Genomic DNA, 144,179 nt, shown 5'->3' on the forward strand with positions numbered 1-144,179 from the left:
GATAAACTATTCAACTGTGAAATACAGAAGAAAGAAGATGTTGGGCCTGGAACTGCAAGGCCACAGCAGTAGTTCAGAGGCTTCTCACTGGATTCTCACTAGAAGAGATGAAGACAAAAAGGCAGAAAGTGCTGGAAAGGCAACACCCTGTGGGCTTTGGTCACCACTGACAGTGAATTGTGACTCTGTCTTTGAGGACAACAATTAAGCAGTCTTATATACTAGACAAACGAAAACAAAAAGGAGAGAGGACTATCTGGGATAAGAAATAGAATCATTTGAGTAGAGCAAAAGGGCAAAGGGCAAAGATGGACTAGGAGAAAATATAAAGACATTGATGTATACAGTGCTGTCAGAAAACCCTTTACTTACATGCTAATATAATAAACTAATCTTAAAAAGGTAAAAAATGGACTGCAAATCCATCTAAGTTGGGTAAAGCCACTTGCTGCCAAGCCTGGCAACGTGAATTCCATGTACATGGCCCATGTGGCAGAAGAAAACTCATTTTCAGAAGTTTCCTCTGAGAGCCAAACATGCTCTGCGTGTGCCTCCCAAAGACAGACATACACACAATCAGTAAATGTAACCAGAATTTAAAAGGAAAATGTGCACTAAAACAAAGAATTCATCCTATGTCAGGAAGCTCAGGAAATTTTGAGAACTACAAAAGGTGGGAGGTGGTGAGAAGGGAGCCTAAAGGAACAAAGATACACAGAGATGCATTGATTTTTAAAAGAAAGGGGATGGGAATTTAGCTCAATGGTAGAGTTCATCATGTTTGAGGTTATGGGTTTGATACCCAGCATCTCTCTCTCTCTCTCTCTCTCTCTCCTCTCTCTCTCTCTCTCTCTGTATCTCTTTTGTCTCTCTGTCTCTCTCTCTCTCTCTCTCACACACATACATACACACAAATGGAAAAGGAAAACGATTAAGATGAATATTTGGGGAACAATGGAATACAATCTAATAAGAATAAAGTGTTAGATGCCACTTCTTAGAAACCTTAGGCTGACCAAAGCAAAAGTGTCAGCTTTTTCCGTGAGGTAACTGAGGAGACAGGCAGGCCTGTGTGATACAGCGTTGAGCACCGCATTGGTGCCTGTCACTTTCATCGCTGGGACAAAATGCTTAAGCCAAACAACTTAAGGACTTATTTTAGCTCACAGTTTGAAATTTCAATCCACCATAACAGGTAGGAAATGGCAGAACATGGCATTTCACTTCTTGGTGGCCAGGAAGCAGAGAGAAGGTATGCCTATGCTAGCAGCCTTCCTGTTTCTCATTGCATTCAGTCTAGAGCCCCATCCAAATAGATACTGTCCTTCTCATTCAGAGAGGGTCACTCCTCTTCAGTTAATTTGCTTTGGAAATGCTTTAACAGATATACCCAGAGATATGTTTTACTAACCCAATATCAATGAAATCAAGTTTGACGGTCCAATAAAGATTAGCCATCATGGGGCTGGAGAGATGGCTCAGGGGTTAAGAGCGCTGGTTGCTCTTCCAGAGGTCCTGAGTTCAATTCCCAGCAACCACATGGTGGCAACCACCTAGAATGAGACCCGGTGCCCTCTTCTGGTGTGCAGGTGTACATGCAGACAGAGCATTGTATACATGATAATAATAAAAATAAAAAAGATTAACCATCATAGCATGAATGCATTGAAGCATCACATAGTATAAAAATATATGTAATTTGATGTAGCTTAAATAAAAACTTCAAACACCATGTTTCAAAATAATATTTCAAAGTATTGTACAGATCCAAAATTCACTCTAACTACTATTTTTTTGAAAAAATTCTAAAATAAAACACCATATGTTAGAGAGATGGCTCACTGGTTAAGAGCCAGTACTGCTCTCCCAGCTACTCACACCCATACATACATACAATACACACAATTAAAAATAAAATAAAATCTTTGAAAAATGAAAGTAGTAACTATTTTATGAGGATGGTGCTATCACTTCCATTATGTAGACAAGTAAAAAGGATCACAGCGGTGGTGAAGGTCACATAGCTGCCAGCAGCATGACACAAGATTCAAACCGTTGCCCAGAACATCAGTGCTGCCTGCATAGTTACATGATTCACAATCAAACGAATGCAAAATCAAACCATGAATGAGGGACACGAAGTCTCATGGCAGAGGAATGACACCAGTTAGGCTAGAAAAATAGTAGAACAGACTTGTTCAGTCCTTGTCTAAGACTGTGTAATGTTTTAATAACTGACTTCTCTGATAAGTAGTTTATTCAATCTTCCTTAGCACAGCAATTATTTTTGAGAGGTTTTTTTCCCCAGATACTTTAGTTAAGGAAATGAAAAGGCAATCTATAAAGTAACATTCACCATTGCTGTTCATATGTAGTCACTTGAATTCGTATGTAGAAATTCAATGATATTTTCATTCATAATCAGAAACCATAATGACAAAAACAGTGATGTAGGCACAAAGCCATTCCCTTAGCACTGTCAAAAAGAAAAAAAGAAAAGAATAAAAACTCAACTCGTAAGTTTGCCATTTATATTTTAAGAAGTGAGATTTCATACCATAGTCCAGCTCCTTTGATCTAAATTGAGATAATGTTTTAAAATAATTGTGGCCACCCACATTTGCAGCATTCATGGAGTTCTGGCAAAAAGTTCAGTGTGTTGTTTTCTTTGAGTTATTAACATGGTTCTGTAACTAGGTACTCTTCATACATATGTATATAGTTTTTCCATTAATCTACTTCCCATGGCCTACTAAAAAATAAATTCCCGAAGGAATGGTGCAATAAACAATGCCACATTCAAGTTTTGCAGGCCAACTGTCACTATAATGTCACATTTCATTTTAACCCAATCTCAAGCTTATCGTCCTCCAAGTCTCAAAGGCAATTTAAGGTAGAGCCAGCCTTGAAACATTTCAACTGGAGTTAATGCCCTCTTGATGCCTGAACTTACATGCTTGAAACACCGGGAACGAGTTAATGCAACAAAACAAGAAGGGGTGCTGCTTTGAACATCAGGGACATACATTCTTGCGTGACTCTGGAAAAAATGAGTATTGACTACAGACACACCACGTGTGTTGCTTTAATGGGCATCAAGAAATTACCAACCTAATGCTTGTAAAAAGAAAATAGTTAAGCCATCTTTATAACAAATACCAAGACAGAGTGTGCCTATTACAAGTACAAATTTTCAAAATACTCACATTATGTACCATTTAAACACCGCTTCTATGACTGAGTGTTGGAAGCAGAGGAGTTTTATGCATTGTTTCTAATACTATTTCAAATGGAATAATTTTAAACCTTGATTAAAAATGTATACTATTGTGTCAGGTCAGGTATTAAGGAACAGGAATATGCTTTTTAGGGCCCATTATGCACTTTTTGTTATTTAAGGAACACAAAATAAGAAACAAAATAGCACATAAGTTTTAAAATCATATACAGCTTTCGACAACACCCATCCTTAAATTTCTCCCACCAAAAGGTTATACAAAGAAATAACATTTCGAAATGGAGGCATTCATTAGCATTATGGAAATCAATTTAAGAAGTGTAAGCGCAGTTGTCTTTCCTCCCTTTTTAATTATGTGTTTGTTTGCCATGGTGGCCTAATTTAGTCCAGAAGATGAGACAACACTAAAAGCTGGTAGGAGAGGTAAGTAACCCCCAGGTGGGCTGCCTGTGCTTGACAGTTGCAAGGCTACATAGGCAGAGGCTGGAGCCAAGGTGCATTTGAGAAGGGGGTCCACATGACAAACAGTGAAAGGTGAGCAAATCAAATTTTTCACAATTAGTTGAACAACAACTGTGACAGGTTTAGCGCTTAGCATTTTCATTTGTGTGCTCAAATTTGGTTATCTGTCCTCTTTTATGCAAATGCGATGTGACAGGAGAAGCTGGGAGCAGTGGAGCAGGCCAATCACTCACAACAGGGGCTAGGGCTGCTGGGCTGAGAGTCCGGGATTAAATGGACTGGATGCTGATGGATAAATGGCAGGAGCCCTGCTCAAAGCCTCATGAACTGATTTAAAACTTCTAAGGGAGGACACTAAGAATATAATTATGCTTTATGCCCCAGCCTAAACTGTCAAAAATAAAAAGATAAAAGAAAAATGTAAATTGTGCCAAATGGATATTATCAGAATTCATAATTTAGTTAAATCCAACATGTTTATCCTGCACTGGAAAGTACCTAAGATTGCAAAGCTGAGCCCCGAGGACTACCAGCCTTAGGAATGGAAGAAAGCTCAAAATTTTGCAAGTGAAGTAAATATGAAGGAATTCAGAGGCATCTTAAATCTCTAGCAGGACAGGGTCCCTCCTGAAACAGGCACAGCCAGTTATCTTTATGTGCACCCTTGCTCCATTGCACAAAGAGACCATAAGGAGGGTGGAGACGAGAAATGTCCTTTGTTCTTCAGGCCTCAGCACATGAGGACTAGCCTACAAAATTTGAGGAATTACTTCTCTGTCTTCTCTCTTCAATATCACCTCACTCTAACGTTCATTGTCAAGTAAAATGATTGCAGCACATCACAGGCTGTTCTTGTGCTTCCCCTACAACATGGGATTGCATTGTGCCTGTAAGTTCTTAGTAGAATGGTTTGAAATGTTCAGTTTCTTAAAGGGTCAGCTCCAATCTGAAACAACAGTTGCCTGAACCATTGTTCTCAGTTCTTTGTAACACAACTTTACAATTACAATATCTCTATCTATCTATCTGTCTATCTCTATCTCTCCTGCTTTCTCTCGCTTGCTCTGTGTGTGTGTGTGTATGTATGTGTGTGTGTGTGGTGTAGTGTCTGTGTCTCTGTCTCTCTATCCCTCTCTCGCTCTCTCACTCTCTTTCTCTCTCACTCTCTTTCTCTCTCTGTGCATGTGTAGTGTGCTGTCTGTGTCTCTGTCTCTCTATCCCTCTCCCTCGCCCTCTGTGCATACTTAAAAGGCAAAAAGGTAAATGAGGCTCTTCAGTGCTCTGTTCTATCACTCCTGCCTTATTCCCTTCAGACAGAGTCTTCTAAGTCTGGAGCTACTTGGCAGCTAGCAAGCCCCCCAGCAAGCCTCCTGTCTCTGGCCTACTCAGCCTTTTGTCTTGGTCCCGGTATCTGAACTCAAGCCTTCATGCTTGTGCAACAAGTGTTCTAGCCCACCTCACCAGACTAACTTTATTCCTTTATCAACACACACACAAAATTTTCTGGGACTACCTCAATAGTATTAGTCAAAAACAAAAACAATACCTACCTTTATGTATTGTGCGGCTATATTCATAAACAGAGAGCATGACCTAAAATTCTTTCAGACAAAAGGATAACGGACCATTTAATACAGTAAGAGGACAGGCAGAGACGGGACAAGGGCAAACTGCGTTTGAGTGAGCTGTACAGCACCTGCGTCCAATAAATAAAGACACGAATGTGGCTTTTCGGATGCTTGACTTTTACCAGCTAATAGCAAAGCTTCTCTTCTTATACAAAACCTGGACATATTTATTAACATAGCCCATTTCTTAAATTGTATCAGTGTTGCTGAGAATGATAGCACACACCTGCAGTTCAGCACTCCAGACATTGAGGCCAGAGAATATTGAGTCAGAGGCTGGGCAGGACTACACGATGAGATGGAGGGCAGCCTGGACTACATAGTCAGATTCCATCACAAAATAAGCACACACACACACACACACACACAAAGCAGAGGGTGTAAATGCCAATGCCTTGTGCAAAAGTTCTTAATATGGTTTGCTTATGATGAGATTAAACTCATTTTTACAGGGCTAGAATACATCTGCCACTAAACACTTGTAAAAACGATTTCTAGAAAGAAAACTACAGGGCTGGGGATGTAGCTCAGGAGTAGAATGGCCACCTAGCAAGTCTGAGGTCTCAGACAAAATATCCATGACCATAAAGAGATAAGTGAAAAGTATGACTATTTCCAGGGCACAATCATCACAGTTCAGATGTGAGGCGTATAAAGCAAACACAGCTGCACACCCGCCATCCCTATCAAGAAAGGACATGTGAGCAGGAAAGCCATGAGCAGGGCTGCCCACCTGACCCTCAGAACAGCATTCTTCAGCCTTCTGTGTGCACACCTCCACTGAGCCTGAATCATACGAAGTCTGCACACTGTGGGCTTGTGGTCTGATGTCTTCATTTTCTGGTAAAAGATGACTTGTTTTGCTCCATATTTTATTTGATGAATTTATTCATATTGTATAAATGGCAACTTATTCTTTTTATCATGAAATAATCTATTTTATATCTAGAACATTCTACCATTAATGAGCATAGGAATTATTTTCTAGTTTGAGCTACTGTTCTTCTTGTATGCCTGCTCTGGTATGTACTCTGCTTTTCCTTTACTTGGGTAAGTATATTTTATTTTTGTGAAATATTATATACCTAGGAGTTGGACTGCTAGGTCTTTGGATTTACACACATTTTCTAATGTGACTTTATAGCTTCAGTAGTTTCTCTCTAATGTTTTTCTGCAATGAAATTAAGCATTTTCTTTTAGATTATAAAACAAAAAGACTTTATATAGTAAAGGAAACCTACTATGCTCTGTATAATTACTTTTTAGATTATGAAACAAAAAAGCAACACAATTGGCCAAAATTATACATACATCTCAACACAAAAATGCTCAACTTAAATGAATGTTTCTAAATTAAAAGCTTAATTTGACTTTCCCTAGCCCTTCCTGATTGTACAAGATTCACTGAGAATAAAGGCACTATCTTGGCTATCAACTCCAATGCAACCTACAGAAGGAACTCATGAATTGCATCAGAAAATAACCACTTACTGAGCAGCTTCCAAAGTGTGCCCAACTTGAAAGCAGACTGTGTACCCACAAGCCCTATGAGGCAGACATAGCTCCCATGCTATGCCATCTGGAATATGAGCTATTGTGTCACATTATCAAATCTTTCAGAAAGCAGAAAAACTTGCTGCCCTTTCAGTGCTCTCCTAAGTGGGTTAATGGACTGTCTGCTCAGACAAGAGAGGAACAAGGCTACCGAACAAAGCCATCGTGGCCCTGTGCAGGCTCTTCTGTTGCCAAATGGATGTAGACCACATACAAAGCAAATCCAGCTGCTAAGTGTCATCTACAGGCATTGCCAACACATGCTCAGAACTCAGAGCCTTGGTGAGGAACAATGTACACATTAATTATATTACGTTCTTGATGAACTGTAACTTCTCAATAAGAAAAATAAGAATCATGCCATACAAACAACTTCATATTGGCAACTGTCTACCTAACATAGTTAGCCATTCATATTGGATATCACTTTTCACTCATAAAAGTGCAATACGATAGTCTAAAACAGACAAAACAAGTATATGGTGATGATCAGAACAGTGGATTCTTCTGGTCCCTGTAGTTTCCACTAGCTCACAAGGTGGAAACACATAATGAATCTCTTCCCTCTTAGAAGATCCCTGGTCCAAGAATTTTCCACGTCTCTGGAGATCACAATACAATCTACATAGCACACAACATTTTATTCCTTTCTCTCTATGTCATCTTTTTCACAGTATTAACTTTTATGTTTTCAGTTGCTGGTCAGTGCATGGTTTCCACAACACCGCCCCTCTGAAGACAGACTCCTGCTAATATCCCTCTTATTTAGCTTTACTGTCATGCTCCAGAGTATGGCGCCGCCTCTCTCTTCATATCCCTGGAGGAGCTCGGTGTTCTGAGAGGCCCTTTGTTTTGGTCAACGTTTCAGTCTCAGCCAGTCCATGTTCCTCCCTTCACTCTGAACCTCAGTTTTGGTTCCTGCCTGTGTCACCTCTCTTCTGAATGCTCTCCCAAAGTCATCACCCAGGGATAGGTGTTTATCTGAAATCTCTCATCCTTCACCCTTCAGGTAAAGGCTAGGATCCGATGAATCACACCTCCAGGCCCACATCATCTGGTCATAGATTCTTCAACAATTACCAAAGTAATTACTAACAATGATGCTTCCATTTTCTAGACTCCATCTTTACTAAAAATAACCCTCCCAAAATACAAATATTTGTAGGGAGAAATTCTATTTTCCTTAGTGTCAAAACACATAAGCTATCTTCTGAAGGGGCACATTGTTATTCATTTTGAGCTCAGATGTCACTGCCTCTGAGAAATGTGCCACAAATTCCTTGAGACAAGTTAGTCACTTCATTGTCTGAGCTTCACAGGACTATTACAGCATCTAATATGTTGTATTATAATTACCTTCCAGGATGGCCGCCTTCCCCACTGGGCCATGAACTCCACCAGAGCAAGGACTGCATCTTATTCACCTTTCAATCCCCATTTCAATTCAATTCGGCAAATATTCAATACCCAGCACTGTGTCAATTTCAAAGTTAGCACTTGATAAATATTTCATGAGAGAATGAAAGGGTGAAGGAAGATAAATTTACATTATCTTAAAATACTTCCCAAAAAGTTTTGGCAGAAACTACTTTTTAAATTCTCACTTCTAAGAAAAAGTGTGTTTTCCCAAAATCTATACTCACATCAAGAAACTTTAAAATTTGTTCTTCCAGTTTGTTTTATGTTTCTAAACTTAAATTTAGAAGATAAATAAGTTGAATTATATAGCGGAGCACAAGCAGCCTTGAAGGCCATGTAGTCTAACAACAATGTATGGCACACACTGGCCTGTTCTTCACCTCCTGAGCCCCAAGCACTAGTGATCACTGTGCTTTCCTACAAAGACTTGACTCCGCCTTAGAATTCTCCGGCTAGCACTGTACAGGCCACTTTCAGGAGCTGGTTCTCAAGATGAACCCTGCACTACACAGCACCAATGACCTAGTTCCTTTTCCCTTGCTGCAGATAAACTAAGTGGGTGTCTGGGAAAATCAATTACTCTTTTAGTCATAGAGATGGCTAGTGTTGAGATCCTGAACTAGAACCCAGGTGACCCAAGTCTCTTTTCACACTATACCTATTAGAATATACTTTAATTCTATAGCTCGTTAATAACGTGGATCTTGTACAAATATAAATGTGCATATACTACCCAAAACTAACATTTGCAATGACAATTTGCTCTTTTTAACCAGATAACAGATACAGGTGTGTAAATGCTACTATATTATATAGTATATCCATGTATTCTTTTATATATTCTACTTTTTAATCAAAAGTAAAGTACTTCTGAAAGCACTCCATTAAAAACAATAAAATATGGGCTAGAAAGATGGTTCAGTACTAAAAATACTTGCTGCTCTTAGAAAAGACCCAGGTTCAGAGGGGGCTCAGAAAGACTCTACCTAGCAGCGTATCAAAGCAGATGCTGAGACTCATAACCAAACCTTTGGCAAAGTGCAGGAAATCATATGAAAGAAGATGGAGTTAGTATGACCTGGAGAGGACAGGAACTCCACAAGGACCAAATATATCTGGGCACAGGTGTCTTTTATGAGACTGTTTCTCCAACCAAGGACCATGTATGGATATAACCTAGAACCCCTGCTCGGATGTAGCCCATGGTAGCTCAGTATCCAAGTGGGTACCCTAGTAAGAGGAACAGGGACTATTTCTGACATGAACTCAATGGCTGGCTCTTTGATCTCCCCCCACCCCCGAGGGAGGATCAGCCTTGCTAGGCCACAAAGGAGGACATTGTAGCCAGTGCTAAAGATACCTGATAAGCTAGAGTCAGATGGAAGGGGAGGAGAACCTCCCCTATCAGTGAACTTGGAAAGGGACAAGGAGGAGTTGAGGGAGGGAGGGTGGAATTGGGAGGGAATGAAGGAGGGGGCTACAGCTGGGATACAAAGTAAATAACCTGTGATTAATATATAAAAAAATAAAAATTATTTTTTAAATAAAAATTATAAACAAAGGAAAAATAAAATGACTCAGGTTCAGTTCCTAGCACCCATACAGAGGTTCACAACAGCCTATAACTCTGGAGGATTTAAAGCCCATTTGACCTCCATAAGTACCAGACATGGATATGGGACACATAAATAAATGGAAGCAAAACACTCATACACATAAAACAAAAAATATTTTAAATTTATTTATTCACTTTATATCCCAATATAGGCCCTTCCTCCTTTCCTTCTCTTCCTATCCTCCCTCCCTCTACCCACTATCCCCACTCCCTTACTCCTCAAATAAGGGTAGTCAACCCAGACTGGCACATCAAGTCACATCAGGACTTGACGCATCTTCTTCCCCTCTAGTCTGGTGAGGCAGCCCTGCCAAGGAGAAGTGATCGAAAAACAGGCAACAAAGTCCATGTCAGAAACAGGGGCCTCTCCCCTTTCTAGTGAATCTACATGTTGGCCAAGGTACCCACCGTCTACATATGTGTAAGGGTCTTAAAAAAAAAAAGTAAAAGACAAAAAAAATCAAATAAAAAAACTTTGATTAGTATAACCATTTGCATCTTCCTTATTTATCTTCTTAGCATAACTAAGATACAGATGACAAAAATAGGTATAAAAATTAAAATAAGAAAGTTGTTAAGTTTGTTTTTGTCCTCTGCTTTTGAGGTAGTAATTTATTGTTTGATTTTTCTCTGAGAAAGCACTGATTCCCTAGCAAGAAGAAGAACTGGGGGCTGAGAACAGCGTTAGTGGTATTTCAGTCCATTCATATCCTATAGAAACCTGTCTTTGCCACACATAAATGGGCACATGTAAAAGAATGTATACCAAAGAAAACGAGATTACCAAAAAGCAATCATATTCTACTGTTTTGTGTTTCAGCACAAGCTTAAAATTCTCCAGAGGAAAAGACTTGTTTCTTCCAAGTCAGTCAACAGGGAATGAGAAAAAAGCACAGGAGTTGAAATAAAATAACATATTCCTTAGCCTTCTTTTCTTTGAGAAGCAGAAAAAAATACTCTCCAAGAATGAGGTATCACCCAGGATACCTCATTACCAGAAATAAAAAGGCAAATGAGACAAAAGGTTTAACAAAAAAAAAAAAAAAAAAAACAGCATTACCCCTGTTTGCAAATAGACAAAAGAGGACAAGGCAAAGATCTTGGACATAGAAGTTAGTCACCTGAGGAAAAATAATAAAACAAACTCTTAGAAAATAGTAATAATAACTTTGAAAAGAAAATGTCTGATTTTTTGTGACTCAGTAGCTGTCGCTGATGTCTGGTTGAAACTTGGTGTGGTGGTAGAATAGGCATGGCCCCCAGAGACTCATTGTTTGAATACTTGGCCATAGGGAGTGGCACTATTAGGAGGTGTGGCCTTGTTGGAGGAAGTGTGTCACTGTGGAGGTGGGCTTTGAGGTCTCCTATGCTCAAGCTATATGTATATCTAGTGTGGCACACAGTCTCCAGCTGCTTTGGGATCAAGATGTAGAGCTCTCAGTACTATGTCTGTCTGCACACCACCATGGTTCCCACCATGATGATGAAGGACTAAACCTCTGAAACTGTAAGCCAGCCTCAATTAAATATTTTCCTTTATAAGAGTTTCCGGGGTCATGGTGTCTCTTCACAGTAATAAAACCCAAACTAAGACACTTGGGCTCCACGTGTCCATCTGTATCACTGTGATTTACATGTGCCATTGTGTTATGACAGTGGCCCTGAGATGCACCTTTTCAAACACGGGGTTAAGGTTGGAATTCCAAAGTAAGACACTAGTGGTCCTAATTTGCCAAGAATCACGGGGAGAAATGCTGATAGTGATTGTGGCGGATATTTACCTCCTGTCTCTCAGACTCTGGCCAATCTTGTCAGCTTTGCTTCTGCAGTTAACAGCACTAGCTGTCTGAAAACTCCTTCTCAGACTGGCTTGGCAGCTGAAAAGACTATGGTAGACTGTGAAGTGGAGGCCATGAAGGAAAGGAGAAAAGTTCTCCTACTTACAACTCTTTGGTGCCTCTAGTTTTACCACTTTCAGAAACAGCCATATGTGGTCCCTGGAAAGTCCAAGTATCTACTATGTCAGTTGTTCTTTTTCTAGGATCAACATCTATTCTCAGCGCCCCACCCCTCCCCCCCCCCCCCCAGACAGCAGCAATTCCCATGCTATATTTCTAAGATGTCACAGCACTTAAATTATCTACTTTGGTTAAATATTTCAGGAGTTGATCTTTGGAAGACAAGAGACCAACACAACTACATGTTATGGGGTGTGTGTGTGTGTGTGTGTGTGTGTGTGTGTGTGTGTGTGTTATATAAATTGAATAAAAGAGGGCTAGTGATCAATAATTGACAGACTTTAAAATAAGAACTAACAAGATTGGGGAGGGCCTGGAACTGTAGTAACTGATAGTTAAATGCATCAGCATATCCTAATGCAAGGACTGCCCACTTGTTCGTGTTAACTGAATGCTTGACTTGGAAATTTTCATTACCCAAGCAGCAAGAAACCATCCAATCATGTCTGAACATGTCCTAAAAGATGTGTCTTTGGCCACCAATTTTTTTTCCATAGCTGTTTTTACACCCCTTATCTGACATCACTTTTCATAGTACAGCACGAGCCATTTATCAACTATAAACAAAACCATTCACAGTCAACACCCTTCCTCCCATCTCTTTCCCTTCAATCTATAAAATAAGCTCACAAATGTCCATCCAACTGTTATCTATGATCCTAAAAACTGCTTTTATCCCTGCCCCATCTTTGAGCCACATGAAATGTTGCTTTCTCTTCATTGTGCACATCATTTCCTACTTTTAGTCTTGCCTTCTCTCAAATACTCTTCATTCTATATCACTCTGTCTTCTATGGAACACACACATTTCCAGATCGATAGGCCTTGGCCATCTTGATCAGATTTGACATCTTACTTGACCAAGCCACCACTTGCAAACTTCCTTCCTGCCTTGTTTTTGTGGAAACCACTGCACTTAGCTTCTGCTAGAAACACTTGCATCTTCTCCATGTGTCTGTCCCTTTTCCCCAGAAGTTGTGGAATCTACCACGTGTGCTACATGTGCACCCTTCACGATCTCACACATAGACAGGGTTACCAGACAGAGACTGTCCTAGACATGTCCACCAGATATTTCCATGCTGAAATCCCACAAGGCCACAAAGATATATGTCAGAAACTAAATCAACTTTTCTTTTTCTGTCCTGAAAGTTGGCTTCTAGCCCCATGATAGATTTCTGGACTCTATTCCTTAACCCAGAGCTGTAGATTTTCTTAAACAGCCTAGGCACACCCTGCTTCTGCTAGAAACACTTCTGCTGCATCCTTCTCACCACTGCAATGATTTTGTTTTAGATGCAAAGAGAAGCAGTCCTCACTCCCCTACCTTCACATAGGTTTTCCTTCCATTCTATTCCATTCTAAGTTTCCAGAGGCTTCCAGTGGCTTCCTATATCTCAAGATAAAACTCAAAGTTCTTATCACACACTAAAACTTCTTTTGAAGCTCCTGTTTGGTCTGTCTCTCTGTCTTCTTTCTCTTTCTTTTGGTTGCTTGCCTACTTTGCTTACTTTTATACCCTTCACATTTTAATCATTTCGTGTTCCTTGCTATTCCTTTGAGTGCTTATTTGCATGAATATTCATGAGAACTTTTTTTTTCTTAAATAAGAGATTGGGGAGAAAAAAAGTGGGTCAAGCAGAGGAGGACAACAGGAAGGATAAGGGAACAGTTGCCTCTTCTCTACTTTGAGGTCAGATAGGAAATAGGAAATGTTCAAGACTGGCTCTGAAAGTTGCCGTACACTGGGCCACAGAAACACACCAAGAGATTAAGGGATGGATCCCTGACTTTGTCAGATTTAGAGTGCAGAATGAGGGATCCAGATGAGTCTAGTATAGAAAACTCAGAGAAGAGGAATGTAGTTGAGGTTAGACATTCTTTTACTTTTTTAATGAATATTTTTATAGAATATGTTCTGATCATGGTTTCCCTTCCTACAAGTTCTCCTACATCCCAGCCTCTCTTCCAAACTCCACCCCCTTTCTTTCTGTCTCTTCAGAAAACAGGCAAACAAAATAACGTGGAAAAAAAAGGATAACACAGAAACGTGTGTGCACGCACACACATAAAACATAAAAATGCAAAATTTGAAAGCATAATATACACACAAAAGATCAGTGAGACAAAGATAAAAGGAAACAAAAAAGAAAAGAAAAAAAAAAAGAAGAGAAAAAGCCCAAACAAAGCAATAGAGACTGGACATTCTTATGCCCTGGGTTTAAGTAGGAAAGATAGTAAAAGGTGTGCTTGAGAGGTATCAGAAATCACGGAAGCGGGGACTATGAAGCAAACTACATTCCTACTAATAAAAAAGTCAGGAATGTGAGGACTTTTATGGAGGAAGGGCTGTCAACAGGGGTGAAAAGGAGATTATGGAAGAGGGTATAATAACCACAATGCATGTTATACATACATAAAATTGTTAAACATTTTTTATTAAAAAAATACTTTTCAGACTATTTTCTGATACTGCTTTTTTTCCTTCCCAGTTCCTCCAGATCTTCCTCACCCACTCAACTCTATGCCCTTTCCTTCTTCTCACTTCAAAAAACAAGTAAACAACAACAACAACAAAAAAGCCCAACAGAAACAAGAAATGCACACACAAAACCCTGGAAAAACACAAAATCAGAAACCATAATACAAGCAAAAGAACAATTTAAAAAAAAAAAAAGCCCAAACAAAATTATACAAGACAAAAAGCAACACCGAATTCGTTTTGTGCTGGCCATTTACTGCTGGGCACGGGGCCTGCCCTTAATTGTAGTTAATATGGCAGACTCCAGTGGAGAAAACTGAGTTTTCCTTTGCAAGTGGGTGTCTTAGTTATGGTTACTACTGCAATGGTGAAACACCAAGCCCAAAAGAAATTTGGGGAAGAATGGTTTTATTTGGCTCACACTTTCATATCACTGTTCATCATGGAAGAAAGTCAGGACAGGAACTCGAGCAGGGAAGGAACCTGGAAGTTGGAGCTGATGCAAAGGCCATGGAGGGGTGCCGCTTACTGGCTTGCTCAGTCTGATGACCACTAGCCCAGGGATGGCACTACCCATGATGGTCTGTTTCCTCTCCATATGTATTATTAAAAAAATATTGTGCAAACTTGCCTACCCTATAAAGGCATTTTCTTGATTGAGCTTCCCTCCTCTCAGATGACTCCAGCTCGTGTCAAGTTGACATGAAACTATCCAGCACAGTGGCTGTCAATTGCATAGAGCTTCTTGGTCAAGGGTGAATCCCCTCTCTACTCCCTCCCTCATTGCTGGCACCTGCTGATTTGTACCTGTGCGACAGTGCATGCTGCACAGAAGCTGAGTTCACAGGTTCATTGGTCCTACTGTTTCTAGAGTACACTGTTTCTTTGGAGTCATCCATCCCAACTGACTTTTCTTAACTTTTTAAGTTTATTTATTCCAAATTATATTATTATTTGTACTCTGGCTGTAGGCCCTCCTCCTCATCTCCCCCTATGCTCCTCCCCTAGTCCACTGATAGGGAAGGACCTCCTCTCCTGACTCTAGCCTATCAAGTCTCATTAGGGCTGGCTGTATCATCTTCCTCTGTGGCCTGGCAAGGCTGCACCATTTATAAGTGAATATTAGCTATATAATATAGGATGAGCATACTAAAATCTCTAGTCTTAAAGAAGCTAAACAAGAAGGAAAACCCTAGGGAAGAGGCTGAAACCTCATTCAGAGGGCAAACATGATAGACCGGAAGTAGAAGACGGAACAGGACAGGAGCCTTCCGCAGAGGCCTCTGAAAGACTACCCATCAGAATATCAAAAGATGATGAGACTCATAGCCAAACTTTGGGCAGAGTGCAGGAAGTGCATGGAAGAAGGGAGAGTTAGAAAGTCCAGAAGGGGAAAGGAGTTCCAAACAGGAGCCAAAACATCTGGGGCCAGGGGACCCTGCAGAGACCAATACGTCAACAAAAGACCATGCATGGAAAGGACCTAGACCCCCTAACTCAGAGAAAGCCCATAGGCTATTCAGTTTTCAAGTGAGTTCCCTAGTGAGGGGGCAGTGGCTGTCTGACATGAACTCAGTAGCTGGCTCTTTGATCCCCTCTCACTCTTATCTTTCAGTTTCCTCTTCCACACAGGTCCCTGAAACTTAAGAGGGGTTTGATAAAGACGTCCCATTTAGTACAGAGTCTTCCAAGATCTCTCGCTCTCTGCGTATTATTCAGTTGTGGTTCTCTCAGGATGGCGGAGCATGGCGCAGATGTGTGGGAATAGCCAAATGTCATTAGGAGTCACTGCCATCCCTTTAGCACGGTGGTTCTCAACCTGTTGGTCAGGACCAATGTGGAGTCCAACAAGGGCTTCATATCAGACACCCTGCATATCAGATATTTACAATTTGTAACAGTAACCAAATTAGTTATCAAGTAGCAACAAAAAATACTTTTATGGTTGGGGTCAGCACATGAGAATTATATTAAAAGGTTATAGCATTAGGAAGGTTGAGAACCACTGCTTTAAAACCATATGTGATTTTCCCCTGGACCTACAGCCTATCAATCCAGTCTTGGGTTCTTGACCACCTGAGCAGTGTCAGACATGAATTCTATCTCATGGAGTGGGCCTTAATTCCTATCAGAGAGTGGTTGGTTGGTTTGGTTTGGTTTTTCGAAGACAGGGTTTCTCTGTGTAACAGCTCTGGCTGTCCCAGACTCACGTTGTAGACCAGGCTGACCTGGAATTCACAGAGATATGCCTGCCTCTGCCTCCCAAGATTTGGGATTAAAGGCATGCACCACGGTGCCTGGCTTCCTTCAATGTTTGTACTACTACTGATTGAAGTTTCTGCCTTCCCTTTGTTTCTCCTGCTTTGCAAATTACTTTAATATTTCTCCTAAACTTAACCCCCCCCAAAGTAAAATCCATCTGCAATGGTACACATCTGTAGTGTTAGCTGTGTAGGTGAGTACAAGGACTCCTTGAGTCTCAATGTTCAAGGGCAGCCTAGGCCACACAGCAAGACTTCATTTAAAAACCAACAAAAACACCTGAAAATACGGATTTCCTGTTTGCTAACTTTTTTCTCTTCTATTTCTTGACATATATTGTACTACCTAGATGAAATGGAGAGCTCCTTTCACCAGTAGCTTCCAGACTCTGCTCCTCACTGGTTAAATCATGACTCTATCTGAACCTTGGTTTACACTATAGTCACAATGGCTTTCAGTGTTTCAAATGCACTGTATTTGTTCCCCATCTTTTACAAATGAAGAATGTATTTTCTGAGTGAATAGAGCCTCTCCCAGAAACCAATGGTTATTAAAAAAGCCCTCAGTGTCAGGGACAAGCTATCTACATAGGAATTTTTGGTCAGAGAAGCTCTCAAGTCCCCCTAAACTACTGTTGATTACACATTTTTTTAGTTGTTGCTGCAGAACTGAGATCAAGTTGGAACTGAGCTAAAGGCTTGTTCCCTACTAACTAGCTTATTTATTTTGGTGCTAGAAGGTGCTGTGGATACTGTGAGAATTACCATCATCAGCTGTACTCAGCAGTGGATGCTGCAGGCTTCACCACCAACAAGATATGTACTCACCAGTGCAGTATCGGCAGGAGTTATGGAGGTAACCAACCCTTACTGGATTTGAGGACTGCTCCACAGAAAGAGAATCCATGTCTGGTACTATAAATGTGGCGTAAACCCACAGATGGAGTGGTGTGTGGTACAGAAGCAATTGTCATTTGCTAAATGGACATATTGTGTGCATCAAATTGCCTTCCAGATGTCTTGATTTTTATTTTATTAAAATAGTTTATTCACTTTGTATCCCAGCTGGATCCCCCTCCCCCACCCCCTCCCAATCCCACCTTCCCGCCCTCTACTCCTATGGCCCTCCCCCAGTACACTGCTAGGGGAGCCCTCCTCCCCTTCCATCTGACCCTGGTCTATTGGGTCTCATCAAGACTGGCTGCATTGTCTTCCTCTGTGGCCTGGTAAGGCTGCTCCCTGCTCAGAGCCAGCCACTGAATTCATGTCAGAGATAGTTCCTTTTCCCATTACTAGGAGACCCACTTGGACACTGAGCTGCCATGGGCACCTTCTAGATATTTTTATACTAATAGGTTAGTGCTGCTGCCAGCTTCGGTTAGAGAAGCTCCTTATACAATGGGAGTCAATTACTACAGCAATTCCTAACTGGTCAAACTGCTGAGACTGTGACTGTTCAATGTTCAGCCCTAAAAGGAAACCGTATTTCAACCCCACCCCATATACACAAAGTTCACGGAATATATTAGAAGAGATGGAAAGAAATAAGGAGTAGAACATTGTCTTTTAGGTATGGCATGGCCACTGAACATCCAGCAGTAATGATTACCAGCAAAGAATTGGGTCAGGCATTCCATCATGGATTGGGACGGGCTCAGGGGGCTCCACCACTCTAAGTATCTACAGGCTTTTTACTGGTTGCTAGAGGCATATTTTCTTCAGTGGTATAGCTACCCTTACTCCTGTAAGCAACCTAAATAAACTCTCTGGATACTTATACATATGTAGTTGTATACAAGCATATGGCATACATATACAGATCTATATGACATGAAAGTAGAAAGGTAGGATTAGTTAAGAGGAATACGATCAATAGGAGGGAGCAATAAAAACATACCATACACATGTATAAAAACAAATGAAACACATTATGTATTAACATAGAATAATAAAAAGCTTATTAAATGAACATTTTCCCCAACTGAGCTATCGGTGTTTTCATATATTAACTGAACCTCCCATGAGAAGACTTTTACATCACTGCAGTTTAGCCCTCTGTTGCCTTACACCACAACAGGACCTTATATTATTCTTTCCAGCCTTTATGTTACAAGTATATTTTAACTTATCTCTCCCACTTCAACCCTCCAGAGCTAAGAGAAAAACTGTTAAGGCAAAGCAAGCATTCCCTGGTTTAATTATCACCCATTTCCTCAGGTAGGCAAGCTCTGCCATTTCTCTAACAGCTCTAAGTGACAACAGTAAGGAAAAAATAAACAGCATTCAGACGCAGTCATTTCCTTTAAACACTGTACACAGAAGTACGTCCTATCTCCAGGCACAGACTCCATTTGTCCCTATCTATACTTCAAATTTCCTTTTAAAAAATATCTTTTAAAGAATATTTTTTGTAAATTTCACAGTGTATATTGAGTATACACACAAGTCCTCACATAACTATCCTTCTAACCTTCCATCCAACTTTTTTTTCTTTTTTCCTATTAATTCCAGTTAATGTTGCCCAGATAATTTTAGGAGTACGGCCTGCCTTGGCTTGTGGTTGACCTACCAGAAATCCCATCATTAACAAAGCACAAAAAAAAAAAAAAAAAAACACAAACAAACAACAACAAAAACCCCACTCCTTCCCTCCCAGCAGTTAATGTCAGTAGCTCCTCGGTGAGTGGTGGCACTTTGTGCCCACCTCCTCCCATCTCCTCCCATCCCCACCCATCCTATCCACTGTGATTTTGTATGACTGGAGCTTGCACAGGTCTTACACAAGCTGTCACAATCACCAAGTTCATACTTGAAACTATCCTATAGTGTCTGGAAAGCAGCTCCATTGATAGCTACTATTTCTGACTCTTAAACTCTTCCCACTCTTTTTTACCAAGAACACTGAATTGTGCCATGAGTGTATACCTCAAATTTTGGCTTCCAAGAACTCATCCTTTGTGGGTGACACATTTCATTCCAAGGTACTTTTCCAGATTCTACATCTTCAAGACATAGTGAAGATGTTGCTCTGAGTCCTTTTTCTAAATCAAGCCTAGTTGAAATTACATGCAGACATAAATAAGAATCTGGGGCAAGAGAGATGGTTCAGGGATTAAGGCCACTTGAAACTCTTCTAGAGGACCTACATTCAGTTACAAGCATCCATATAACCTCAGAACCTAGTAACTTCAGCTCCAAGGGATCGATGCCCTCTTCTGGCCTCTATGTGCACATAAAGGACATACATACATACACCAAGACACAAACACACACAAGGCAAGGTGGTGTACACCTTTATTTCCAGCAACAAGAGGCAGAGGCAGAGGCAGGTAGATACCTGAATACAAAGCCTGGTCTTGTGCCAAGTTCCACTCCAACAATGGCTAGAGACCCTATCAATAAAAATTATTTTTTAAATTAAATTCACTCCAACTGTATTAGATCATAAACTGTAATGCCAAGACCACAACCAGGATGCTGACAATGGTAAACAAGACAAAGTTCCATCATTAAAGGGTGACTCCTGTGGCCCTCTTTTTTTTTTTTTGGAGATTTCATATAAATTCATTTAAAAAGTACTACTTTTTACAATGTGAAAATGGGTAGCTTAACATAATATAATTTATGATAGTTTTACCTAGATATTTATCAGTTAATCAGATAAGTAAAACATTCTGTGGTACCAAAGTAGTAGTAATGGTCACCCCGCTGCAAAACAATAAGACATTTTCTGAAAATAATCTCAATACTGGGTGCAAGTCAGGATTATTAAATATTTGTAAAGATTTTAGAAAGTTTAATTCCCCAAAATATTTAATTTTTATTTGGATAATGACTTATATTCCTTAGATTTCCATCTATAAAATGAAGTACTTCAACCAAATATTAAAAATTAAGAAAAAGGTTTGTTCTTGCCTATAAATCTAGAGTTGTCAGTCCAAGGTCAAATGACCACCTGTCTTCTTTTAGAATTCCAAAATGTATAGTATAGTACAGAGGGAGCATGTGAGGTAACAAGCAGTCATTGCATCGGTCCTGTGGCCCTCTTAATCACATCTACTAGCATCCCAATTTTACTTTCTTCACTTAGCACTGCCTCTGGAGGTTCACTTATGTTGAGCATGTATCAGTGCTTGGCTTTATACTGCTGAGTATTACCTCATGGAGTAAATATAGTTTCTCATTGAAGACATGCCTTATTCCCAGGCTCTAACTCCTGAATAAAGTTCCAGTGAACATTTGTACTAAATGTCCAGAACATTTCTCATTCATAAGGTAATTACACGTTTGGCTATTTAGGAACCTCCAAGATTTTCCAGTATTGTGTACTCTATCTCCACAAGCAATGTACAGGATCACATCTGTTCTGTGGCAGCCCTGGTGCTGTGACTTTTCCTGTAATAATTCCAGTATGTAGTCATCTTGTTTGAGATGCCATTCCCTGAATGCTAACTGGCGTTGAGCGTTCTAATTCCAAAACTTGTTTTTAGTGATTCTAGTTTAGTGATTCACATAAATATTGTCTTCTGCCTACAAGGATAATCTTATAGAGATTACAATAGAAATTACAGTAATGTACATGAATCTAGGTCAACTAGCAATACTCTGAATGTCTGTTTTGTTGGTTTTTGAGACAGGGTTTCTCTGTGTAACAGCCCTCGCTGTCCCTGGACTCACTTTGTAGACCAGGCTGGTCTCAAACTCAGAGATCCACCTGCTTCTGCCTCCTAAGTGCTGAGATTAAAGGATTGTGCCAGCATGCCTGGCAATATTCAGAATTTTCAATCCGTGAACACAATATTCTTCAGGGATGAGTCCCCAATAGTTTATCCAATCTCAAGTGCACTGTGTGTGTGTGTGTGTTTGTGTGTAGCGATAGTTGTCATGAATATGGGGAGGGGGGAAGAGACTGGAATTGCAGAGCGGAGAGATGAAAATTATGTAAATATGGTACTCATGTATGAAATTCTCAACAGAAAGAATGGTGATAGGTTTTTATAAAGCCAAAGTACAGATAACAAACCTCCCTCCCCCCAAAAATAAAAAAGAAAAACCTCTGAGACATAACATGAGAAAAGAGAGAGGCTGGAGAAGATTCTGTGGCATTTGCTGCTCTTCCAGAGGTCACAAATTCTCTTCCCAGTAGCCTCACCAGTTGGATCACAATGCCAGTAACTCCTAACTCTTGGAGAGATCCAATGACTCTGTGAGCACACATGGCATATTCCTATCTTTTGTCTCTCTCATACACAATAAGCATAAATCAAAATGTTTTGAGCCAACAGTGGTAGTGCACACCTTTAATCCCAGCACTAAGGAAAGCAGAAGCAGTTTCATTTCTGAGCTTGAGGCCAGCCTAGTATACAGAGTAAGTCCAGGACAGCCAGGGCTATTCCACAGAGAAACCCTGTCTCGAAATAAAAAAACATGTTGAGGAAGAAATAAAAGTTGGGAGAGGGACATGATGAGGGAAGGGTCCAGAGTTATGGGAAATAAATATGATCAATAGAAGACAGTAGAACAGAGACTATTAAAAACTCAAGTTCCTTAACGACAGTAAGGCTACATTTTCACTTAAAAAAAAAAATAACGCTGAAAAGACTGACAAAGGGTCTGCAGGAAACAGACCACTGAAATGTAAGGATGCCAATATAGTTCAAATTATTGAAGGATAAAAAACTGTGAACCTCTTCTGTCAGAAGAAACTGACATGCAATGCTGTAAAAACCAGCAGAAAACTTCCTGTTGGAATCTAGTGGGATACTGTGGCAAGGTACCTAGAACTCCACACACAAAAGCCTGAGGTGTGCAAAGTTGAAAAATGAATAGTCCAACTGGACAATAACAATTTGGTTAAGTCGATGTGATGACACATTTGTAATTTCACCACTGACGCTGACACAGGAGGAACACAAGTTCAAGAACAGCCAAGCAACCTACCAACCAACATGTGCTAATACATACAGCACCAACCAAAAATTAAGCCCTGACCCTTGGCAAAAGGTCTGACGGCATTGTGCTCTAATGAAACAACATAATAGTCCAAGTACCCCTGTGCAGAGAAGGTGAAAAGCGTCTGGTGACGAAGTATGCAGCTGTGGTCCCAAGCTATTCTGGAGCCTGAGGCAGAATGATCACTTTAGTCCATGAGTTCAAGTCCAGCCTGAGCAACAGTAAAGCTAGTCCCACACAAACAAAAGCAATGCAAAACCAAATAGTTACACTGGCACCCTCTCAGCTGAGTGTGCACTCTATCCTGAAGAGGATTGAAAAGATCCTACACAAGTGTGCTTCTTGCACCCTCCTTTTCATGAAGTCGAGCTAAGGGGCGTGTGTGTGTGTGTGTGTGTGTGTGTGTTCTGTTTCCAGGCAGCTTTCAATCTACAACAGAGCTTTCACAATGCAGCTGACATAACTGATCTCGCTCTTCTTTTCCTGGGCATCTAACACATCTCTAGTCTTCTATAGCACAAACTGGGGGCTGTGCTATAGTCCTATAACTAAAACACAGTAAGGCAGGTTTCTATAAAATGCCTAACAGATGTAGTTTTTGCTGCATTTATTACAAGTGACATGCAGTCTATCCCAATTACTAAAATCAGCCATCAAATATTTTTTCAAGAAACTTATTAAAATTACTATAGCCCTTCTAATCTATTATAGCAATTTCATGTGTGATTTCTAAATTTTCCTGTTTGAAATGTCTTTAAATGAGATCTTAGGAACAAAAATACTTGAACTTCAAATGATTTAAAAATATTAAGGACTTTCATATTTTTAATTTTAAAAATTGATTTGTGGGAGAAAAGGGAGGGTAGCTGGGTCTGGGAGGAGACAAGAGAGGGTGCTGCGGGGGAGGGGGTAAAAAGTGAATAAATTGTAAAGAATGAATTAATGATTTTTTTAGGGGTGGCTTGTACTTTATCCTCGAAGCAACTTCTTCATTAATCCCATATCCTAAATCCCCAAAACAAGAAAGACTGGGATGCAGACCAATTGGGAGTGCTGTTTTCTTGCAGGCATAGGCACTGAGCTTGATGCGCAGCCCCTTGTTTCCCACTGTTAACATAGCAAGTCTGAGAAAAAAACTGGGATACATGACTGCGGCTCCCACCCCGCCCCAAACTGCTACGAATCATGATTTTCAGAGCACAGAATAGAAGATATATTACATTACATTCCAATAACGCACATTTTAAGCATACTGTGAATTAGTAATGGAGAACATAAAACTACAATGCAAACCCTCAATTACTCAAACCACAGCCACACTACATATTACATTCAAGTTTTCCCATTTCTAGTCAAATAACAACACCCATCAGGTAGACAATTGGGGAAAATATGCACGATTAAACAAAATAAGATTATATAGGTAGGTATTTTAAATTGCTTTTTCTTGGGTTGGAGATATAGCTCAGAAGTGGAGTACTTGCCTGGCATGACCAACACCCTGGATTTCATCTCTAGAAACCACAGAACAAGCTTTTCATCTGATAACAGAACAAAAACTAGACTGTTGGCAAATTTTCTTCTTTCACTGTCTATTTCACGCTTTGGGTGTATCACAATAGACTTGATTAAATATATAACATTTTTCTAGAAAAAATCAGGATGGAAGATTAAAAATGATATTTAAAATTTAGTAACAAAATTTTATTTGGCAGATCTTTGTGTATTCTTAAAGATAACATCATTTAGAAACAGAAATCCCAACCTGGATTTTATCATTTATTTGAATAAAAATGAGCATTTAGTAATGAACTACAAATGATCTCTGAGGAAGAGAAGAGGGAGGAAGGGTGGGGTTGGGAGGAGACAAAGGAGGGGGTCACAGGCAGGATACAAAGTTAATAAATTATAATTAATAATAATAAATTACAGTCGGGAAAAAAAGTCCAAATGTGAGAAGAGCAAAAAAAAAAAAAAAAAAAAAAAAAGGAGCATTTAGCATTATCTGTCAGTAAAATACTGTCATAAGAATTATAGAATGAAGGACACACATCAGAAAAGGGAGAAAACAGGGAATAGGACAGAAGCCTAGCACAGAGTCCTCTGAAAGATTCTACCCAACAGGGAATCAAAGCAGATGCTGAGACTCATAGCCAAACTTTGGACAGAGTGCAGGGAATCTTCTGAAAGGGGGAGATAAAAAGACCTGGAGGGCACTGGAGCTCCAAAAGGAGAGCAACAGAACCAAGAAACCTGGGCACAGGGGTCTTCTCTGAGACTGATACTCCAACCAAGGACCATGCATGGAGATAACCTAGAACCCCTGCAGAGATGGCAGCTCAGTCTCCAAGTGGGTAACCCAGTAAGGGGAACAGGGGCTATCTATGACATGAACTCAGTAACTCGCTTTTTGATCACCTACCCCTGCGTGGGGAGGGGGCAGCCTTACCAGGCCACAGAGGAAGACAATGCAGCCAGTCCTGATGAGACCTCATAGGCTAGGGTCAGGGAAGGGGAGGAGGACCTCCTCTATCAGTGGACCTTGGAGGAGCTTGGGAGGGGAAGAGGGAGGAAGGGAGGGAATGTGAAGGTACGAGGGAAGGGCCTACAGCTGGAATACAAAGTGAATAAATTGTAATAAATTAAAAAAAGAATTATTAAGAACGTCAGCTCCAAGAAAAAGAAAAATCTTGGCAACTAAATGTTGTGAAAAACATCACTGATATTGTTACTCCTGCATCAGAAGTTAGGCACAGAAAGAATGTGGTAACTAATGTAACATGAATACAAGAAATGAATTAGATGAGTTCAAATGAAATGCAAACAAAACTGTACTTTTGACTCCTAAATCTAAATTATTAAAGAACATACGCATCTATACTTTGTAAAAGATCAAATGCAAAGTGTATCTCTAGGTTAAAAACTGGTATACCTGTACTTGAGAATGTGTCATACAGAAAGAATCAAAAAGGTAAAGATATTTAAGGATGTCCTGCCTACCCTATAAACCCCAAGCAAGAATTACTTTATTTTAATTCATAGTTGAGGGATTAAATTGTTATAAACATACCAAAAATTATATAATCCAAATATTAAATTTCTTCTTTCTCTACAATACATAATTACATGTAATTTTGAAAAAAATGAAAAGAAAAAAATTCAGTCTTTTAAAGAAATACTTTGGTAAAGTAGAAACTAAGAACATAATCTAAAATTACCCACAGGGATGGCTATATATTTGTGTGCATGTGTATGAGTTTACATGTATTACAAATGTTAATAATTTTACCAAGAACAATTTTATTAAGAAATTTTACTAGTTAAAAACTAAACCTCTATAAAGATTATCAAGCCTTATGCCTTTTAAGATAAAGATGTATTTTTAATCTCAACTCTGTCACAAGTAGACAGGTCCTCATCAAGCTTTTTATAGGTGATAGATGCACATCTAAGAATGAAACCCAAAAAAGTATGCAATTCTTGTAACTCTGCAAGAAACATGCTGGATGTGGGAACAGGAAGCCAAATCAGATGAGGAGGGAGAAAGGACCTGTATCACCATCAGGTTACAAAGGGGAACTTCTAAAAACATTTTTATGAGTTTGTGGATCACCACTGTAGTTTCGCCTTCAGACTCTACAGCAATCATTCTTAGTCATCACTGTAGTGTTTCTATACTTCAACATAGTAAGAACTTTTTGGCCAGCAAATGAACTAAAGAGAAACAGTATGCAGAAGCAGGAACCAAGAGAACATGGCAATCAAGGTGTGTCTGTGTGGGAGGAAGCACTGCGCGAACAGCACACTGGAGCCAGCTTCACGTGAGAACTGAGGGTAGCAAGTGCAAGAGGAAGCCTGGGGCGACTGCTTCATACACAGTTTCAGAAATCTCAACTGTGTGTGCATGGTGGGTACAAAGCTTATTTATACAAATAACTGCTATAAGATAGAGGATAATTTTAAAACATTAACAACTGTTTTTATTAAGACTATTTTATTTTTAAAATTTCAAAATATAAAAATAATAAACATGGATATTTAATAAACAACATAATTCAACTATAAATAATAGAAGTGTTGACAACCCACACAAACACAGTCACTATAAACATTCTGTGCATACAAGAGTAGTTTTCTAGTTCAAGTTTTACCTTTTTCAGTTCAAGTTTTATCATCACTTTTAAAAATAAACAAGGAAGCTGCTACAGCTTAACCAGTTACTTTCGCTCCACTCAAAGAGCAGGGAATTGTCCCCCATGCCAACACGCATTCATGAAATGGGATAGTTATGGGCACAGGTACTAACCACTGGAACAACCCAGTCTTCAGACGAGAAAAGACTCCTTTGGTGTTTTCATATTCAACAACAGTCCATAGAAACTGAGTTAAAATAAACCAGTAAAGGAACCCTTAAAGGAAATCTGATGACAAACAGTATATTCTGAAGAATTATCACACTCAAAACAGATTTAGAGTTCTGAGAATCAAAAGCAAACATGTCTGAATGCTCTGCTGATACTTAACTGTATCTTGAAAACATTCAGTAAGGTGCTGGAATAAAATCTTGGGGGCAAAACAAGAAGTACACATCAACGGAAAACTTGTACAATGTAATAACTCATTTCTTTATAATTCATCAAATATTCTGTAAATATTTGTAAGAAATATTCTTCCTTCAACTGAGTGAAGGACAGATGGGTATTTAAAGCAGAGTGAAATTACGTAATTATTTTAGGACTAGAAAAGTTTTCCATTTCAAATATGAGAAAAAGACATGCTTGAGTAAGTATATCATTTTAAAATGTTAATCAAATTAATAGCCTTCTTATCAAAATAAACTATGTTCTTTTGGGAGAAGCTGGGCACAATAAGAATACAGTCATTATGCATCAGTTTCTTAAATTATTAGGTGTTCTCTAATGGGGCTGGGCTCTTAACCCGACTCAACACATATCACTTCATAATTCTGCTGCTAGCTAGATTAAAGTGTAAGCAGGAATAAATAAATAAAGACCAGCAAAGACTAGACGACAGATTCAATGACACTGAAAGGTTTTATAGCACCAATGACTGTTTCCTAAGACACTTGAGGGGTCTGTATCACTTTAAAGTATTATCTTGTAAACAAGACCAAAAATATTTAGTTGATCTGTATTTTGAGCATAAATATTTATAAATTCTATTTAAAAAAAACAACAAATATAGCATGACTAGAGCGACCAATAGTGTAAAATCTAAGTATATTGAAAAATATAAAGATATATAAAAGGCTTCCATAATGCAGTCATGCAGAAGTAAACTGCTCCATTCAATTACACAAAAATGATTCTGTACAGTTATGTACACATAGCTCCATGGTAAGGCTATTCAAGAAAAAAAAAATTTAAAAAGGAATCTCTAATAACCAATGTATAAGGACTTAAATGTAACTGACCGACTGAATCTCCCAACACTTTTTTAAAAAATGCAATGATTTTAAGGAGAAATCAATTTGACTTCTGATCCCCAAGGGCATGTTCCACTTTGTTTTGCTTTGTTTTTAACCCAACAGCAAAAGAAAAAGGCAATAGCAAAGTAAGTTAATGTGACAGTGTGCAGCAGTCACCTATTAAGCAATCAAAAGAGCTACTGGCTGACAGGTGTGGTTTCTTCCGACAATGTTCTTTGGCTCTAAAGTAAGCAGCTACAGCACTACTACTGTAAAGCCTTCTTTCAAAGTAAAAATATCAACTATTCTGGTAAAACATTTATGGATTCCTCACGGCTATCTGCATATCTGTAAAAAAGAACAAAAAAAGTTGGTAGGGCTGGAAAGACAACCAAACAGAATGCCTTGTAGGCTATCTAAATTATTATTTAGATAATAATTATCTAAAATACATGCTTTTCCTTTAACCATGCATGTATAATCAATGTGGATCAAGACAGATAATTTATAATATGACTAATGAGTTTGTTACATTTTATTATTCATGAAGACAATCACAATGCATACTCAAGAGGGAAAAAGTGTTTGTAGAATATCAGCTTTGCATGAAAGAAAGTGTGACTGGGTAGAGCTTAAAAAGAAAGAAATCAGATTCAATATAATTTGGTTCTAAGTCAGAGTGGCTATCATGTTAGACTTCTCACAAACCCCTAAGAATCTATGAAGGAATACTCAAAAAAAAAAACAAAACTTAGTGAAAAAAAATTTCTGGTGTGCTATAAAAAATTTTAATTCATATTTAGAATGAGAATTTTAATTGTATACTTTAGTTTAAGCTATACTGCTTATAAATAATTAGTAGATATATTTTTAGAGCAGCTGAAAGCTATTCTTTAAAAACACTTAACACTATTTCCCCTTGCTTGTAGGATTGTCTTTGATCCCTGATTACAAATGATGAAAACTGTATAAATTAGACAAACTTAATAGATGTTGTTCAGTTTTAGAACCCATAGGTTATCATTTATTATTTGAAAAGAAATAAAATATTTTCTTCGTTTTTGGGAGTTAAGAATGACAAAAAATGCACTGGAGTAAAATGGTCCTGGCAATCCCCTCAATTAAGATGCTCACAAGAAATACATAACTAATTACAGTATGTAAAAAGAACTTTACACTCTGTTCAAAATTATTTTCAGTGGCTATCCTAATTCAATAAATACATCCTAAAAATAAAAAAAAATTAAAGCCAAACTTATGTTTAACTTTTTAATTCATTTTCTTCATTCTAAACTGTTCAATTAATGCTCTCATGGCTTTATAGATTTCACAGACACATTTCTCAGTTTGCCTGAGACATAATACATCTCATAAGGAAGCTAAAAGGCCTTTGCTCCTTCTTAAGGTGTTTTACAAGTTAAATTGCTATAAAGGGGAGAAAACATCTATGAGTAAGGTCATAAATATCACACACTTGGTACACTTCTGGACTCAGATGTACTTGTACAGAACTGTAAAGATAAAATGGTCATCACAGTACAAGTAAACAGCTATTCAGATTGATAAAGGGCAAACCAAATGACAGGATGTTAACAGTCATCTCCAGACAGGACAGGACAGGACGGGCTTGCTCGTAGAGTCACAAAGCCAAATTCAGGCAGTGATGCTCTCTCTCTGCTGGAAAAAGACAACATTTATTAAAAAAAAATTTTTTAAGTCACAGAAGAATCCAAAATTCAAATCGCAGTATGAACTATCTTTAAGTTATTATAATATTTTTAAAAGTCTACTTGAGAAGAATCAAAATGAAAGTTACAGACAAATTACATCAAAGATTATCTTTGTGCTAAAGGGATTTTTAACAAACCCTCTCTGCATCATGCTTTCTGAAAATATTAAGTGTTAAGATCACAGCACTACAAAATGGCTATTACTGAAATTTTGGGGTTAGAAAATCTACTAACTTGTATTTTTACACAGAGCTGTGAATAGCAAAGAAAAATTTAAAACTCAAATAACAAGCCTCAAGTCACTATAAATAAACCAAAAGCAAAAACAAATTTGTTTTAGTTTCCCAACAATTTTCAAAATAATCACAAGGATATCTTATTTCCTTAAACTCCATATAATGATCATTTTTCTTTAATCATCCTAGATGACGTAAAATTCTCCACCAAGCACCAAGTGCAACAACCAAAATTTTAAAAAGCAACACATAATGAGACGGGGCCTGGCATACAAAGGACGACTAACTTCAGATACATGAGATGAGTGGATGAAATAAAGAAGTAGAGGGAAGATCTGGAAAGGATCAAATCAAAAAAGTAAAATTTTAAGTTGCTTTCACTTTTATTAAGTAACGAGCACAGAAAACTAACAACTACAAAAAAAAAGTTATTATCAAGTCTGATGTTTTTTACTAAGCATGTCTGTTTTCATTAGAAATAACTGAGAGTGGTAATTGTGTCCAGCAATTTTTTTCCTTTCCTGGGAGAACTGGGCAGCTTTTTAGAAGCTTCTGTTCCACCTGCTCAGTGATAATGTATTGTAAGAGACAAAGCACTAATACCACTCTTTTCTACAGGACTGTATCCATCCTATAGAGCAGACAAGTCAGTCTTTTAGTTCAGGAAATTGACAAAAGTGAGTTCCTTCTATCTAGAATGAGGTTTTCTTTTTGACTTATAAGTATTTCATACTGCTTAGGATATTGGTGACTTAAAATCTATGTTAGTAAATGTCCATTTTTAGTACATAAAATTTTAGAAGGAAAAAAAAGTCCTGGGAGAAAAACCCAGAGTGAATAATCCAGAACTTCTTTTAGGACAATCTTGTTTTGAAGGCTTAACTGACTTTTTAGGGGGAATGGGATTTACAGAGATTTATATAAATGCTAGGACTAAAGCTACTTTTCTGTAATTAGCTATATTCATTGCAGTGGGAGATATATTTTTGATAAAATGTATATAGCATTCTGATACAGCCACTGATATTTCAACAAACCAAATAATTAAATGTCTGATATCTTTTTGTGCCATCACACCCAATGGTTAGTGTTGCAAGTAAGATTAGAATACAGCCCATCTTCCCACTCCCCAGGAAACAGTTCTGGTAACAAGATACTTTCTTCAACGAGGCTTAGCCATACTTGCTACAAGTAATCAGCTAAAACAGTGAAGTCTTATCTTCATAGTAAACTACTGGTTTGTTACATTTGACCATATTACAATAAAACAAAACCTATGGAATAGTCTTTCATTTCCTACAACACCTTTTCATTAAATGTCTGGGCTTTAGTTAACTTATTTGTTTAAAAAAAAGTTACAATTATTCAATAACATTTGAAACATTGTTTAGAGATTAAAAAAAAATTAATGTGACAACCATCCCTTGAGGTAATCCTAATCAATCTTTTAAACCAGAAGTATATAATTTCTCCTATAGTTGCCTACATTGCCTGTACTCTTTTTCCCACTCCCAACTCTACCTGTGCAATCAACCAGGTGTGTACAATAAAGCACCAAACTTATCAGAAGAGCTGTAGAATTAAAAAGGTTTCTACTTTTAGGTGGCATACTGTAGAAGGAAAGAATGGAGACGGAAAAAAGATATAAATCTGAACTTCTTGACAAAGAATATAATAGGTAAATACTTTAAAAAAAAAAAAAACAAGTTTAGAAGCAAAGAGGAAAGTTATAAATGGGAATAGGAAGAACTTGTAAATACAGAAGTTTACCTGCACCTTACAGGTTAACTGGCTTTCAGATATAAAATTGTTTGGAATCAAACACTAATGTACCACCAGGGATACCATTCAGTCCAACCCTTGTCATTGTATACATAAGGTACAAACTCTGGATTAAGGCAAGAGACTTGTCTAAGGCTACAGAGTTAGTACAGAGCTGAGAAACCTAATCTAAATCTCTTAATCCTTGTTCAGCTCTCTATACGTGGTCACCTATGGACCAAAACAATTTAGTGAAAAGGTCTAGATTGGCAGTTGTCAGCATTTCTAACCATGTACTCTTAAAAAAAAAAAAAAAAAAAAAAAAAAAACCTCAATAATCAAATTAAGCCCTGGAAATGACTACATTATTTAGTATCATACAACCTAGATGCCTTAACTGGGGAAACGTCAGGATTGATTCTAGGTATCTGACTCCATCACTACTGTAACCCCTGTGATGAGACACATAATACTATTATTTAAAATGGACCCAGTGACTGAGGAAACTGTTAAGATATTTAGAAAATTGATAAGAATTAACAAGGGAGGTAATTGTCAACCTCATTACTATATATTTATATATGCATTCATTCATTATTTCATCCAACAAACATCTAAGTGCTCACATAAGCCAGGTTTTACTAGAGATAAAAAGATGAATAAGACATGGTCCCCTTCCTAGAGGAGCTTGCAATCTCATGGGGGAAGACAGACATATAAACCAGATAAATCATATTACAACATTAAATATTGTAACAGAGATATGAACAAAGTGCTTTTTAAAAGGGTAAACATATGAACTGCCTAATGACCAAGAAGTCTATTAATTCTGTGCAGTATTTTGGAAGTAAAAAGCCTACCATGATTACTATAAACACAATCTCATGGTTGATCAGTAATTAGGAAGGAGACAGCAGCAGAGTTCTGTAATTTTTTTCTTCCTTTTTTTGTGAAGTTGGTACTGAAATCACAAAATGCCTATACTGACAATCTAGTATTTCTACTAGATTGTCTATGACTTTAGGTAAATCAGTCCATTTCTAACAACCTGTTTTCTTATTAAAAACTTAGAACTACCACCTACTTTATAATAAGATGTCCTAGGTCTCAAATGAAAATATCAACGTGTATGTAGAGTGCTAGACTTTAGAAACATACTGATGAAAACCCAATAGCAACACATCACTAAATAACATTAATAATGAAATGCAGGTTCATGCTTATAAAAGTACACCTGTGAACCTAATACGGGAATATGTAATCCTCATACTAGGGAACCAAAACAAGTCATATTTGGTCTTCTGAACCATTCAAAGCACCATGGCTTAAAATATTTTAAATTAAGTTACTGGGCAATTTCAGGCTAGGGAAATTGATGAGCTATTTATGAGCTTTACTGAATAGAACTGGTAATTTCATTTACATTTCTAGGGAATTTTATAATAAATTTTGAAACTATCATCAAACCATAAAGCCAAAAATAGACTGGAGATTTAACTGGCCTTGGAAAGATTTACTTTCTTTATAATACCTGTTTGGTGTAAAGAGAAGAAACGTGAGCCTCTGCCAATTTGGCATCTTTCACGACTACTAAAAAGAAAAGAAAACAAACTTACCTAATGAATCAGAATAGCACATAGCAAACATACAAGAGACTACATAAAAATATACCACAGTCTACGTAAACTTTAGAGTCATTATTTTAGCAAATGGAATCTGAGTTTGAAATTTTAAATGTGTACTAATTCCAAGTTAAACATTCCTAAAAAATAGTATTGCCATTAAAAAACACACAAATATAACCCCAAGTGTAAGGGGGAAAAGACACAAAAATATTATACAAATTATATGATGGCTGAAGACTGGTACTGGTGGGATTAGTTTTGGATTGTGTTGGTCCGAAAACAAAAAAAAGTAGTCCTGTTAAAATACAGTTAAAAAAAAAAATCACCATAATCTTGAGAAGCGGAAATACTTAAAATTAATATAAAGATTTTTAAAAATACAATAATCTAGTAATCTCCTACCCTCATTCTACAAAGAATATATTTTCTGAAAAACGTTTAGTTAACTTTCAATAATTATATTCACGTGTCAGAGAAATCCACTTAAAAAAAATCACAATATTGGTGCAAATGTGAAAGCTTTTTATAGAAGTATAGTAAATGCACACTTAAAATATCAGACTGGAACACTTACCAAACAGTGTTTTCCTAAAGTAGTATCTATAGTATATTTCTTTATTCATACATCTTCAAATGGTCAAGTTTTCTTTTCATACATCCAAAATGTAACATGAAGTTGTCTTAGTCACCAAATGTTAGCGCTACTTGAAGTCTGGTTCCAAACTAATCAGCCTGCTTTTAAATTTTAAGACATCTGTTGAAAATTTATATGATCAAACCAAACCGAAGTGGATAAATTTTAAACATTGGATTGTACATCATTGTAAAGGTACCAGTAACCATTATTATTTAGTGATTATAGCTCCTTCTGATAATCAGGGGAAGGCAGATCACCATCTGGAATGGTCTGTTTCATTTTCTTTTTTTTTTTTTCTTTTCTTTTCTTTTTTTTTTCTTTTAAATCAAGGAACATTGTCATGGATTTTTTTTTTGTCATTATTTTTTTCTTTTCTTTTTTCTTTTAAGAGACCATTCCACTTTATTTTTAGCATCCAGATGCATAAGGACTCATATGTAAAGCAGTCATACACCATTATCATTAACACCCATGTGATAAAATACATACACAAATCCAACAAACGGCTAATACATAGTAAAGCCTAAGCATACTACTATGCAATATTATGAATACATAACTTGGAGACTTTAGAATACTATGTCATCTATTCATTTTTGAAAACATTCATTAAGATTTTAAATGCAAATTCATTCCTTATTTGGAGTAAAACAAAATCCTCTATGTTATAACAAATACTGGGTCATAAGTATTCAAATCTATTCATTAATTTACAAATAACCCAAAGAATTCTGTATTGTTCAATAGAAGTATGTAATAAAAACATTGCATATGTTCTATTGTGATATCTTTAGCAATTGTTTACTGAAATAAAATGCAAACATCAATCTTCAAAATACAAGATCAGAAGGTAGTTTTCTTCTCTTTTATCTATTTGTGAAATCATCTTCATCATATTTTACCAAAAATTGTTTTTACAAATATGTAAAAGTACATTAGATAATACTAATGAAACACAGGTAGAGTTCTAGCATATGCAGATCAATGATCAGTCAAATCATCTTCTCCAAGAACGAGATTCATTGTCCTCTTCTTCTTCATCATCATCTTGAAGTAATGAGTCATCCACCAAAGACTCTTCCTGAAACTTTAGGTTAAGATGTATTTAGGAATTTACCCAAAAAAAAAAAAAAAAAAAAGAAAAGAAAGAAAAAAAAATGTAACACTTTTAAACACTGTTCTCTCTCAAGAGTTGAATGCAAGTGGTTATTTCTAAAGCTAGAGCACTTAAGAAAACAGCGTAAAGCAGGTCTTATCCATTCCATCTCTTTACACTATGTTCTACTGCTTACATGAAGTAAGCAATAAATATCAAATTAAGAGTGTGTACATGCCATTTCTCCTACTCTAACAAATCATGCCATCTTCTGTACTTCAAAACAATGCTCAACACTTCTTTAAAAAAGGAATACATTTTCACTGACTTACCCTAACTCTTAACACTCAACCAATGACATAATCCTACAATTGATTCTTTTTGCTATGTATCAAACCTTTTTATTAAAAGAAAAAAAAAAGCCACCTCTTCCTTTTCCCCATTCCCTTCATAAAAGATTCTCAGACTGCTTCCCAAACTTTTCAAAATACCTAATACCAGGAGCTCTCCTGCTTTTCTCCCCATTCAATTCAAACTCATGGAAGGACAAAGGTATAATCTAAAATATAAAATGACAAATCATGTACATGAGTTTCAAATACACATTTATTCTTGCATTTGACTATGGATATGTGTAACAGACTTGAAATGCTCTGCAAACAAAATGAAGTAGCATTACGGAAATCTAACAAATGCAAAACAGAATCTTTTAGTTTCTTTACCTTACCTTTACTTTTTAACTTCTTCAAATTTTTCCCAATAACTTTTTTCATGATTAAGCAAAACAGAATTGCTTATTTTAAATCTTTTCTGTCTCAAGTGCTTTTTAAATCCACTACCATTCCTGCCCTGTCATACCTTTTAGTCCACTGACTAGCTAGTGTTACCTGAGAAAACTGCAATCTCCCATGCTTATTTTGAAGGTAGAATTCTGCTGAAAATGCTTTTCTCCACTACATTCCTAGCCCCACCATATATCACTGTTACAGAACACTTATCATTCAGGGCTTGGCTCTCCTGGCAATAGACCTTTGAGATTATCATGGACAGACATGAGCATTCCCTCCTAGGGGTTCCTATAGCATGTTGTTCAAATCTTCTTCATTCGGCACATCAGTATGCCTGATATTGTTAATTGTTTTCTTCTGTTTCTGCCACCACCCTCCTTTCCAGATTATAAGCTCCTTGATGATAGGGACCGTGTCTTATTCATTTTTGTGCCTATCACAAAATCTACCACATAGCAGGTAGTCACTCTAATAAACTATAGCAATATGAATTTAAAAAGAAGGCTGAAATGTTGATACAGCAATTGAGTAAAATAAATACCCTAGAACTTAACATATTATCACCAAATTTCCTGTGAATAAAACTCTAATGAAGAATTATTATCTTTTATAGTTATTGAAAACTGATATAGCACATATTCTTTTGGGGTTGGCAATCCACAATTCTTCTCATTAATCCAAAACATATAAAGTTGTCTGTATTTATCTGATCTCCCCTGTCTGGAATATGGCTTAGGAATAAAAGTATTATGTTAAATCACAGCCATAAGCAAAAAAACAAAACAAAACAAAAAAAAACACTTTTTATAAATGAATTATGAATAATGATGGGAAAACAAATAAAAAAATACAACATACTTCCTCTTCATCAGGTTCAACTTCTTCAGTTTCCACAGCTGAAATATTAAGTATTGGTTTATTCCATGCCAGTTTTAAATCCTGCCCTTTGAAACGAGCTCCATGAATTGCTGCCTAAAAGAATATGGGAGTAAAGAACATTAACAATTTCTGAAGAAAAATTGCATTTTTTAAATACCTAATATTAAAACGCTAAACTCAAAAAGTTACTTATTTGCTGTTTGTTCATTTAACTCAATTTACTATAATTACTATTACAGTTATTTACTTCCTAAAATCATACTAGTGATATAAAATATTTTTAAAGTAAACAATAATTTCTCATAATCAAGTACTATTTCACTCAGCCAAAATCTAAGGGAAAAAAATGTTTCTCAGTTTACATTACAATAGTTACTACTATTTAGACAACAATACCAATATACCACAAGATTTTGGCTCTAGCTTCTGAATCAATGTCTATTCTAAGATCAACAGACCAAATTAATTTTATATGCTAATTTACAACATATATATGTAATTAACTAGAAACCTTTAACAAAAGAAAATTTTCATATAAAGTTCACATTATTTTCAAATAATGATCAAAAGCACACAACTAATGCAAAATATAAACACCTTAAGAAAAAGGGAAGGTACCAAATCTGAATTTTCCTACAGAAACTTTCAGTATTTTGTAACTGATGGCAGTTGAACTCAAGAAATGGTCAAGCCTACGTTCTTGCTCTAGTCAGTAGCTAGTTTTAAAGACACCATGTTTAAAGTAACATAAATGAACATGAATTAGTATTAGCAACATTTTAAAGTAATTCATGTTCCCAAAGATTTATAGCACAAACTCAAAAGTACTAAATAATATGAAGTGTAGGAACAATTACATATTCAATGACTTCTGAACATGAGTTGTATGTGGCATTAATGCCAACAAACAAATTTAAATCTGTACACTTAAAAGACTTCATGCCTATTAAAATTCAGCTTAGATTTTTTAGTTCATGCTTTATCACAATGCCACACAACTAAAAATGCATTTATAATTTAGTTCAGAAAAAAACTGAAATTTCAAGCTGAAATCATTACATAAAGTATATTAGATTACTGTTAAGAAATGACAAATGCCACATGCAAAATACTTATAAAGCTTTTTCCCCATTTATTAAAAAAATGGAAAAATTACAAAACTGTGAACAGCAATGTCTACTGTAAATTTGGATGTAAGTTGTTTTTGCTTCTGAAGAAAGGTCTTTACTGTGCAACACTCACATTAGACTTAACTCACACTGCTCCTGCTTCAGATTCCTACTCAACTGCAACCTATACAACACTGTATCTTTCAACAAGAGGTGACAGATTATTTCTAACAACCCAATTGCATCATTTCTATATTCAACACACATTTCAAATTTGTAAGGTGAACTTTTAACTATTTTTTTTTTAAACTGGAGGGAAGGCTGAAAGGTCACCAAAACACCATCAATGCCATCATTCTTTGTCACTGATAATAACTCCATAACAAGACTCTGCTGCTGAAGATAACTACATACTCTGACTGCAGAACAAAAAAAAAAAAAAAATCTAATCTATAAACTAGTTCCCTGCTGGCTAGTATAGTACTAGAAGATACTATGCAGGCTGCTGGGGAAGAGAAGACATCATTGGTCTTCCCATCACTAGATTCTGCATGCCAATTCTGACCTGTCAGAAAAGATATGCCTACTCGTATAATAGTGGCAAAACTATTACCCATTTTCTGACTGGATTTCATCAGGCCTGCCCATAGGTGAAATTTCACATCTGGTACTATAAGCCTGGACAAAAGTCCATGAATTGGAAGTCAGAGGTCCTTGGAAAGAGCCTATTGTTAGTTTGTTCAATGGTCAAACTACACCCTAAATATTTACATGTATATTCACAGACCCAGGGTGCTCTCAACCTTTTTGTTTTCCCCAATGAGCAGCAGTTAATAATTGGTCAAAGTGCTCAGTCTTTAATAAGGCATTTTTATCAACCTCCCAGGCTTAAGGAACATTGAAGAAGGCAGAAAGATTATTAATATTTGGAAGATGAGAACTGCCATAAAATGCTGTCTTCCTGATATGACACCACTATCACAATCATGATCTCCTAGCAGCTGTGATTACTTGCTCGAGATCAAGAAAGCCCAAAGTCCCCATAGAAAGAAGTATTGCCTAAGCCCCAGCCCTTACTTAGAAGCTATTTGTGGTTGATAGTTTCTAGGGTAGTGAGAAGCTTCTTTGTTGAAGACAGTTCCACTGCCAGGTTCCCTTGCCTCAGGAGATGGTCATACCCTACACACACGAGCAGCAATAACAAGACTTAGTTGTGGGATACCCCCAAAAAACAGACAACAATGATATCACGTTGGGAGAAGTACTTGTCAGGAGGGATTTAGAGGGAGGTAGAAGAAAAAGTAAGAGTAGATATATTTCATTTCATACTTGTAGGAAATTTTTCAAGAATAAAACATAATAAAATTTGTTACTGTGTGTTTTTTAAAAAAACACTAGGTATATTACATTTTTAATGATTTTTGTTCATCAGAAATATTTGACAATTCAAGCTACATAAACTTGTGAAACAACTTTGAATCTTTGATCCCTGAAGCTGAAAGTTTATTCAACAAGCCTAAGCTTTTCTGATGTAATAAGATACATTATATTTCACAGCAATACCTATTTATGACTTCTGTAAACCAGTATATATTTCATATAATTTACAATATAAATAATTCTGTAATATCCATTTATTCATGTATGTAAAACATTTATCTACCAATTTATTTATTTTTATTTTTGGTTAATTTTTTTAACCTCTTTTGGTTTTTCAGCCCTGGCTGTCCTGGAACTTGCTCTAAAAACCAGGTTGGTCTCAAACTCAGAAATCTGTGTGCCTCTGCCTCTCTAGTGCTGGGATTAAGTAAGTGTACCACCACACCTAGCTTCATTTTAGATTTTTAAAATTTTCAAATGTTAAGACACATAGTATAAAAGCCTAAAGAGATAACCACCACTATATCAACAACTTAAGACAGAGTACAGTGCAAAGTCAGAAGGGGACACAAGATCCCCTGGAGCTGGAGTTACAGGTGCTGTAAGCTTCAGATATGAGTACTAGAAACTGACCTCGGGTTCTCTGCTAGAGCAGCATTCACTTTAACCACCGAGCCACCTCTCCAGCCTCTTTAATTTTTTTTAATTATATTTTTAGAAAGTAGTTTTTCTTTGATTAAAAAAAAAGTTTAAAATTGTTATGTATTAAATTAAGCAGCTTCTTCTTTTATAAATATCATGCTACGACTTTTTAAAAAGCCCTCACTATACTAAGGTAATATTTAAAACACCTTTGTGTACCTGTTTATTGTTCTAAGTGGTGCATATCTGAATGCCTTTGCATGTACGTTTATATGTATGTGTAGACCAGCAGTTGACACAGCATGTCCCAGTGACTCTCCACCCTATTTTTTTGAAACAAGACCTCTCATTAAACACAGAGCTCATCAATCTGGCTAGAACTGCTGACTTGCTAGGAAGCCCCAGGTTTCTAGCTGTGTCTACCTGCCCAATGATGGGATCACAGACTCACTTGCCATGGCTAGCTTTACAGTGTGCTGGAGAAAAGAAGCTGGGTCCTCATGTCTTGCATGGCAAGCGCTTTACTGATTGAGCCATTCCCGCAGGCACCTCTTCTTTAGATCTACTGTTTCTGTCTCTCTTTTTCATGTGTGCACACACAAGTGTATGCTATATGTGTGGAGATGACCAAGAGTACAGAAGAGGGTGTCAGAACCCCTAAGGGTGGAGTTACATGTGGTGTGGTCTGCTAAACGATACTGTAATTCACACTTGGGTCATCTGAAGAACAACAGGTACTCTTAACTGCCGAGACATCTCTCCAGTCCTGCTTTGAGATTTCTTGAGGCAGGGTCCTGGGTTTTGTTCAGTCAGGCTGTCCTCAGATTTCCCATGGACTTTAGCTAACAGGTATTTTCTATTCTGTTTTGTTTTACCAACTTAAAATTTTAAAACTTAAAAGATAAGTTAAAATGCCCTGGTTTGTGGTGTTGTCATCGGCATGCCCCACCCCCACAAGTAACCCAAACACCATTTAATAATGTTTTATTTTGTGGTTTTTTTCTTTTTCAAGACAGGGTTTCTCTGTGTAACAGCCCAGGCTGTCTGGAACTCCCTTTGTAGACTAGGCTGGCTTCAAACTCAAGAGATCCCCCTGCCCCTGCCCCTGCCCCTGCCCCTGCCCCTGCCCCTGCCCCTGCCCCTGCCCCTGCCCCTGCCCCTGCCCCTGCCCCTGCCCCTGCCCCTGCCCCTGCCCCTGCCCCTGCCCCTGCCCCTGCCCCTGCCCCTGCCCCTGCCCCTGCCCCTGCCCCTGCCCCTGCCCCTGCCCCTGCCCCTGCCCCTGCCCCTGCCCCTGCCCCTGCCCCTGCCCCTGCCCCTGCCCCTGCCCCTGCCCCTGCCCCTGCCCCTGCCCCTGCCCCTGCCCCTGCCCCTGCCCCTGCCCCTGCCCCTGCCCCTGCCCCTGCCCCTGCCCCTGCCCCTGCCCCTGCCCCTGCCCCTGCCCCTGCCCCTGCCCCTGCCCCTGCCCCTGCCCCTGCCCCTGCCCCTGCCCCTGCCCCTGCCCCTGCCCCTGCCCCTGCCCCTGCCCCTGCCCCTGCCCCTGCCCCTGCCCCTGCCCCTGCCCCTGCCCCTGCCCCTGCCCCTGCCCCTGCCCCTGCCCCTGCCCCTGCCCCTGCCCCTGCCTCTGCCTCTGCCGCCTCTGCCTCTGCCTCTGCCGCCTCTGCCTCTGCCTCTGCCTCTGCCTCTGCCTCTGCCTCTGCCTCTGCCTCTGCCTCTGCCAAGCCAATACTGGAATTAAAGGTGTGCACCACTCCCACCTGACTTGATTTTGAGCTTGAAAACAGCCCTTTTGTGAGCCTGTAAAATCCATATGTGTGTATGTGTGTGTGTGTACATAATATGCATTATTTCAGTCATATTATTCTTGTAGGATTTTCACCTTTAAGTATTATTAGACATAGAAAATTAAAATGTTCATTGAATCTAGAAAAATGGAGCAGAAAAAAAGAACATTAGCAAAATCTGACAACTTCTTTCCTCAAAAGGCCTACCCTTCATCCTGAATTCATGACATCTTATACTTTTATGTCAAAATTCTTTTATTTTATGACATGCTGGTGAAAATAAGTGGCAATCACTTATACGTTTTATATTCTTCCTTAGGAAACCAAAGTGTTTCATTCTATGTAAAAAAATTAAATTTTAAATTCTTAAATATTTCGTTCTCTGAAATCCAGAAGTTTCAAAATAATTTATCTATACCTTGCTTATTTAAGTTTTAACTTAATTTTCCATTCTTTTCAAAACAGTATAAAATTTCAACATTCTTTTGGCTTAAAATATGTTCATGATCAAACAACTCATAATTCTAAGTGTTTATACAATAGCAGTGTATCTATTCCTTACTCAACCTTTATATAATTCAGTGTTAAGTATCTTTATTCCTTAAATGTTATTTTGTTTACTATGCATATTGTATAAAAATACAGGTCTGAGGTAGAAAGGGCAAAATCTATGAAGAACTTATGTCAATTAGGTCTCACTCCGAGTAATTAAAAAAAAAAAAAGTTGTTTTTCCCTCTTAGAAATGTAAGGACTGAGAACAGCACATCTCTATCTGAAGTCCTTAGGTGCTAGAGGGATGTCTTAGTGGTGGAAGGGTTTGCTCAGCAAGCGTAAGGCTCAGAGTTTAGATCTCCACGCCCGCAAAAAAGTAAGGTATGGCAGTACAGGTTTGTGACCTGGTGCGGTGATAAAAAGACAGACAGACAGAACCCTGCGGTCTCACTGCCACCCAGTTCAGCCAAACCAGCTTCCAGTTCAATGAAGAGTCACTGCCTCAAAACACAGGGGGCTATCACAAGAAACCAGACATCACCCCTGTCCTGAAGCACACACACGCATGCACATACACATGCATACATGTATACACACAGTTCTCATGAGATCCACAAACTTGGTGATATTTGAAGCAGTTGTGTACAACTACCCCCTTTAAAATAACATCACTGCTTCCTAGAAAATAAATAGAGACGTTATTTGTCATTGAAACCATCATTCTAAATTTGAAATAATTTGTCCTTACTAACACCTCTCAAGAGAAAATTTTATTAAAGTTCTACCTAATATATACACAAAAATGTTTTAACTGATCACATTTTTTAAAACAGGTCCTGTTTTTGTTTTTGAAGATATACTTTCTCTATATATGAAACTCTGTAGACCAGGTTGGCCTTGAACTCAGAGTTCCACCTGCCTCTGCCTCGCAAGTGCTGGGATTAAAGGAATGTGCCACCACAGCATAAACAAAAAGTCTTAACATAAAAAACCCAGATTTAGACTTGGATCTAGAGTTGCAATGAAAGGGTAGAGCTCCTGATGAACCTGCACAAAATGAAGCTGGAGTTTAATCTCCAGCATCAACAAACAAAAACCCTGTATTTTAAAAGATGAACCCACATTATTCCACAAAATAATCTCCCCATGACAACATCTTCACCCCATCACTACATTATTTCAGGGTTCCAGCTAAACATGTTTCTAAGACCAATGAAATCTAGTCTTTCACTTGTTAAAATGCCTTGAAAGTAACTCCTATCAATAAGCTCTTAGCAATGTTCAATGGTGCTGACCGGAGTATTCACTTACAATGATGACATAGGTTTGTCAAAAAACTCATTTAATTATCAACTCAAAAGCTTTAGAAAGAAATTTTCATCTTCTAGTCACATTGAATTATCTTGATATAAAATCAAGGACAAACAACACTGGCTTTTATAATGTCTTAAAGAATCCACAGGCAAAAAAAAGTTCACCCCTGCCCCAATATAACACAGTCCACTTCCTTTTCCTATTCTTTTTGGAGATAACTTACAGGTTAAAGTATTTCCCACACAAGCATGAGGACAAGACTTCAGAGCTCTAGCATCCATGTAAATGCCAAGAAAGCGTGACATTCCAGCAGTAATCCCAGCATTCCAGGTCCTTAGATAAAGCTGAGCTCAGTTAGAGCACCAACCGCAATATGAGGGCAATCAAGGAAGACATTGGACCTCAATCTCTGGTCTCCACAAGCACATGAACACACATGGAGGCACATGTATGGACTGCATACAGCGCTCGCTCGCACACGCACACACACACACAGAAGACACTTCTGAGCTGTCTTTTAAAACACAATTCAAGTGCAGGAGCGTGGTGGTGGTGTATGACTTTAATCCCAGCACTTGGGAGGCAGAGGCAGGTAGACCTCAGTGAGTTTAATGCCATCTTGGACTACATAGTGCAATCTAGGACAGCCAGAGCTACATAACAAGACCTTGTTTCGAAACAAACAACAAAAAATTAGAATTCAAACTGTACAGATTAAGATAACAATGTTACAATGACTCTAAAGGCTAGAGCCACATATTGTCTCTTGGACAAATAACAGCAGTCTATTCATCAGTGTGCTAAGCAAGAGATGCTTTTCTAGCACTCATCCTGCTGGGACCAGAAACTAGTAGCTGAAAGATAAATAAAAGGTGTAGGCAACAGAATTATACTTTCTCTGCATCTACCTTAGGTAACTGTTACCATTCATTCTACTAATTCAGACTTTGTTTCTGGACCTGATAAAACAGTAAATAGTAGTGGCCCTACAGGGTCTTTTCTGAGACTGACATTCAACCAAGGACCATGTATGGATATAACCTAGAACCTCCACTCAGATGTAGCCTATGGTAGCTCAGTAACCAATTGGTTTCCCAAAGTGAGGGGAACAAGGACTATTTCTAAAAGGAACTCAATGACTGGCTCTTTGGCCTCCCCACCCCCAAGGGAGGAGCAGTCCTGTTAGGCCACAGAGGAGGGCTTTGCAGCCAGTCCTGAAGATTCCTGATAAAACAGGAGCAGATGAATGGGGAGGAGGTCCCCCCACCAGTGGACTTGGAAAGGGGCACGGTGGAGATGAGGGAGGGAGGGAGAGACTGGGAGGGAATGAGGGATCGGGACACGGCTGGGATACAGAGCTAATAAAATGTAACTGATAAGAAAAAAATAAAATTAAATAAAAAAAATAAAATAAAAGAGATCCAGAAGAAAAAAAAAAAAATAGTAGTGGCCCTAACGTCTACAAAAAGAACTTATGATATCTTCAAGTTAATGTTGTCTTAAAATCACCTTGGTGTCAAATTTAATACATATTATTATATATTATATTATATTATATTATATTATATTATATTATATTATATTATATTATGTTACATACAGATTTCCTAAGAAAATAAGGACAATTTTGTGGACACGAACTTACACTTAAAATCTACCTCTGTCAAGAGTACAGTTACTCAGTAACCTTGAAAAATAATTTATATTAAAACTTAAACACTAATCATTTAAACCTGAAATTTTAATAACTTATTTTAATACTTACAGCTTCTGCTTCTGCTCTTGTCTTGAATGTAATTATCGCATGAAGTGAAGCATCATCAATCTGACAATCCTCAATTTCACCATATTGCTGTAAATTAACAAATTATTTCCTAAAAGTGTTTTGAAACATCTAAAACCCCCAATGGCATTTGAATACTAATAAGCACAATCCAGAATACATAATAATCCATACTGACTGAGAGACAAGTAATTCATTTCCTTAAATCCTATCTTCCAATCTCAGCTTTAATCCTGTACTTTCAGAATTAGTAGCACTATACTCTATTTGAGTTATAATGGAGAAAACAATGGTCAAAGCCTGTTTACCGACCTTTTTTATTATTCCAACCTCAGAACGAGGTAAATTTTTTCTTAAACAGCATACTGAATCCTCAAAACAAACTATGAAATAGTATCATTTCCAATAAAAGGGGGAAAAGATTGAGAGAATTCAAGCAATTTTTCTAAGCAGTCAAGCAAATTATCAAGATAAAGGTACAAAAACTTCTGATTTACATGTTTAATATTAACTGAGTTCACTTACTATGCATTCTACGATGGAACACACAATATGTTAAGCATATTATATGATGCTTGATTGGAATTTGTTGCATTTTTCCCATATAAAGGAAATTTTTTTTTTCTAAACAGCAATTTTACCACACAAGAATTAGTCCTTTATACATTATTAATACCTTCCTTCTCGTTTGAAAATAAAACTACAACCATGCACTAATTAATACAAATTTTGTGAATGCATTTAACTTGAACAAGTTACTTAATCTTTTCAGGTTTCGTTTCCTCATCTATCAAATGGGCAAAATAAAGGCTATTCTTGATGTCAATTTGACTACATCTGGAATTAACTAAACCCAAGGGCCGGGCACACCTGTGAGGAGCATTCCCTTATTTAAATTATTTGAAGTGGGAAGACCCACTCCTAATCTAGATCTCTGAAGTGAGAATATATATCCTTAATCCAGTTTTTTTGAAGTAGAAAGATACACCTTTAATCTGGACTACACCTTCTATATGCACCTTATATAAAGGACATTAAAGAAGGAAGCTGGTTCCGTCTGCCTACTTGTTACCGCTTCTCACTAGCAAGACTACAATTTCTCTGGCATAAATAGTCTTTACCTTTGGGATTCCAGTGTATATCCAGCTTGGATGATCCCGCCTTGTGAACTGGACAATTACTAGACTCCTGGACCTTCCTTCAGTATAGATAATCATTGTTGAACTAGCTGGACCACAGCCTGTAAACCATTCTACTAAATACCGCCCCCAACCGTGTGTGTGTGTGTGTGTGTGTGTGTGTGTGTGTGTAAAACCATTGTTTCTGTTCCTCCTGAGAGCCCTGACTAAATCAGCAGTAAGGAACTCAAATAATTCCTAATATCCCTTTAAGTTTTAGCTGTTTTTCTTACTATTACTACTGGTCTCACTGGATAAATTTTAAAGAGCATTTTGCTAACCACAGTTGTTTTAAGAGTCAATGGTCCTTTATATCTCTCTCTTATGCTCAAAGATAAAAAAAAAAAGGCTAAACTTTGAAATGTGTACTCTTTCTTAACAAAAGTATTTTTAGTGGGTAAGTTATGACTACTAACATTGAACAGAGCTCCAAACCTCTATTTATGAAACAATTTCTATTATAAGTTTCTGAATATTTATTTCTCAAGCCTCCTAATCAAAACACGATTAGAACAAACTCACCTTTGTTTGTATTATAGCTATTGTTAGCCCCGAATCAGCTGAGTACCTAAATGCAAGACACTTAACTATCTGGATCTCCTTTTCTTTGCGGAAGTGGGAAACAGCAGAGAAGAGCTGGGCTTTATCTCCAAGCACCTCTCTAGTTCTCATTCTTTGTCCCTCTGAATCCAACGAGCACAGGACTCTCCAGACTCCTCAGCCTTAAATACTAATCACTTCAGTTATTTCTTATACATCAATCATTTATTTCTTTTAAAATTTCCTTATATTCAAATAGAGGATTATAAGCGTCAAACATTGAAATATAAATTTCTAAAAGATGAGGTCATCTTTATGTCAAAAGTTTACCTAGTCTTCTTGTTCTCCGTTTCAGTTTTACTAATTGTTAGGCTTTTCTCTACTGATGTTTTCGTCATATGCCAGAGTAAACATAACCCTCCGAGTCACAGAGGTTTAAGTGTTTAATAAGCTTTATTTTACATCAGCTGATTTGTGCCAAACCAAAGTATCTAAAAGCACTGAGAGTGAAGAACTGATGACTCTTCCTCTCTGAAGGAATTACCACAATAATCAGGATAAAACTGGTGTTTAGTAACTTAAGTTCTGGATAACTTAAGTTCTGGATGAAAGGGTAATGTGGGGTATACTCTCCATTCTGCACATTAGCCTAATGAACCCCAGAAGTTCAAATATTTAATGAACAGGGACTAGAATCTCCTTCTCTTTCAAACCACTGTATCACCATTACATAAACTCTCTTAAATTGTACCCTTGATATGAATATGGAACTTTTATATCATATATCAAAAGTGTATCTTGCTTCAGTGCTGTTCAACTCTATCAAGAGAATAATATTAGCAAAACTGTAGTTTCATATTTAAAAATATGGATGGTCTATATATATGCCAACTTTCCTTTAAATTATCAATATAAGCCTACTCCTGAGGCTCCTCTCTGAAATAACAAAGCTTAGATCATTAACCATATAGTCTTGAAAGGCCTATCTAGTTTAAGAATTGTAACATTTCAGCTGGTCAGTGGTGGCACACACCTCTTCTCCCAGCACTGGGGAGGCAGAGTCAGTGAATTTGAGGCCAGTCTAGTCTACAGAATGAGTTCTAGGTCACCCAGGGCCATACTAAAAAACCTACCTCAAAAAAAAAAAAAAACATATATATATAATATATATATATATATATACGTATACATATATATATATACATATACAATATATATAGTATTTTCCCCAAACAAACAGACCCTGTTTCTATTTTATAACTAAAAATAACAGATTACTATTGATTAAGGAAGTTCTGATTATCACTGGGTTTAAATTATACATGTCATTTTCATAATTCTTTCTTTCCTTGTATCTATAAACCCGAATCATTATTATTATTTTGCTAGTGGTAAGAAAGTACCGCAAAGTGAGGAAGAAGATCTTCTCTATCACTCTCTGTAAACGCTGATATCTCCAATGCTCTGGGCCGGTGATCCACCACAGCATGTCCAGGCACACCTCGTCCTCGACCTCTGGCCCTGCCCCGGCCATGAGCTGCCCCTCGACCTCGTGTATGGATTCCTCTACCGCGGCCAGATGAAAGAATTCCTCTTTTAGCAGCCTAAAAGAGAAGAAGCACACAGAGAAGAAAAGAAGGTTACACAATGTGGTGTACTGAGACCTCTAATCTAAAATGATTAACACTGTGTTTCTGAGTTCAGAGTTACAGATTTTGAAATATTTGCATGGACTTTACTGTTGAGCATACCAAGTTTCAAATTAGGAATACTACACCTGTGTTAACTCAGGCTAAGTGTTATATATTCGAAAATGGTTCAAACTTTTATGCTGCCTGAGAGACTATTTAGCTGACCATATAACATTAAAGATTCGAAGATTACTAAATGTGGTCTCTCAAAGTATTTAAAATATAACAAATTCACTGCATTACTCTATGTCTCTTTCCATCACACAGGTCCCAAGGAACAAATTCAAGGCATCAGGCCTGCCAGCAGGCAACATTACACCTATCTTGCCACCTTACCCTTCTTCCGTTCCAAACTAAGTTCATACTCTAAGACACCAAGGACATATGAGAAAAGACTGGTAACTCTGGATCTCTTAGTAACACAAGAGCATTGGACATCAAGTCATGTCAGTACATACTACAGCATGACCTTCACAAATAACATTTTTACACTGAACTATAGCCCAGCCCTTCAAGTTTTATGTAATTTTCAAATAAATGTTATTTCATTGTCAGCAGACTCAACTGATAAGTTTTCTCAAATCCATTATTTGTCCACACCATAGAACAAATACAGATTATTATTCTGTCACACAATTTCTTTTGCGTGGTGGACCATTCCTTCATTCCACAAATATTTCATAAACACCTGAGTTAGTAGTCCTTAACTCAAGTCCTTAACTCATGTTCAGGTTGTGCAGTTGGGCACAGTCATTAAACTGCTTACCACACAAGCATGAGAGTTAAGTTCAACCTCAAGCACCTGCATAATAAGGACATCATAGTATACAACTGTAATCTCAGCAACCAGTGAGACACAGACAAGGAGATCCTAGGCCTTGCTAGCCAGCCAAGTAGCCTAGCCAAATCAATGAGCTTCAGGCCCAGTGAACTCTTGTGAAAAAAAAAAAAAAAAAAAAAAGAAAGAAAAAGACAAAGAAAGAAAGAAAAAAGAGGGGATTGAGGAAGACACCCAACACTAACTTTGGGCCTCTAGCCTCCAAACATGCATTAGCACGCACACACATACAACATGCACACAAATACATGAAAGCCAAATACACAAACTGAGTTGCTAGATAGGTAAATTACTAAGAGATGCCCTTGCACAGGCCTTGAGTTCAGTTTTGAGTACCCACAAGCTCCTTGACAGTCCTAGGGGATCCAATATTATATGGTTGCCATGCATGCATGTAGTATATACATACACATGCATATAGGCAAACATGCATTCAAAAATAAAACAAAACTTGGGAGTAAGAAATTTGGCAATTAACTGGATATGGAGGTTGAACAAAGGGTTGAAGCAATCAACAGTCTCCCAACATTTCTAGTTTGAGTAACTACATATACTTCAGAAGCAAGGTAAGCACAATGATCATGCAGATAAGCATATATGACATCCAAGTAAAAACAAATCGTCACATTACCAAAAATAAACATAAAATCAAAGAACAATGCTAAGTGAAATAAACTAGGCACAGAAAGATAACTACTGTAAGAGTTCATTTATATGCATAAATTTAAACAGCAATCTCACAGAAACAGATGAATGGCTATTAGCAACTGCTGTGTTGGTGTGGAGAATGGGTAAATGTTGGTCAAAACATACAACAGAATAAATTGTACCATCTGTTTTATAGCATGGTGATACAGTTGATAAAAGCATGTGATATATCTGAAAAAAGTTAGGGAAGGAAATTTTTAAATTTATTTTTCATAAGATCTTGAGTATATGAGGTGATGGATAAATTACTTTGATAATTCATTCCTTGATGTAAACATGTATCGAAACACCATGCCATATACCATACACATATAAAATTCTTAACTGGTCAATTAAAAAATATTAAACAAAACAATAAATTTAAAGGGGAAAAGGTTAGCTGGACAGTGGTGGCATAGGCCTTTAATGCCAACACTTAGTATGCAGAGGCAGGAGGATCTCTGTGAGTTGGAAGCCTGGTCTTCAGAGCAAGTTCCAAGTCAGTCAGGGCTACACAGAAAAACCCTGTCTTAAAAAACACAGCAACAAAAGTTCATGAGAGTAAAGATATCAAAAGTATGACTTGAAGAGTGTTACTGACCCACAGATGCTCCCTGAAAATTAAGCTTTCGCAGCCTATAATTTGTAGATTCAAACTAAAAGTCTCCAAGAAATCCTAGAGTCAAACAGCATATTCAACATGACCTTTTAAAAATGTATTTGATCTTAAAATTCTTGTTCACTAATCACTATTAACAAGCAATAGAAGAATTACTGTGATGAGCATACTCTGGCATCTGCTGCATATATAAGTATTGACTGCAAACCAAAACTGAATCATCACAGAAGATCAGAAAATACCATTTCATCTTTGGCTGAATTACAACAGGCAAAGGAACAGTAATTTTCGTGTTATTTATTTACTAAAATTATATATCAGAAATTTCAAAATTATATTTATTTTTTACATTATCAATGGCATGGAATATTCATATGGGGAAAACAATTTTTAAATTATTTTGGGTAGAATATAAAGGCAAAACAGATCATGTTTCAAGAAAATTCACTTGTATGCATGTTTATGATGACATTTCACAGCTTTTTCTAACTCTCAGGTAAGATCTATGCAGCAGATGTCATAAACTTTAAATACTTGCAATAGCACTAAATAAATTTCTACTGCATTGTAAGGTGAGAAAAAAAAATCAGTGTCAACAAAACTTATAAGAAAGTATACTCACTGGGCATGGTGGCCAACACAGAAAAACCCTGTGATTAAGCCCAGCACTTGGGAAGAGGCAGATGGACCAGAGTCCGAGACTAGCTTGGTCTACAGAGCAAATTCCAGGACAGCCAGGGCTACACAGAGAAACCCTGTCTCAAAAGACCAAAACAACAAAAAAAGAAAAGCATACTCAAAATAAGCTAACTAAATATTATTTAAAACACCTTAAATTGGATCAAGCAATTGTGAATATGGACATTAATAGTTTCCTATTTTGTGATATAATACTAATGTTTTGTGATATAATACTAATGTTAAAACATTTTAACTAAATATTAAACATCCATGTTTTTAACAGATCAATTTCACTAGAAGTTTCTCATATAATAACCATGTAACTAAATTATAAGAAGGTAGTTTTTCTCTTCTAAAACACCCACAGCACCATCTATAGGCAAAACTTAAATATGCATTTTTTCAACAGATTTATAACTCTCTCATCTTCAGCAATTCAACACAGCATGCCTATATGACACAGAATATTTCCATACAAATACCTATCAAGCCTTTAATTGTATTTAACCCCTGGAAGAAAATGAGAACAAAAACCAAAGAAGAACTAAAATTCAGGAGAAATGGAGAAACCAGGGTATATAGGCAGAAGCAGTGTGTCACCAATAGCAGTTTCTCAGGCCAGCATGGCATACCAGAGGGTCAAAGTAGGAAGCACAATCCCTGAGACTACACGGCGAAAGGAATGAACCCACTCCTACAAACTGTCCTCTGATATTCATAAATAAATAAACAAGCAAATTTAAAACTGCTGTTTGAAAGTATTTTCACCAGTACTTTTGTAAAATTAATTAGCCTGTTTTCTATCTCCTACCTCAATATCCATACATTTACTTACATCTACCTATCTATGAATCTATCAATCTATCAATCTATCTATCTATCATAGTCAATAATTGTTAACTAATAATATTTGTTAACTAATAATAATTGTTAACATAAAAAACACATTTTTATGTTAGCCACACTTGTGGCTTCTTTCAAGTAAACTGTGTAGCTGTTATAGAACCTACTTCCAGCTGTAATTCTGTATATTTTCTTCTAAGTTCAGTGACTTCTTCTCCAGCCTGCATCTTCTTATATAAATCCAATTCTGTGTCAAGCAATTCTTTCTGCATCTGAAAAAGTCATTAATGTTTCAAATAGCAATTAATACTCTGAACTTTACACATTTTTACTAGATACTTTTTTTCCAACTCACTCTGTTCCCCTCACTTTTTTTTTTCTTTTTTCGGCATGAGCTAGTTATACAGTCAAGATTCTCCTGTACTGGTCTCAAAAAATGCCAGGATTATAGGTATGTGTCACCATGTCAACCAGCATTTCTTGTTTATTGCCAGTATTATTACTCTAGTAAGTTTTCTGACCAATTTTATTCTCCCTGATTTTCCTAAAATTCACTGTCTATTCCACAGCCAAGGCGTAATTTCTGTGAACTGATAAATGTGGTAATTTTCAAAAGCACAGGTCTAATAAGCATTATATAGTATGTCTTTATATAGGTACATATATCTTCGATAGCTCTAAGATAATTATCCTAAATCTAGGATGAAGAGATCCTCTGGCACTTAGAGGATCTAGCTGGCTGCTAAATGAGGGAGTTGAACCTGGATCGTCTGAAAGAACAAGCGCACCTAACAAGGCCATCTCTGCAGACCCATGTTTGATATCCTTAATAAGCAGTTGTATGAACAACAAAACAGAATACCTGAGTCTTTGTTTTTATGCTTTTTGGAAGACAGCGTCCAGGAGATGTAGATTTGACCTCATCTTTCAACTTGGTAATATTTTTTGTCAAAACCTCTAATGTTTTCATTATTTCTGCTTTATCTTCAGACTTCATTGTTTTGTTTTTCTCTAGTTTTGAAATTAGCATCTGGCAAATTTTAAAACATAAGTGTAAGAGACTTATTCCGACTACTGACAACAAAACAAATTCAGAAAAATAGTTAAAAGAAATAAATACTACTTTTAGTTTACATGTTCTCAACAAAGCTGACAGACTCTTAGTATACAAGCATCAAAGAAGAGCAGACTTGGTAATGCTAACAGTAACTTAATTTCAATAAGCTTACTTCAGGAAGAACTTCACTATTATTTGGCTCTCTTAGAACATTAGATCTAGAACAGAAAGTTGGAATGGAAGATCAGACAGAGAACTAAGTTCTCTGTGTTAAGAAAGCTTCAGGGTTTTTTTGTTTTTTGTTTTTTTTACATAAAACATTATGGTTTCTCTTTAATGAAGTATATCTTTGTAGCCTAACATTGCCTCAACCTAAGCAATTTGAAGCCTCAGCCTTCCCAAGTACTGAGATTACAGCAATGAACCACTGCGTCCCAACAAAACACTGCTTCTGTATTTTTACATTTTCTACCTAATACTCATTACAAAACACAATCAAGAACTGACTTCTAGTTAAGCTAATCTGCCCCCCAAAATGTCAGCAAATTATACCAGTCACATGAAGTATAATTTTTAACTTATTTATGTTTGTGCCTGTGCCGAATGCAGGCAGAGGCCAACGGAGGTCAGGAAAAGATGTCTGGTCCCTTGCAACTAGAGTTACATGCTGTCTGTGAGCCATCTAGTATCACTGCAGGAACTCAAACGTGGGTCCTCTGAAATAGTAGTAGCAAATTCTCTTAACCACTGAGCCATCTCTTAGTGTCCACATAAAATGAGTGTTTTTCTTCAAATCAATCATATTAAAAAGATAAAAAAAAAGGAAAAATAGAATTATTTCTGTAATTTAGCTTGGTGTACCAAAATGAACATTTCAAAAACGACAACAAAATTACTGAGATGTTTTTTTCCTTAATACTACATTGTTGAAGTCTGTTGTGCAATGAACATTTTCACTTCAACTTGGACTAGACACAAACCAAACAACCAGTCAGATGTGACCTTTTTGTTGTTGTTTTTCAACACGGAGTTTCTCTATGTAGCCTTGGCTGTCCTGGACTCACTCTGTAGACCAGGCTGGCCTTGAACTCACAGAGATATGCCTGACTCTGCCTCCCTGAGTGCTGTGATGACAGGAGTGCACCATCACGCCCGGCTGAGATGTGCCTTTTGGACTACTCTATTGTATAACACAGGAGTAGAGGATCCCAAATTGGTGAAGTACATATTAACAATGAGCAAAAGTTTTCATTTCATTATTCATTTACCAAACTGCTATACGCTGAGAGCTAAATGAACTTATTTTCATGTCATGGTGATAACCAGGTCCACATAAACTATACCCTTCACTTCCTTAAAGTTTCTTGAACTCCAATACTAATAAACATATAACATAGGGTACACTGATTAAGTTTTTCACTTTTACCACTACAATTACAATAAATCTGCTTCTCACTGTAAATTAAATTCACTAAAAATAACATGCGATTTTTATCAAATTTAACTTTACTATTTTACCTTCTGTGTTTCAATGTGCTTTTCTAAAATTTCTTGCTTCCTTTTTCTTACATCTTGCTGAAGTTTCAGTGCCTCCTAAAAGAATCAAAACTATCATTTAAATATGACTAAAGATAGATAAAACAATACAAGAGAAAGGAAGTCTTAATTGAATAAACATGGTAACAAAAGCAATATACAAAGTTTGTGTCTGCAAAGCTTAGACCAAGTATACAAGTTTCAAAGATGAATCAGAGGAAACTTCTCTTCACAGAAAAAGGGTGGAGGAAAAGAGTATCGCTACACATGGAAGATCAAACCATCCAGTTTTAGCTTGTGGTAAATAGCTTAACATACACGCACACATGCACCAAGTTTAAAGAACTTCCTATTTGCAAACTGTGAACGTTACACTATCTGTGCTTACCTGTTTCTTTTTCTGTGCTTCATTATTATCAACTGCAGGGGCAGAAACTAGGAGAGTTTTTTGTGCAGCCTTCAAAGCAGCTGGATTATACACCGTTTTTGTGAGGCCAGTAGATGTAGACAACACCTACCAACACAAATTCAATTTCTTAAAAAGGTGCTACCAATTATATCTTAATCTCTAAAGTCTTGCTTTCTAAGGAAATCCAACTTTAAAGCATTTCTGCCTAAAATTAGATGTTGAGCTAAATGCATTATATAGTTATAATAACTAAATACACATTTCATGACTTGAAATGAATAGTTTGAATGTGTAATAAGCCCTAAAACAAAAAAAATCCTGGTGACATACCTAAATAACAAAAACCAAAACCATGCCAACCATGTAAAACATGAAATCAAAGAGAAAAAGACTGCTGTAACTGTATTTATGAATATATTAATGCCTATCTGAATAAAGGAAAAGAAAAACCACACGAGGAAACTGAATGTTATCCTATAATTAGTATTATCACTGTAATTTATAGTTCCAAAATAAATGCAGCAGTCATTCTCCATTCTTTACAAGGACATTCTTCTGCTTGAAATGATCATAACTTCTTAAACCGAGCTCAGGTGCCACACAAGCCAAAGCCCTAACCATTTTTTTCTTTCTAATACTTACAGATTCTTTTTTTTAATTCCTCAAGCCATGACATAAAAATACCATTAAATTTGTTAGGTAATATTCACTATTTAATAAAAAATTTAAAGAACAAAAGGAACCTGATGATGATGTCTTCCTTCCTATCTACACTACAAGGTTCTTGAAACTGTGATCTAGCCTTTCTCTTCTTCGTGACTCTTGAACCTAAGACTTATTGACACAGAATTATGAGACTTTGGTTAAAGTGAACTTGGGATGGGATATCCTCAGTGTACTCACCTATAAAATTGGGAAGTTCATCTTGATAGTATCTAAAATACATACCCAAAACTCCCTCCTTGAGCAAACATTACTTTTTCACTTGGTTTATTACTATACTGTTAGTATTATGCTGTACCACAGTACAATCATACATGATAAATAATAAATACTTTCACTAACTTAAACAAATGATTATAGGTTGAAATGGAAAAAAAAACCTTTAAAACACAAGGTTTACTTAAAAAAAAAAAAAGGCAGCGCTAACAGGCTACTTTCTATTTCCTTCACTAAGTCCCCTGAGATACTGGTTCTTACAAAGAGTATCAATGGATTCCAAGGAACCTAAACAAGTAGCCATATACCATGGCTTTGCAGAGAAACTATTACTGCTTCTAATGTCTTTAAAATTCCTGGGCTAAAAGATGATACAAACAGATGGAAGAGTATAAATAAGAAATATTACCCTATGATTTAGCTACTAACATAACAAATGATGTAGCATAAAAGTAGCAATCTGGAAACCACTTTCTGATCTTTCATCATGAAATTAGAGGACAAAAAACATGGGCAACTTAATATTCTTCAAAGGATCCATGAATGTCTCAGAATCTAAATGAAATAAAAACTGTCATTATTCTAGCTTCCCAGAGCACAACTGATGTTTAAAAGGTAAAAGAAAATAATATACTACATGTATCAAAATTTCATGGGTTATTTTCAAAGTAAAAACCTGCAACATACTACCAAAAACATGGAATACTAACTATGTAATAACCGCATTCATCAGAATACAAAATACAGATCTAGTTTATAGTCTAACTTCAGTAACTATTCTGGAATAATTTGAGAAATTTTCTTTGATGTTACTTTACCACATCACAAACTGTTAAACTATATGATTATACAAAGAAGAGGTTGTAGCTTATGAGAAATAGAAGACAGTCTTTTTCTTTTAAGTCTGAGTATTCTGTTTCTTCATAAAATTTCCCTAACAAGTTAAAAAGCTATCAACAAACTAAGTAACTTGGAAATTTGAGTGTCACAATCCTATTTTTCCACATCAAATATGCATTATAATAAAGTAATTTGTTTAACCTAGCTTTTTTTCCCCACTTCAGTGGATAAAGAACACACAACTTTTCAAACCATTTTAGCATTTCATATCAGACTAAGGAGTGCTTCCTCTAAGTTTCTGATGAGAACAGAGCACTTCTTGTGTCTACAAGCTGTCTCAAAACCTGTCTCATAACCACATCCATAGCCCTATCCAGTAATTTCCTTCTGCAAAAATAAGATCTATGATATAATATTCAACAAAGCCTCAATCTCAAGGAGTCCTACTTAAAATTAAACAATAACAGTAACATGCTTACAATTTTAAGTGTTATTTATAACAATGGTGAAACACAGCCCTATTTCAAAGGTACCAAGATGTAAAATTAAAGTCTTGGAAATGATGAACTGTGGAATTGCAAATAGTACTTTTTATTTGAATCCATTTAATTCTAGAGTTTCAATACTAGAATACTAAAGAATATCCACATTTTTTTCAAGATTTAAAATTTATCCAGGCCTAGTGGCATATGCTTGTAACTAAGCAGCGGGATGGTACATTAAAAGCCAGCCTTAGCTATAGATGAAGCTGAAGGCCAGCAGTATGTGCTCAAGGACCTAGGTTTGACCACTAGCATTGTCAATAACTACGTTAATAAATATATTTAAGGTGAAAACAGCGGAGGAAGCCAACAAATCCAACAGACAAGATTAAGTTATAAATCTTGAGAATACAAAGCATGTAGGAAGGTCTTAACAAATAAATAGCATGTTCATTTTCCAATTTTTTTTCCATGTGTTATAATTTCAATGGTAACATAATGCTAGCTTAACTTATGATGATAAGTTGTCTCAACTGCTTCCAAGTTTACTTTGGATTATATAAATAAATCATGTCACCCATATATAAAGTTTTCTTTCTTTTCTAATCTTTGTAATGGTTTGTTTCAGTTTATCACTTCATTGTATTGGTGAGACTCTATGAAAAAACTGAAACAAAGTGACATCTTTGTCTTATTCCTGATCTTGACAGATGGGAGATACTAGTATGTCTTACCAATAAGTTTGTTAGTTCAGGTGGGAAGGGTGCAAACACTCATCAAGGTAGGGAAGTTTCTGTCTATTTCTACTTTGCAGAGTGTTAAGTATTTCACCAAATCTTTTTCTAAATACAAAGTCATGCAAGGTTTCCTTTATAATGCTACTATGGTCAATTAGACAGATTTCTAATGTTAAATCATTTTGAATTTCTGGACTAAGTCTTTCCTGACCATGATGTATTATGTATTTTACATATCACTGGAAATTGGTTAATATTTCATTTGGAATATTTGTGCCTATGTTTGTAACAGGTGTTAGCCTGTAATTTTTCATTTCTTATAGTATCCTTGGTCAGGTTTTGGTAGCAAATATAAACCCGGAGGATGAGTTTAAAAGTCTATCATGTGCTTTGCTTTTATTATCTCCTAAGACCAAGTCTAAAGTCAATTCTCTAAACCGGTAAGAGATTATAGTCCACTAATACATTTTTTCTTTTTTCTTTTAGATTTATTTTATGTGTATTAATGTTTTGCCTGCATGCTATGTATGTGTACCATGTGCATGGCTGGTGTCCAGAAAGGTCAGGAGTCACTCGATCCCCTAGACCTTCTAAGTTAGGATGGTTGTGAACTACCACATGAGTTCTGGGAAACAAAGGTAGGTCCTCTACCAAAGCCACAAGTGCTCTCAACTGCTGAGCATCAGGCCAGTTCCCACATCTCTTGTTTCTTATGTAAAACATTACCATCCATCCCTCCTATTAGTAAGTGTAAAACAAACAAACATTTCTTGCTAAGAATAGAAGGAAAACACTGTTTTGTAAAGATTAAAAAAAAAAATCCTACATAGGATTACTACCAAGATATCTAAGCTTCATTTTGAAAATAACTATGCCTAAGCTGAAATTTAGTATGGAAGGATGCAGACATGTTAAAGCAGCTCTAACAAGTATTTAAAGCACAAAAAGAGAAACTGTTTAATTTATAAAGTATCTGAGGAGCAATGCATAGAGAAAGATTAATATGCTCAATTTTTTTTCATTAAGCATCTATTCAGTAAATCAGTATGTTTATTTACAATACTGTTTAAGAGCACATAGATATGCATTCTCCAACACTGGCCAAATGGAGACTTCCGAAGAGAAGAATAGATTTAAAGTTTTATTTATGAAGTATTTTAAAGACTCTTGAGAATATAAGTACTTTTGTAAATTTAACCAATAGTAAAAACTTACATTTGCCATTGTGTGTGTGTATGTGTGTTTTGTCAAATGACTAAATTGACCTAATTAATACATGTATTGCCTCACATTTTGGTTATTAGAACACTTAAAACCATGGTTATTGAGATTACCATGTTGACCGTATGTTCTGAAATTATTTCACAACCATTAGCCATCATCTTCGTAACTTCCTCACCCTGGGCTCCTGGTAACCATCATTTACTCTGCTCCATAAGTTCAACTTTGTAATCTTTCATATATGATAAAGGAATTGAAGGAATTAATGACCTTACAGAAACACATTTTAAACAAATATCAAAGAAAAGGTGTTTAGAATCCATAATCAATTTTTGCTATAAATCCTAGTTCCCAGAAAGTGCAACCTTTTAAATAACTCAAATTTTCTTGTAAAAAAATTAACCCCAAGGCAGGTGCAGTGGTGCACACCTATAATCCCAGTACTCGGCAGAGGCAGGCAGATCTCTGTGAATGTGAGACCAGCCTGGTCTACACAGCAAGCCCAGGACAGCCAAGGCCACACAGGGAAACCCAGTCTCAAAAAACGAAAACAGAACAAAAAAACAAGAAAGTCTTTACAGAGAATGTACTAAAACATACACCAAAAATGGGAGAGAAAAGCTTCATATATTCTCCAAATCTTTGGATTTATATTAGTAAAACCATACATGAAATCAAAATTTAAAATAAAAAGGCTACTAGCAGCTCTATTTTATAGTAAAGAGAACCTGTTCAATGTCATCTTCCATGGCTAAACAAAAAACTAAAGTCCCTAAATTATACCACATAATTTCTCATATAAAAAAATCCCAAATACAAAATATTAACTTATCATTATGAAGAGAATAATCTATCTCATACACACACATACACATACATACATACCAAAAACTATGATTAATGTAGCATCTAAATTGATGTGATAGACACGAGGACATTTGATTGGCAGGTAAACGCCACAAAGAAGCTAAAGCCAGACAGATCAACATAGATAAAGAGACCAAAAGTGAAAGAGATCGAGACAGAAACCTTGGAGGTTGGAGGACACAAAACAACACACAAAAAGGTACTCCTCAAGGTAGAAAAGTAACACTGCATGGCAAAAGAACAGAATAGCAATTGATTGGGGAGGGGAAGTTCTATGGTCTGTGAACTAAACAAAGTAATTGTAGCCAAAATTCAAATTTTCTATAACAAATAAATATTAAAAGAGTACTGACAAAATAGCAACAAAATAAAACTTAAATAAGAGAATAACAAGACAGAAGCTAAAATAAGGCAACCAAAAGCCAGAGAACTGAAGGGATTAGAGAAAAAGTGGAATAAATGTCCAACACCTTTAAGGCTTTAAGACTGTATTCCTTAAACAATCACTCCTAGTAGTAAGGTCTAGAAATTAAAATTAACTTCTATGTGGAAAATAATTCATTTTAGACCCAAGAGAAAAGTCTGATGCAGACTAAGTTTCGAATTTCCAGCAATAGAAAAAGCTTAACAAAGTAAATAATAAATTAAACGGGTTCTAGATTATCTTTACGCCTGGTACTTGGTTGGAGCATGAGTCTCTGGGAAGACCCGTGTTCCAATTTTCCGGTTCTATTGCTCTCCTTGTGGAGTTCCTGTCCTCTCCATCTCTTACTATTTCCCACTTCTTACATAAGATTCCACAGATGTAGCCCATGGCAGTTTAGTGTCCAAGTGGGTTACACAGTAATGGAAAGAGGGGCTGCCTCTGACATAATCTGATTGACTTGCTCTTTGATCACCTCCCCAAGGGGAGAGCAGCCTTACCAGGCCACAGAAGATGACAATGCAGCCACTCCTGATGTGATCTGATAGACTAAGATCAGAAGGAAGGAGAGGAGGACCTCCCCTATCAGTGGACTTGGGGAGGGGCATGGGTGAAAAAGGGGGAGAGAGAGTGAGATTGGGAGGGGAGGAGGGAGGAGCTTATGGGGGGATACAAAGTGAATAAAGTGTAATTAATTTAAAAAAACTTAAAAAAATAAAAAATAAAAAAAAGCTAAATGGAAAAAATAATAAATAAAACAATACTCTAAAGAACAATAATGGCAGGTCAGACAGATGCTTGATTCACTTTCAACATAAACTTCCTCCGTCATCTTCAGTCTAGAAAGAGCAGGGACCAGGAATGAAAGAAACACAATCGTTTGGTGCTTTGCTATTCTTGGTCTTTCTATCATTCAATTCCAATATTCTACAGTTTCATATACTTCAAACAAACAAACAAAAAATGTTATCAGGGTAGTCCCTAACAGCTAAGCATGAAAACAGCATACATCTTATTCAGAAGAAAAAATCTACAAACAGCCTTAACAATCTATATTTGCCTTCTTATTTGAAAAGTGTGATGTAAAGCCCTATATGAAAAACAGTCAGCAATAAATTTAAACTGCCAATAAGAAAATAATTTATATCATCCTTCCCATTTAGAGACTACTTTTTAAAGTAAATAAAGCAAAACAAACATAACCATCACCAGTCTATCCTTAAGTAAAGATTCAGAAAGGTTAAGTGCACTGCCCAGTTACCATGCAGTTAGTAAACAAAGAGCTGAGGATCAATTCAGATAACATTCCTAGCTCATGACCCTTTCTATTAGACTATGAGAGTTTTCAAGCTAAAATGCATGTCTCTAAAGAAAATTAATGTAAAAACAAACAAAGAATGGAGCACACGGAAATAAGAGAAGCAAGTATTAAAATGCTGATGTCAAAATCAGGAGCTAGGCTAATATTTTTCTATTTCAGCAAACAGATAGGCATAAAAGCTACCAATACTATTAAGAAGCAGGAGTTTCAAGCTATGAAAAATAAAAAATAAAAAATGAAGATGCCACCTGGAAAACATTTATGAAGCCAAGACAAACACATCATGCTATTCTTACCTTTTCAGTTGCTGAAACAGATGGCTTTGATACAAAACCCAACCTGTCCTTCACAGATAACTTAGTTACATTCTAAAAAAATTAAAATGGACATATTCAGTGTTTCCCCAAATATATATTAAGTCTGTTGGGATTTTGAACATCCTGTTTCTACTAATATATACTGAGTTTGAGCATAACAATACTGGCCACAGAAACCTGGGCCTTTAAAAAAAAATGGGAGAGAGAAATAAGGAGAAAGAAGAAGGGGAAAGGAAAAGAAAGGATAAGGAGGAAATATGTATGGAAAAACAAAAACAGTCTTTTAAATTACAGTGTAAAATCTGTCCACAAGTAGTTGGTTCCTAAAGTCCCTTCCTGAAATTTTATGTTACCAAGTAGAAACTGCACATTTTAAAATAGACTTCAACATTTAAAATATAAGCCTGCTTCATAAGCTTAAAAATAAGTACCATTCATTCCTAAAGAATGTTTATAACTAAATACACTATAGTTAGTGAGATTATTTAGATATAATTTAAAAATAACAGTTCATCAATTTGCATTCTGAATTTTCATCTCATTTTCTTACTCTACGCATCAGGAACTATCTGAAGAGCTAACATGGTATCCATTATCTAAGTAGGACATTACACCCTAACCCAATTTTGCACAGCAAATCGTGAAATGTCTAGAGAAAAAGGAAAGCTAAATTCTGAGACTGAGAGTGTAGAAACAAGAAACTGCCACTCAAGTGTGAAAGTGGAAAGAAACGACATACAGAGAAGAGAATGCCAGTAAGTGATGCAAAGTTCTAAGCAGGGTAAGTGAGTACTTAAAACAATATATTATCAATCAAGTACGTGTAACCTGATGGCTTAAGTCTTCCCTTCTCAAAAGTTTTCTGTTCACTCTACTGCATAATTATCGGAAGATAGAACTCTAAGTAAAAAGATAACAGAAAAAATAAAATTTAGTGCACTGAACTTCACTCTCAGGCAAACTTAAATACATCTCCACAAAGTGAAAAGAGATCTTTCTCATAAGCATTAACTAGGAAAATGAATTTAAGATTAAAAAGGAGTGAAAGTGTTCGTAACACTTTCAGTGAAACTAACTTATAGGTGGAGTAAAAAATATAAATAACATATTTCTGTGTACAACATACATCATTAACTATAATTCTAGTTACCAAGAAAATTAATTGATGGAGAACCCTACTTGACAGACCTGTTGATAAAAGCTGCTATTTACCTGGGGAAGGTCTGAAGCAGCACTCTGGGCTTCCGCCGGTTCAATAGTACCTGAAGGTACAGGACCCAATCGCTCTTTGACTGACTGCTTCACAACAGGTAAAATGGGCTGCTGGACTAATGGTTGTATTACCTCAGAACAAAAAGAAAAATTTAAACAAGCTAATTAATTAGTAAAGGAACATGAAGCATAACCAAGATAGTTTTGTTATCCATGTACCCATATAAATGCACCTTATAATCAAACTCAACTATCTTTCAGATTTTTTCAATGTGTATAAATATTCTAAGAAATATTTGAAATATTCTCTGAAATAAGATTTAAAAATACAAAAGAAATGTTATAAAAATACAAAAAAATTAAATCCATCAGTTTTAGCAATTAAAAACCAGACTACTCTTTAACACCTCTTTAAAAAAAACGGAGCTAGTATTTTCCCTAAGGGAAAAGTAGAAGGAAGAGAAGGAAAAGGAATTTCTAGGAGGACGGTCTAGTGTAAACTTACGAGACGTACAGTCACCACTTATGGACTGACCACATCTCAGTAATGGCTGCTATAAGCTCTACACATGCCACCTTACAGCGGGTTAACCTCACGAGCTAAGGGAAGGGTAATGGAGAGGAGACTTTCCCAGTCCCTGCAGTAACAGCAGTAAAGCCGTTGTCACCTGGCTCAAAAGCCTCTGCTTCAGCACTGGTAAAAGACACTTCACACAAATTTCTTACCTTTGGTGAAGTAGTCTGTAACTGCTGAGTAGCTCCTTCTCTATGCCAATAAACCTTAATAAAGCGATTATTTAATACTGCTTCTGTACTTGAGATTGCTTTCTTTGCTTCCTCATATGTTGCAAATTGGATAAGGGCACCTTCAGGATCACCATTATAGGCAACCTAAGATTTAACATGGAGAACAGTTTAGTTCTAAAGGAATACATGGCTTTAGATAGTCAATTTCTTAAGATCTCAAGATAACTGATCCTTCCAAGTAAGATCTTATCATCATCCTTATTCCTTTGTTATCTGTATAACATGCCAACCTAGTCACTCTTAAAGAATTCCAAAGTACCTGAGAAAGTTCTTTGGCTTTTGCTCACTTTCTTGCTTGTTTAAGGGAATAAGGAAAAAAAAAAAATTTATTCTGGGACCAGATCAGAGTGACCACAGCCTGAAAACGCAGATTTAGGTTTCAAAGCGAAGTCCTTTCTTAACATTTTTTAGTTTTACAAAACAAAGATCAAAGCAAGCTATCAGTGCCAGCAATGCTGGTAAGTGGTGTGACCCCTTCATAAAGCGAGGCCTGGTGGTGGCTTCTGAGATCATTTAGAAGAACTGACCTTAAAGCTATGCTGGGGGGTTTTATGTCAGTGTGACACAAACTAGAATCATCTCAGAGAAAGGAACCTCAAATAAGAATGCCTCCATAAGATCTAGCTGCGCACAAGCCTGCAAGGCATTAAAGTAGTGGGGTTCTCCCTGGGTTGGAAGTCCCGGCTCTATAAGCAGGCTGAACAGCACCCTCCATGGTCCCTGCATCAGTTCCGCTTCCAGGTTCCTGCCCTGCTTGAGTTCCTGTCCTAACTTCCTTTGGTGATGAACAAATCATTTCCTGATCAAGTAGCTTTGGTCATGATGTTTAATCACAACAATAACCCTAAAGAAGACACAAGCTGTCATGGACTCCTGAGCTTTCATGAGAGAAAACTGTTTAGCAGTCAGACCACAGAATTCCTCTCTGACTCACCAGTAGTCTCTAATTGAGAGGCAAATGAACAGCATCAGTTCATTTTAATATCTTTGCATGTATCTTTTTCTTTATTAAGTTAGCCCTCTTCACATATTTCATTATAGTGACAGATCAAATGCTAATGCAGTATCTAGCTTCCCAATCTTAAAATTTGAACAAATTTTCTATTTCTCTATAAAAATTTTAAGTTCTTTAAATAATTACTAACAACATCATTCCACAGTTCTTACCTGTAAGTTAACCAATGTTCCAAATCGACTAAAATGTTCATTGAGCTTGCTGATGTTATTTAATTCTGGAGGAACTTTCCTAAGTTCAAGTTTAGTATTTTCATTTCCAAATTGAACCTTCTTCTGAAAACCTGGACTGTTTGTCCTATTAAAATTTGGTCTGTAAGCAAAAATCAAATTGATCAATATATTTATAAATCCTGATTCCAACTACAAAGGAATGAAGTTTTACAAGTAAAATAGATGTCTTTAACTGATTTTTCTCCAAACCAGAAGTACTAGTTGATAAAGTTTTCTTTCAAACAACAGTTTGTAAATTAGTAGTGTTAGTATCTATTATGGAAATCACCTGAAGTTCATCATATCCCTGTTTATTTCTTTTTTTTTCTTTTTTTTTTATTTTATTATTATTTTTTTTTATCAGTTACATTTTATTAACTCTGTATCCCAGCTGTGTCCCGATCCCTCATTCCCTCCCAGTCCCTCCCTCCCTCCCTCCCTCATCTCCACCGTGTCCCTTTCCAAGTCCACTGATAGGGGGGACCTCCTCCCCATTCATCTGATCCTGTTTTATCAGGTATCTTCAGGACTGGCTACAAAGCCCTCCTCTGTGGCCTAACAGGACTGCTCCTCCCTTCGGGGGTGGGGAGACCAAAGAGCCAGTCATTGAGTTCCTGTTAGAAATAGTCCCTGTTCCCCTCACTTTGGGAAACCAATTGGTTACTGAGCTACCACAGGCTACATCTGAGTGGAGGTTCTAGGTTATATCCATACATGGTCCTTGGTTGAATGTCAGTCTCAGAAAAGACCCTGTGCCCAGATATATTTGGTCCTTGTGGAGCTCCTATCCTTTCCCCATCAGACTAACTCCCCTTCTTTCTTATGATTCCCTGTACTCTGCCAAAGGTTTGGTCATGAGTCTTTGCTTTGAAAACACTGCTAGTTAGAGTCTTTCAGATGCGCTCAGTAGACTCTTGTCATACGTTCAATGCACATCCCATCTGTCTTTCTAAACGAGGATTGATCATCTTACCCCATGTCCGCTCAATTGATCATCTTTTGTAGGTGTATAGATTTCATTATGTTTATCATATCTTATAGGTCTATATAAGTGAGTATATCCCATGTTTGTCTTTCTCCTTCTGGGATATTTCACTCAGAATGATCTTTTCCAGATCCCACCATTTGCCTGCAAATTTCATGATTTCCTCCTTTTTGATTGCTGAGTAGTATTCCATTGTATAAAAATACAATTTCTGTACCCATTCCTCCGTTGATGGACATCTGGGTTGTTTCCAGGTTCTGGCTATTACAAATAGAGCTGCTATAAACATGGTTGAGCAAGTATCCCTTTTGTGTACTTGAACAAACTTTGGGTATATACCTAGCAGTGGTATAGCTGGGTCTGGAGGAAGCACTATTCCTAGTTGTCTTAGAAAGCGCCAGATAGCTTTCCAGAGTGGTTGTACCAGTTTACATTCCCACCAGCAGTGGAGGGTTCCCCTTTCTCCACAACCTCTCCAGCATGTGTTATCGCTTGAGTTTTTCATCTTGGCCATTCTGATGGGTGTAAGGTGATATCTCAGGGTCGTTTTGATTTGCATTTCCCTGATGGCTAACGAGGATGAGCATTTCTTTAAGTGTTTTTCTGCCATTCGATATTCCTCTGTCGAGAATTCTCTATTTAGCTATGTTCCCCATTTTTTAAGTGGATTACTTGGTTTGCTGCTTTTCAGCTTCTTTAGTTCTTTGTATATAGTGGATATTAGCCCTCTGTCAGATAAAGGGTTGGTGAAGATTCTTTCCCAATCTGTAGGCAGTCGTTTTGTTTTGATGACGGTGTCATTTGCTTTACAGAAGCTTTTCAGTTTTATGAGGTCCCATTTATTGATTGTTGCTCTTAGAGCCTGTGCTGTTGGTGTTCTGTTCAGGAAGTTGTCTCCTGTGCCAATGAGTTCTAGGCTGTTCCCCACTTTTTTTTCCAATTGATTTAGGGTATCTGGTTTTATGTTGAGGTCCTTGATCCACTTTGACTTTAGTTTTGTGCAGGGTGATAAATATGGATCTATTTTCATTTTTCTGCATGTAGACATCCAGTTGGTCCCTGTTTAATTCTACACTCTTCATTTTCTGTTAATTATTTATGTCAAAAGGTACTTCTATCTGTAGTCAAAATGTACACACAAATCTCGTTCTACTGTGCAAGTCAGCTTACTGAAAGGTATTTTAAGACTTTATTTTTAATATAAAGATGACAACTCAGCCTATTATCAGTTTTGGGTTTTGTTTGTTTGAGACGGAGTTTCTCTGTAAGGCCTTGGCTGTGCTCAAACTCACTATGTAGACAAGTTGGCCTTGAACTCAGCGGTCCACCTGCCTCTGCCTCCCAAGTGCTGGGATTAAAGGTGTGACCCACTGCCTCCCAGCCTGTTTCCAGTTTAAAAAGAAATAAAAGTATTTGAAATACACATGATATTTTTGGCACATGAAAAAAATAGCTGTGATCAAATAAAGTTACCCTTTCCCTTTTACCTTAAATCACAGATTTAACCACAAAACCAGATACAGAAACTACTCCTTCTAAGAAATTAAGAATGGCCCTAATCTTCCTTCATGCATGAAAATGTATAAATGTACTGTCACATCCTCCAATATTCTTTCTTCATTTCTCCAAAGTTCTTCCTGACCTACTCAGTGCCTGGCCTGCCTCTTCATCCTCTCCACCCCCCAAAAGCCCTTTTTAGTTCCTAAACAAGAAGTACCTACATACTAAAATCTCCATCCAGATCTTCTACATCCTTTTCTCCTAATGATGCAGGGCTTATAACTATCCTGTGCACAGCTCCTGTTCAGTAACACATCTAATATATATAAAGGGTTGTTTCTTTAAGAGGTGGAAGTAGAAAGAGGAAAACTTGTGTCCCCCACTGTCATGCCACTTTTATAAGAAAAAAGCTTTTTTTTAAATAGTGACAAACCAACCTAATAAATTTCTAGAAAATGACAAAAAGTGTAGCTGAGAACAGCCTACAGATCAACATAACTTAATTTTTTAAGAGAAAAGAGTACATAGTAATAACATAGCAATAATCAATGCATAACAAAATTCTTCAATATTCCCTGTCAGCTTACTTATCAAACCACGTCTTCTTTGTAGAAACTCCAGGTTCCCCAGATCCAATGGTTCTTTTCCTTGACTCTGAATCCACTACTATTCTCATACTGCTTTTATTAGGAGGCTTTTCTGTGTCAAAACAAAAGAAAGGCATACATTAACACTTTTGTGCTTATCTCGGCTACTTCTTTAAATTCCTATGAAAATGTCCAGGTTTTCTATCAAAATGAATGTATTTTATAAGCAAAAGAAATAATAAATATACACTGAAAAACTATAGTCCAGGAAATTTTATACTATTTCAAATATCATTTATTTGTTCAAAGCCAGCCTGGTCTACAAAGCAAGTGCAGGACAGCCAAGGCTACACAGAAAAACCCTGTCTCGAAAACCAAAACAAACAAAAAAAGAACTTCTGTTACCCAGGCTCACTCTAAACTTCAGTTTTTAATAATTTAGTTAAAAAGTCTATATGACCTAGAATTTAAAAGATGAATCAGTTTCCTTTTGCTTACTAATGTATCAAATGTTAAGATGTCAAGTGTACAAAAAATTGCACATAGAGCTTAAATTCTAGATAATCTTGTTATCCAAGCTAGGACAGACTTTAAGAATTCTATCATTACTTGCATCAGTGGTTCTCAATTTTTCTAATATTGCATCCCTTTGTTGTGATGATCCCTAACCATTTACAAGAATCTTCATTGCTACTTATAACTTTTTCTACTGTTATGATTTGTAATGTAAATATTTTTGGAAATAGAGGTTTGCCAAAGAGGTCATGACCCACAAGCTGAGAACCACTGTTTAAATAAACTAATAAGACCACAAATGAAAGAAAACATAGGAAATAAACAAGGTAGCTGAGAAATGCATACCTGGGGAAAATTCATAACTATGGGACTCATGGCAGACTAGAGAACCAAGCAAGGAAACCACCATCCCTTCTTTATGTTTCTTCATTTCTCAGTTTGTTATTCGGTTGTTTTGGTAGAGATCAACGCAGGGTCTTGTGCATGATAAGCAAGCATTTCACTACTAAGCTACTACCCTACTTTCCCATCACCAACATTGTAAAGAGAAGAAAAAATTGGTCATAATACCTCTGGGTGGTAAATCCATGTCCCCTGATGTTAGTCCTATCAAGTTAGGTCTTTGTGCATGCACTCTGTGTCTATACATAGGCCTGGAAGTGTTTGTTATGCTTGGGGCTTCAGGATTGTAGCCATCTGTATCATATGTATCTGGTAACACAAAAACTGTAATTAAACAACAATTATAAAAAAACTTTTAAACATTGATAACAAAAATTAAACAATATAATTTATCATTAGTAATATACAACTGATGTGTTTTACATACATGGTAGTTCTATAAAAACAAAACTACCAAACAAACAAAAAACATTACCAATGGAAAGAAGTCTTCCAAAAGATCCTAACGGGGTGACTTAATATTAATTCATCAAGTCCACCTTGCACTGCGTAATTTTAGTGAGAAACTTTGCCCTGTATTTTTAATCCACTACATTAAAGGTCTGCTTTAAAACTCCATTACATTATGAGTTTAGAGGGGACCAAAACTGCACCTGCAGTAAAAAGAGAGGGTGGAGCAGGAGGCGGCTGGTGATGAATGCCAGTTGTCACTACAGTAGGGACAGAGCTGGTCGCAGAGTTGGGTGGTGCATCCATGCCAGATGGCTGCAGAGGAGGAAGTGGAGGAGGTGGTCCTGTTAAAACCAAAGAATAAGAAATATCATCTGAAAGCAAACAAATAAAACAAATTATTATACTTTCAAATTTGATAATCTTTTATCAAGCTAAAATATTTTCTACAAAGAGCAAGCTCTTACAAGTAAGTTGGTTTTTTTACATTATATGCTCTTTTTAATCTATTACAATACAGGTTTCCTATAAACTAAAAAGGACTAAAGGCAAGGGGATTATTATCATAATATATGTAAGTCACAGGCTTTTACAAAGTAAAGTAACTAGTTTATTAAAGGCTGAATCATGTATGGTATTCCAAATGGTTTTTACCGGGCACATACAGACTAACTTTACAATGCAAAGTTTATTTATTAACAAAATTGAACATGAAATTACTTTCATAAGCAGACTGTAAGTGAGCAAATAATAAATACTAGAAAACACATTCATCTACTGACCTGTGACAGGTGGCAGACTGGGTGGTAATGGACCTGGAGGGGGCACAGGAGGTCTAAGATTCACAGGTGGGGGTGTGAGAATTGGAGGCGGCGGAGGCAGCCCAGGAGGAGGCGGTCCTTCAACTACAGGTGGCTGTGCTGGGAAAGGCAGCATGCCAGGCAGATTCACATCTTCTACCACTACTGGGTCACTTCCATGATCAAAAGGACACATATCTCCTCTCATACAAAACCCCTTTTCTGTAAGTAAAGGATCATTAGAAACAAATGCAAAAAGCTCTGAAAATAGAAACTATCTCGGAACTAACAAATAATCTAAAATAAGAGTTCTTTTAGTACTGAGCAAAATTATAACTGACACATTTACAAGACCTCTCTTCATTCCTTATATGTCATTATCAACTAATATGCCTATCATATACAATAAAAAAGAAAAATTTCCAGGTGTGGTGGTGCACACCTATAATCTCAGCACTCAGAGAGACAGAGGCAGGCAGATCTCTGTGAGTTCAAGGCCAGCCTGGTCTACAAAGCAAGTCCAGGACAACCAAGGCTACCCAGAGAATCCCTGTCCTGAAAAACCAAAACCAAAACTTAAATATGAATACTCAGTAAGTAAAGTAATATAAACTTACTCATAACTTTTGGCAAATATGTATCAGTAGATAATACACCAATCACTTAAATGTCTCATTGAACACTAAAATTATTTTGTAACTATTTCAATATTAAACAATCTTCAATAGTAAATCCTTAAGAGTCTTTGCTTCTCAACTTTGGGCAGAAGGCTGGGAGTATTAAGGAAGAAGGGAAGGATGGAAGGACAAGAAGGGGACAGGAGCTCCACAAGAAGACAAAAAAAGCCAAAAAAGCTGGGCCTAGGGGGACCTGCAGAGACTGATGAATCCAAGGACCATGCATGGAGAGGACCTAGACCCCCTGCTCGGCTGCAAACTATAGGCAGCTCAGTCTTCATGTGGGTTTCCGAGTAAGGGGAGCAGGGGCTGTCTCTGACGTGAACACGATTGCCTATTCTTTGATCACTTCCCCATGGCAGTACAGCCTTCCCAGGCCACAGAGGAAGAGGATCCAGGCAGTCCTGATGAGATTTGGTAGGCTAGGGTCAGATGGCAAGGAAGGAGAACTCCCCCTTTCAGAGGAGGGGGATAGTGGAGGAAGAAGGAAGAGGGGGAGGAACCAGGAGGAGATGAAAGAAGGGGCTATAAATGGAATATAATAAAGTGAATATATTGTAAAAAATAAAAATTTTAAAATGTAAAATAAAGTCTTTGCTTTCTTTTGAAAAGTCTGAATGGGTCCTACATATATTCTAGTAATCACTGATTTCTAAAGAATAATTCAATCAAAAAATGTTTAAGTGAGCAATATTTCTTTAAAAGCAACTCAAATAGTATTGACTCTTTTTTGGCAAACTAACTATTTTATAAAAAACAATCTAACTTGTGTATAGCAGTGAAATAATATAGAAGATAGTATTACAGAATTCACAAATTGATAAAGACTAATCTGTCCTTTCTAATACTGTAGTTAACTTCTTTTGAAGAATTGCAAAATCTAAACAAATAATTTAGGCAGAAACTCATACTATATAAAACATATATATACAAAATACATAAATACAAACTAAACTAGGCAAAAATACCAAAAAAATAAATAAATAAATAATCATAAAACAGTTGAGTGACTCACCATCATAATCTCTACAGCGCTTCTTTGGCATTGGTGGCCTTACGTAAGAGTTGTGATCTACCTGGTCTTCATGAAATTCAGACCAACTTTCGGTAGTGTTATTACCATGATGAGTAGGAGCAATTACAGTAATGGTGCTGCTCAAAGTAGGTACTGGATAATGGCCAGATGAAATATTAGATACTGAAGAGACTGGTGTATAATTATTTTCTAATGGATCTGTTCTATCCAGGTCATATTTAGGTTTCACGAGGTCCCTTTCTGCAATAAAATAAATAACTTGTAAAACTATATTCTAAAAAACAAAAAATCCCAGGTCTTAAAACACAGTGAAAGTTTTTGTTAAACAGAAAACAATTTAAACTTTACACAAATGGTCTCTTTTTAAAAGGTACTTACTAACCCACTGATCAAAGAGCAGAAAATAAGTGACTGTGAAATGCTCAGTCCTCTACAGGACAAGTTATACAACAACCCTTCCCTAAAATGTTCAAGATATTTGAAGAGAAGGCAGGAAGATTGGAAGAGGCAAAATTCACGATTATTAAGAGCCAGAAATAAGGAGAGACTAATACAAAATAAGGTGGATTTGATAAGACCATTGCATTCATGAACCTGCAGCCAAAGTGTCGACCTGCAAACCACGCCTGTCAACACTCCAGCATGGAGAGAGAATGGACTTAGGAAGAGGCCCCACTCTTCGCTCAGGAGTTATCAGCTGCTGAAGGCTGCAGGGGACAGTCAGTTTACTTCAGTAGTATGGCTAAGGTAAGCTGGCTGTACTACAGTGGATAGTGACTTAAATTTATGCACATATAACTTAATCTATGGAGTGAGTTTCAGGGCAGCCAGAGCTACTAAGACCATGTCTCGAATAAAAACAAAATAAATAAATTTAAATCTAGCCAGCACAGTGGCGCACACCTGTAATCCCAGCTCTCAGGAAGGCAGGAGTAGGCTGATCTCTGAGTTTGAGGCCAGCCTGGTCTACAAAGGGAGTCCAGGACTGCCAAGGCTACACAGAGAAACCCTGTCTTAAAAAAAATAAAAAAAACAAAATAAATTTTTAAAAACAACATTCACCATAGAAGCCAAGCATAAAGGACCATGCCTTTTTTTTTTTTTGGGGGGGGGGGAATCATCCTTTAATCCCAGTATCCAGGAGGTAAAAGCATGCAGATCTCTGGATATCTGAGAAGAGCCTGGTGTACACAGCCATTTCTAAACCAGCCAGGGACATATAGTGAGAAAGAAAAAAGGCATTCTCAAAAATCACAGTAAGAAAGATAAAAGACAATCCATTAAGCAGCACAGATTTCCACAGTAAAGAGCTACAACCAAATCACAAACATATAGATTACCAACCCCTGCTTCGAGTTCTGCTTCTGCTCCTTGTCCTGCTTCGATCTCTATCCCTGTCACGAAGCCTCTCTTTACTCCAGCTTCGACTTCGACTCCGGCTGTAACTGCGGCTTCTCCCTCGCCTTCTATTATACCGGTCTCTGTATGAATCTCTTCGAGGAGGGTTTCGATCATAATCTCTTTTTCGAGAACGATCATCTTTTTTCCTCTCATCACGGCTTCTAAAAATATATATATCATCACTTTTATATGAATAATGCTTAAGTAAATGAGAGGAGGAAAAGCCCTCCAAATGGTTAAGTTTATCATTATCACAATACAAACAAAAGCAATTCCAAAAACTAAAATCTCTGGAGTTTACTTATACTTATTCTAGAAGCTTTAAAAAAAATTAATCTCTTAATTCTTAGTCTTAAACAACTATGTATCTACACATACAAATATCTACACATCTTATATTACAAATAGTCTATATAACAACCACATATGTATATATCACCTGTATCATACTCTGAGCACTTCTGAAACCATAATAGGAAAAATAATTCAATCACACTAGAGAAACTTCAAGTACCCCCCCAAAACCTAAAAAAAAAAAAGCCCATCATCTGCCTTACTGTCAACATGCTTATTATTAAATTATTATTATTTAAGACAGGGCTACTGTATAGCCCAGGGTGGCCTTTAACTCAGAGATCCACCACCTCTGCCTCCTGAGGGTTGGGATTAAAAATGGCTGCCACCGTACCCAGCTCTATTTTTATTATTACTATCATATTACTTGTTATTATGTACTGGGTTTATTTATTATAAACATGTACATATATTTCCTATATTCTAAGTTATAGGAATTAAATTATCCTTTCCCTCCTTTTTGGATTTGAATATGGGCATTCTTATGTCCTACCCCACCTAACCCCACGCCAATCATTCCTTCTAGAGTCATTATTCAGAGTGGTAACTCTTTGTATCTCTCAATACTTAGTCTTTCTATATAAATACAATGATGTAATAAAAGGATCTTAATAAGTAATAAAAAGAAAAAGCCCAAAATAAAATCTCTTATTAAGAGGCACTGATCAGCAGGGTGTGGTGGCACATGCCTTAATCCCAGTCCTCAGGGAGGCAGAGGCGGGTGGATTGCTGTGACTTCGAGGCCAGCCTGGTCTACAAATCGAGTCCAGAAAGAAGAGAAAAGGGGAGGGGAGAGGAGAGGAGGGGAGGGGAGGGGAGGGGAGGGGAGGGGAGGGGAGGGAGGGAGAGAGAGAGGGAGAGAGGGAGAAACAAAAGAAAAAAGAGGCACTGGATCTAAAGTAAGGAAAATCAGTAACAACAGCAACTGGTGTGCAAGGCACTGTTCTAAATGTCACTGCCAGCACACTCAACTTATTATCGGTAGCAAAGGACCTAGTTATACTTCCCTGGACCAATAAACGAGTAGTAGTACTGAGTGTGATGATGACATAAGCCTAAAATGTGATCCTAACACTCTGGAGGCAAAGGAAGAATTTGCCATGAGTTATAAGCTACCTAATTAGCAAGGCTTTATCTCAAAAAAAGAAAAACAATCCAAAAGAACAAAGAAAATGTAAATACTACTTACTTGATCCTACTGAAAATATAGTCAGTCTAAATAATAAAAAATAAATCTTTAAGAATGGTTCAACAAATCACCTATTGTCTCTGTATCGGGAGCTTGACTGGGGAGGACTGTGATTCAGCCTTCTGGAAAACTTCTTCTCTCGCTCTTCCTCCTTTGTCAGCTAATATAAAAAAAAATTAGACAACTTTACCAACAGCAATTCTTTGTCATGTTACTAGTCCAGTGACTTAATATTAAGTTTACTTTATGTAATAGATACAAAATTCTCATTACAAATATTGAAGCAAAATTAAATTCTCTACCAAATACATCCATTTAACTGTAACTGCTGAAAGGTAAACTGATTAATAATGTCATAAACCCTTACTTTAGATAATAATAGCAATAGCAATAAGATATTTTAAGTAAATGTCTTCATTGTTACATATGAAAGGCAATTTTCTTCCTTCTTTCAAAAGTAATACACAGTCTTGCTTGTGTTTTGTGGATCTGGCCTCACATCATCGAACAGAGAACACATCAGCACTAATCAAGCCACAAGAGTACACAAGAAAATAACTTAAGAATGAAACAGTTCTGTCTTTTTAGAGCATCATGTCAGCTACATCCTGTTTTCCACAGGAAGACTATATTCATGTTTGATAGCTACTAGAAAACAGTTACAAGAATATGCCTTTAGTCATTGCTGCACTATCCAAATCAGACATCCCACAACACTAATTCCTTAGGACATGAATGTGTGGTTAGAATAATATAGACATTATACATATTAAAGATACTGATAACTGATTCTATAGATTCTATAAATATGCCAGGGCTTAGAGGACTATGTATTTTAAGTAAGAACGTAAAGAAATTCGAATGCAGGCAATCTGTGAATACACATATCCAAGTTTATGTCAGCCTTCCCAGCATCCCTAAAATATTAAAAAAGAAAAAAGAAGAAGAAAAAAAAACTTCACTGGTATGAAATGTGTCACATGAATTAATTAAATAGAAACATATGAAAAGACTAACTTGCAGAAATGCTTCTTTCAATAATTTGTAGAACCCGCCCACCAACTGTTTGCTTTTTTTTTTTTTCCCTTCCTAACCACTTCATATTGTTTTGCTAATCTACATAAAAACCTAGTACTAACAAAACCTATCTGATGAAGTTGTATTTAAGACTTGGACTCACTATGGAGTCAGGGTGGCCTGACACTTAAAACCCTTGTACCTCAACCTCAAGGACTGGTATAAGTCCAAGGCTCTACAGATCTCCTGGTGGATTTTCCTCCTTCTATTTGCCACAATGTATTCTTTCAAGCAAAATGTTGTAACATTCCATCCTATAAACATACACAGCAACATAATACACTTTTATACACACACACACACACACAGAGCAACATTCCTTAACACATGACCAAACAGCAGCTTCTAGCTCTTCCACACCATGCAGCATTTAATAATTCTAAAAGCTCAATACCAAAACCTTCCACAACTAGTCAAAAGGCTACAATAAAGGATTATTTTTAGCAACAGATAGGATACTAAGCCTTTGTCACCAAAATGCACTGAGACAAGGACCCAGAGTCGACTCAAGAGAGTCGTTCTAGTAGCGTGTGCCTCTACTTCCAGATATTCCAGAAGCTGACACAGCACATCACTTCAGGTGCTGCTTGACCTCACTCTCACAGTCACACCCTCTCCTTCCATATGTTTGCATATATGTAAATATTTATGAATATGGACATTTAAGTATATATACACACATAAAATTAACTTCAGGCAACCCAAATTTCCACCAGTGGGCAAAATTTTAATCAGCGTATGTCTCCGTATGGACAAAGTGATGATCAATACAATGATGTCCTCCCCTTGCACTGCATCTACTGTACTTTCAAGTATTACAAAAAGTTATAAAAGTATATTTCTGATCCTCTCCTGCAGATAAAACTAGAATGTGTGTGCATGTGTGTAAAAATATATACACAAATTCAGATACAGAGATAAAAATAACTGAGAATACATTACTATGTATTTATCACTACACAGTAAGTTGTACTGCTTATATATGAGACCAGAGTAGAAGGAAGGAAAAGAACCTAAAGTCATATCCACTTCTCTGACGGCACAAGAAGCTCCCAACAGTAAAAGCACTATCATTTGCTAAGAACTTGGCATGTGCCGAGCAGTATACCAATTGCTATAGATACATTACTGTACTTGTTCCCTACCCTGTAACATTTCCACTTCACAGCTAAATAAAACTAAGCTCAGGAAATGAGTGTTTTCAACAGCACAGAGTAGCTATGCAAAGAACAAAAATTTTGGTAAAGATTGGTGTACAAGGGCTAACGAGGTGGCTCAGATGTTAAGCGCATATACTGCTCTTATAGAGGACAGACCTAAGCCTGGTTCCCAGTACCCATGTCGGGCAGCTCAGAGCCACCTATAACTTCAGGAGAGCTGATCATGGACTCTGGCATTTACATGCAAATATGTTCACACAGGCACATAAACATAAATAAATGCCATTAAAAATAATAAAATGTGGTATCAGATGTGGTGATATACACCTGCATGAGGCAGAACCAAGAGAATTATCGACAAACTGAAGGTCAACCTAGTCTACACTGCAAGTTTTAATGAAGCTGGGAATAAACAGTCCCTGTCCCAAGAAAACCAAAACCAAGGCTCATTTAAACTAAAACTAGCTGAATACAAAACACTAGCAGTGTGAACGCCAGACATTGTTTTCTCTGGCACAACTATCCTCAGTCATCTTGATCTTTAACAAACCAAGAAAAATCTCAATTATTAAGCAAATACACAGATTATAAAATGCAGCTTAAAATGTCCAAATATTTTAAGTATAAAGGCATTTTTATTACCTTGTAATAATCCCTGTCTGACTATGTTAAAAATATTCTGACTAAACATATGACAGACAGAATAAATTTCTACACACAGTACAAAAAAAAGAGTTCAAAGTAGACCCAGAATGCTATGCCTGAGTGGGGCCTACTTATAAGACTGGTCCTCAGCTACCTTCTGCAAATGTTGGTATCTATAGAGTCCTCACCATTTCCTGGTAAGAATGGATCACTTAACTTGTTGGTTTGTGAAAAACAAACACAGTATGACTTAGGCCAACACTTGGTTTTCTCTTGGGAGTCTGGAATTCTGTTATAAGTTAGGTACAAGATGCCTACTCCAAATAAAACCTGAGCACTAATCCTCCTCCAGAGGATTTGGGTTCAATTCCCAGCACCTACGTGATGGCTCACAAACATCTCTATAACTCCAGTTCCAACGATCTGAGACTCTCTTTTGGCTTGTGTGCACTAGTCATACACATGGTGCACAAATACCCAGGCTAAACAGAATGAAACAATCTTTTTTGGTTTTTTTTTTTAATTATTATTATTTATGAGTGTTCTATCTGCATGTACACCTGCATGCCAGAAGAGGGCATCAGATCCCAGGATAGATGGTTGTGAGCCACCATTGTGATTACTGGGAATTGAACTCAGGACTCCTGGAAAACCTCCTAAGAGTGCTCTTAACCATTTCTCCAGCCCCAATCTTTTCTTTTCTTTTTTAATACAAAAAAGCAAGCACCAAGTCTTTACCTTCTTCCTCATAATACAGACTGCTGCTACTACTTGTATCAAGGAAATTAGGCACATTCCATGTGACCCCACTCAGTCTAGATGTTTGCACTTGTTTTCCACCAGATTTCCTCTTATGCCATTTTTCTTCACTAAATTTTAATTCTTTTGCATTAATAAGTCATAGCTGTGATTAGAACTAAATTCTGAGTTTAATAAGTACTCCTAGAAAAGTCCCTGAACTGAGGAATAGATATTCAGGACACCCAATTTAAAAAATGCAAAGAAAGAAAACTAAACTGATCATTCCTTCTGTGAACTTAAGGAATACATAACACAGTATTACAAATTCTCACCTCTTCTTTTTTTATATCTTTTTCTTGGTGCTGAAGAAAGTCTACCTTCAGGCTTCCTGATGACGGCTGCTCTGGAGGAGGTAGATAACTCTTTGTATTCACAGCATCAAAAAGTTTTTCCACAAATATTTGCGTCTCTAAAAATAAAACCAAAAGACTCATTGATCAAAAGAAACTTAATAAGACCTTAATTCCCCAGTTTTGTACATCAAACTTAACACCCTGACCCTAGCTTGCCAAGCAATGTGTAATGGTACAAGATCCACAATAAAGATTTATTCAGGTTTCAAGATTAGAATGACAAAAGACTCTCAGACAGCTGCTACTATCCACAACTATTTTCTGACATGTAGTAGTACACCTGATATACAGACACAAATACAACCCATTACCTAGATGTGGGAAAAGTACGAGACTGAAAAGATGCCCTACACAACATTCCAAAAAGTTTCTTTAGTATTGTCTTAAATAACCTATCTATTAAGCTATATAACAAAATGAGCAAAAAAAGATAATGAGGAAGCAAGCCATATATATAGTTAGGAATATGTTTACTCAAATTTGTTACAACTAAAAGCTTTGTTACAAATAGAGGCTTAATTCCTTTAATAGTCTGTCAATAACTTACTCAAACAGTATTTTAAAACCAAAGGTAATGAGGCTAAAAAGATGGCTCAGCGGTTGGGGGCACTGACTGCTCTTGCAAAGGACCTGGGATCAAATCCCAGGACCCAGCTTACAGTCTGTGACTCCAAGAACTGACACTCTCATATATATATATATATATATATATATATATATATATATATATACACATACACACACACACACACACACACACACACACAGGCAAAACACCAGTGCACATAAAATAAAGGTAAATAAATTTTACAAACACACACACACACACACACACACACAGGCAAAACACCAGTGCACATAAAATAAAGGTAAATAAATTTTACAAACACACACAGGTATTACCTTTCTGAAGAAATACATCAAGTTGATCAATGCATAATGCCTTTAATTCTTTTTCACTTTTGTCTTTCTTTACCAGAGCCAAAACATATTTTGCTAGGGCTGATGGATCGGCATCACAGCTAAAAATAAAAATAAAAATAATAATAATAGTAGTAATAATAATAATAATACTGGTGAATGAAACTTATCCATAAATGATTCCACAGTCTATATAACAACTTATAAAATATGACATAACTAGGTAAGTTAATATAGTTTACATGCTCTATCTCTTTGTAAAAACATGTCACTGGGCTGGAGAGATTGATTAGTAGTTAAAAGCACTGTTCTTGCAGTCCCCAGTTCAGTTCCCAGAATTCACTTAGAGACTTATACCCGTCTGTAACTGCAACTCAAGAGGATCCCATATCCTCCTTCTGATCTCCAAGGGCACCAGGCATGCATTTGGTACAGACATATACAAATGCAAACAAAACATTTTACATATTATGTGTATATAAATTATTCACGGCCCACAATATATAAAACCATAGAAATGAAAGTCTAGAAATTGACTCAAGTATATTAGAAATTTAGATTTTATAAAGATAGCATTCAAATCAACCAAGAAAGAAACTTAATGCACTAATGGTATTCAACTATCTTTTAAAAACTATTAGATTTATAAACATCACACTGAATATAAAATTAAAAACATGAACCTGGGCTGGAGAGATGGCTCAGAGCTTAAGAGCACTGTCTGTTCTTCCAGAGGTCCTTAGTTCAATTCCCAGAAACCACTTGGTGGCTCACAACCATCTATAATGATATCTGGTGCCCTCTTCTGGTGTACAGGGGTACATGCAGACAGAATATTGTATATAAAATAAATAAAATCTTTAAAATAAACATAAACCTACTAAAGAAAATCACTGGCATTAGAGAAAAATGTGAGAAAACAAAAAGATCAGTAGGTTTCCCAAGACAGTTAAGTGAGTAAATGGGCCAATATTTAAAACTAAAATATTCTACTCTAAAGCTCACCTTCTGAGCACTGTGTAACTCCCCCTTTAAAATAAAATGCTGGGAAACCTGATAATCTGCCACTCATTTCTCCAAATGCCTAGTGTTACCACCAACTCATATGCATCTCCCAGATTAGTTTCTGTAAGAACCCTCAGTAGCTTTACTGCTCAATAGCCAAGATGGTTCCCTTAGCTCACATCCAGTACTCTTACCATTCCCAGCTTCTTTTTCAAAGACCACTATTTCACAAAGCCTCTAAATTACTCAGACTCCCACATCCATGCCTTTCTTTCGAGGATCCTTCTAACTTCCACTCAATGAAACTGTAACTGAGAAACAGACACCTAGCTTAAATTTAATGTGAAGGCTTGGTACAAAAACATCTACTTAACGCATACCAACAATGTAAGAAATACTGTCTTTAAAGATTCTGACAATATAAAAATTTAACAGTAACTTTTAAATATTAAGAGATCAAAGTAACAAAGAGATTAGCTAGGCATGGTGGCATACACCTTTAATCCCAGTGCTCAGGAGGCAAAAGCTATACATAGCAAGTTCCAGGACAGATCAGACTATCTAGAGAGAAGCCTGTCTCAAACCAAACCAAAATACTAAAGCTGGAGAGATGGCACTGTCCACACAGTGCCTGCTGCACCAGCATGAAGACATGAAGACCTGATTTTCCAATATCTAGCACCCACATGAAAATAAATAAAAGAAAGGGAAAAAAAGCTGCTATGGTCTAGGGGTGAAAAGAGCATTGTGGCACCTCCCTTGCTTTTCTGTCACCTTTTTAGAAAATCATATGCAATACCCCAGAGGCACTGAAAGCAGTATCATGGAGACTATCCTAGGGCAATGAAATGAGAGTCCAAGGCAGTGGCCAGCAAGGAACCACGTTTCTTGCAAACTTGCCAACAGTACATGTCATAAACCTTGAAGAAAATCCTGCAGTTCCGAGAGAACCCAAATTTTATCTTCAAGAAAGGGCCTGACTAGAATCCCAAGAGAGACAGAAATATCCAACTAACCTAATCCTACATTCCTGACCTATAAAAACGGAGAGATTATAAATGCCTGCTTTGTTGCTATGTTGCTAGGTAACTTGCTACTCAATTGCTATAAATCATTTTTCTCATAAAGCTACTTCCGTTTTTAACAAAGACTTGAAGTTAGTTATAATCTAAATTTGGGGGGGTACATTTTAATGGTACAGGAGAAACCTTATGAAAACTTGCTTTCAAAACTTACTCTGGGCTAGAGAAATTGTTTGGTGTTTAAGAGCACTCACCATTCTTCCACAGGTCACAAGATTGATTCCTATTACCCATACTGAATTCTTACAAATATCAAAACTGAGTGCAAGCATATTTCATGACGGGGAAAAGAACAGTCCAGGTCAGGAGAGGGCAACTGAAAGAGCCCAAAGTAGAAAAATAGATACCAAAGAAAGATTCCACTGGAATGGAGCAAAATGAACATAAAACATCTGAATTTCCCCATGAGACTAATAGCTTCAGTAACTTTTGACACATTATTTAGATGAATATGGTCACTCACAAAATTACTTAAAAGCCTAAAACTAAAACTCTACCAATATCTAAATGTCTCTTACTACAACTAATGTTTTTATTTTTAATAATAGTGGAGTTGGAAATGTCCAGCTTTGTGCCACTTCTTAAAATTAAACATTTTGAAAAATTTACAAAAGAAAAAAAAAAAAGCATAGGAGGAGCTATTAAGGGCATTAGTCTCTTCTAGACAGGTAAGAAGCAAACAACAAATGAAAGAATTAAAAGAAATGGAGAAAGTTAATAAAATACTTGTAAAGAATTTTAATTCTAATGTCTTAATAATTTCAACTAGAATCAGACTGTTCCTAAATATAAAAGCTGTAAGCAATACTCTAAAATGATATATGTATTTTAACTTAAAGTGTAAGATATTTAAAATGATAATGACAGTACAGAAAACATTCCCCTACAATATTTTTTAAATACTTGTTCTGTTTAACTACTCTAACACTTTTAGAATTTCACTGAAAGATAGCTGATGGAATTTAACCCAAGCCTTCATTTTCAATAATCTTCAGAGAGAAGCTAGATGTTACCTGGACTGGGAATTAAAACTTAAATAATATATTGACTCAATAGCTTTAGAACACAGATATAAAACCACATCTGTTCTGACCAATTTTTTATTTTATGTTCATGGAAATATCTAAATTTGCATTAGTCATAATTCTATATGCTGTACATAGAATTACTCTTTTAAAAACCCAAACTTCACTGCAAATGACCTAATACATAAAAATGTAAAATTTCATTACTATAGCTTACTATACTGCTTCATTCAATTAAATAAAGCAAAAATATTTGTATATAATAAACTTATTTATGAAGTAAGAATTATGAAGTACCTCCATTACAAGATTATAAAACATATTTATACACTCTGCATAACCACCAAAATCCCTTTTAGATATATTAATTGTAGATTTCACTGACATTTTCATATTTGCATAATATATAATTTGAGTATATTCATTCCATTTCCCTCCCTCTACACACTTTCTAGTCTCCTTGCTTTTCCCAGATATTGCCCTCCTACTTTCATGCTTGGTTTTAAAATACAGATTCTGAGTAACACAGAAAACCAGTAATAATTTCTTCCCAAGTTCAGTTTACTTCACTTAATATATAATCTTCAGTTTCACCCATCTTACAGCAAATTACTTAATTTTGTTCATCTTTATCACTATTTACTTTATCACTACTTACTGTTTTGTATAAATATCAAGCACATTCATTCATCTGCTGATGAGCACATAGGCTGATCCTATAATTTAGCTATCACTATTTATCACTATTTACTGTTTTTGTATGAATATCAAATATATCTATTCATCTCCTGATGAGTACACAGGCTGATCCTATAATTTTGCTACAGTGATTATACAGGCATTGCAAGTATCACTATTGATTTTGAATGGATAACCAGGAGTTGTACAAGAAGACCAGATAGTAGTATTACTTTAGTTTTTTGAGGATCTCCCATATTGACTTCCATAATGGCAAGACTAATAATTTATATTCCCATCAACAGTGTTTAATGGATTCCTTCTTTACTCTACCCCAATCATCATGCTCGGTATTTCTTTTTGTGAGGTGCAAGTCTGTGTGTGTGTGAGTGTGATTATGCGCAAGCCAGGAGTCAATATCAGGGGTCATCTCTGATCACTCTCTTCCACCTTATTTTTTGAATGAAAACATAATTACATCATTTCCCCTTCCCTTTTCTCCCTCCAAATCCTCCATGTGTCCCTTCATATCATGCCCTTTTTCTTCACTATTACATACATATATAAACATATTAATATATAAATACAACTCTTGAGTCCATTTAATGTTACTTGTATGTATATGATTTCAGGCTACCACCTGATATTAAATACCCAATTAAGAGATTTCTCTCCTAGGAAAACTAATTCTCCTGCTCTCAGCATCCTTAGTTGCCAGTTGTTCTTTATCTAGGGTTAGCGTCCAATGAGATTCGCTCCTTCCCCTTTAGCTGTCTATTAATTAGTGTTGTTCCTAGTTCAGGCCTTGTTTATGCAGCCATACTATTGAGATATAGTGGCTGAAGCTTCACTGCCATTTCTAGAAGACACAATTTCACAGCAAAGCAGGTTTGAGGTCCTCTGTCTCTTACAATCCTTCCATTCCCTCTCCTACAATGTCGCCTCGGCCTTAGGTGCAGGACCTGTATTATAGATGTATCCACTGAAATTGACCACCCGACAATTAGTCGTTCTCTACATTTTGACCAGTTGTTTACTGAAATGGTCTCTCTTGCAAAAGTAATCATCTGTGGTGAGAGGGTGAGAGATAAGCAATTAGGAATTACTTCTGCAACCATTTTTACTGAAGTTTTCAGTACACAAGCAGAATGTAGCAACTGCCATAATACCAACAGTCCCTAGCCTAGGTTACCCTAGTTTCCACTGCCCATGTCTTTTGGCATTCCAGTCTTCTGAATGCAACCAGAAAGGCTCATTATGCACTGCTTACAGCATTCTAACAACTTCACTAGACTATAGCTGAAACATTTTCTGCATTCTTTCAACAACCCAGTACACATGGTTTATGAATCATATGATCAGGCTTCTTGCAGCAACAACCTCACTTTCACTTCAACCCCACTCATTTTCTACATTAGTTAGTTCAGGAGACATTAATTCTGGTTCCTGATTTAAAGGACAAAGTGATTCACGGTGGGGAAGGCAGAAGGGTAGACAGCTCTGTCAAAAGCAGGAAGCAGCTGGACCAAGAAGTCTTGTGTATCTTTTATGAACTGTTCAATTTATTTGTCCAACTGACTGGATTCTTTATTCTCTTGGTGTTTGGTGGTTTTGAGTTCTTTATATATTCAGCAATTTACCCTCCTATTGCCTGTTTCTTCAGTCTATTGCTTCTTTTGCTGTACAGAAGTTTGTTTGTTTTTTATAATTTCATGCCGTCCAATTTGTCAGTTTTTGTTCTTATTCCCTCAGTGCGTCCTTCTCAGAAAACTGTTGCTTATGCCTAGACCTTGAAATATCCTCCCTGTGTTTTCCTCTAGTATTTCTAAGTGTCAGCCCTTTGTTTTATTCATGTGAATAATCAGTTTTTCACACGTTGAAAGGCTGTCTTTTTCTTTTTTAAACCCAATGTTTTTAATACCTTTGTTAGGAATAATATGTCCACAGCTCTCTAGGTTGATCTCTACGGGTACCATACTGGGTTTTGTTGCTGACTATGGCTCAGGGTATAATATTAAACGAGGTATTGTTACACCTCAGTTTTTCCCTTTATCAAGTTGCTCTGACTTTTCAGTACCTTTTTTGTTTCCGTATAAATTGTAGAGATTTTTCTTCTACTCTTGCAAGAAATGTCAATGGAATTTTGACGGCTGTTATGTCAAATCTGCACATTACTTTTGGTAGTAATGTCTATTTTTAAAATAATATGGCCCAGCTGTAACACAAAGACTTTTTATGTTCTATTACCTTCTTCAACTTCTATTCAGTGTTTTATAGTTTTCACTAAATCCACTCATTGCTGAAGTTTCTCATTATACTTGTTAATTATAACACTGAAAAAAGCTTTCAGTCAGTTCTTTCATTCCCCTAATGTACCCTAAGAAATAGTGATTCCTTCTCACTTCTGAAGTATTTGAAAATACTTCTGAAGTATAAAAATAACCATCCTATGCTTTAAATATTAGAACTCCAAAGACTTAAGGGTTCTATATACCAATATCAATGTTAAAAAAAATTAACATTAGCATACTACTTTTAAATAACTAAAATAACTATGCTTATTTATGCTGTAAATAAGCATAAATCCAAAGGTAACATCACCAAGTTGGGTTAGGTGATATGTAGAATACCAGCACTAACAGCCTCAGTGGAAATTAAATATTGTATTTAAAAAATTAAGAAGAGAAAAGGTGTTTCATATTTTTTGAAAATATTTTTAAAGGCATGGCTTAATAGAATACAGGCTGATTCATTTATATAGTTTCATATTTAATCTGCTGTGAACATACGCTGTCTTACTGGACATATATAAAAAAAGGTCTGACTGTGCAGAGACATAAAGTTGGGTGAAAAGAAAAAAAAGTCAAACAACATCTCACAAACACCATGAAAGTGTTTCCGGAAATACCTCACAGTGAAAAACACTGCTTTAGAAATTATTATGGACCACTTATGAAGGGTTAACTCCAAGACAAGCTAATCTTCAGTAATCTAAAAAAAAAAAAAAAAAAAAAATCATATAAAAAATTATACAGTTCGGTTGAAAAAAACACAAAGAATTACAACAACAGAGGAATGCTGGAAGCAGGAGACATGTTTTTTCCCCCAGGGAAAAGCACAACTGCTTACCATATGCTCAATCAGTCCTGATATCATATACAAAGAAAAAAAGAGGTCATTAATTTGAAAGAGGAAAGGAGGATGCACACAGGATGATTTAAAAGGAGGAAAGAAAAGGGAGGATGATGTAAATATATTATAAAATAAAAAAATTTAAAGAGAAAGAAAAACACTAACTCAAGCTGAAAAGTAAAGGCAAAATAGTTCTAGTTATAACACCATAGTAAAGAGAAAACTGGGTGGCACATGGAAGCCTATCTTAGGTACTTTTCTGTTGCTGTGACAAAATAGTATGACCAAGACAATTCATCTCTAAAAGTATTTAACTGGGCTTATGGTTTCAGAGGGTTAGAGTCTATGAGCAAAAGCATGCAGGAGCAAGCATCGTGGCAGGAGCAGCTGAGAGCTCACATCTTGATCTGCAAATAGGAGGCAGAGAAGACCTGGAATGGTGCAACCCTTTTGAAAAATCAAAGCCCATTCCCAGAACACATGCCCTCCAACAAGGCCACGCCTCCTAACCCTTTAAACCACTACAAAGCCTAAAGCAAAACTCCATATCTAAGAATATATTAGTTTTTATCCCAATTCACATACAAAAAAGAGTGTTTCCCTAAGGCCACCAGTTTATTTATATTCTACATAACTACAAAAGAAACTAAAGGTAATCCTTCTGCACTCCCACCCCCACCCCAGGAACTAAAAGGAGAGAGAAAAGGCTGAGCGAGCTTTTTGTCATGCCAATAAGAAAAGGCAAAATTATCCAAGAGAAATCATTCTATAGACTAAAATATAAAAGGCAAGGACTGGAGATAAAGCTCAATTTGTGTAGCATGCTTGCCTAGCATAAAAGAAGTCTTAGTAGCACCGAACTGAAGGAGGGAGGGAGGGAATAGAGAAGACAGGAGGATGAGAAATTCAAGGTCACCTTCTTCCAAACCAGCCTGAGCTACAAAGAGACTCTGACCAAAAAACTGACACCCATGAGTTTTTTTGTTGTTCTTTTTGGTTTTTTGAGACACAGTTTCTCTGGGTAGCCTTGGTTGTCCTGGACTCTGTATACCAGGCTGACTCAAACTCAAGTGATTTGCCTGCCCCTCTGCCCACGCGCCCCCCTCCACTGCTGGGATTAAAGGCATGCAACACCACTGCCTGGCTGACAACCAAAGTTTTCTAATACTTCTTTCAAAATCATTCTGAAAATATTTTAACTGACATTGGGACTAGCCAGATAACCAACAGATAAAGGCACTCTCATGAATTAATTTCCTGGAAAATACATGCAGATACCTGACTCCCACATGTTGTCCAGTAACTGACACACACGCACACAAATGTAATTTTTAAAAAGGGGTTTGCTTTGTTTTTAAGACTAGAGAAATGGCTCAGCAGTTAAAGCACTTGCTGTTCTTTCCAGAAAAGTAGGGTCAATTGACAGTGGCCACCAGTCATAGTCATCCATAGCTCTAGATCGCTCGTCTAGCTTCCACTGCATACAAATGATGCAAAGACATACATGCAGGAAGAACATCTGGGTGCAGAAGGTGGTAGTTTTTAAGTAATCTTAAAAACCACAGGTATTTTTCAGCTCAAAAAAACTCAAGGATTTAAGTCTTTAATTTCTTCTAAGAAAAGAGAGATTCTGCCAAATTGGAATTACAAATCAAATCATAAGAAGGCATTTGATTAACTTGTCAAGCACAGTAAAATATATATATATATATACATATATATATATTTAAGAATTACCAAAGAATGAAAGAGCTATGATGAATTCATCCCTAAGACAATGTTTTAACAGTTAAAACTGTCTGCTCTCTTTTAAATACTATATCTACTCTCTTTCTATCCCAAATAGTATATCCTCTTTCCAACCTAAATTGCTGATCTTTCCTTGAAACAGTCTAGTGGTAGGGAGGGGGAGGAGGAAGTGAAGAAGGGGAGAAGAAGGAGCAGCACCACCAGCACAAACTCCAGAGTACCTGGGATTTTAAGGTTCCTTGTCTAGGGTTAGTACTACTCATGGGTTGACATCTTAGTTCTCCAGGGACCAAGCCTTCACATGAGCCTGCATAGCTATTCAGATGCAATTCTAGCAGTCAATCAGGCAGTGTCTGTCTGTGCCTGTCTCTCTCCCTTCACCTGTCTCTCTGATTCCCACACCCCAGAACTTCGAACTTTGGAACTTACTCTTTTGATCAAGTTGGCCTCTGCCCCCGGACCCCAGGCCCACATTTCTGGGGTTAAAGATGTAAGCCACCAACGCCAGCACACTTACAATCGTTAATATCATACATGGCAGGCTTCAAAGTGTATGTTATTACATTTAGAAGAACAAATAAATTATCTGCTGAATTGCATGTTTACACTTGTTAGATTTTTAATCACCCATTTCTTTCCATTTGCAATGAATGACTCCACTTAAAATTTACTAACTTTCATATCAATTTTTGAAGAAAAAAAAAACTGGAAAACACCAGGGTAAGTACAGGAATAGCAGGATGAAGTATGCTTTGAAAACTCAAGGCCACACTATAATTTATACTGATACACTATCACATGTTACTTCTTATAATGAGAAAATAGAAGAACATACTGGCCATGATAAAATGATTAACATCATAAAACTTTACCTGACCTGCTGCACTTAAAGAACCAAGAAAGCACCTGCTGTGCCAGGTGGTGATGGCAAATGCCTTTAATCCCAGCACTCAGGAAGTGGAGGCAGGGGGATGTCTAGCTCTTGGCCAGCCTCGTCTACAGAGTGAGTACAGGACAGCCATGGTTACACAGAGAAACCCTGTCTCAAAAAAAACAAAAAATTAGTCAACCAATTCCTAATAAGAATATAATATGTACCCACATGGAAACTACAAAGAGAACAAGTTCATTGCAGAATTACTTATAAATCAAAATATAGAAAACAACCTAATGGTAAGAACAAAATGGTGATATAACCATGGGGTAGTCCACACAGCAAACTGGATTTGGTCATTTTAAAGAATGGAAAAACTATATAGGTGAATACTCTGTTTTCTGTTCAAGCATTCAGGGATGATCTATTACTACTATACGGTGATTAATATAAAAAAATTGAAGAAAAGTATCTAATTTTTCTTAAATATTATTTAGCTGCTATGGCTTAGGTATCTCTACTGAAAGTGGAAATTTAATCCTCACTATGAAGTATTATGAGGTGGAGCTAGGTGGACCTTTGAGATTAGGTGACCCTTTGAGATTAAGGTGGGGCCACACAACTGCTTAAGAGGCTTTTTCTCCTATGGCAGGTTGGCCCATCAAGTGGACGCCACATGGTAAAACAAAAATGCCCACTTACTTTATGGCTGAGAAGTGAACAAGAAACAAAAGGAATTGACTTTTCTCCCACTCCCTCCTTAAGTCAATACTACCGTGACCTAAAGACCCCCCCAAGACAATCTTAACCAATTTGAACAAAGCCAAATATTTCAGAAAACAGGTCAATATATAAATATCAACTATATTTCTAAATACTAATAACAGTTGCAAACTGAAATTTTTAAATGCTAGCCATAATACATGGGAAAAAAAAACAAACCAACCTTTGAAAACATTTTAAATCTAACCAGAAAAAAAAAAAAACTGTAAAATATTGCGAAATCTGAAATTTACTCCACTGCTTACAAACAGAAATCAAATTAAAAATATGCTTTCTCTTGGTCCAGAAATGATCACTTGTACATGTCATCAATAGTTTTATGTTAAAGTGACACAGGCTAAATCTGTGTGCAGGCAGGCAAGCCTGTAGGCCATTTTCTTAACTAGTGATTAACGAGGGGGCCTAATGTATTATAGGCTGGGACCTCCCTGGCTGCTGGTCCTGGGCTCTATAAAAAAGTAGGTGGAGCAAGCCAGTAAGCATCACTCCTCCATGGCCTCTGCATCAGCTCCTGGCTCCAGGTTCCCACCTGGTTTGAGTTCCTGCCTTGGCTTCACTAATGAACTCAGGACATATAAGCCAAATAAATAAATCCTTTCCTCCCTAACTTGTATTTGGTCATGGTGTCTCATCCCAGCAATAATAGCAGTCCTAACTGAGGCATGCACTGAAATGATTTTTTTTCCCCTCACAGAAAGAAAGTAGAGGGTAATAAATCTGTTAAGAAAGGCTTATCATCACCCACTTCATCTCATTCATTCTCTCTTGTACAAAAGAAGGAAGAAAAAAACTCTGGAAATTTGTTCTAACCTGACTTAGCCATTTTCAACATGGATACACCAAACAGGGTAATATATCCATTTCGCTCCCAATACTATTCCTATCTTGTGGCTTATGGATAAAATAATTTTATTTGAGAAGTACCACAAGCCAACCAAAGTGCTAAAACACATCTTTAAAAAAAAAAAAAGCTAAGTTTACTAATTCAGGATTCATACAGAAATTTAAGATAGGATTGCAACAATAAAATATGGTCTTGAGAGTCATTTATCAAGTTAACATAAGTATTGGCGCAAAAATTAATGAGACAGTATTAACTCTTTCACCAACTAAAATTAATCAAATTAGAATTATTACTTTTGTCCAGCTCCATGAACAGAGCACATAAAAACATGCAATATTTTCTTCAGTGAGCATGAATTCTTCAGTGCTCTCCATCAAAAATAAACTACTAAACTATTTTAACTAAATTTAAGCTTTAAATTTCTAATCTTACCCTGTCACAGTGACAAAAACATGTAAATCTCAGCACTTTGACTGAGGCCAGCCAGCTAGGCTACAAAGTGAAAAGCCTGCCAGGATAGAAAATGAAACTTTGTCTCAAAACAAAAACAAACAAACATAAAATAAAACCTAATTCTGTAGGTGCTATAAAATAAAGTGTTTTGGTAAGATGCTTACCAAGGTGCTTCCCACCCAGCTTGATCACCTGAGTACAAAGCCCAGGACCCACACATGAAAGAATCCACTCCTGCCAGGAGGTGGTGGTGCACATCTTTTTAGTCCCAGCGCTTGGGAGACAGAGGAACGGGGAATCAGTGAGTTTGAGGCCAACCTGGTCCAGCGGAGCAGCAAAGGCTACAGAGAAGCCCGGTCTCAAAAAACCAAAAAAGGAAGAATCCACTCCTACAAGTTATCCTCCAATCACCAACACGTGCCAGTGCCTGAGCACACACACAAACAGATGTTTAAAACACTGAAATAAGCCAGACAGTGTTGGCATGCCTTTAATGCCAGCAGTTGGGTGGCAGACAGGTGAATGAATCTCTGACTTCAAGGCCAGCCTGGTCTACAGAGTGAGTTCCAGGGCTACATAGGAAAACCCTGCCTTGAAAAAAAAAATCCTACATAAATAAATAAAACTGAAATAAAAAGAGAAACCCAATGAATCTATTTCTGATGCTGTTTATGTCAGCTACTCTGAAAACCAAGGTAACATAGTATGGCTTTCCAAATGAGTTTGCCACTCAAGATTTTCAGCCAACACAGTAGAAATGTCAACTAATACATTTAATACTGAAGTCTGTGACACACACATTGAACTAGCTGCTATCTACAACAGGAAAACAGTTAAACTGTAAGAGGCAAAGTCTGCTTTCAACTGCCAGAGATTCCAACAATGCTGCTAAAACAAGTAATGGCTAACTACTACACGTGTATTTTGCATGTGATGCATGGCATAAGTTATGTAAGAGTAACTAAAGAGTTACGTTAGAAAGAGTCACTACCCCTAAGTAGATAGACCACTGATAAGTTTTTGGGATAAATGACCACAATGGATCTCTATTTTTAGTATTGACACACAACACATACATATAACAAATATGAAGTCAGGAAGTACCACCATACACACAAGGCTTTAGAATAAGACATCTTCATTAAGAGTCTTTCACCACCATTTGCAGGCTATATTCATATAAGATTGCAGCAACAGACTATGATCTTGAGAGCCATTTATCAAAAGTTAAGGAGATAAAATAATGAAAGTATATTCATAGTCAGGAAGGTGTGCTACTAAGTGGTCCTAGGAGTCCATTTTGTCATCTTTAGCAGAACTTAGTTCACACTCAATAAAGGCACAATGATCAGCATAGAATAAGCTGCCGCTGAATTTTTACTTCTTAAAATTGGAGAAAGGGGGCCAATATGAGCGATATGATACTCACGAAGAAAGCTCTGCTTTGCAGAAATTAAGATGCGCATAAAATGTAATAGGATATAAGTGGAAACCAGCAAGAATGCAACTGTTAAAAAAAAAAGTATGGGTATAGTTTTCACTTTTTGCTATTTCTGCTTCGTCTTTATTCAAGGTGGCAAACTGACTGACTATGCCAAAGGGGCTGCACAGCAACAAGGAAAGTTCAAGAAGAAAATCAAATCAAGGTTCAGGGGTAAAAAGATCACTGTGTAAACATAAAAGAACAATTTTTCCAAAATTGAAACTAAAAAATAAATTTTAATAAAGTTAAAGTACTTGTTAGTATCAAATGTAAGCAAAGAAAAAAGTATGACAAAAAAACTCTAACGGGGTACTCCTCAAACTGTGTGTAATGCTTTTAGAACCTTGCTCCTTTTCAAAAGGGTTACTGTGAATGAAGTTTAAAAAGTATACCATAAAGGAAAAAAAAAATATCCAACTACCGCCCAGTAGCATATTAAGAACATTGATAGCAGTGTGTGGTTCCTAACCTTGCAAAAAACCCCTAAATACAGTTTCTCATGTCATGTTAACTCCCAACCATAAAATTACTTTCGTTGCTACTTCATAACTCTAATTTTGCTACTGTTCTGAGTTGTAATACAAGTATCTGTGCTTTCCAATGATCCTAGGCAAGCCATGTAAAATCACCCACAAGTTGAGCACCACTGGAGTATAATAAATAAGGCTTGAATTTAATTAACTCTGAGGTAGTACCTTAACTTCACACTTCAGTGTCTCACTGTCATCATCCCTAGCAAAACAGATGACCCTCATCAAATTAAAAGGAATAGAAAACACCAGCAATGCATGTGTTACTGATAGCACTAGTAGTCAAGTAAGCTTTTTGTGTTTAATCAAGCAGTATTTAAGGGAGGGGGGAGGACGACAGACTCTTACATGTCTCATTCTCTTCTAACTATAAAGGAAACAAGTAATTCTCCTTAATTGTGCCAATAAAGAATGGGAGTTTTGCTTGCCCAGATCACTAAGCTATGTGAATGGCAGAAGTAGGATTTGAATCCTGACTGATGAAAACAAGAAGTTTGCTTTTTTTTCCTTTACACAAACTACCTTCACAGCAATGCATAACTGCAGAAGCAAATACCAAGGCATTCCCAGCTTTACAACTAAACTCCAAAGTCTGAGCATTAGTCTGTCTCTCAATTGTTTTCTGGAAACATTAAAGGATTTGATTATTTGATTGTATCCTTCATTTTAACTGAATGAATTCCTTCATATTAAAAAATCTGTTTTTATTATATTAGCACATGTGGTAATAAGCCCTCAAAAAAATGAAGTAGTGAAGAAACCCTTTTCTATTTAAAAAAAAAAAGAAAAGAAAAAGAAAAGGCAACAAGCGAAATGTTGGAAAAGCAGGTAAAACACTTAGTTTATAGGCTAAAACTTTCTGAAAAATCAGGACTCTTAATAGCACCAGAAATAATCCCAAGAACTGACAAATGAGTTTCCCTGAAATTACGAGCCACAGAAAAAGAAACAATTATCAGAGTGAAGAAACAACCTATAAAATGGGGGAGGGAGAGGACTGCCAACTGTGATTCAGGCGGGTTAATAACTAAACTCTATAGAGGACTGCAAAATCAAACCCCCACAAGGTATTTAATCAATAAATGAACAAATGGTTCTCAAAAGAAGAAATACAAATACCCAATAAATAACCTTAGCCATCAGAGAAATGCAAATTAAATGCTTTCAGGAAGTTGGAGTGATCAGTAAAATGCCTGCCTTATAAGTATGAAGACTTCTTGAGTTTTTTATCTATTCTGGATATCAGCCCTCTGTCAGATATAGGATTGGTGAAGATCCTTTCCCAATCCGTAGGCTGTCATTTTGTTCTGATGACAGTGTCCTTTGCTTTACAGAAACTTTTCAGTTTCATGAGGTCCCAATTTATTGACTGTTGATCTTAGAGCCTGTGCTGTTGGTGTTCTATTCAGGAAGTTGTCTCCTGTGCCAATGAGTTCTAGACTCTTCCTCAGTTTTTCTTCTAACAGGTTTAGTGTGTCTGGTTTTATGCTGAGGTCTTTGATCCACTTGGACTTTAGTTTTGTACAGGGGGATAAGAATGGATCTTTTTGCATTTTTCTACATGTAGATATCCAGTTAGACCAGCACCATTTCTTGAAGATGTCCATTGTATGGTTTTGGCATCTCTGTCAAAAATCAGGTGTCTGTAAGTGTGTGGGTTTATTTCCGCATCTTCTATATTTTAAACATATAAGATAATCATACTAAAATCTGTACACTTGAAGAAGCTAAGCAAGAAGGAGGACACTGGGTAAGATGCTCAATCTTCATTCAGAAAGGCAAACGGGATAGACATCAGGAACAAGACAGGAGCCTACCACAGAGGACCTCTGTGTAAAAGGTAGTAAAGGAGTAAAAACAAGGAACAAGACAGGAGCCTACCACAGAGGACCTCTGAAAGACTACCCAGCAGGGTACTAAAGCAGATGCTGAGACTCATAGCCAAACTTTGGGCAGAGTGTAGGGAATCTTAGGAAAGAAGGGGGTGATAGGAAGACCTGGAGGGGACAGGAGCTCCACAAAGAAAGCAGCAGAATCAAAATATCTGGGCACAGGGGTCTTTTCTGAGACTGATACTCCAACCAAGGACCATTCATGGAGATAACCTAGAACCCCTGAACCCCTGCAGAGATGTAGCCAGTGGCAGCTCAGTTTCCAAGTGGGTACCCTAGTAAGGGGAACAGGGGCTGTCTCTTACATGAACTCATGGGCTGGCTCTTTGATCACCTCTCCCTGAGTGGGGAGCAGCCTTACCAGGCAGGCTATAGAGGAAGACTATGAAAGACAGTCCTGATGAGACCTGATAGGGTAAGATGGAAGGGGAGGAGGTCCTCCCCTATCAGTGAACTGGGGAAGGGGTATGGGAGGAGATGAGGGAGGGAGGGAGGCTAGAATTGGAAGGGGATGAGAGTGGGGCTACAACTGGGATACAAAGTGAATAAATTATAATATATATAAAATAATTATATTTTTAAAAAGTATGACGACATGGGACTGGAGAGAAGGCTCAGCAGTTAGGAGTGCTTACTGCTCTTTCAGAGGACCCAGGTTCAATTCCCAGCACCCACATAGCCCTTCACAACTGTCTGTTAATGTCAAGATATGACAGTTACACAAGCATACAGACAGGCAAAACACCAATGAGGGAGGTAGGGAGGAAGAGAGGGGGAGGAAAGGAGGAAGGAAGGAAGGAAGGAAGGAAGTTGTAAGAGCTGTAAGTTAGAGCTTACAGGGTAGAGTTAGTTAGGCAGACTAGAGCTAATTGGCCAGCTACCCCAGCCAAATCAAGAATCTTTAGGTCCAATGAGAGACAAAGGTACAACACTGTAAGAAAAATGCTTGATATGAACTACTGGCTTCCAGGTTCTGGCTTGCCCCAGGCAGATAAGAAAGCAAATGACAACAAGTGCTGGTGAGAATACAAGGTAACCAAGTCTTATACAGTGGTAGTGGGAATGTAAACTGGTGCATCCCCTACGTAAGTCAGTGTGAAGTTCCTCCAAAGCTCAATGGTTACGACCCAGCTACAGCACACTTAAGACATATACCAGGACTTTAACTCAACATAATACAGAAACATTTGTACATCTAGCTTATTGTTTCACTATTAGAAATAGTTAGAAAATAGAACTAGCCAGGTATCCAACAGATTGGATTGATAGAAAATGTGGTGTATTTACAGAGAGGAATTTTTTCAGCCATCAAGTGTAAAATCATGACGTGTGCAGGAAAATAGGTAGAAAGTAGGTAGAACTGGTGATCTAGCTAAATAAGCCAGACTCAGAATGAAAAAAACACTGTTTATTTTCTCTCATTGGCAGAACCTAAGTGTGTATGTATGTATGAAACAGACAACTTACCATGTGAGAGAATTTCAGTAGGAAAGATGGTAAAAACAGAGAGTAATGGAACACATGACATAAACACAGAATGGAAAGCTATTCAGAGGAAAGGAGAAAGCAATATAGGGAGGGTGGGGTCATGGCCACAGTCGGTGAGAGGGATGAATAAAAACAAAGTATAATGGCATACATATATGGAAATGCTATAATAAAAAAGATTACTTTATATGCTAACTTAAAAAAAATTAAGGTTGACTCACCATGACAAAAATCCTCTTTTTTTGGTTAGAATTTCACATTACCAAAAAAGACTTTTTTTTTCCAGTAAAACACTAAGCAAATGCTTGAAATCAAAAGACATCAATTCTAAGTATTGGAGGAAATTTTAATAACTTAATTTTCAATGATTTGTGAAGAGTGCACAAAAATTTTTAATTGAATGAACAGATGCACATATTTGTCATTCAGGCTGAAAATACAATACACTCTCCATCATGCTCCAAACTCATCTACCCTACGATTTTCACTGTCTTCTACAAAAAGCTTCAACAACACACAAAATTATTAACCTGACTCAACAAAGTCCTATATGATCTGGCTCCTCTCCCATCCCTAACTACTGCTATTCTTCCTTTGTCCTTTCAATTCCTTTCAGTTTCTCCAATTTCCCCCATCTCATTTTTAGGATTTTCATAAAATCTGTTCTCCAAAACCTTGAAAGCTGTTCATCTTTCCAAGCTGAGATCGAATGACACCATTTCAAAAAAAGCCCTTTCTTGACCTCAACATAATGTATTTCCAAAGCATTTTAGACTTCTTTACCACACACAGTATTATAATTACTTACTCAGCATCTGTCTTCCTAACAAATAAAAAGTTATTTCTCGCCATGACGAATATTATTTCCCACACTAATTAGCATAGCCTAAGTGAAGTACTCGAGTTTGCTAATACATTCAAACCTCAGGGTAGTCAAAAAAAATAAAAATAAAATCATGTGCTACTTCACTATCATGAGTTGCTAAAAATTATAATGTTCCTTCATATAGACCTTCCTCAAACAATATGTATTTTATCAATTACATGTCAAAACTACACACAAAAAATCTTTATATATTAAAAAAACAGCATTAGAAACCAGAGGTGGTAAATAACGAAGCTTTTTAAGTCATCACCTAGAAGAATAATAAAGAACAGGTGCAAATTAAAAGAACAAGAAAAGGAGCTAAATTTTACAACAATGTATATTAGAAAGGGCCACTGTGTAGACTTTATTTGTAGTAACTGTTTATTGTAATCATGGAAAGTAACAGTCATCTGAGTAGTTGCTACAATAAACATACTTTTTTGAATTAAAAAACGTAAAAAGCATATACACTAAGTACATACATTTTAGGTTAGTGAAAAAACATGAAATGGCAATAAAGTAGATTTGAAACTTGCTAACTGCACACAGGGTAGTATTCTAAAGATTACATATATATTCATTATTTGCCACACTTTACAGATGGAAACACAAGCACTGAGTTATGTGAGTTATCCAATATTATACAATTTTAGGTGAGTGCTAGGTGGCACAATTCAAAGCTAGTCATTGGGCTCTGGGATCCTCCCTCTCACCTGTTATATATGTTACCACTGACTTCCTAATCGGCTGAAATAAAAAATCTTTGTTTATGTAGAAGTGGAGGGTAGGGAGGATTTCATCTAGGGATGCTACCACTAGGCTAAACCCTCCAGATCTCTGAAGTAGAACTTCTCTCTACTCCATTCCAGTCAACTCCTTTGCTAGGACCACCAACTGCTTGCCACTCTGCCAAATTTAAGAACTTTGAACTTACTCCATCAGTCTGTAGAATCCCATCAAGTTAATAACCCCCTGCTTTTGCCATACCTTAACACTGTCAATTCTGTATCTATACATTGATCCCAGGAAATCTCCCACAATTCCATGGCTTCAAATCCTATTAGCATGACTTTGTATGTCTCTAGTCCTGGCTCAGGTTCCAGACTCCAATACCCAACTTTACTTAAGATTATAACTAGTATTTCACACTTAATCGTAACAGCATGCCAACCACCATTCCCTTCCCCAACCTGGATTGCCCTCAGCCTTCTACATCATACACCCAGCTGTTAAAACTAACTTTGGGGTATCATACTTGATTTTTTTCTTTTCTTATTTTCAACATCCACTCTATCAGGAAGTTCTATCAAACCTACTTGTGAAGTACTTTGGTTCCATCCCCACAATCATGCAATACACTATCATATAGTTGCTGCCTACAATAACTTCAAAATAGCCTCCCTTCATTTCACTCTTATCCCCGTAAGTCTTCACAAAACAGGTGTATCTATACTCAAATCAGTCTTGGCCTGCTTTAAATTACCTATCTTTTCACTATGTGTTAAATAAAATCTTAATTTCTGACCGACCTAAAAGCTCCCACATGCTTTGGCCCCTGTTTACTACTAACTTCTTGACTTTCCTCTCTCTTCTCTGGTCTTTCTCTTTTTTGAGCAAACCACAAACCTGAGAGAGCATGTCTTTCAGCAGGCCTTTTCATCTATTTTTTTCTGAAAACGAGTCTTTCCTCAGCCACAGAAGGATCCTTCTCTTCTTTAAGTTTTGTTAAACAGTACTTGCTCTGATAGCTTCATTGACCAACAAGTGCTGAAGCATCCTAACCACCTTTACATGATCCTCTACTATCATAATAGTCATAACTGGTCATATGTGAAATGTATTTTACTACATCTTGTTAACCTGAGAATGTTAAAGTCCAGTCCCAAAGCTTCCCACAGTACACGGTAAAAACTTAATACATGCATTAAATAAGTGAGTTACCTATCGCTGCGTTTTGCGTTGTTATTGAAAATCAACGATGCGGAAAATAAATTTATCTGTGATGTATTTTGCGTTAAATAAATCCATAAAACATTCATAAAAGTTTTCAATCTAGGACATTTCAAAAGTCGCGCGAACTACTGAATTCCTCCATAAACTGCTAAATATTCCATATGGATAATGACTTGTTTGGGTTTTTTTTTTTTTTCTTCTCCACGTGAGGAGGATGTAAATGAAAAAGGGAGGTTTTACTGGGCTTAGCACCTGTTACATCTTCAATCAGTTAAGAGAGGTACATATAAGCCAGGCACCACATGGAAGACGTGGCCTTTCTTTAAGGGACTACAAATGAAACCTTAAGTTTAAATTCGACCTGCCCTAATCCCTAATAAAAGCCGTTCACTTCGTTTAAAGAAACGCTGTGAAACAATCTACGGCCAGGAAGATATGCTGGCATTCATGAAAAGCAAAGAATCTGATGTGGAGGGCCTCAGAGAACACAGGTGTATGGGGAAGTTTGGTAGCAGTCTATATGTAACGGGAAAACAAAAGCAGCGGACACCGGTTCAAGGATCAGTTCAACGATCAAAATAAGGCACAGTTCTAGCTTTGGCTATCTTGAACCTGGACGCGAAGGCGGACGAAGAGAGAAAACAGAGCCCTGGGACCCTTGTCCTTCGCTCTGGCCTCCACCACAGACACTTTGCGTAAAAACTGCACGGATCTGCGCGCCCGCTTACCCGCCACCGCCAGCCCTGCAAGCCCAGCTCCCCAGGGTACTCACATGGGCTCGAGGGTCTTGCTGAGCCAGGACTTGAGTGCCTCGAAGTTTTCAATGATCATCTTAGAAACCATCCACCGCGGCCCCGAAGCCGATCACACTCCCGAGCTGGCCCAGGTCGCAGCCGCCGCCGCCGCCGCCTCCTCCGCGCGCCGTCCGCGTGGGCCGCGGTGGGAGGCGCCGGTGGCAGGTTCGCGCGAGCCGCGGTCGGCGAGCACCTCGCCGGGGCCGCCGCCGGTCACGCGCCCACCTGGTGCCAGGAGCTTCCCCTCCGCGGACCCCGGCCCAGGCTGAGGCAGCAACCGTTTGCCCGGGCCCTCCCCCCTGCCCTGCTCCCCAGTGAATCCTCCCGCAGGAGGGCCGAACGCGCTCACACCCGGGCTGCTTTCTCAGCTTTGGGATTGGGTGCTTGTTGGCAACGCGGCAGAGGAGAAGTGAAGAAAGCGAAAAACGAAGGGCGGCTCAATGGGAACGGTTCGGGGGTCTTCCCGGCTTCCAGCACCCCCAAGAAGATGGCTGCCGAGAAATCTCGCGAGAAATACTTGAAGTCTCGCGGTGAGTCCCAGAGCATGCTGGGAAGAAACGCAAGTTCGGCGGAGAGTGCGCCGAGCAAGTTCAGTAGGGTATTTCTCGCTTGCGTGGGTTTAGGCCCTAGTCCCCTTTTTACCCGTCCGCCCGCAAGCATAACCGCAAGCGCTGTCTCATATCACAAGGATGCAAAGGCCGCTGACTCCCAGACCTTGTCCTCCAGGAGGACTGTGCTCCTCAGCACGAATGAACCTTCAAGATGGAAGAGCTCCCTGAGAAGGCGGCCAGCAGTTTGCAGGTGTCCCGCACTGTGCAACCTGCCTTGGTTTATTCCACCACCCTCCACGGTACAGTATTCCGTAGGTGCTGTCCCGTGCGCACGATGAATTAAAGACAGCCTGGTCTTCCCTAACCCACTGAGACCCCCCAGAGGAATAGTGTCCTTATCCAAAAGTTCATGACTTTTTTTTGGCTCAGGTCTGATAACCTGTGGATGACCCCAAACAAGAGGAGTTAACTTTGTTGATTTCCGACCTAGCTAAAGACAATTTTGTTACGTTTTAAGTTCTGTTCGTTTAGAAAAGATACACTTTCTCCATGAAATTACAATGTACCAATGCAAAACACTCAAACCTCAAACCAACATCCTATATATCATGAGCGGTCCAACAAGTTTGACTACTATATAATATTAGGAGAGTAGTAAAGGCTAAAGTCCATGGACTACAAGTGGAATGAAAATAATTCACAAATCTAAAGACACGAACCATAAATTCTTGATGAGACAGAATTTAAAATTTGCTGGAGTGCACTGTCTACAAATTAACTGGAAAGACGATGAAAAACAAAGCAAGATGTTTGTTTTGAAATACAATATATTGAGTCATTCGTTAATTAGAATCAAGCTAATTAATAATCAGGGTATTGTTGAAAGTGATTTAGCTAACTAAAATAAGCCAGATAGGAAAAGACAAATATTTAGGATTCCATTTATAGAGGTTGCTAGAGCAGCCAGGAGATATAGAATATAGAATTGTGGTTGCCAGGAATGAAAGTGGAATGGGAACAAAAGAGAAAGGAAACATAGGAATTATGTCTCAGTGATACAGAGTTTTAATTTGGAATGATAAAAGAGTTCTGGGATGAGTGGTGTTGGTGGCTGAACAGTTTGAATACATCTGATGCCATGGAGTTGTATACATACAATTATTAAAATTGTAAATTTTCGATCACATATAAAATTTATTTGTAAATGATATATTACTGAGAATTGTGTGTTTCTGTTTAAAGGCACCATACCTAATACTATTGTTGATTAATCAATATTAAACTCATGTTCCCTGGAACTGTAACACGTTTGAACAAAGCCCATACAATTCATTTATTTTTCTCTGTAAAATACTTCACAGCTTTCTTATATGTAGGGATCATTGTGCATTGTTGCTCATTGTTCCTCGTGGAGATCGGGAGCATTTTACAGTAAAATCAGAAGAAAAAAGCTCATAAATGAAGAAAATAAAACATGGCACAAAGTAGACCACAAAATAAGACTTGTTTTCATTGTGAGAACTAAAAAGAGAATGCAATATATCCCCTTGTCCAACCTCAGATGAAAGCATATACATCATTAGACTTGAATTTTAAGCTACTCACCATATGGCCATAAATGTCTACTGTAAAACTGCTATTGGTTTGAGGGTTACAAATAAATTCTAAAGAGTAAGAAAACTCATGAATATAGAGTAGTAAGAATTAGCTGTATTTCTGAATGGCAAAATGAAGACCTATATTTCCAGGAAATGTTCCTTCACCACTGAGAATAACACCAGTTCCTTCCTCCTTCCATAGCACAGTGCTTGTTACGTGTATGCAGTTAGTCACTGCTGCTTTGTAGAGAAATTTTAATCCAGAAATGCAGCTTCTCTGGCTGGAATACAGAACGTCTTTAATCCCAGGAGACAGAGGAAGCAGATCTCTGAGTTCAAGGTCAGCCTGGTATAGAGCAACTTTTAGGGAAAAAAAAAAAAGACAATTTAGGTCTAGGTGTAGTGGTACATTCGTTTAATCCTAGAGCTTTGAAGGCAGAGGCATGCAGATCTTTGAATTCTGTCCAGGCAGTTCGGTTGAGTCAGTGAGTTAAGAGGCAGTGCAGTGGAGTTGAGTTTGTGGCACTTCAGTTCATGGAATTCAGAGGCAGTTTTTACCAGGAGTTTTACAGAGGGAAGTTGAATAGAGAACAAGCTAGACCCAGGCGATGACAGAGGGGCCAGAAGATTAGAACAAATTGCTAGTTTGAGGCCAAGCAGAGCAATTCATTCAGAAGCTGAGAGAAAGGCAATTTGAAGTCATCTTGGAGAGGAGTTTGAGCCAGAACAGCTAAGTTGAACCAGCCAACAAGAGTTCAGAAAGAACAAGACAAGATGAGATTATTCAGCAATAAGTTTTAGTCTCTGAAAACATTCTAGGCCCAGACTGTACAGAGGCTAGAAGCTTCAAGGACTTGGGCTAGGTTAGCAGACTAAGGCAGTAAGCCTCAGAGATAACAAGTAAATCAGGCAAATAAAAATTACTTTTTCACTATTCCCAGGCTTTTCTTCAATAGCCATTGTTACTCAATCTGTATTACTCCATTACTTCATTTTCTTTAGACATGTCTCAAACATAGAAATTTGACTAATGCAGTAATTAATAGTACTCAGAGAATATTAACTACTACCATGAACACTTTAGTATTCAGCATTTTGTTATTTTTATGTGTTCCAACATATATTGGCCTTTCCGCATTGCTCACATTGTATTTCCTCACTGGCAGCCTCGATGATGGTTTTAATAGTCTTTTAGTTTCTGAATGTAAAATAGAAGTTAAATTTTTCATTTAGTTTTCTAATCTTTCTTATCTACAATATGCTGTATCAAATTAATTCCCTTTTATGCTTCTTGACTTAGCATAATATCAGAACAAATTAAAAATGTTAAAGGCTGTTTGCTGTACTTTAAGTGAGAAAGAAGCTGAAGAGAAACTGTTTCAGCCAGGAGTGAAACTGACACATTTTCTATAGACTTGTATCTTTATATGCTCTTTTGTCTTGGGTTGCCTTGTTTTTCCATTGCCTTGCCCCAGGTCTGTCGTCTCTACTGTGCTTAACTTCTTATATTCGTTCAGTTCTCTCACAGAGTTGATGAACAAAGTCTTAACAGTCTCATTAGTGCTTCTAGAGCTATCCGCCTCTTTATCTCTACACACCAAACTAGTTTTTCTCTACAGTGCCCTCAGCAGCCTGTCATTTCCACAGTGTGAGATGTTATTTATCATACATTCTATTCTCATTTATACATGACTCAGACTATAACTTCCTCTTCAGCTGGCCTATTTGTCTATGACTACAGCAGTGCTGTGTTATTTTATTTGCTAGTGTGTTAATGCCTTTTCTCTGTGCTTCTTTTTCAAAAGAACCTTTGAACTTCCACACATTTAGTGATCCGGCTTTATGAAACACAATAGAGGATGTAGATCATTCCGGCAGTGTAGGCAGGAAGGCTCAATCCTGGCTTCATTAAGAATATAAAATTTTTAATGATTACGAATAGTGAATTGTAACAGAAATTAGCCATGTGAAACAAAATACAGACTAGAACCTTCCAGGCTTACATGATAGCTTTGCAGGATGTTCCTGGTACAAATAAAAGATCTTTACAAAAGTGTAAGAAGTGGGGAAGTATGACTTTGGGTGGAGGACGAGAATGGCTGTGGTCAAGTTTGAGGTTAAAAAGGGTAACTTAAGTTTTCTTTTGATTAGGATATGGTGAGAAGGAATTGAAGGGTTTTTTTTTTGTTTTGTTTTTATTGCAAGGCAAATTACAGTCACGAGAATACCTGTGCCTACTTCTCAGTCATTACATTTGAGAATTTCTGAATAAAACCAGAAAATAGGCAAACTGGTCTTTAGTATAATAATTTCAAAGGTTTTGTTTATCTATAAACAGTATCAAGGGCATATTAATAAAGTTTTTCCTTTTTTCTCACTTTTTAATTTTATTTTTGATATTGAAATATTTCCCTTTTTTTTCCTCCCTCCACACCCTCTCAGATACTTGTCCATGCTCCCTTTCAAATTAATGACCTTTTTTTTTACTAATTGTTATTAAACACATGTATATGTATACACACATGGAAATATATTTTTAACCAGGCTGACTGCTGCTAGCAAAGAAAAAGAATGTTTCCTGTGGCAAACATAATAATGCAAAAGAAAGTATGTTACCACTTGCTGCTGATGTAAGCCGGATTCAGAAGGCAAACGGCAAACTGCCTGGCATGGGTACTAGGAACCTAACTTGGTCCTCTGGAAAGCAGGGAGCAACTGAGCCATGTCTCCAGCACCCTACTGTATGTATTAAACATAAATATATCAGCCCCACATGGTTGGTGGTTCATGCCTGTAACCCCAGCAATTGGGAGGCCTTGATTACAAAAGTAGTTCTAAGCTACGTAATGAACTTATTTTTGGAAGGAAAGAAAAAAAGAAGGAAAAAGAAAGAAAGAAAGGATCCCTCAAAAAAGAAAGAAGGCTTTGTTCCCAAAAGAAAGCCGGATACAAACTTCTACGTTGGGATCCCATGACAGTAGCCATTTACAGGCTGGCCCACACACGCGATCCCTAGAGAGTTGTCTAGGAACCCTGTCATATCCTTTCCTCTTTTTCAGCAAGTAGTTGTGGTGCAGTGCCTCTATGCACTAAACCAAAAGCAGTCAAGAAATCAGAAATTAAAAGTGCGTCTTTGCCCCTGTCCTCCCCTTCCATTCCTTCCTTTCTAATATGAATGGAGGAAATAATTAAATATTCTTTTGAAGTCAGTCCACCTCTGCATGCTATTCTTGGTTTCCATTAGCCTTAAGACAGAACTGTCTGCTATGAAGGTAATGATGTAGAACCTAAATTAAGGCTTTTGAAATTCAAGGCCATTATTTTGAAGACCAGAACCTGAACAGAAGAAAACAATAACAGCGAGATAACAAATACTGACATAATTAAATACCCTCATGAGACATTGGCCATGAGATTTGAAAGCTGCACTGTGTACTTTGATAGCCACCAACAATGTACGGCCACTGAGCACTTGTAATATGGTTAAGTAGTATGAACTGTGCTGAGTATTAACTTTAAAATATACTGTGATCTCCAAAGTCCTTTGGTTAACATGGCATGAATGAACAGGAAAACAACATTCACGTGTACATGTACAGGCATTGCACAGAGGGAACTTACAGTGGAACCAGATGATGAAAGCTATATAGCACCCTGAATTACAGAAAGAAAGAGCCCTGTCACTACTGGTGGTGACATCAACAGAAGCTACATAAGGACAAAAAAGAAAACAATGGAGAATAAAAGGTATCTTTTTAGACAGGCAAAAGGTCACTCAGGTAATAAAAATTTTTCCTCAGTAACCTTTCGAAGAATAAAATGTGACTATTTCTTACGGACAGGCAAGCCAGGGTGGCACTGAGAGCCCCCATCTGATCAACACTTTGCAGGCAGAGAGAGACAGACTGGGCCTGGTTTGGACTTTTTTTGAAGCACCAAAGCCTACCCCCAAGGGACACACAACCTCCAACAAAGCCACAATGCTAATCCTTCCCAAACAGTTCCACTAACAGGGACCAAGCATTCAAACATATGAGCCTATGGGACCCATTCTCATTCAAACCTCCACAATGCTCACCTGTTGGGATTGATCTGGCACCACTATGTATTCAAATGTTAATTGATTGCCCCCCAAGAGTCTTACGAGCAAATTCGCATGTATCCAAAACATCATCTTCCAGATTATTCCTGATCGTCTAAATACAGTGGCCTACACCTGGGCTGGGCAGAAGAGAGATAGGTAAAGGCAAGTTTTGTGGGCTTTTGGGGAAGAGAGACCACAAGGAGGAGAGGAGGAGGAGAAGAAGCAGGTCGCAATGGGTTAGAGTGACCAGGAGGTCCTGGAAAAGCAGCTTGCGCTGAGGACTGGCCTGGTGGAGCAGGAACAGCTCGGGTGGAACATGTATGACTATGTATGGGGATTTTGAATGAAAAATAGATAAGATAGCTTAGAGGATTATCACCTGCCCAGCTCCAGAGCTTGAAGGCTTATAATAATTCTAACAAGTTTCTATGCTTTTGTTTATAAAATAGCAGATTAAGGAGTAGCAGCCACTGGTATTAATAAGCAGCTTTAATTAATATTAATAGAATAATTAATTCTACAACATCCACCCTGATTAACCATCCCCCTAGCTTCTACTAGATGCCATCCAATACACACCCTAAAAACCTCATGGCTTCTTTTTTTTTTAATTTTTTTTTTTATAAATTACAGTTTATTCACTTTGTATCACCTCTGTAGCCACCTCCCATCATTCTCTCCCAATCCTGCCCTATCTGACCCTAGCCAATTAGGTCTCATCAGGACTGGCTACAGTGTCTTCCTCTGTGGCCTTATAAGGCTGTTTCCCTCTCAGAAAAAGGTGATCAAAAAGCCAGCCACTGAGTTCACATCAGAGACAGGTCCTGTTCCCATTACTAGGGAACCCACTTGGACACTGAGCTGCCATGGGCTACATCTGTGCAGGGCTATCTCCATGCATGGTCCTTGTTTAGAGTATCAGTCTCATAAAAGACCTCTATGCCCAGATTTTTTGGTTCTGTTGCTCCCCTTGTGGAGCTCCTGTCCCCAAGTCTTCCTATCTCCCCTTCTTTCATAAGATTCCCTGCACTCTAACCAAAGTTTGGCTATGAGTCTCAGCATCTGCTTTGAAACTTTACAGGAGTCCCTCTGTGGTAGACTCCTGTCCTGTTGTTGTTTTCTCACTCTTCCGATGTCTCCTGTTTGTCTTTCTGAGTGAGGATTGATCATCTTACTCAGGCTCCTCCTCCTTGCTTATCTTCTTTAGGTGTACAGATTTTAGGTATGTTTATCCTGTATCTTCTTTTTTTCAATAACCCAAGTCCAATTAGTGATGACCATATGTTCACAATGTGGGTCTATCCACTGGAGCACAGAAAACCTACCAGTGGCCACACTCTCCCAAAATAGTGATTCTTCCTTCTCCACCTTCTCCAGCAGCTATCAAGTGTCAACAGCTCCTCAGTGGAAGATGGGGTTTCCCAAGTTCCTCCCCAATCCATGCTAGAATTTTAGGTGGCTTGATTCTGTGCAGATCTTATACAGGTAACCAGAGCTGCTTTGAGTTCATCAGTTTAGTTGTCATGCCATAACCAGGCCACATTTCCCAGCACCCCTGTCCATCCCCAGCTCTTCTTACACTTGTTCGGCCTCCTCTTCTGTGAAGTTCCTTGAGCTTTGAGATTGGCCAAGGTGAGGGATGTGACAGGAGTTAATGTAGGTATTCCATTGATGGGTGAGCACTCAGGGTCACTATTCTCAACACTTTGGCCAGGTGACTACTGCCCCCTGCAAAAGAGAAGCATTTCCGATCAAGGGTGATAGCAGTCCAGATCTAAGGACTTAAATATAAATATTTGTAAGGTAATTTGAAAATATGACTCTTTATCAAAATTAGATTCCACTTTAGCACCTATAAATTTCCCAGCAGTGGGCACATTACCATTCATTCCCTCCTGTGGGGCAGACCCCAAATCCAATTAGAAAGCAGTTTGCTACCACTTTAACAGCCATGACACTATTCTGCAAGTGGGTGGATCTTGCCAGACAAGTTGGTATTAATAATTTACAGGGGTCAATGCTGGGAAAGATCACTGATACCTTTTTTTCCCTGTCGCGCGCAATCCTTTGCCGATAAGGAAGACGCGGCAACCGAAGATTTGTCCAGCAGAATCTTTATTGTACAGCTCTTGTAGGTAGATGGAGAAGGACCTCAAGCCTTGTGAGTGCTCTGCTTAAATAGCCCGCAGGGCTACGTGCTCGTCTGTAATTGGTGCTCCGCACAATACCCAATTAGCATGTGTTCTCTGATAGGGAGAGCACTCAAATCCATATTAGCATCCTGTGGCGCATGCGCTGCTGCAAGATACAGCACTGACAAGAAGAACCAGGAAACAGGAAGCCAGCGCCATCTTGTAATGGCGAATGCGGCTCCCGACATCTCCCCCTTTCTTTAAAATTACAAGCCAAGCCAAAATGTAATACTATGAGATTTCCGATCAGCTCACTGACTCAACAGCATAAGCGATCAAGGAGGTTACATAGTATAAGAGACCCTTTGCACCTTGAACCCCGTGCAATGGGAACCTGAGCCCTGGGAGATGCAAAGGTCTGATCAGAACAGCATCCCGGTGCAATGGGAACCTGTGCCCGTCAAGAGTGCCATGAGTTCTGACAGTGTCTCAACGGCTAAGCATGTTTAACCAGACTTGAGGGGATGTTCCCTGTTCGACAGCCAGCATAGCCTGAACTATGGCCACATTCTTTGCATGTTGTTGTCTTTTGAACTTGCGAAGCAACCAAAAACAGAGGAGCAGTAGAATTAGTGGTCCTCCTCGCTGTCCTTGATTCTTTAAGCAGTAGCAGGTGTGTCTGTTGAAAGATCATCTTCAGCTGTCACGAGCTTTCGCGTGAGGCACTCCGGTACCCAGAATGGATTGTTTTCTTCCTGTGGAAAAACACAGACAGCTCCCCTGGATCTTATTAAAATAGGATCCGGTCCTTTCAGCGAGTTAGAAGTCTTAACCTTTCCTTTATCTTTACTCTGGCTCTTCTCCTCAAGCAGAGGCGCTGTCGCACCATACCCTGGCGCATAAGGCGGAGGAGGGTTTGGGCCATATCTTTCTGATTCATATTTGGCCGCTTCCTCATCTAATTTTGCTTGTTCAGCAGGATCAAGCCCTGTTTCCTCTTTAGAGTCAGATGACTCTTGTTGATCCTCTCCTTCGGAGGACGTCTCCTCCTCGGAAGAGGACGATATTGTATAATTTTTAAACTCAGTGAGGAGAGGATACAATTTAGGGTCCTCCTCACCTTTACTTACCCCTTTCTCAGAGGCAGGCAGCAGCTTTAAGTTTTTTGCTCGCTGTTTGAGCTCTTTTTTTTTTTGTAAGTTGCTTTGTCCTTTTTTCAAGTTTAGCTAGCTTATTTTTACCTTTTACTTTTTTTTTTATTGGCTTTCTTTTCTGCTTAGCCTTTTTTCCCTTTTCAGCTTCTGATAGACTATCTTGGTGGTCTGATAATGCCCGTTGGCCTTCCCTGATTTTTTCCTTACATCTTTCATCCTTAATGCAAGATTTTAACAGTTTGTATAGTGGCCACACCCCTGGTTTCAGGGTCCCCTGTTCTTTCTCTCGTGTCAAATCTCCTCCTAATTTATCCCACGATCTTTTAGAAAGGGACCCAGAGACCACAAACCAGGGAGCCACTTGATCAACCTCCTTAAGAAAGTTCCGCAGCACCCTGTCAGGGATTTTTAAATCCTTTTGCTTCAGCAGCGCCTGCGCTGCTTCCAAAATTGGTTTAGTTCTACAGGAGAGGGTGCGGCAGCTCAGCTATCTACCTGAGTCTTATGGCCAATTATTCAAAATTGCAAAAAGGACAGATGCAAGTTTTATCCCGTTTCCCACAATTAAGACACAAACAACACAGTAAAACAAAAACGAAACTAACAACGAGAAACGGAATACACCAGACCACAGAAATCATACCTTGCTGAAAAGTGCTGCAGCTTTTCACTCTGCTGGCTTGAATCTTCCTCCGACGAGCAGTCGGGGGTCCTTCGAGTTGTTCCTCTGCCCGGGGTCGGCGGTTCCCGGGTTTCGGCACCACTTGTCGCGCGCAATCCTTTGCCGATAAGGAAGACGCGGCAACCGAAGATTTGTCCAGCAGAATCTTTATTGTACAGCTCTTGTAGGTAGATGGAGAAGGACCTCAAGCCTTGTGAGTGCTCTGCTTAAATAGCCCGCAGGGCTACGTGCTCGTCTGTAATTGGTGCTCCGCACAATACCCAATTAGCATGTGTTCTCTGATAGGGAGAGCACTCAAATCCATATTAGCATCCTGTGGCGCATGCGCTGCTGCAAGATACAGCACTGACAAGAAGAACCAGGAAACAGGAAGCCAGCGCCATCTTGTAATGGCGAATGCGGCTCCCGACATTTCCCCAGGAGCCTGAATAGTGCTTTCTAGCACTATGAAAACTAGCCAGCAAGCAGAAACTTTAAATGGATTTTTCCATTTCCTGAAGCTAAAGTATGCAGTGTTAGGCAGTTGGTCCTAACCATGTAGTTATGATTGGTAACCAAGAGAAATGGCAATAGCTTGCATCGTTTTGAAAACCTCTAAGGTCCTTCTGTAGGTGTCACATTTGGGAGTATTTCCTTCAATTGCGTGTTTTCTGTAATCATTAGTCTTTATTGTCAGTGAACTTGGCTGTATCAGAATGACCACGGAAACCCAATATCTTGGTAGATGAGTTACAGCAAAGCAGAAAATTCTGCTATAAGGCCACAGATACTATGGTGGTTTAAGTAAGAATAGCCCGCATAGACTGATGTGTTTGCATGCTTGGCCCATAGGGAGCGGCACTATTAGGAGGTATGGCCTTATGGGAAGAAGTTGTCATTGTGGGGGTGGGCATTGAGGTCTCCTATGCTCACTCAGTGTACCACACATCCTCTCCTGCTGCTTCAAGATCGAGATGTAGAACTCTCAGCTCCTTCTCCAGCACCTGGATGCTGCCATGCTTCCCACCATGATGGTAATGGACCAAACCTCTGAAATAGAATGTTGTCCTTTATAAGAGTTGCCATGGTCATGATGTCTCTTCACAGCAATGAAACCCTAACTAAAACAGAGTCTATCTAATGACATTCTTAGCTTTTGGTTTGGTTGTATCTGGAGTCTAAGCTAATACAAACTAAAAGGCTTCATCTGCTACCCATGAGGATACTGGGGCAAACACGGAGGTAGACAAGGAATGCCTACTAAGGGGCTAAGATGGCCCAAGATAAATTGCAATTAGGCTCTGTGTTATGATCTATAAAGATGATGCTGTGGCAGTGCAGCAGCACCATGACAGGCCCATGCCAAGGTCTACCTCCTAGAGGAATCACACACCATGCGACAGATCTGGTATAAAGGAGGTTTATTAGGGGGAAGGGAGAAGCCCTGGGGAAGAGTCAGGGATGGTGAGTGAGCCATGATGGCAGAGAGAGGGCATAGAGGGAGGGAGAGAAAGAGAAAGAGGGGTGAAAGGGAGAGAGAGGGAGGGAGAGAGTGAATGGGGAGAGAGAGAGCGCTGGTATGGGAGGGGGTGTCCTTATATCCTACCCACACCTGGTGCACCCAGCCCTGGCAGGTGTAAGCAATTGCCAGGACCTTGAAGGCAGGCCAGCTGACTCGCCTGTACGATAACACACTGTACCTGCACAGTCCAAACCCTCCACAATCCTTAAAGGCTTTTTCTCCTTTATTTTTTTATTCTTCTCTCATATTACATCCCGCCCTACCACAGTTTCCCCTCCGTTCCCTCTCCCCAGCATTCCTGCCTCACCCCCTCTTTCCTTCAGAGAAGAGCAAGCCTGCCAGGGACATCAACCAAACACAGCATAACAAGCTACAGTAAGACCAGACGAGGCTGGACCATATCAGAACTGGACAAGGCATCCCAGTAGGAGGAAAAGGGTTCCATAAGTAAGCAAAAAAAGTCTGACTGAACTCAGCAATTTAGGGGAGCAGATGCAGAGCAAACCCTTTTTAATGAATCTGTTTTACACATACACTGGAGAATCATGCAATGCTGTGTGCCTTGGATGCAATCCTGGGTCACAAGTCTGCACACTCCTTTGCAAATGAACCTGTGATAGCAGAACCTTTCATCTCGCCTTTATTGTTTACTTTATTATTATCTTCAAGATAAAGATCACATCCGTCTTTTCTTCCATGTGACTTTCTTTTTTTTCTTAGTTCTGGTTTGCCTCCTGCCTCCCTCAGATAGTGTTTCTCTGTGTAGCCCTGACTACCCTTTAACTCACTCTATAGACCAGGCTGGCCTCAAACTAAAGATTCCCCAGCCTCTGCCTCCACCTCCCCAGTCCTGGGATTAAAGCGGTGGGCCACCAACGCCAGCTTGGTTTGTCTTTCTTAACTGTGGATATCACTGTGTCACTCACACCAGCATCAGGAAGTATATTCAGCCATCCATTGAATTCCTTCACAGAGATGATAAACGAATTTTTGGCTCCTGTATTATCAGCACAATTGAATACAGCTTCTACCGGGAGACGCCTGGAAATCTGGAATTCCACCCCAGAGGACCCACCATATCCTGGCTTCTCCATCTTGAGCACCTGGATTCAGAGAGGAAGGATGTACAAGGGACACTAGGACCTGAACTGGAGGCCCTGCCCAGTCCAATCTTTGAGGTTCTAATCAGTTAATCATCCCTAAGGAAGGTTCAGTGTTGTGCAACTTTACTCCGAGAACTTTCATTCACAATACTCAGTTATAGGAACCATTGTTTTAACTACACAATCATTTTATATTCCTCTTTGCTCCCATATATGCATTCATACATTTAGTCAATGAACTTTCAACAATGGATACAACATACAGACTTTCTGTTTCCTGAAATTTGAAAGTCACAATAAATTTAAAAACTAAAATCTTCTTGTACATACTGTATACATGTAGAGGAATTTCCTATGAAAAACTACTTTGGGAGAAGTATCAAATTGTTCAATCATAATTTAAATAAAACTTTTACATTTATATTGAAATGCTAATGTTTGTATCAATTGTATATTATAATAGTTAAACACAAGATTATAAAAAAACTGCTTAATATTGTTCTTTTATACTAGTAAAGTGAATTCATGGCATGAACTCTGCGCTTATATGTACGCACGCACGCGCGCGCACACACACACACACACACAAATACACACAAATGTATGTTTAGTTATGCTACTATAAATCCAGTAGAGGGAGCTCACACATTTTTTTGTTAAGTTAGTAAAGAAAGTTTCCTCCTTTAAAAGCTACTGAACTTAGAATGTTGTTATTATTGATACAGTAAAAATATAGTAGTAAACAAAAAAATCATACTGTTGGTTAAAATAAAAAATGTTGCAATGTAAAAAACATACGAATGCTACTTGTTTAGAAGCACTTTTAAAATTATATCCTTTCAATTTCTTTTCCACATACATACATACATAATATATTTGCTGAGATTACTATTTTTACAGAGTGGATAAAAAGAAATTTCCAGCTTGAAAATATATGAGAAATAAGTCAATTTAAATTTAAATATTACACATGTAATTTAAAACATTGATTTAAACATTTTTTACTGACTTCATAATTTTGACTTTCCAAAGATATATATATTGCTTATAGTGCTAATTATAGAATATAAGTCCCTGCAAATTATTTCCCTCACTGAGAAATATGCATTTAAGGGTCAAGGGATATTGATAAACTTCTTGCCAATTATGCAGAGGTCCTGTTCTTATGCCCATCACCACCATCAAAAAACAAAACATGGGAACGTCAAAGTCCCTTTATGTCTTTCCAGGACTCCATAGTTCATTTCTTTATAACTTTACTTCTCATCATTTTCATTCAAGAGTTGACTGCTGGGACTGGAGAGATGGCTCAGCAGTTAAAAGCACTGCCTCTTCTTCCAGAGGACCTGAGTTCAATTCCCAGCAACCACATCGTGGCTCACAACCCTATATAATGTGATCTGGTGCCTTCTGGTGTGCAGGTGTACATGCAGATATATATAAATATACAGAAATACTCCTTTTTGAAAAAGAGTTGACTGCTGTGTTAATTACTTTTTGCTAGCTGTGATGAAACACCTCGACTAAGACAATTCATACAGGAATAGGTTTATTTTAGCTTACTGTTCCAGGGCGTTAGAGTCCATAATGGCAGAACAGAAGTAGCAGATAAGCCTGGAGGCTGGAGCAGAATGCTGAAATACATATCTTGAATGGTAAATACCAAGAAGAGAGAGAGACTGACAGAGCAACAGAGACAGACAGACAGAGAGACCCAGAGTCAGGCTGCCAGGCAGGCAGGCAGACATAGAAAAGATGTGGGGAGATGGAAAAGGAAGGGAGAAGGGAAAGAGAAAGAGAGTGTGATGGAAATGACAACAGGCTTTGAAACCTCAACATTCACCCCCCAGTGACAAATTTCCTCAGGCAAGTTCCTAGCACTCCCCAAATACTAACACCAACTGGGTTAGTGAATGCACCATAGGTGTATTTCACCATAGGTGAAAATGCAACCTATGGTGCATTTTCAAATGCAGCAGACTGTAGGGGGCATTGTCATTTACACCATTGCAACTTCTATGCAGATTTTGATTACTCTCTAGTTAACCTAGGTAGCTATTGCTGCTCTTTTAATTTTGAATATACAACAAAATATTTTTATAATGGCAGTGCAAAGATCTGTATTTAATGAACCGAAATATGATACACAAAGCTCCAAGCAGTAAACTGATAATGGCCTAAAAGCTGAGAATACCTACACGTTGACATCGGCAAAGCCTTATGAGTCTGAACTACTACAGTTGACCCGTCCAGAGTGTTCTGTATGTGGAGTAAGTGAGAAAGGAATTGAGGTGGTAGTAGCCACATTATTGGTTACTTTTCACAAGAAAATGTAGAAATGAGGTAAAATTGAAAAGGACATAGGTGATTTTGTTATTAATGCTACCTTTTAAGCCAATCTATTCTTGACCCTTTTCTCTTCATAGTTCATCCACACAAAATAAATGCAGATATTTTCATTTCCTGTTGCTGAAGTAAAATATCCTGATAAAAGCATCATATGGGAGAACAAGTTTATGTCGGTCCATGGGGTGATGACGTCACAGCTGCAGAGAGAACTGGTAACATTACATCCACAGTTAGAAAAGAGATGAATTAATACATGCGCGCTGGTGTGTAGCCTGCTGTCTCCACTTTTTAAAAATGTATTTAATTCTTCCATCATTTCATATACAGTGTATTTCAATTACATACATCCACCACTACCTTCATCCAAGTTTTCCTAGCATCCCCCCACTCCGACTTTCACCTTCTGCGTTCTCCTGTTTGGTTGCTACTAACACCCCTGATTCCGATTAGTGCTGCCATATCATATGCTCGTGGTTGCAGGAGCGTGGGATAGGGACTTCCTCCTTCAGCCACCGCCCTCACTGAGAATGGGGCCTCAGGGCACCTCCCTATCCACGGTGGAGTTTGGGTGGGCTTGATATTGTGTAAGGTAACTGCAGCTGCTGCAAGTTGCTGTCAGGTCCGGAAGTCACTTAAGCACTTATAGTTGATTGTACTTGGCATTTTGACAACTCAGGATACTCTTAATTAACCACCATTCACTGGAAAAAGGAGCTACTCTGACCAAAGTTGACAGCAACACAAATCGACAGATGTAAGTGCAAATATTTAGAAGTCAGCAGACATTAGTAGTAGACCCTTATGATCGAGTTATTGTGGGCAAGCAAACCCACAATAGCCCACAGACAAGAGCCTGTTGCACTGGCTAATTTTAGGTCAGCTTGACACAAGCTATAGTGATTTGAAAAGAAGGAACTTCACCTGAACCAAACAACCAAACAACCAAACAAAAGAACCTGGGCTAGACTGGCCTGTGGGCAAACCTATGGTGCTTAACTAAGAGGTTGATGTAAAGGGCCCAGTCCATTGTGGGCCGGCCACCCATAAGCAGGTAGTTCTGGGTCTGACAAGAACTCAGGCTGAATAAGCCATGGGGAGCAAAACAGTAAGCAGCACTCCTTCATGGCTTCTCTAAGATCCTGCCTCTGGGCTCCGGCCTCCCCATCTCTCCTTTGGATTGTGGTGTTTTAACAAAAAACATACCTAAAACACCTGTATTTCTTTGAGTGCCCCTGGATCTCCCTGACCAATAACTTGTAAGGAAATATCCAGTACTTGACAATGATATTTTCAGTTATTAACCTGTGCTTTTTGGAAGCAGCTTTGTCTGGCCATGCAGGTACTTCTGGTCAAATAACCTTAAAAATGTGTCTGTATGTGTGTGCACATGCATTAGTGTGTGTACGTATGTGTGCATGTGTGTGTGTTATTGAGACACAGTCTCATGATATAGCTCTGCTTAGAATTCACTAGAGAGACCAGGCTGCCCTTGAAGTCATAGAGATCTGCCTGCCTCTGCTTCCAGAGTGCCAGGATTAAAAGTAAGCATCACCATGCCCAGCCAACAGCACATTTCCTTTTTATAATAAAATTTCCAATTTTTATATTATAATATGATTGCATTCGTTGCCCATTCCCTTTCTTCTCTCCAACCCTTCCAATATACCCATTTGCTTTCACACACATTTATGGTTTCTTTTTTTTTTTAATTGTTGTTACCTCTGTGTGTATATGTATGTATGTGTTTTTAAATATATAAATAAGTCCTGAGCAGTCTGTATCATGTCACTTGTCTTTCTACATTTTATCAGGGCTGACTATTTGGTATTAATTAATACATGGGTCCCGTCTTCAGTCATTAGGATTATGGCCATCGTGTATCCATTCCAGGTGAGAATAAACCGGAATGCAGGGCACAGGTGAACTCATATAAGCTTCCACCAGTAAAGACATCCAGCGGGGCTTGGTGGCGCCCACCTTTAAGCCCAGCACTGGAAGGCAGAGGCAGGAGAATCTCTGGGAGGTTTGAAACCAGTCTGGTCTACGTAGCAAGTTCCAGGACAGCTAAGGCTACATAGAGAGATACTACTTCAAAAACAAACAAACAAACGTGCCTACGCATACAGAAAGTTGAGAAGTGCATAGTTTAAGCTGGGATCACTGGACCTTGAATCAATTGAGTAAATAAAAATTTATGTTAAATAGAAGGGAGATAAAAATAGACATAAAATAAGCAACCAGCAGTCTGCCACATAGTTCAAATGGCTTATAGCCTTCCCAATCAACTTAAACAAAATGGTGTGTGTGAGAGAGAGAAAGATGACGGAGGTAGAAAAGGAAATATATGGCCCACACTCATAAGAATGAGGTATGTCTTTGCAGGCATACTCAATTTTGGTGATTAAGTGGTGATTACGTGATTAACTGCTTCCCTTTCTTCTCTGTTCTGCCGTCTATTTGGGAGAGAAATACACTTACAATGCTCTTTCCTCTGAGTAGCAAGATAATTGTAGGAAACCAAGCTTCTTTTCTCCCGGGTTAGCAATTCCCGTGGAAAGAAAGCACCTATTTCTTAGTAATTTCACTGTGAATCGGGAGAGGCAGTGATGGTCGTTGGCATAACATGCCCACCCCTGAGCCCATCACTGTAGACATGTGCTGCTCAGACTGGTCAGTTTTTCCTCATGGATCCCATCCTCTGAGGTCAGCTTCAGCTAAGTCCTGTGAGTTAAGCTGAGGGTGGCAGTTTCCAGAAGGAAACTTGCTTGATGGTGCCAGAAAAGAACAGATGCCAGGCAGACAAAGATAGGGTGTTTGGTAGAGAGGGTAATAACTTAAGTTATTTTACAGCCTAGAAATGCAAAAAGAAAATACTAAAGATTTCAATGAACCCCTTTTATAATATCTCATTTTCTGTAATAGTATTTATTGGCACTGTGTCTGCCCACAGAGAGAAAGCATAGAGGCAGCTCAATTCTGGTCCTGTTTTGAGCTTCAGAAAAGCATGTGCAGTTCTAAAGCTGCAAGTGAAATACCAAGAGGGGGATTTGCAGGAGAGGGCTATTTATAAGGATGCTTATTTAAGGTAACTTTTTAAATACCTAAATCACAGAGATTTAAAGAGATGCACAGTCACAAATTAATCCTTTCAGCACTGTAACATAAGCTCTGTGGGACAGATTGTGAAGAGAATTGGGCACAGACAAATACTGTGTTCCCTCTCTTGCCCAAGGTCATGAATTGAATGAGTGACCAACCAAAGCTGCTGACTCCTAAAATGCATGACTCATTCTTTTGTCCATCTCCATAGCTTATTTTTAGCTTATTGCAACGACTGGTCTATTTTGTTGTATTTTTGTAAATGATTGGCAGAAAGTGAAAATCGCCATATGTTTAATAATGAACCCACGAAAATAACAAACTAAGGAGAAGAGGAATGCAAAGACTGAGACAAAGTAGAACACAGAGGGAAAAAAATATACAGAAAATTTACCAGTAGCTAAAACCTAATGGTAGACTATAAGTTTGTGTGTGAGGATTTTCAGTGTTTGGTGTGACAGTGAGGACATTTAACACTAAACACCATTTTTCCTTTTAACACAATTTTGTATTTACATAACATTTCAAGACCAGGACAGAGAATTTCAGAATAGCTTCCTCCAGATTCCCAATGCTGACTTCTGTCACATTTGTAGTCTTCTTTCTTTATCTCTCATTCATTCATTTTCATGTTTTTCTCTTTCTATACCTGCGTACACATATGTACACGTACATATTTTCTGAACCATTTAAGAGCAAGTTGTAGATATGATGTTTTTTCCCTGCTACCTAGTTCAGTGTACATTTGCTTATGTAACTGCATCATAACTATAAAAATAAACAGTGATATAGTACTACCTACCACATAATGTATAGCCGTTCTTCAGATTTCCCTGATGGTGCTGACAGTGGCAAGTGTAGCAAAAGAAATTGAAGGTCACGTACATTCATTTTTCAAATCTATTTGTTTCTTCTATAGGGGAGAGCCTGAGACTTTGTTTTAGTTCGTGAAGCTGATGAAGAATAGAGGACAATTCTTTTAAAGGTGTGTTCCTCGATGCCTTAGTCAGGGTTTTATTGCTGTGGTGAAATAACATGACCAAAGACCAAGCTGGGGGAGAAAGAGGTTTATTTGGCTTACATTTCCAGATCACAAGCCAGGAGAGGAACTGAAGCAGGGCAGGAACCTGGAGGCAGGAGCTGATGCAGAGCCATGCAGGGTCCTGCTTACTGGCTTGCATTTCCTGGCTTGCTCAGCCTGCTTTCTTATAAAACCCATGACCACTGGGTCAGGGGTGGCACTACCCCCTATGTGCTGATCATTCCCCATTAATCACTAATTGAGAAAATGCCCTACAGCTGGATCTCTTGGAGGTATTTTCTCAACTGACCCTTCATTCTCCATGATGACTCTAGCTTGTGGACACACAAAACCAGCCAGGACACTCAAATTTGAGTTTTCCTGCTTGCTTCTGCTTAGATTTCAAACTATCTGATGAGATTTATAAACTGTGGGCACAGCTCTATGGCATATATAAACTATACCACAGAAGTGATGCTGTGTTCTCCATGCACCATATTTGGAGGCAGGTGCAGATGATTTGTTCCCTTATCAGTGACATCAACTTTGACCACTTGCTGAGATGGTACCTGTTATGCCTTTTAACATTAACTGTTTATTGTTATAGTTAATACCTGTGTTGCAGGATATCTGAGCACACTGTGAACCCTGAGATTGGGTTGTTTACAGAAAAAAAAATCCTGTTTCTAGTTGAGATGTGGCTCACACACCCTTAATCCAAGAACTTTCTGTTCCAGTATTATAAACAGGATGAAAGTTAACCTAGATCAAGAGAAGGGACAGGCAACCAGGTGGTGAACATAGAAAAAAATAAAGCATATAGAGTAAGAGGAACTCAGGATGTCAGATAGAGAGACAAACAGCAAGTAGAAGGAAAGGACATTCAGTGTGAGTTTTTTTGGAGATATGGGGAAGGAAGTTTGCTTTTCCTTTTGGGATGTCAGCTGAGGAGGAAAGTCAACTGAGTGCTTTCTCTGCCTCTCTAGCAAACTTTTACCCCAGCATCTGGCTCCTGAGTTTTTATCGATAAAATGGGACGATCGAGATTGTGTTAAAAACACTGTGGGAAGATAGTTTGAGACGGTGTAACTCTTCCTTATCCCAACATTTACAGACTGGCTTTAACACACATGACAGCTCTTGTCTGAATCCATTACATGATAACCTTTTCATTAACCGTATTTCTCAGATGTCAGGCAAGGCTGTGTGGACATAGTTATAAGGCTTTCGTTGTAGAGTAATCCTCATAACCTCAGAAAACTTTTGGGCAGTTGGATACAGAGGTGGAATGCCATTTTTGTTTCCCTGGCAGTTGAAGACAGCGAGATACATGAGGAATGATAAAGGGGGGAGAGATGAAAGCTGCCTCAAATGACTCATTGTGACAGTTTGTAGTATTTGATGGCAATATTAAAAGGTTATTGATTTTTTAATAAGAAATGGTAAATTTTATGACATATAAAGTAGAGCCCCTTGTTAAAGGTAATAAAAGAAAAGTCAACTTATGGAAATTGATCTAAGTGAGAATACAAAAATGAGCAGAAATCATGACTAATAAATAACAAGCATTTACACCTAAATCAGAGTTTCTTAATATTTTAGTAGAATGGGCACATTTAATGGTATGATAAAGCCTGTGATCCTCACTAAGAATAATGCTAGGGCCAGGCAGTTTAATGATCCATGCTTTTAATCCTAGCACTTGGTAAGCAGAGGCAAGTGGATATCTCTGAGTTGAAAGCCAGCTTGGCCTATATAGTGAGCTCAGGACAGCCAGAGCTATATAGAACCCCCGTCTCAAAACAAAACCAAACAAGAAAGCAACCTATAGTGGTGACAGGAGACACAGACATTTAGTCCTTTGAAAATATCCAAATTCCCTAAATCCATTTGAGTTAAAATTTTGTTACGAGGTGGCCCTGTGTTCCTCTTTAGTTTAGCCAGCTGCAGGATTTGAATGTGTCTATAGACAGGAGGATGAGATTAAATACAGAATGTTTCTGACTAAGTGACAAGAATAAATAATACTTTGAGATATCTACAACACTTTCACTGTGATATGAAAATATCTGTGATTTCTGACTGGCAAAGTCAAAGAGACTAAGATATTTGCTGATATTCATACCCAAAGGAGTATTTAAACTTCTGATAAATGTTAATGAAAACAATTATGTAATTTTTTTTTCACTCAATCAAGTTCAAAGATTCTCTGAACTCCAGGGTGAGAGCTTCTTAAAGTAAAAAGAATTTATGACCCTGCTGTTCTATATGATTACATAATTTGCTATGGTTACAGAATCCTTATGACAGAGTAAATAAATACACATGGAAAACAAATGAAGAGAAAAGGGAAATGCCTGGTTTGGCATGTCAGCTCAAATGACTTGAAAATAGAATCACAATTCTGTATCCTTCGAGATTCTTTCCTATAAAATATGATTGTATTTTTTGTGTTGCTCTAAAAACTGGTAATAAGAAAGCTCTTCCAGCTCTCTGGCTCTCTTGTTTCTGGGCATTTTTCCAGCCTGGGGTTTTCCTGCCTCATTTTTAATAGGAAGAAATTGATCTCTTGTTTCTCATTTGTTATTTCTAGTGTAAAGCCTTTCTTTTTGCATTCTCATCTAAATGTTGGTATTGATTTCTTCTCAAGCTCACTGTAAGATGAATTCATCCTGTTACCTAGTTTTGAGCAGCTGGTTCTTTTTCTAATAGAATACTTAGACCCAGAACGTGTTACCAGGTTCTTCTCTTTTAAAGCGTGGACACTAGAGAGAAAGTTTCTGCTACTTGCACGGTAACCAAAACATAAGTGTCTGGAAGTAAATAGGAATTAGGGCATAATAAAGCTGTGCTTGCTGGATGTCATACCTGTGATTTAGTTCAAATTATGGCAAATTAGGTTCTGCTATCACTGCATTTCCAAACCCTATGTGGAAAGTGAATGGTGATTTCTTATGTTATCTGTAAGCAGCTTCATACTTCTAAAAGCCCAGTCATAACATAGGGAAATTGTGGACATTGTTGGTGTCCTACCTCACTGGCATGGTTGGTTTGGCCATCCCATGGCTGGTTGGGAAGTTTGTTGTAGTAAAAGCACTTGCCACCGAGCCCAAAGGCCGAAGCTTAGTCCCTAGGACCCACGTGGCAGAAGAAAGAGTGACTCGGGTAAACTGTCACCTTCATACATGCACTAGGGCACATGTAACCCCCTTCCCCCACACACACACTCTGTTTTTTAAAAAGCTGTTCTCATTTCAGAGACATAGCTCTCTTACTCGCAATACAACAAAACACCAAAGCAGCCACACTGCTGAGAGTTACAGCGGCCACCCAATCACTGATCTCACCCTCCTCCTAAGGAAAGCAGTTTTCTGTTAAGCTGCACTGAACATAGTAACCCTATGAGACTGTATTCTAAGCGCTGTGCTTTCTTCTCCCTCCCTCAGCGAATCATGTCCACAAGAACTCTTCCCTTCACCAAAACTTCTTTGTGTTGGTTGATAAGTACTATCTCTTTCTTTAAAAAAAAAAAAATTATCAGGGGAGGGAGGGTGGATGGAATTGGGAGGGGAGGGGAAAGGGAGCTACAGGGGGGATACAAAGTGAATAAACTGTAATTAATAAAAAGTAAAATAAAAAATACAAAAAATTATTTAATTATATGCATATGGGTGTTTTGCCTGCATGTATGTAAGTGTGCCATAACTATGACCGGTGCTTGCAGAAGTCAGAAGAGGGCATCAGATCCACTGGAACTAGATTTTCGAATGGTTGTGAGTCACTAGCTCTAGTCCTCTACAAGAGCAGCAAGTGCTCTTAACCACTCAGCCATCTTTCTGGGCCCAATAAGTACTATCTTACAGTACGTATTCAGTAAATCTTGTGGAGTGACTGGATAAGTGAATGAATACAATTAGTCTACGTAATGTGAACTATGATGTATAAACAGCCTGAAAAGGCTTCGTGTAGTTTTCAATATCTTGGAGATAATCTTTAGTAAGTACTGCAAGTGTGTCTGTGAATCTGTGGTTGTTCCTTTGCGATAAACTCAATTTATTTCATGAAGGAGCTTTTTCAAAATGCTTATTGAATGTTCATCAGACGATAAGCTAACACCAACCATGGGCCAAAGTGATCAGAGCTATGAACTCAGTGTTTAGGGAAGAAAGAGTGATGGCTCATATTTCCATTGTCCAGCACCTCAGGTTAATTATTTATTTCTAACTTAAGGGTGTTACGTTATCAACTCAATAGTGATATCATATTAAGAATGCATGAGAAGACAATGTAGTAAAGAGCTGAAATGTGAGGCTAACTTTCAATTATTCAGTGACAAAGATGAGTATGCAGATGCATGGGTTGGAACACATTATACAGTTTGTGCTAGGCCAACAAAGAGCAGGCAAAACGCTTATTTATTAACATTTCTTATTTTAAATAATTGTCTGGCTATTTTAAAAAAATATATTTGTTTATTCACATTATATCTTAATCGTAGCCCATCCCTCCTCTCCTCTCCTCCAAGTCCCTATTCCCGCTCCTCTCCCCCTCAGAAAAGGGGATCCACCCCTACCAACCCATCCCAGCATATCAAATCACATCAGGACTGAGCACACCCTCTTCCTTGGTGGCCTGGCAAGGCAGTCCCACTAGGGGGAAGTGATCAAAAAGCAGGCAATAGAGTCCTTGTCAAAGACAGATTCCCCCTGAATCTAGGAAACCCACATGAAGTTCCAGCTGCCCGTTAGCTACATCTCTGTAGGGGACCTAGGTCCAGTGCGTGGTCCTTGGTTGGTGCTTTAGTCTCATAAGCCACCCTGGGCCCAGGTTAGTTGGTTCTGTTGGTCTTCTTGTGAAGTTCCTGTCTCCTCCAGGTCTTTCTACCCCTGCCCCCACTCTTCAACAAGGTTCTCTGCACCACCCTATTGCCTAGCTATTTTTAAACTGGAAGGAAAATTGTAAAACTTTAAAAAATTTTTAATTTTTTAAAATTTCTGATATTACTCCCCAGAACAATGATAAGTTAAGGGAATCTTGGTTTGTAAAACAGTGGCAGTCTAATGTGTCACAGAGGGGATGTTAGCTCCTTCAGTTTTACAACTCTGTTCTCCATTCAGCTCTGGATACCAGTCCCCTGGCTGCAAGTTGTGTGTTTTCAGTGCACAACAATCACCTTTGGGAGATTACCAGGGCATTCCAGCTAAATGTTGTATCAGTTTCAAAACTTTTACTTCTGCATTTCTCAGGATTCCAGAGCAATTGAGCTAGAAAACAGTTTCCATCAATACCATCTCTGAAAGAAAACATTTACCTCTGGAATATAGTTCAGGCAGACATTGTGAATCTATTTTAGGCATATAAAATGAAAACTCACATTTCTTTTCTGTTTAATAAAGAATATATGAAAATACAGTTCTGTACTTACTTCTGCTTGTTATGAATGCAATCTTCAGCCTTCTTAATCTCGTAGACCGGCCTGGCCTGGACCTCATGGAAATGTCTGCCTCTACATCCCTAGACCTAGGATTAAAAAAGTGCACCACTATACCTGATATGAACTTTGTTTTGTTGTTGTTGTTTGTTTGTTTGTTTCTTTACAGAGTCTTCATAGTCAGGCATGTCATCACTGTATAGCTATGGATGATCTTGAACTCTGAATTCTCTTGCCTCTGCCTCTCACATGCTGGGATTCCAAGTGTGTTATCCCATCATACCTAATTTTGAGAATTCTAACAAACGAAACAAATATTTGAATGTCTGTCTTCTCCATAGTGTCTAGCATACTTTAGGCATTTTTAAATCCTCAGTGAAAGTAAAGCTAAAAACTCATTGTATTCTATTGTGACAGCTGTCATAACAAAACAAAGGTCATTTTCTTGTGACTATTCCTTGTCTTCCTTCTGTGTACCCACATGTCTATTTTCAAATTTCTCCAGTCATATTTAATTAGGATTCCCCATATAACCTTATTTTATCTTATATAACCTTACTTTTTAAAGGCCCTGTCTCAGGGGCATGTGCAAAGGCATTTTCATGTAATATCAACAATTGGACTTATGAGTAGACTGGGCTGTATGTTGTAAATAAAAAGGAGCATTGGGCTATATATTACTTATTTTTATTAATTACATTTTATTCACTTTGTATCCCTCCATAAGCCCCTCCTTCTCCCCTCCCTATATTACTTATTTTTAGCCCTGTCATTATTGCAGCAGTATTATTTGACCCACTATCACAAACAATAAGACACAGACAACTGTTGGATTTTATAACTGCCTTATTACCTTGGGCTGGGTAGATATTTCTACCTACATTATCTTAATAATCTCACCATCCATCTCCCAGCCCCCATCTAATGTCATCGACCTTAATCATTCCTATCTGGGCTACCTTCCATCCATAATCTCAAGATACTTGCTTGTATTCTTCATCTGGGTCTTTTCAAGCCATTATTGAAGTCCTTCCTCCTGGCCTACGTGGTTTCTCCTCCACACTAACCCATCATGGTATCCTCCTTCCTCCTCTCTTCAGGTCCATCTGTTTTCCATGATTTTCCTATTCTCTAAAGCCCGGGAACCTTAGCCACGCCTACCCCATTCTGCCCTGCCCAGGTATAGGCTGTTTAATAAGCCAATCAGGTAGGTTTACACAACAAGGATAGGTGTATCCAGGCGGTAACCAAATCTTGAGGGCCAGTAACTAGCATAAATATACGAGCATCAGCTCAAACCTCCCCCTCAAAGCTGTATATTGAAATCCTATCTAAAACAAAACAAGACCCACCCCATCTTCACACTCACACTCGAAGATACTGAGAATGAGGACGTCAACATATCAATAACAATCCTTTATATTGTTCTTATAATGTTTACTCTTAAGTTTATATTCTTTTTTTTCTTCTGTTGTTTTGTTTTTATTTTTTTTTCAAGACAGGGTTTCTCTGTGTAGTCTTGACTGTCCTGGACTCACTTTGTAGACCAGGCTGGCCTTGAAACCACAGAGATCCACCTGCCTCAGCCTCCCTGTATGCTGGGATTAAAAGTGTGCACCACCATGTCCAGCTTTAAGTGTATATTATAAAATAAAATAAAAATAAATACTTAAGTCTTTAAAAATAAGATATATGAAAATAAAGACATTCTTTTTCTTTTCATTGGTTTGGAAAATTTAGTCTTCTATTGGCAATTTAGTAATTGTTGGAAGCTGTATTAACAAAGGCTGATAAGATAAATTGAGCTTCCGCATAAATACATATAGAGTTCTTTGTTTGAAATACATGTTTCTCATTGACACCCCACATAATGAAGAAAACACATATCTAAAATACATGCCTAAAATAATTTCATAAACAAGTAACATAACTATATTATCTTTTCAGTATATTCATTGTTACAAAATGACTTTGAATGTGACATCAGTGAGGAAAAATCTGGAACAATTTTCCATAACATTACTTTTCTTTGTGTTAACTACATTATTTAGAGCCATGCCATTTAAATGAGAAACTTTTATTTTGTAACCAGAGAAAAGATTTCTAAAAGTAGAACAAACCGATCTTTGGAACTTAACATTCCTTTTTAAACACACACAAAAAAATATGAGTGTTAGAATATCATAGCATCTTTGGAAGAAAGAAAGAAGAGAGCATTATGTTAATTTGCAAATGCCTGATCCACAAAATTCATACAGTTAAAGAGCTTAATTTCAGCTTTAAAAAATATGAAATCAATCATTTTATTAACTTTATAAACCATCTTAATGACTTTATGACTATCTTACTTATGGCACACACACATGCATATGTTCATATACACAGTTGGTAGGCTTTTTGTAGACGCTCCTTACAAGTCAAAGAAGTTCTTGTATATACATGTATTGAGTTTTTACCATGAATAGATGTTGAATGCTGTAGATGTTTTCTCTACATCAATTGATAATGAACAAATATTGTTTCTTCCTTAGGCTTATAAATGCAGTAAATTACCATGACTGAATTTTAAAATTTGAGCATGTCTCATTTGCTTGCCATGTATTTTTCTTTTGTTGGATATTATTTGCTGATATTTTGCTAGGGAAATTACAGATTTGTAAATGCAAGCTTGGCAGGAGGGAGGGAGGGACGGAGGAAGGGGAGGATGGATGAACGGGGGGAGCAAGAAAGCACAGGAGCCAGGGCACTGAGCAGAGCACCTGCCTAGCAGGAAGGGGACCCCGCAGGAAACTGGGTACTGTATGAGATGAGGTACAGGGAGGAGAACGAGCTGGTCAGTCCAGTTGGCACAACTAGGTGTTGCTGTGTTTTCAGGATTTCTGTTTCCAAGAGATTGCAGGTGTTTCTTTAAACATGAGGAATAATTCTTGTGAAATATTCTGTGCCTAGATTTTTTCCTCAGAAAATTTGAGGCTGTGAATCCAGTTCCTTCCGATGTAGGAATACTGAGGCTGCCTGTTTCACCTAGCATGTACTTTACAAGGAATTCACGTGCATAGAGTTGTTACCAACATTCACTTATGATCTTTGTGTTGTCTGTTGGGTCTGAAGTGCTGAATTCCCTCTCATTGCTTTTGTTTTGTTTTGCTTGGGTTTGTTGTTTTTGCTTTTGAGATAAGGTCTCCAACAGCAGAAACTGGCCTTGAACTCCTGAGCCTCCTGCTTCTGACTCTGAAGTGTTAGGATTACATGTGCCGCACTACAGTTTCCCTCTTCAGTTTTTGATGTTGATATTTTGTGTCCTTCTCTATTCTTTTTCCATCCTTGCTGCTGTGTGTGTATAATCAATTACTTTTTTCCCCTCCAAAGAATTGCCATTTTGTTTCATTAGCTATCACAATTACTTGTTTTCAAAACTTCATTTCTGCTCTAATCTTCACTATTTCCTTCATTCTTCTTGCTCTGGGTTTATTTTCTTCTGTCCAAGCTTGTTCCTAAATTAGAAGCTAACATTATTGATTTAAGACATTTCTTCCTTCCCACCATAAATATTTGATGCTGTAAATACCCCAGTAAGTCCTGCTTTAACTTTAAAGTTTGTTGTATATTAGGCTTTCAGACTCTGTCTCACACATCATCAGGGCATGCCCTCCTAGTCGGAAGGATACTTTTACTTTGCTGGTGATGTGGTGTTTCTTGATTGTGGGGAAAAAAAAAAGGATAGCTTTTATATAGTTAAACTCATTATATTATTAGTGCCCCTAGACTTCTGAGGCCTAATTAGAACTCCTTTACAATATCAAGGTTAAAGAAGAACTCACCAATCTTTTCTTCTAAGATTGCATAGTCAACTTGGAAGTTATTTTGTGTATGATATAAGATGGAAATCCAAATCTATCTTTTTCCAAAGAGCTACTGAGTTGTCTCAACCCATTTATTAAGATCATTTTATTGACTTTACTTATTTATTGTTTATTTGTGTCTGTGTGTATGTGTGTGTTCTCACACACTCATGCACACACTCATGCACATGCCACAACACATATGGAAGTCAGAGGACAACTTTGGGAGTCTGTTTTGTTTCCATCGTGTGAGTTCCAGGATCAACTCAGGTCATCAGGCTTGAAGCAAGTGCTTTAACCTGCTGAGCCACTTACTCTTGGTGCATTATTGTTGATCTATGAACTCACCTGTTACATATAAATGTATATACTGTATGTGTGAGTGTATAAACTTGGGGAAACCACATGTCTAGTACCTGCAGAGGCCAGGGAAGAGTGCTGGGTCCTATGAAGTCAGAGTTACAGGCAGTTGAGAGTCACCATGTGGCTGCTGGAAACTAAACCTGGGTCCTCAGCAAGAGCAGCAAGAGCTCTTGGGCACTGAGACATCTCTCCAGACTCTAAAATTCATTTTTAATCCAGTGTTTTGAGATGTTATGCTCATCATCTCTTAAATTTATGCAATCATTTGGATGTATTCTGGACATTATCTACTCTAGCACTAGCCTCTTTCTCTTTCCTTGTGTCTGTTCCAAGCAATCGTAATTACAGAGGATCTGGAGGACATCTTTTGACATCTTGTAGGCCTAGTTCCTCCTGTCAACTTTCTCTTTTTCAATGTCTTCCATGCTATTCTTAAGTCTTTGCTTTTTTCTTCAGATGTTAACGTCAACCTGTCTAACTATAATAGCTTGTTATTTGTATCCATTCCATATTTAGCTCAGTCTTGCTAAATTAAAGCCCAAATTTAAGTTTGATGGATATTTTAACATATTCTTTTTATATTTTTGTCCCTTCTGAATCTAAATAATCCACAGATTTGAATGATGCCCTTAACATCGTATTTTGAGAGCTGTGGATTTAGGTCAGTGAAACAGAACTTGGCTACTGTTCACGAGGACTTGTATTCAATTCCCAGTACTTCCTTATTTCAAAGCAAAAACAAAACAAAACAATTAGCCGAATAATTTATCAGCATATGATACATTAGTAGACCGAGGCATGTTTGAGATGTATGAGATGAGGTACAGGGAGGAGAACGAGCTGGTCAGTCCAGTTGGCACAACTAGGTGTTGCTGTGTTTTCAGGATTTCTGTTTCCAAGAGATTGCAGGTGTTTCTTTAAACATAAGGAATAATTCTTGTGAAATATTCTGTGCCTAGATTTTTTTCAGTAAACGTTACTGCATCAGTAAACGAGGCATGTTTCTCCAGGAAACGCTGACCCACAAGCATGCTGGGAAGAGATGTTTAACCATTCTCTAATCCAAGCCAGCATCCAATTTATAGTTTCCTACATGTTTCATAACAGTGTCATGATCTGCTTGTTTAATGTGGATAATAGAATCTAAGCCATTTAAGAGCCATTTTCATTATCTGCTCTAAAAAGCAAACATCAAAATCCTGTCTTTAAAAAAATATATGAAATCAAAGACATGGTAGTAGTTGACCTAGTTAAATAGTACATAGCGTACTGAAAGCATAATTATGGTGTTAGTTATTGTGTGTGAGGGGAGGTGAAGATATGAGGATCTGTCTACAGAACACGCTCAACTGGTGTGGGGGGACCCTTTCCCCCGTAATATCTGCAGTGGGAATCAGGAATAGATTTGGGAATGATTTTTCTTAATTGTGCCTAATAGTTCACTACAGAGATTCTGCCTCCTGTCTCAAAAACTCTAGGCTTTGCTCATGTTACAATCTGACTCTCAGAGGAAATGCTTCCAGCAGATCAAACAATGCCTCTATTGAAATAAAATCCAAGTTTGCCATATTTCTATGTCTTGAAATCAGTTCAAAAGGAAGAACAACAACAACAACAACAAAAGATCATTCAACAGGCTGGTACATTATTGGAATTAGCCAATTGGCATGAGTTACTAAGGGGAAATTTGGTAGCTGCTACGTGTGGAAGAAAGAAACACTGTCTGGAATGCTAGAGGTTCTCTGCAATGTCCCTTAGTAAGTCCATGCACTACAGTTTATGGCAAACACAGCAATAACCGCAGCAAAAACAAGTTTTGTTTTGAACACAGAAAAACAAGATTACTAAGAAATTCAGACACTCCATTTACTATCATTTCTTTCTGCCGAGAAAGAGACTCGGGCAGCTCATATCTTCCCTCAAATAATGGAAACATGGAAACTCATTCACAGCATTACTGCCAGTTACATGAGCAAGAGCAGCAGTAATCTTGCTTATTTCGTATTTGCTTGCTATGTGTAATACTTATTTGCAAATGTTAATGATTTTCCTCTTTCTCATTTGTTATCCTATATACAAGTTTTAAAATGTTACATCAGCTTAGATTTCTAGATAAATACTTGGTTGAGCTCTGATTAAATCATACAACAGTATGTATGATGACCCCTGGAACAGTATGTCTTCTCATTTTGAAAACTGAATGAGACCTTAATTGGAATGATAGCTGCATCTCTTGAGAGGGAACTGAGGCTGTTTTGCTGTTTAGTGGAAGTCTAAATACCGTGTAGAGAAAGCTGTGAACGGAAATTGGGAAGCCAAGGTTGGCTGTGCTCTTGTCATTGTATTGTTTCCTGCTCTTGAATGCTGCTTTCTTTGCTAAGCTTTTTGATATAGCCCTGAACTCTCAAACAGTTCCTATGAGTCCATTGGAAAATTTGTCAGTAGAGTCACCTGATGTGACCCTGAAATGTAAAGGCAGCTTTCAAGTTCCACTCCGTAGGTACTGCTACCCAGTCAACTGCCAGCTATGCATTGAGCTCTAGTTATGCTCAGAGGTCATGGTCTCTCTACCAGGAGAGACTGAGCACTCCTGGCGTGTCCACCTTCTGCAATGGTGAGACGTCTCCACAAACTGATGCCAACCTCTATTGTGGTAACCACATTCCCCACTAGTTTATGCTCGTTACTCTGTTGGCTGCTTTTGCCTCCGATTAAGTATCAGCCATCTTCACATACCCAGTTCCTTTAATCTTAACCAGTCTGTGCTTTCAGAGAGTGGCGCAGGAGGGGGTGTCTGCTATTTTACACAGGACACATTTTTGCTGTTGTTTAAACGGGGTCTCTCTATAACGTAGTCCCAAAACTCATTATGTAGACCACACTGGGCTTTCACTCACAGAGATTCCCCTGCCTCTGTTCCCTGAGTGCTGTATGTGTGCTACCATGCCTGACTTACAAGTGACACATTTGGATTCCTCTAAAACTCCAATTCTTCCATGTTGATTGAGGGTCACCTTCTGCTGTCAGCCAGTTTCTCATATTGAACTTTCCCTGTTCAAATAATTGGCAAGCTTCTGTTACATTACTGGCTCTGGATGCATCAGTTCTGTCTTAGCCGGTCTGCATTGCTGTCACAAGATTGAGTAATTTATAAACAATAGACGTTTGCCTTTCACAGACCAGAAACTTAGAAAATCCAAGATCAAGGTGGCAGCAGTGTCAGTGTCTGGTGAGGGCCCTCTACATGTGGTGACTGGGGAAGGTGACACAGAGACAGACATGCTGTATACCTCTTCTATGGGGGTATATTCTCATTAACCAAATCCCAAATGTCTTCCCCCTAATATATTGGCCACTAAATTTTAAATGTATGTTGTTAGAGAACACATTCTGATCAGAGCACCCTGCAAAAAGATGCCATATTTTTATCAAGCAGATTGCTTGTGTTAGTTCAGGATCAGGTTGCATTTTGGTTTGCAATGTACTTCCTGTTCACTTAGCTCTTGTGCTCAAGGAGAAGAGGACATGCTGAGGAGCCTAATATTTTCTATTATGAAATACACAACAGGAGCCTTCATACTTCAAGTTGTGTTGTGATTTTGAGAAGCATTGCTGTACATAATGGTCTTAAGAGGTAATATAATAGCTGGATTGAAAATTGATTATGGTGGTTGTGGTGGTTTGAAGGTATGACCTCCATAGACTGTATGAATGCTTGGTCCATAGGGAGTGGCACTACTAGAAGGTGTGGCCTTTTGGTGTAGGTGTGGCTTTGTTGGAAGAAGAGTGTCACTGTGGAGCAGGGCTTTTAGGTCTCATATGCTCAAACTCTTCCCAGTGTGGAATACAGTCCCCTTCTGCTGCCTGAGAATCAAGAACTAGAATGATCAGTTCCTCTAGTACACTATGTCTGCCCACAAACTGCCATGCTTCCCACCATGATGATAATGAACTAAACCTCCGAAACTGTAAGCCAGCCCCAATTAAATGTTTTTCTTTCATAAGAATTGCTGTGGTCATAGTGTCTCTTCACAGCAATAAAACCCTAAGACAGAAGTTTGTACCAGGAGTGAGGTATTGCAGTAAAAGGCTTGACCATGCTTTTGTTTGGAGGAATGTGGATTTTAGGATTTGGATTAGGAAAGCAGAGGAGTTCTTTAAAAGGGGGTGGCCTAATAAACCATCCTAGTAGGAACATGGAAGACAGTAGTGCTGCAGGTAATTTGAACTTTGGGGGCCTGCCCTAAAGAGTTTCAGAGGAGAAGAATTTTAGTATGTTGCCTAGAGATCATTCTTGGGATATTTTGGTGAAGAATTTGGCTGCTTTTTGCCCTTAGCCTTAGGCTAAAGTGAAGAGATTTAGGTTAGTTGCATTGACAAAGGAAATCTCAAAACAGTATAGCATAGACTCTGTCCTGTAGGTCACACTTACAGGCAGGGTTTTGATCAAACATAGCAAGCTGAGAAAGGAAAAATACAAAATGTATGGTTCAAAGGTTAAAGGGGAACCAGAAAGTGGAATGGAGCTAACTCCTGAGCTCAAGGAGATAAACAGATTAAGGATATTAAATGCAATTAAGAGAATGGTGACCTTGGGGCAAGGTCCCAACTAGCTAAGCTGCCATCTTGTGAAAATGATGTTTCTTAAAGGCCTTACCACCTATTCTAAATTTATAGTTTAATGCATTTGCAGTTGTATGAGGAATAGTTATATCATGTTAGGCATTATTATGACGTGGTTATTGTTTCCATTTGGGCATAAGGAGATATGATTGTGTGTCAAGTTGAAAAGGGGTGGATTATGTTGACTATTCTCAGTTCTCAACTTGACTATATCCGGAATGAACTACAGTCCAGAAATGGAGGGCATACCTGGTCCTGAAGCAGGAGGACTACTTGCCTTTGATCCAGATCATGAGGCTGGAAGACACAGGCTTTTGATTTGGATCCACACAGGACTTTAATACAGATCTTGTGGCATAGTGGCCATGCTTATAAAGAGCTATAATGAAAAGGAATTAAAGAAAAGCTTGGGTCCAGGTGTGGTCATACAAGCTTTTAATCCCAGCTCTCAGGAGACAGAAGCATGCAAATCTCTGAGTTTAAGTCAGTCTACACAGCAAGTTCCTGTATAGCCAAAGGCAGTGCAGGAAACCGTTGAAAACAGAAAATTGGTGAAGATGTATTTAAACAAGGGGGCCATGTTCAGCCCCAGCAAGCAGCAGAACTTGGCAGCTTCGGCCACTCTAGTTTACAATCAAGGATGGAATTTTCCTCTACAACTAAGGAAAGAGGCACTGAGGCCAAGAGTGTGGTGGGGTGTCCCAGCATGGAGGCCCAGAGAGGCCATTGTGTGAAGCTGTGAAAAGCCATTGTATGAAGCTGTGACGGTGACACCTGGATTGCCTTGGAGACCCCAACGGGTTAAAGATGCCAGAGCCATGAGATACCTGCTGAGGAAAGCTGCTAACAAGGAGTGGAAACAGCCCAATTGAGAGAAGTGTTTTGTAGTCAACAAAGCAGAAAAAAATTGGAGATCTGAAGAACATTATGACATCAGACATAGAGATGTAGAGTTCAGAATTTGCCCAGCTGGTTTTCTGTCTTGGTTTTGTCCTGTATTTTCTTACCATTCTCCCTTTCGTATGTTTTGGAATGGTAATGTGCCATGAGATGTTGGAAGTATATGAGCTGCTATTTCATTTTGATTTTCTAGGGGATTAATTTCAGAAGAGACTATGAACTTTTAGACATTGTTGAGACTGTGATAGACTATGGGAACTTTTGAAGTTGGACTAATAGCATTTTTCATTATGTTATGGCTTCAAGCCTATAAGGGCTAGGGAGTGGAATGTGGTAGTTTGGATTGTATAGTTTGGATAGGAAGGATCCCCATAGATTCCTGTGTATGTGAATGCTTGACTCGCAGGGAGTGGCGCTATTAGGAAGTGTGGTTTTGTTGGAGGAAGTGCATCACTGTGGAGGTCTCCTTTGAGGTCTCCTATGTAGGCTCACGCTCTGCCCAGTGAGGAACACATTCCCCTTCTGCTGCCTTCAGATCAAGATGTAGAAATCTTGGCACCTCCTTTACCATATTTGCCTGCACACCACCATGCTTCCAGGCATGATGGTAATGTACTAAAATTCTGAAACTGTAAGCCAGCCCCAATTAAATGTTTTCCTTTATAAGAATTGCTGTGGTCATGGTGCCTCTTCTCAGTAGTAAGTAAAACTCTAAGACAGAAGTACAAATGAATCAGTTGCAGGTTGTCTAAGATTTTCTTTTGTATCTTTTATTTTCAGAGCTATAAAAAAGTTCATTATAGCCAGGTGTGACACACACTTTTAATCCTAGCACTTGGGAGGTGAAGGCAGGTGGATATCTGAGTTCTAGACCAACATGGTCAACAAAGAGAGTTCTAGGACAGCTAAGGCTGTTACCCAAAGAAACTCTGTCTGGAAAAACCAACCAACCAACCAAACAAACAAACAGGAAAAAGCTCATTGTAATTCTTGGTGGTTAGGAAAATGGTATTGTTTTCTATAGCTGGTGCTTTTTTGTGTTTAACAAAAATGCTTGTGCCAAATTTCTAGGGTCTAAGTACAACATAAAGATTTTAGGTGGCAGTCTCTTTTTTAAATAAAAAAATCTTTTGACCTAGAATAATCAAGACAGAAATTGGCCCTCAGCGCTATTCTGAAACTGAAGCTGATTTTGAGGAAAGCATTCTCTCACTGTAGTATGTATGCGAATCAGAATCTCCCAGTAGGCCTGTGAAAACCAATTGCTGGATATCAAGCCCTAAGTTTACCATTCAGTAAGCAGGGCAAGAAATTTTGCATTGCTAGCACATTGTTATGTGATGTTTGTCTAGGGAACCAAACTTCAAGAGTCAGTGTTTTAGAGAACAGTTCCCAACACTCTTTTCCTGTTGCTGGCCCCAGTCTGCTTCTGCCCCCAGGACTGAAAAGAATGAAGCTTAGCTTGATGGGTGGGTTACGCAGGACTGTGGTTGGTGGTTAGTGCAGCCTTCTCTGAGATGATATTCAGTAAAACAGATCTTTTTTTATGGGGGATGGGGAAGTGATAAGTGGTATATAAACCCTGGGGAAGTGGGTAGGAGTTGGCTGAGGTACTGGGAATGCTTCATTTGCATGAAAAGGAATTCCAGGTGCTAGCTGGACACATCCTTATAAGGAAATAGGAAGTCTTAACCTGAAACCTGGTGAGCAGGCTCTGTGACTACAGCAAGGGTGGCAGAGCTGGGGGCAACAAAGCTACATGCACTGGAGCACTAAGGTCCAGAACAGGGAGGAAGCAATCCTTACTCCTGCTGGTCAGGATTTTGACACACCTGGACCTCACACTTTTTCCAAGCTGGCTCCTCCAGTCTCATGGCCACATCCTGTAGTTGTTCCTAAACTGTTTTTATTTATTATTACTACTACTTTTGTGATTTCAGTTACTCATTGCTCTGACCAAATGCCTCAGAAGAAATATAAGGAAGGATTTATTTTGATCTTTGGTTTGAGGGGATACAGATAACAGTGGGAAAGGTATGGCAGAAATCATGGCATCAGACGCCTGGGATTGAGACTCTTAACACTTTGATGGACTAGGAAGCACAGTTAGAAGAGGAAGAAAGACCCGGCTATAAGCCTGAGGTCCTGGCTCCAGCTGAGCTGAGGCCCCAGCACTGAAGGTTCCCTGTGTACCAACTTGAGCTTTATATTTTCTACCTTTTATATTTTCTACCTTTGGTTGAGGTAATTCATCTTCTGTTATCTTGGAAACTTGACACACTCTTTTCTTTTTTGCCATCTGCTTCAATTCCTGGAGTCATAATATGCTTTTATCCCAGCTCTTTATCCAATTAATGTCTTTCTCCTTCCTCCACCCTTCATTTGCAGATACTCAGGCATACCAACTATGGCCAGGAATGAGTGGTAAAACTATGAGATTTGGAGTTGTGAGTTTGGGTGATTTCAGTTCTCAACGCTGTATTATATTTAACTATAATGGTTTCACATTATAACAATACAATAAAAATAGTAACAAACATACTAGAATGGAGATTGTTTGTTTTTCAATTACCACTGTGTCATGCAGATTGAGCACTTTAGCTTTGCATGTCTGGCAATCCTTCTCATTCTAGGCAGAGTATTGTGTGTAGAGCAACGAATGAACAGATCCTACATACATAAGACTCTTAGGACTGCAGTTCCTCACATTACTCTAGACAATTGCTGATAACAGTATTGGGGAAATATTATATTGACTGTCTCAGAGGATGTAAGATACTTTTGTGCTTTTTTGTTTTTTTTTTTCTTTTTTTTTCCAAATGGAAAGGAAATATTCTGGTTGGGAAGCATAACAAATTTATGGATTTTTTTTAAAAACCCAATTATAGCATATGTCCAAGAAAATAAAAAAGCCTACAAGAGAAGTTACAAAATAAATAAAGTAGACATAATGACTGTCCTTTTAAAAGGTCACTGAGGAGAAGAGAGGATGAGTCAAAGTCCATCTCTGTGGAACTGAGGATTGGGGCACTTCTAGAGAATCTCAGTGTGCAGGGAGAGCGGTGAGGTAGCTGTCACCATGAACCAAACAACATCCAGCCACAGAGTCTGGTAGGCTCAGTGACTCTTGCATGAGAGGAGGTGGCTCAGCATTATAAGACACAGTCTGTGAGCTAGGTCTAGGCTGTGGGCTCTACATGGTCTGTGTCTTCCAAGGGATGGTCTGTCTGTCTGCCTCTCCCTTATCTTATACTCCAGTTGCCTTAGATTGTCACTTCAAGACAATCCAGCCTGTACAAAATGTTTGACCATCTGTAGGGTGGGCAAAGGAATGATGTTTAGTCCTACCCAAACTGCCCTAGGACTTCAAAAAAGGAAATAAAGACAGTTAGATCATCTAGGGAGCAGAGGAAAAAAAAAAAAGAATGCTGAGGCTAACCTGATGGCTGATTACAGTTCAAAGATTTCTGGTAACTGGGCTGATCATTCAGGACAAAATTCCTTTCCAAAACTGCAAAAGAAGAAGCACTAAACAAGGAGAAAGCAGGTCAGTGTGCCTGATTCCTCCGCCTTCTCAAAACATGAAACCAAGAAAATGCCTCCTATGCTGTAGCCAGAAAACTAGACGGCAAGTCAAATCCACCTGAATCTTTTGATATTTGGAGGAAAATAATCTTCTGTTAGAAATGTTTCTCTAGCAGATTAGACTATCTGATGTTTATTGTAAATCTATCCATATACATTTAAAAATGTAGTTTCTTTAGACAAGGGCATCCCTAAAGGATGTTGAGAAATGAGTACAGCCACCTTTTTCTTGATGATCCTAGAAAGTGTGTCAGCTTCTGAATTTTTGTTTGGTGCTTAGAGACAATATCTCACATAGACAGGCTGGCCTTCAACTTGTTATGAAGCCACAGTTGGTCTTCTGGCCTCCCAAATCCCACCCCGAAAGTTCTGATTGCCATCATGTGACCCAACAGCCACCCTAGTATACTGGTTTTAATATTTTCCCCAAACAGGTCATTATGTCACTTTGACCTGAGTTGTAAATATTGTTATTCCATGTATACCTAACCTTCCCCAATATTTGCCTTGACTACAAAAATAAAAAATAAGATAAAATGACAAACGACAAAGAAGAGCTTGTAGAAATAAATGATATAAACAAGATCAAAGTTTGCTTGGAAGTTCTAAAAGATGAAGTTAAGAAAATCAGAAAAATAGGAGAAAAGGATAGAAAGAAAAAAAAGGACAGTAAGGAAGAAGCTGTAAGAGGGCCCAAGGGTGACCCTTGGAGAACATCTGGAGAAAGCAGTTCTACAAAAAGAACAAGATCCCTGGGATTCCCTAAGCCCTTACATCTTCATCTTTGAAGGAGCCCACTGAGAATCAGCCAGAACAAATGAGAAGAGATCTGCATGATGGAGTATTGTCATGACACTTTATCATATCAGTTTCAAGGAGTCTGAAAAGTGATTTCACAATCACTTTTTTTTTTCCCTCAGATAGTGGATTCAGAATCTTCACGGCATCAGCTTCTTAGCAGCAATCCAGCCCTCTGCAGGACACCAAGCCAGACTTCTTACGTTTTCGAGACAGGGACTTTCTGCTAAACAAACTTAGGTATTATGGTAAATAAAGACATTTAAGACATGATAATTAAAATAGGTTAACTTCCGTAAAGCAAACAAACAACAACAAAGAACTTCCTGGAGAAGATGTTCCACAAGATAAGGGAGCACTGATGACAAGATGCCAGGGCCCACAGAAACAATGGCAGCCAAAACAGACAGGCGGCAAAGGCAGGTTTTAGAACAGCAACCTGAAGATCCCCTAAGTTAGAGCTGTGTAACAAGCCCAGCAAAACCAGCAGTCAGCTATAACTGGAGCTGGAAGATGGGGACAGGCCTGATAGATCACCTGATACAGCTGAGGGCTGGAAACACATTGTTAAGTGCTTGACAGATGAGAAGAAGAAGTGTGTTTAAAACTTCTCATGTGAAATTGATGAGAGAGGCAACTTTTTATGTGTCAAATGATGAAACATAATTACTAAGGTAGGAAAAGTAATATTTTATAGGAAAGGGCTTGGCTCTGAAAGTTCAGTATTTACTAGTAATGAAAATACCATGACAGTGAGCCCCAAAAAAACATCTCGTTGGTTAAGAGTATTTGCTGGGCAGTCATGACATCCAGGGTTCAGATTCCAGTACCTATATGACAAGCAGAGCATCTGGAGCACCTCATAACCCTAGCTACAAGAGGGGTACAGAGGGAAGGATCACTGAGACTTGATGAGTTTCCACCTATTTAAGAACAGGTGATCCCCAGGTTTAAGGAGAGACCCTGCCTCAAAGGACAGTTATAAAGGAGGACGTCCAACACTTCTTCAGTCCTCTGTGCGCACAGAGGCTCTCAATCCCGCATCTTTTCATAAACTCACACACAATAAATTATAACAATGCTTATGTAAATTGTACATGTTCACAAGTGCCATGGCACGCATGTGGAAGTCAGAGAACTACTTGTAGGAGTTAGGTCTGTTTTTCCATTACGTGTAGTTCAGGGATTGAACTCAGTTTGTCGGGTTTGATGGAGGTACCTTTGTCCATTGAACCCTTTGGTCAGTTCCCAAATGAATAGACAAATGCATTTTTAAAAAAATAAAGTATTAGCTGGGCTGGGTGGCACACACCTTTAATCCCAGCACTCAGGGAGGTACGGGCAGGCAGATGTCTGTAAATTCAAGGCCAGTGTGGTCTGCAAAGAGAATCCAGGATAGCCAAGGCTAACCATGAAAAATCCAGTCTCAAAAAAGTGAAAACCAAACCAAAACAAAAACCAAAGTATCAATCCTGAATATTTACTTAGTTAAAAATTATGATATGTCTATTTTGGAAGATGTAAGGATAATAAGATTGATGGTATAAAAGATGCAGCTCCTTATTTGCATAATAGGACATTAGTACCAATTTGATATAGATAAATAAGATATGATATACACCCATTATTTAGAAATATGACGGCAAGTGCCACAAAAACAACATAATACAAGTTGCAAGTTTTTGTTAGTTTTTCTGAGCATGAAACAGGGATGGGCATGGGAGTCCAGTACCAGCATAGGCTGACTTTGAATTCACCATTCTCTTCCTTCAAGTCTTCTGAGTGCCAGCATCACAGCAGCATTCTTGCTTTGCCTATCTTTTTGTGGCTTTCCTCTAAAGAGACAAAATCTCATTATGCTGCCCACATAATGAGCAACATAATGACCTGAGACCCCTGACTCGATCGTCCTTCCTCAGTAGCCCAAGTAGCTAAGACAACAAGCATGAGCCACGAGACCTCATCCTCAAATACTGTAGTTTTACCTTTATTTATTTTAGGTTTTGTGTGTATATGTGTATGTGTGTATGTGCAGGTGTGCGTAGGTGTGCATGTATGCATGCACACACACATGTATGTCGAGGATGCATGCGTGTGTGTATATATATGTACATGTGTTTCTCTTTAGGTGCAGTCCACTTTGTTGCTTGAGACAGTCTCTCTCTCATTAGCCTGTGGCTCACTGATTAAGCTAAGCTGGCTGGTCAGCGAGCCCCAGTGATCTACTTGTCTCAGCTTTTGTTGCACTGGAATTATAAGCATGTGCACTGTGCCTGGTTTCTTCCTCCCTCTTTCCCTATCTCTCTCTCTCCCTCCCTCCCTCTTTCCCTCCCTTTCTCTCCTCCCTCCCTCCCTCCATTTCCTTCCTTCCTTCCTTCTTCCTTCCTTTCTCTTTCTTTCTTTCTTTCTTTCTTTCTTTCTTTCTTTCTTTCTTTCTTTCTTTCCTTCTTTCCTCTCTTTTTTCTTTTCTTTTCTTTTTTTTTTTCTTTTTTTTAGACAGGGTACACAGTTTTGACTGTCCTGGAACTTACTATGTAGATCAGGCTATCTCAAACTCAGAGCTCTGGCTGCCTCTTCATGCTTCAAGGCAAGCACTACAGAGAGTCATCTCTCCAGCACAGTACTAAGTTTTCAAATGGCTATTACTTCATTAAGGGCCGCCTCCACTCTCAACTCCCACACACACATCTCTGAATTAAGAATTTGAGTAAGTCCAGGCTAGTGGCAACAGAGACTGGATTACCGGAAGTTCAAGTCCTACCTGCGCTAAAGATTGTGATCAAAACCAGTCTCGACAACTTAGCAAGACACTGTGTCAAATAAAAAGTAAAGCAGTAAGGGGATCTACATCAGCGGTAGAGCACTTGCTTAGCATGCACAAAGCTCTAAGTTCAGTTCCTGGTGCACAAAAAGTGAAAAGTACAAATAAATAAATTACAGTGTCTAGAGAACTGGGACGGAGCTGCTTCAATTAGGGTCTGACTGGGGCTGCGGCCGCTAGAGTAATTTCAGCGGGAGACCATCTGCCAGGGCACCGGATACGGGGAGAAGCATTAGCAAGCTTCGCACCCAGCCTCGACTGTCTTAGCACAAATTAAAACAAACCCTTTCATATGAAAGCCTACCGCCACTCACTGAAAACTATGTATATAAATACCAGAACTCTAGGATAAAGGACAGCGTGAACGGAACCCTTTGAGACGGTGCAATGTTTAACCTTGCGCAGCTGTATACAGCAGCCCTGCCTGTAGCCAGGAGAACCGAGGAGGAGGAGGGGTCTGAAGAAGACCACCCTGTCTCATATTTTCCTGAGTGTTCCTAAAGCGCATGCCTAGGGTTTGGCAGAAGATGTTCGTAAATCTTTAGAACCAGATGAAGGTGGTGGTGAAGGTTCTGTGATTTCCCAGCACTCTGGAGGTACAGGCAAAAGGATAAAGAGTTCAAGGTCATCTTTGGCTACACAGTGAGTTCACAAGCAGTATGAACTGTGTGAGACCCTGTCTCAAAAAAGCAAGTGAATCAAACGAAACGTAAGCAGTGAAAAACAAACACAAACACAAAAAACAAAACTTTGCCAATCATTTTTTCCCAAACCAAGGAGCTACAAAAGATGGGGAAACATGTCTAATTCATTTCTACTTGCATTTAGCTCCTGAGAACAAGCACAGCCCGTAAGAAATACTCAACGGCATTTCCACAAATGAACCACTGCTTTGTTAAATGTTTAAAAATCCCCTTTGCTTTCCCAGCTAGGAATGCTATTCCTTTTATTTCTGAGGCCATAACAGGGCTTGTTTGAGGCTGAGTCCCAATACTACCTGTTCTTCCTCATGTAACCTGGAGCAGATTACTTAATGTTTTCAAGCTTAGTTTTCTCATGAAAGAAAAGTTAATGATAATACCCACTTCATAGAATAGTAGAGTAGTCTAAGGTTTAAATAAGATAATATTTAGGAAGTGTTTCAGAGATTGGAACAGTAAGCACTCAAAAAATTTGCTGTTATTACTAATCCAAGAAATGTTAATGATTTCTAATATTCCCAGTTAACAATTGCATTAGCTAAGATTGATATTTATTAGCTAGTAATAATA

At 38.1% G+C, this 144,179-nt stretch overlaps 2 protein-coding genes across 7 annotated transcripts; both read right to left on the reverse strand.

Moving 5' to 3' along the window:
* Window positions 1-26,583: 26,583 nt before the first annotated feature.
* Rbm26 (RNA binding motif protein 26) lies at window positions 26,584-101,779 on the reverse strand. 6 transcript variants are annotated; one of them, XM_060391576.1, is made up of 22 exons: window positions 101,250-101,743; window positions 80,621-80,739; window positions 79,637-79,773; window positions 75,753-75,841; window positions 74,082-74,299; window positions 72,717-72,977; window positions 71,007-71,246; window positions 70,428-70,568; window positions 69,943-70,098; window positions 68,857-68,968; window positions 65,725-65,884; window positions 64,477-64,641; window positions 63,751-63,882; window positions 62,518-62,589; window positions 55,370-55,495; window positions 54,964-55,038; window positions 53,251-53,418; window positions 52,556-52,660; window positions 48,433-48,633; window positions 45,294-45,380; window positions 36,789-36,902; window positions 26,584-29,734 (listed from the first exon to the last, which is right to left on the reverse strand). In XM_060391576.1, exons 1-22 carry the CDS (start codon window positions 101,318-101,320, stop codon window positions 29,711-29,713), a joined length of 2,973 nt encoding a protein of 990 aa, XP_060247559.1. In that variant the 5' UTR covers window positions 101,321-101,743; the 3' UTR covers window positions 26,584-29,710. The 6 variants fall into 6 exon arrangements, with proteins under 6 accessions (XP_060247559.1, XP_060247558.1, XP_060247557.1 ...); XM_060391575.1 differs by lacking the exon at window positions 26,584-29,734 and adding an exon at window positions 34,320-35,133 and having other exon boundaries at window positions 69,943-70,083; window positions 101,250-101,779; XM_060391574.1 differs by lacking the exon at window positions 26,584-29,734 and adding an exon at window positions 34,320-35,133 and having other exon boundaries at window positions 101,250-101,779.
* Window positions 101,780-113,552: 11,773 nt separating this feature from the next.
* Window positions 113,553-114,067, reverse strand: LOC110553655 (large ribosomal subunit protein uL14-like). Its single transcript, XM_021645688.1, has 2 exons — window positions 113,851-114,067; window positions 113,553-113,707 (listed from the first exon to the last, which is right to left on the reverse strand). Exons 1-2 carry the CDS (start codon window positions 114,065-114,067, stop codon window positions 113,553-113,555), a joined length of 372 nt encoding a protein of 123 aa, XP_021501363.1.
* Window positions 114,068-144,179: the final 30,112 nt, after the last annotated feature.

The sequence above is a fragment of the Meriones unguiculatus genome, chromosome 9 (assembly GCF_030254825.1).
Source record: "Meriones unguiculatus strain TT.TT164.6M chromosome 9, Bangor_MerUng_6.1, whole genome shotgun sequence".
NCBI classification, from domain to species: Eukaryota; Metazoa; Chordata; class Mammalia; order Rodentia; family Muridae; genus Meriones; species Meriones unguiculatus.

What these genes read in the sequence shown, in the direction of transcription:
- Rbm26 (XM_060391574.1), bottom strand. Translation starts at nt 101,320, where the DNA reads ATGGTTTCTAAGATGATCATTGAAAACTTCGAGGCACTCAAGTCCTGG. An exon ending in AAGATATAAAAAAAGAAGAG is followed by an intron (nt 75,842 to 79,636) that starts GTGAGAATTTGT and finishes TTTTTATATTAG; the next exon opens with CTGACAAAGGAGGAAGAGCG. An exon ending in CTGTTTCAGCAACTGAAAAG is followed by an intron (nt 55,496 to 62,517) that starts GTAAGAATAGCA and finishes TTGTGTTGGTAG; the next exon opens with GTGTTGTCTACATCTACTGG.
- LOC110553655 (XM_021645688.1), bottom strand. Translation starts at nt 114,067, where the DNA reads ATGGAGAAGCCAGGATATGGTGGGTCCTCTGGGGTGGAATTCCAGATT. An exon ending in GAAAGACAAACCAAGCTGGC is followed by an intron (nt 113,708 to 113,850) that starts GTTGGTGGCCCA and finishes TGAGGGAGGCAG; the next exon opens with GAGGCAAACCAGAACTAAGA.